Genomic DNA, 144,179 nt, shown 5'->3' on the forward strand with positions numbered 1-144,179 from the left:
TGTGGGTAGGAGGTGATTGTAAACAACGTTGAAGAAGGGAAAGGTGTTGAAACTCGGAAGTGCAAATAGACCGAAAGAGTAATGCAACCAGTGGATCATTCTTGTGATTCCTCATACGTTGTATCTGCGACTACTTCTTTGGACCTCATCACATTTGTTGCCTGTTACACCGATCTTGGATTTATGGACTGCCCTTGTTGCCCACAGGAGGTTACACTCTACTTCAACGTCATTATGACCCCTGTAATATTTTTTATTAGCCTTTAACAAACTTGATTTGTTTTAATATTGTTTATTTTATTTACTTTCTTGTCTCATATTTTGTTTCATATAAACCTTCTATCTTTGTTACCGATATTTGATTTGTTTTTCACCTATTTTCTTGGTGTTTTGTGTTTTCATTTGAGCAAGTGACTTGCTGTCTTCCCTGTGGTTTATTGGCTTTTGAGGAATGATTGTCAAACAGTGGGGGTGGAGAAGGGATAGGCTCTGGAGAGGGCCATGAGGACCGAAAAAAAGGAAAAGAAATCAATGGATTATCCTTGTGGTCCATTATACCTTGTTTCTATTGCCACTAAGACTTTGTACTTGTGGCCATTTCATCAGATCTTGTACTTATCCTTCTGCAGCATTTGAACATCCACACCATGTGATCCAACATGTCCTCTTTGATGTATTGTTATTCTCTCGCCTATTTTATATCTTCTCATATTTTTATTTCTTCTTTGTGTTTCTGGAGCTTCCTTTTGTGATGACCTAGTAATGTGAAGAAACACAAAACAAAAGTTTCGAAGCTTCAGTCTTGTTGTGGGTTAATGTGGATCTCCTTGATTGTGAAGAGATGATAAATAAGGGAAACAGTTGTACTGTTAAAGTCCAGTACTCATAGAAGAATTTGTGTCAATTCTTATTGTGGTCGGGATATGGTGTAACCATCGGATTGAACTCTTGTAAGATACATAAAACCAGTCTGATTGTCTAACTGTATATCATTTTCCAAGAGATTGAGAAATTTGAGGGACATGGACCAAAACAAATTCATAATTTCAGAATTTCAGAAATCTCTTCAGGCCTCGGAGAGGCTCTGACTTCACAAATCAAATTGATTTTGTGATGTCCATCTAAGAAGGGTTCAGGTAGGATTATGAGACAATTTCATATTGTCATGATATACAAACTTCAGTGTGCAGGTTCTCATTTGAGGAGGCCCAACATTGAGTTAGGAAGTCCTAGAGGTGTGATTGCATTGTGAAGTTCTGCATCAAATTCAACGATTTCATATGTGCTGAGCACTTTTCTTTGTTGTTTTTAGCTGTATAATCTTTATTGCATATTCTTCTGCTCAAGTGGTCACCTTTACCAGATTTTCAGTTGTTTCATTAAAAGCTAATGCGCAGCCGCAGCGCAGGTGCAAGAGATCTGTGCCAGGTGATCTTCTTTTTCGTCATCATTAGTAGATTATACAAAATTTGTTTATACTTTTATTTTCAATATAACATCTTTGAAACCCTCGCCAGGTCAATTCTGTTACAAATTAGAATTTGCAAATTTTAGGTTTTAGTCAGCAGAGGTTGTTGTCATCATGCAATCTGAAACAGGTAATTTCGTTCTGATTTCCTCTAGAACTGACACTGAGACTACAGTGCAAAAATTGCCACAGTGTTGAGTTTGACTAGACGTTAAATGTATTGAATTTTGTTATATCCTCTTTCTTATTAATCTGTAGACATTGTACATCCTCTTTTGTTGCTAAACTTAAGACCAAGTTGTCCTGTTTATAGTAAATGAGTAAATCTCGCCTACTACATTTGACTTTGAGTTTAAGGCCATTGCTTAATTCTGCCTTGTGTTGCCTGTGCTCACCCGCCACACCTTAGCCAGGGCCTGCACTTTTCAGTGCATAGCTTTGAGCTGCTCGTTAACATTCAGGAATTGCTATTTCACGGCATATGAGGATCACTGGATAAACCCTTGGTTATAGGTCTAGCAAATTGATCCTTGTTTGGAACTTTTAGATTCTCATTAAATCTAGTGAGCTTGTGCCTTGTAGAACTTTAGTAATTTATTTTGAGTTGATTGTTTCCATTTCAAAGTTATGCCATCTTAGATCTTCTTTGAGATACACAACAAATATCAATTCGTACTTCCTTGAGTGCAAGTGGATTTTGATCTTGCCTGTAGTTAAAAACCACTGGAATAAATGGTTAAAAATTCTGGCTCATGAATATATAGATTGATATAAATAAGATATCCATCATATTAACTTGTACATATTCTTGCATTTTAGCCTTTTATGAGTGTGAAGGGTTTTAACCCTACTGTAGGTTTGTTACCTTCATCTGAATGTTAGAAACTTTTAATAGGAAGCCATGCCAATGAAGAGTGGTTGTTGGCTTGAGCAATATATACAGGGATTATTTGGTGTCATTTCCTGGAAGTCATTGCCTCGTCCTTCTTTATGGTCCAAGCTGTGCATACATTTTGGGGGTGCTCACCTTCACAAAAGTCAACATATCGTTTGCAGGTGCTTAAGATTATCTAATTAGGTGCTTTTCTCCCCGAGCGATGGCATGTAAGCCAGTCTTAGCTAGCTACTAGAAATAATCGACCTCTCACTATATTTCCGGTCATAAAGTATATTGCTTGGGTTCTTTCCTCCGATTTTGCAGGTTGCTAAAATGAGTTTACTGTGTGGGTATGAGAATGAACTTCAGATAGGAGGAGAAACACGCCATTCAGTCCCGTGACAAAAGCAACGACGTTATGGACGCGACAAACAAAACTTCGAGTCATCCAGCATCCTACAACATTTCACAGGCTTCTAACACCCCTGTATGCAGTCTTATTTATGCTTTAACCAACGTCTTCGAAGACAGTTATAACTAAGAGTGAATTATCGTAATAAGTACATCCATAACATAATTCAACTTCGAGCCAACTCATTATTTGATTTGGCTTCTTATGCTCACTATTATAAAAGTTTTAATATTAGACCAACAGCGTGCGGCTTAAACTTATTACTTCATTTGTTTCATGATCAAACCACGGTTACAGCAAGAAATGGGGATTTATTTAGCTACACATACAAGAAACTAATCTACCAACATGAACAAGAACAGGAAAAGTAATTTGACAAACAATCGAGTCAGGCAATCTTGACTGAGGCCAACTTATCACTCAATGGCTCGACGCCTTGATTATAATCCCAGATCTGATGCAATTCACTGAGGACTTCTTTCATGTTCATGCGTTCTGCAGGTGAGTCAGCAGAGCATGTGACTCCGAGTCTTATCGTTAAAATCAAACAGTCCTTGAGTCTGTCACGTGTACTAATCGCGTTTGCAATGTCAAGTAATTTATCATTTTCTTCAACAAGCACACTTGGATCCACAATTTCGACAACTTGATTCGGCAAAGCCAATTCGGCGTACTTGTGCAGGCTAACTCCGTCTACAAACATGTCGTCTGTTGGTTTTTTCCTTGTAAACATCTCTAGCAACAATATTCCAAAGCTGTACACATCTCCTTGCGTCGACACTGGACCACCCATACCATACTCTGCATATTAATTATCAATGTGAGTATAAACAATGAAATCAAGTATGATAAATACTTATTTATTTTTGTTCATCAATTACGTTATGAGCTTGCGAGAAAACAATTTCTGATACCATAATATAGTTCAAGGCTTATAAATGAATGAACGTTTCCCATTTACCTGGAGCAACATAGCCAATTGATCCTTTGAGTACAACCGTGCTGGCTAGATTTTCTGAAGAATTATACAAAGTGGCCGAATAAATCTTTGCTATTCCAAAATCAGCTACATGAGCAGTCATGTCATCATCGAGGAGAACATTGCTTGGCTTTAGATCACAATGAACAATTGTGTGTTGGAAATTGTGATGAAGATATTCAAGTGCAGAAGCAACATCTATGGCTATAGTTAGACACTGAGTGAAGTTTAAGTTTCTCCACTCAGGTTGTTTTCTATCTGCTCGTGGATGTAGCAACTCCTCTAAACTCCCATTAGGCATAAAGTCGAAAACAAGAGCTTTGAAGTTATTTCCTTGAAAATCCATACTTGAGCAAGATGTCATGATCTTAAGAAGATTTCGATGGCGAAGATTTCTCATGGCATTGCATTCAGTTAGGAAACTCTCTGAAGCTCCTTTTTGTTGAAGATGGAGGACCTTCACTGCTATTACTTCGTCGATTTCTTCAAGAATTCCTTTATACACCGATCCATAACTCCCAACGCCAATCAAATTCTCAGAAGAGAATCCATTCGTCGCTCTAAGGAGCTCTGCATAAGTGAGCCTCTTATGCTGTTCACTGGGTAATGTTGATGGAGATTTCTGCTTTTGGGGCATTTTTCTTCTGTAACAAAGAAGGACAAAACACAATAACAAGAGCAAACATACACTCCCAACAATCACAGGGACAGCCACTTTGATAGGAAAAGACTTCTTCTTTGTGTTTTGGGTGCATGGTGGGAGATTCAAATCAGGGATACCTCCACACAAGTTTTTATTTCCTCCAAGTGAAAACAAACTTGTATTTCCAAAAACCCCGTCGAGTGGAACCTGACCTTCAAACCGGTTAAATGATAAATTCAGCTTGAGGAGAGGGAATCCCTTTAAATATTCAGGAATCTCCCCTGACAAATTGTTACGAGAAAGATCAAAATATTCAAGGCCTCTTAAAGAGCTTAATGACTTCGGAATTCTTCCTTGAAAGAAATTATTATCCATGTAAAGGTTAGTTAAGCTCAAACAATTACCCAGTGAATTTGGAATGTCACCGGACAATCTGTTTCCAGAAACTGTCAGCATTACAAGATCGGTCAGGTTACCTACTTCTGACGGCAGAGAACCAGTAAGGGAATTTTGATCCAGATTTAAGGAAACTTTAAGGGAGGATAGACCAATAACTTCTTTGGGTATCATACCGTTTAGGTTATTATGAGAAAGATTGAGGAGTAATAAGTTTTGACAGTTTGCAAGAGAAGGTGGTATGCTTCCACTGAAATTGTTATCACCTAATTGGAGTTCTGTTAATTTACTCAAATTACCAAGAGAAGCTGGAATTTGGCCTGAAAACTTGTTCCCTTGTAGATATATCTTTTGTAGTTTGCCGAGCTTTCCTATAACTGCAGGGATGGTGCCGGTAAGATTGTTGCCAAACAGATAGAGTCTTTCTATGTTCAGTAAGTTTTCAATTCCTACTGGAATACTACCATATATTTGATTATCTCCTGCATCAAAATAGGTGAGGTTTCTGGACAAATTAGACATTGATTCTGGTAATGGACCTCTGAGCAAATTTTTGTCAAATTGTACCTTTTCTAAATTGCTACAATTGGTTAGAGAAGTTACGAATTCCAAATCGTTGCCCCCTTCGCTTCCTAGTTGATTTTCTTGCAAAAATAGGGTGCGAAGACTTTTCAGTTTTCCTAAATCCGATGGAACTGGACCAGTGAAACCATTTTGGTAGAGTGCAATATCTTCCAGTGTTGTAGCATTGGATAATGAAACTGGAATAAGGCCAGTGAAATTGTTTATTCCCCAGTATATCTGCTCGATACTAGGAAGAGTAAGGCCAATATTTGGAGGAAGGCTTCCCTCTAGTTGGTTGTCAACAACTGAGAAAATAACCAAGTTTGAGAGGTTGTAAAGGCAAGAAGGGACCTTACCTGTGAAACCATTGCTACCAACTTGAAACAAGCTTAAGTTCCTACTGCGGCATAGGTCGTCTGGAATGCTTCCCAGCAAATTGTTTCTCGAAAGTGAAAGAAGTGCAAGAGTTGATATGTTCCCAAGAGATGGTGGGATGTATCCACTTAAGTCATTCAAGGCAAGACCCAATCCTTCCAGTTTTGATAGAGATCCAAGCTCAACAGAAACGTTCCCAGAGAACTTATTGTCAATGAGATTGAGGACTCTTAAGTCGGAACATTGAGTGAGATTTACTGGGATTTTACCGTTGAAGGAATTGTTACTGAGGGAGAGTTGTTGTAGACGTGACAAGCGACCAATCTCTTGCGGGATTTCACCACGGAAGTTGTTCTGACTAAGAGTGAGTGTTGTAAGGAAGGTGAGGTTTCCTATATAAGGAGACAGAGTACCTTCAAGTTTTTGAGATTGCAGGTCCAAACTGGCAACTCTATCACGGTCTTGAAGGCTGCACGTTATTCCTTTCCAATTACAGTGGTGAAATGAGTCATTCCAGGAAACTAAAGCTCCCAACGGATCGACTACTTGGGACTTGAAGGCTAGTAATGCAAAACGATCCGCCGCGTTTCTAGATGAAGGTGTCACTTGTGCTGAGCCTTCCTTAATTGATTTTATCAAGATCATGCATACACAAAACAACCGGTATGATTGTCTGAAGAAAGCCAGATGAAAGAATGTCCCTGGTGAAGGCATGGCTGTGACTGCCGTATGCCAGAAGTAGTCGAGTAGAATGGGTGATATGAGACTTAAAAGTAATTCCACAAGAAGATATTGAAGAATTTAAATATCTTTGCTGCTGAATAGTCAGAGTGGATTATTGGAGCCAGTTGATTTCTAAGCACACTTGAGAGTTGAGACTCTTAGCGCAAATCGAGCCACATATTAACCTGTTTCCAGACGCACTTGAGTCTTGGTGACTCAAAATATTTTGTGTCAAGACGTCAACCTCTTATCCAAATCAATCTACAAAAGAAAAACGAAAGTCTTCGTCCTAGTTTGTATATATTAAGAGTTCTAACATACAATTTTTTGTGGTTGTTTCGTTTAAATAGTGACATGAATAAATTAAAAAATTTAGATGAATTACAAGATATGTATTAAGATTTGGTTTCGTATAAGTATAATTAATTATAGATTTTGTTAGCATGTGATATACGTAACAAATTGAAAATGTTGTAATGGAAAATTTATTTATTGTTAAGACGTGTTTGATGTTTAAATGGTGTTTGGATGGATTAATTAGAAATCATTGTAATGTGAATCAAAATGTACGTATGATTTCGGAGTGACATGACATTTCTAAAATGCTATAAAAATGTTATGCAGTATGTTTGGAGCAATTATGACATTATGTGGTATGTTGTAATTGTTGTTCTGTTAAATGATATGATATGTTATGATATCTATTAAATGCGATAGGTTTGAGAAATAAATGTAAACGCTCCATTATTATATCTGTGAGATGCTACTATGAGGTATTATAGTATTTGTGGATATTTCCAAAGGGATTGTAGTTTAGTGCAATATATTTTATTTGACACGTGAAAAAATGAAAATAAGATGTATTGTGATATTTCCAAATATTGTGACTTAGTGCAATAATTTATTTGACACATGATAGAGTGAAATGGTTATGAGATACAAATGTATGATACCTGAATAAATTATGTAACGAAAATTTTAGAACCTAGCTACCACAACTCATGTGATTGGCTCTTGTGTAGGGCGTATGTGATATGATTGGCCCTTGTGTAGGGCGTATGAGATATTGATTGACCCTTGTGTAGGGCAGTCATAGCCGAATAGTGGTTTGATTATCTCGTTTGTAAATTCAGAACGAGACACGCGATATTTTATGCCGAATAGTGGCATTACTCACATATGGCGTCTGTGTGGGGATTACCTGGAATGCGACATCCCGCTTAGGGTAATTACGCACGAAGTGGTCCATTATGTGAGGGGAGGCATGCGGATGTACATGTTCGGCGTTGGTTAACAATTGTGGTAGCCAAGAAAACTAGGTAAAACATAGAGACGACATAATTCTAAGGACACTTGAAGAAACTCTAAACAATAATTTTATAATATATCAAAGTGTAAGTTATTGACAATTATAAATGATTGACTATGGTTATGAAGTTTGTCGTGGAGTTGTTCTAATTGGTTTGATGGAATGGTTGTAATTGTGTATATGATGTATTTTTGTTTTATTGTAATTTATGTGTACGCACAATGGTCTTGCAGAAGGGTAGGTTGAATTAATTATTTATGCAGGTATGACCCACTCTGTGATACGGCATACGCTAGTGTAAGTATAAAGCAAGTCTTGATTTTTATTATTTTCATTAATTAGATGTAGTGGAAAGGTGCCTCGATTGAGGAACTAAGCGCCTTAACATTATTGGATTGGAAGCTAAGGTGCCTTAGTGGAGGAACTACTTGCCTAATTATTGCACATATAAATATTGTAGTATTAGTTGGAAGTTAAAGTGCCTCAGTAGAGGAACTACCTGCCTTAAATTATTGTACGTATGAGTGTTGTAATATTAGTTGGAAGTTAAGACGCCTCGGTGGAGGAACTAACTGCTTTATTGATTGTGTACATATATGTATAAATATGATTTGTATTTTAAGACTACTTTTACTAGCATTGTTTATAATGCTGACCCGATTTGCATGTTTGTTTATCGGGTGCATTCATAAAATGAACATAGTCGATAAGTCTTGATAGGACTAGTGTTAAAGAAGGTTTATTGCTGCATATGGCTGGCATTAATGTTTCAAGAAAGGTTGTTGATTGGTTTTCACTGTAATAAGGTGTAATAGAGTCGAGATAAAAGTTGTTTTTGTTGTAATTATAATTGAGCAGTTGTTTAATCATATTTGTAAATTTTTGTAATGAAGAGGACTTTTGTTCATTTTAAAATTTGTATTGGTTTCAAATTATTGGAATAATTAAACGGATGATGGGTTTTTGGATAGTTAATTGGTTGTGTTTTCACACCTCGAAAATCGAAGAATTTGTAACAAATATTGTTTTTCCAATTTTGTCGAAATTCAAGGTGTGACATGAACCCTGAAGCAGATGAAATGGTAGAACATCTTCGGGGTATCCATGAGCAAGTGAAACTGGCCATTCATGCCAAGTAAAAGCCTCGGGTCGACAGTCATCGCCGTCAGGTACTTTTTGATGTTGGTGATTTTGTTTGGGCGGTATTAACTCGTAACCGTTTTCCTGTTGGAGAGTATAATAAGCTTAAAGAGTGGAAGATTGGACCATGTGAGGTATTGCAAAAGATCAATGATAACACATACCGGTTGTGCCTACCCAGTCATTTGAAGACTTGTGATGTCTTTAATGTGAACCACCTGAGTCATTGTTTTGTGGAGTCCGATTCTACTACAGTGAACTCGAGGACGAGTTCTTTCCAACTTGGGCCGACTGATGCAGGAGGATCCGAGTCAAATGATGCTGAGTTGCTAGATTGTGCATTGATGGCACTAAAGTATCATGAGTTGGTGGATCAGCGCAAAGATGGCAAGTAATCACGATCTTTTCCTAATTGGGGCAAGTTGGGACGTGTTTTGGTATTTTGGCCATAACTTTGGCTACGGTTGTCAGAATCACGCGTGTGACCCCAATTCAGAAAAATCTCGGAGGCACGCAGGCTGTCACCACCAAGCCGCTCCGCGGTAGCCATTTTCGTGGTCAAATTCCACTGTTTTCCCTTCCAAATTCATCGTTTTAGATTTTCTTTTCATTTTATCATTTCGGAAATAAATCTGAGTCCGATTTGGGCTAGACTTTTGGTAGATTATTTCTGTTTTCATCTAGTTAATTTTAGTAGGAATAATATTCGGATTTAGAATGTTTTACAGCTATAAAGTTCGGCTTGTGGGATAATAATAGTGATTCTTGATTTTATTAAACTTTAATAGACATTAGAGCATCTCTAGGTGGTGGTAGCATACTCTTCATATTTGAAGAAATTTTTTTTGAAGAAGCTGGTCGTAAATTTCGACCAACTCTAGGTGGTCGCAAATATCATTCGCAAATTTGGAATAGGACTACCTTGGCTTACATTGATATCTTGTCGTAGCGACATTACCAATCGCCGCCCCAAGTTGAAAAAAACTCACGCGACATTCCCAATCGTCGCACCAAATTGAAAAAGTAAAAAAAAAAATAACTTGCATAACTCGCGCGATATTAGTAGTGGCGCGTGACAGTACTACTTTTTTGGTGCGTGGTACTGGTTTAAGTAAAAAAAAAAAAATTGGGGCGACATTTGCAACGGCGCGCGACATTACCAATGTCGCTCTGCATCCGCATCCGCATCCAAATTGGCAAATTTGCGAACAAGAATGCGAATGAACAGGTTATACGACCGAATTTACTACCACCTAGAGTTGGAATTCCAGAAAATTCCGAAGTATTCCTTCAAATTTGAAGAATTTGACAGGTTATACTGCCACCTAGAGATGCTCTTAGAGACGTTTTCTCTATGTTTAGGGCAAATCTCTTGTGTCCTTCTCTGCTTATCATCTGTTATCTCTAGTCTACAGGATAATCTCTATTCTGTTTGGCTTCAGTGAGACACAAATCACCGTGAATCACCGTGTTTTAATATTTTCTCAAGTTTGTTTGAAATCAACATGTATTTGAGAACTAATATAAATAATACTATTGTCAACGCACTTAAGTTGCAAAATCTTCAAGCAATCTTACTTCCTATCATTTTGATTTTTTCCAACATGATATTTCTTCTTACATTTTTCTTTCACATTCATTTTATTCCTTATTATGTTTATTTTAATTGTGAATATATATTGCAGTTTGATTATAAAAGGGATAAAAGAAATGCTAGCAAATTTTATTGTATATAAGTGTGTGCAGCAATGGCAACCAAATAGTTTGAAAGGAATATTGATACTACGCCACTTGAGAAGCATAGATCATTGGTGTTGTTGTCAGGAAAGAGTAGTCGGGCATGATGTTCAAGGAAATTTAAAAAAATTAAGACTAAGCCATCTTAATCCCTGCTTGAATGGTTTGGAAGGAAGTGTTGGTCGGTGAATCCTCTCTCTCTAAGTGAGAAAACCTCATTGTTTTAATCAAAACTTGAATCATTAAAATATTTTGGAGTTAAATTTTTTGATACATAATAATTCAAAAAAATAAATTATAAAATATTAAAAAAAAATATATGGATTGTTTCTTTTTATTCATCTCATTGAACATCAAACTCAAAATCTAATATGCTACTTAAGTATATAGATAGTAGATCACCTCCCTATATTAAAGTAGCTAAGGTGGACAATTTCTTTTCTATGTGGCAATTTCCCAGTACTTGGTTTTGTCACGTGGATCACTTAAATTTCAATTTGAGTGCAAGTGCAATTTTGAGAGCGGAAGGCTATTGGTTGTTTCTTATTAAAATTACAACTCTCTCATCTATTTCACTTTTTCTAAAACTTCTATAATCTCTACGTGCGAGTAATATAGTAGAATCAATTAGTATATTTTTGTTTGTTGTATAGTAGAACGAACTCGAATATATTGAAGCACCACCGAGAAATAGTTCGTATATGGAATTAGAGAAGAAGGCTCCAATGGAAAGTTTTGGATCAGAGCCGGCCCTAGGCCTATGTTGTCTAAGGCTTTGCATAGGGCCCCTAATATAAATAAAAAAAAAATGCCTCGTGAAACTATTAAAAACCCACTATAATGTAAGAAACCTAGATAAAAACCCAATTTTTCAGACTTTGCATTGGGCCCTTTGAAACACAGGGCCGGCCCTGTCTTAAATGGTGATCGCAAAAGAGGTTAGATCACCTATTTATTCTATTTTCAATTTATAGGACAAAGTTTAAGGCGTGTGATTTTGTTGTGGGGTCCACATTGTTAAACAGGGTGTTTAGAGTGTATCGAGATAGAAAGACTTCTCTACTGTTAACTAGAGCACTATGGTAGATGAAACAAAGGGAACTATCATCACGCCTGACACATAAAGTACGTCATTTTGAACGACAAAAGTGGAGAAGATGAAATAGAGCTAATCAAATATTTGCCTGAGGAATTAAGAAGGGACGTCAACGATATCTATACTTGGATTTAATCAAGAAGGTGACACGAATTACTATGCTTTGATGTACTCAGTGTTTTCATTATAGAATTGTAGAGTATTGGTTTAGTTCAGAGTTATATGTAGGTTGATGTTTTCACTATAAAATTGTAGAGTATCGGTTTACTTCAGAGTTATATGTAGGTTGAATCATTAATATTATTTGTAATTTTAACTAATGTAATCATTATGATTATGTGTATTTTTCATCAACCCATGACCTTAAACTCTATCACGTGGGACACAACTAGCTAACAAGTTTTTTTTTTTGGTAATCTAGCTAGCAAGCTTATAATTATGGCAATCATGATCTTTTGATATCTAAAACAAGTAGTGTTTTATCACGTGTATGTCATTGAACCTTAAGGTGTTGTGCTAACGTCATGCTTAATTTGAATTGAATGATATGTTTTTTTTTCAGGAATTTCATAACTCTATTTATCGGGATTGAATTGGAATTGGATGAAAGAGGACCCCCCAAAAAAAACTTCATATGTACCTTTGTTTTGAAGTGTGAGTGAGAGGTTTTTGGATAAGATGCTAACTTCTTTGGTGTGTATCATCAGTTAGTACTCAATGATTCGGTAGAACTATTTGGAATCTAGAACGGATGAGAATATGTCTTAGCAAGGAGTATAGGTTCAGACTTTTAGAGAGTTATCCAGGTTATAAAGAAGAAAGAACATCGCCCATGGAGTTGCTACAATCTAACATGGTACCACAACACATAAAACACAATAGATTTATAGTTGCATTGGCTTCAGAGGTTGCAGCTAAAAGGAGAGTTGCCTCTCCACCTACCTATTGAATCTCTACTCCCTAAAGCTTTCGATAGAGAAACGATACAATAATTCTCAGACATGCACAAAAAATTGAATCATTACAATATTCTATAATTAAAACTTTTTGGTATATAATAATTCAAAAATTAAAATTTATAGTGTAATATTCCATGACTGCATATATAATATTTTGATATGTAGTCTATTTCTGTTGGGTCACTTCCTCTAACAGCCACATCCAATGTGGTTGAGTTCCTCTCCCCATCTTAAATTAAAGAATGACTATAATAATTAGAGAATAGAAAATACTTGAAGAAGCTTACTGAGAAGACGTACTTGACTTCACAAAATGGGAAAAATAGATAGTTATTGCTTAAGTCAACTGAAATAGATACTCAAGAGATAAGTTACAAATATGACTAATTGACTACACCTATAGAAAATTAGAGAAACAAGTGGTGAAAGAGACACCACGTGTTAAGTAGACTAATAAAGACATTATGTGTTAAGTGGTGGAAAAGTAGACTTTGGACCTCAAGAATCCCAAACGGACCAGGCCAGCCTAAACCCTAATAAACCTTATTTCTGGACAGTTGTTGGGGGTCTTTTGTTGCGCTAAAACGTGGGGGCCCTTGCGGCTGTCTAGATAGCCTGCCCTAGAGCTGCCTTGCCGAAAACGCAAAACGATTTAGCTTTTAGTCCTAATTAAAATAGCAAGTTGTGTTGGTCTACAATTGTCCGTTTATTAAAATTGATGCTTGACTAAGTTGACTTAGCATTGACTGTGAGTTGACCGTTTTCTAATTAACATCCATTTTTTTTTAGGACCAAATGAAAATATTGTGATTAACAGTAGAACTAAATATTAAAAACTCCAAGGATAAAATCAACACTTTTAAAATAAAAGCAATTTTAAAAGCTATGAATTTACTTCTTTGCTAAAGGCAACTGAAGATAGATACTCAAGAGATAGGTTAACCCATTTGTTATCTTAAAAAAATCATAGCGAGAATACACGTGTGGAAATTAGAGATGCAAGTGGTTAAAGTGACAACACGTGTTAAGTATATTAATGTGCTAAGAATTAAAAAATTAAAAATTAAAAGACACCACAAATTTTGGAATAATTAATTGCTTTATTTATTGGGTTTTCTTTCCATATCTTTGTTTAATCGATTTTGATACATAAACTCTACTAGGCTGCTACATGTAAGATTTCAACAAAATTTTGTTTTGTGCTTAATTTTATTTGACGATATGAGTATTATGAGATTAAATACTAAAAAATGAGTATTCTAATGTTGGTTTTCTTTTGTAGTTTTTTTGGAATAAGGGAAAAACAAATTTAGATTTAACCCTTAGATTAAAATCAATTGTGGCTTCTCATATATGAAAATCTCATTTTAATATGTCGTTTACAAGTATAAGTAGAAGCAAAGATGTATAATTAATTGTTTTTTTTAGTGGGTCTAAATGTTGCAGTAATTGGGGTTAGAAGCAGCAAATGCTATAAAGAAATGCCAGTTGAGCTTCTTCGTGCCAGTCTTCTCCACACTAATAATCAACAACGCAAGTTTTTACCTTTTAATGGATTTTGCTCAGCGTACTATGTTTGTAGATTTATTTAATAGCCATAACAAATTATTGGCACTCGGAACTTTGTTCAATTAATTTACTGTATAAGTTTCAATATAAAATAAAAAAAAAAATTATATAAAAACGATCCAAAAATCTAGTGTTAAATATATAGGGCATGTGCATTAAACTTGCTCTGAAAATGGTCGAGTAGCACATCTCGCTAAGGGTGGAATTCGAGCTAAACAAGCCGAGCTTTACCATGCTCAAGCTCGGCTCGCTAATTACACGAGCTTTAAATTGAGTTCGAGCTCGGCTCATATAGTTAAACGAGCGAGCTCGAGCCGAGCTTAAACGAGCCAAGCCCGAGCTGAGCCCGAGCCGCTCGGTTATTTTACACTATAAATATGCTATTTAAGTTAAACGAGCTGAGCTTTATCAAGCTCATTTGTTACACGAGCTTTAATTTGAGCTCGAGCTTGGCTCATATAGTAAACGAGCGAGCTCGAGCCAAGCCCAAGCCGAGCTCCGAACCCTCGACTCAAATTCCACCCTTACATCTCGCAGTGTTGGCGTAATGTAAGAAATTCGTTAACTCGCAACCCCACGAGTTGATGCCAAAATGTATTTGTGCCGGGCTTCATTCCAAAAGTTATATGGGTCGGGCTTCTGTAAGGCTCAGAGGGCTACTTACGTATACCGGCCCAGTCGACTGGTGTAATTTCTAAGGTTGCGTAAGTATTAAGTCCGCTATATTCCTACGTTGAAATAGAGTTAGTAAGCGGGGCTTTATTCGTCATTGTACACTTGATGTTTGTATTAAGAAATTGGGCCTAACACCCAATTTTGGAGAAAATGAAGTCTAGAGGACACGGTTTTTGATGAGTAACTCACAAAGACAAATTCTAACAATTAGTAACTCACGAACTTACGATTTCAAATTTAGTAACCCTCAAGGAAAAAATAAGTTTGCCCGGCCATTTTACGTTTTTTAAATGACAGTTATACCCTTTCGTGAAAATAACCCTCAAGGACAAATGGCCCAGATTTAAAATAAATATTTTTCAATTTTATCATTTCTGTCATTTTACTATGAACAATGAGTGTTCATACATTCTGCTAGTGTATGAACAATGATTGTTCATATCCAAATAAGTGAATGTACTTTATACAATATATTGATGTATGAACATTGAATGTTCATACCCAAGGACTGTGAACATCGAATGTTCATACCCAAAAGACTATGAACATCGAATGTTGTTCATACCCAAAAGACTATGAACATTTAATGTTAATGTATGATACTAAATACACCAGGTCGTTTCGTTTGGACCGAGCCGTTAATTATTTCATATTAGGGGTATATTTGACATTTCATCTATCCGATCCGTTTTTTATTTCGCATCAAGAGTATATTTGAACTTTCATCTACCCAGTATTTGAGAGTTACATAAATAATCTACCCAGTATTCAAAGAGGGTTTTCATATGTCATGACAATTTTATACTAAGTGAGACTTACCAATAATTTTTTTTTTTTTTTTCCATAGAACAATTATTTAAAAAAAAAAAAACATGGTTTTGTCAACATGCTGTTATTTGTTTTGGAATTAAGCATGTGTAACTATGTTTTCCCCAATGTAACTCACTTTTAAAACTTGTGTGCTTGGTTACTTTCATATTTGCAAAAAAATTATGGGTAGAATTTGAACTAGAACAGGGGATTTTTCGGACATAGATTCCATCGCCAAAGTTGTAGTTAGACTGATGCAAACCGGAAACAACATTCCAATGATTTGGACCCTTGTTGGCTGGAATTCAGTGGTGGAAATCCCCCCATGTTCTTGATATGACCCTGTTTTTAGTTTAAATTATACCTTGAAAAGTTTACAAATTTTGCACAAGTTTACATTTTTCCGTTTTGGACTAATGTTTTTGTTTTTATCAACTCCATTTTGTTTTATTTTCTTCAGATTTCAGTGCCATTTTTTCCAAAAACAAAAATTGTAATCAAATATCACTTGTTTTTTTCCAAATTGCTTTTCCGATTATTACAGATATAAATAAAGCATGTATTTGATTGCATGGTTATGTATCACTTTGTATTTGAAATTTTCATGTCAAAGGAAACTTTTGTAAATATAATCTCCCATTCTCAAGATTATCACAAAAAAGTTGTGGGAGGAAGACTTGAAAAGAGGGAGGCACATGGCAGGATTTAAAGGAAGTTTCTTGTTTCAGGAAAATTCTCCAGCTAGAAAGGAGAGTTACCTATGCAAATATTTCTGCTGTTAAACATACCTAGAATTTTGAAAAACAAAATTTTTTCTAGATGCTTGATTGCTCGTACTTATTCTGGTTTTACTGGTCTTTTATGACGCTTTCAGTACTTTTAGTTACTTAGGTTACGACTCTACGTTTCAATGATTCTTACTTTTATTTTTCTATATAAAAAGTTTTGTTTAATGTTTTTTTGCTGCCTAATGTTTGGCATAATTAATTTTAATTATCTTTCTGTATGGATGCAAAATCAGAAAAACCCTTTGCAGAGTTTGGAAATGGAATCAAAGAATTGACTTGGTTTGGGCCACTTTTGGTCGCAGTGCGGTGGTGGAAAGTGGGATCACCTTTACTGTCCTTGACACATCCCTGATTTTGTTTAAATTCTACAAATTTGCAAGTTGAACAAGTTCATATTGTTTCAACTTTATTTTTCTAATTTTGTGAAAATGTTTTTCCCTCTCCTTATGTTTATGCACTTTTTGTATCAGATTTTTTTTTGGCTGTTCCTGAAATGGAAGGCGATGTTTTTTTACTGAATGGGAACCCTTTTTAGTTGGCATTCAGTGGTGGAAAGTGGAAACACCTTTCTTCCATGTCCTTGAATCATCCCCAGTTTTAGTTCAAATGATATCTGGAAACTTGTACAAATTTGCAATGGTAACAAAGCACAGATACTTTAAACTTCATTCTTCCTACTTTTGAGAAGCTCCCCGTCGCCCCTCCTAATATTTATGTATATTTTTATTTATGTTTCTGTAGTTGTCCTAGTTTGAGCATTTGGGCAAGACAATTAGCTCGAAAACAGTGATTGTCTGACTATGATAGTATGGATACAATGCGATAGCAAGCTTCCTGGACTAGTTACCAATTTAACATCCTATTAGAACTTGTTTAACATGTTTTTGTTGATATTTGCATCTTTACTATACCGAACTCATATTTCTTGTGATTATTTGCTTGTCTTTTGAGTTTTACAGGCTTACTTTTATTTTATTTCGTAAGCGTGGCTCCGCCAATTGGCAAGATCTCTGGAGATTGTTCCCACAATCCCTCTAGTCTCGATTTTAATCTCATAGACAGCCACACAGGTATGTGTGGGTTAAGCGGAGCATTTAGTAGGTTGAAAAAATAATGAAAACTTGATTTGATTTCCCAATATTTGATTTTTCGAGTTTTCATATGTTTTATTGAGTGTTGTAAGTTCACCACTTTGGTTTTCTTTTCCCTGGTTTTTCTTTTTTAATCAAACGTAATTGTGTTTATATACTTTTATTTTTAGTAACTTTCGTCCTTTTTTATTTTTATTTTGGCTCTTGTAACTTTTTTAATCTGCTTAATTATGGTGGTAAATGTCCTCTTGGGAACACTGGATGAGGTCTTTCTGGGTAGGCCCACCACCGCTCACGCACGGGAGGGTCATGCCCTAGTGCTTTTTGTAATTTCTTCATTTGTAATTTAAGGTGGCAAATGTTCTTTTTGAGTAACGGTGGATAAAGACTTGTGAAATGGCCCAATCCACTGATTGTGCCTATGGTGTGGGTAGGAGGTTATTGTAAACAATGTTGAAGAAGGGAAAGGTGTTGAAACTCGGAAGTGCAAATAGACCGAAAGAGTAATGCAACCAAGTGGATCATTCTTGTGATCCCTCATACGTTGTATTTGCGACTACTTCGTTGGACCTCATCACATTTGTTGCCCTTTACACCGATCTTGGAGTTATGGACTGCCCTTGTTGCCCACAGGAGGTTACCCTCTACTTCAACGTCATTTGAACTTCTAAACCGCATTATCTAGCATGACCCCTTTAATATTTTTTATTAGCCTTTAACAAACTTGATTTGTTTTAATATTGTTTATTTTATTAATTTATTTACTTTCTTGTCTCATATTTTGTTTCATATAAACCTTCTATCTTTGTTGCCGATCTTTGATTTGTTTTTCACCTATTTTCTTGGTGTTTTGCATTTTCATATGAGCAAGTGACTTGTTGTCTTCCCTATGGTTTATTGGCTTTTGAGGAATGATTGTCAAACAATGGGGGTGGAGAAGGGATAGGCTCTGGAGAAGGCCATAAGGACCAAAAAAAGGAATAGAAATCAATGGATTATCCTTCTGGTCCATCATACCTTGTTTCTATTGCCACTAAGACTTTGTAATTGTGGTCATTTCATCAGATCTTGTACTTATCCTTCTGCAGCATTTGAACATCCACACCACGTGATCCAACATGTCCTCTTTGATGTATTGCTATTCTCTCGCCTATTTTATATCTTCTCATATTTTTATTTCTTCTTTGTGTTTCTTGAGCTTCCTTTTGTGATGACCTAGTATGCGAAGAAACACAAAACAAAAGTTTCGAAGCTTCAGTCTTGTTGTGGGTTAATGTGGGTCTCCTTGATTGTGAAGAGATGATAAATAAGGGAAACAGTTGTACTGTTAAAGTCCAGTACTCATAGAAGCATTTGTGTCAATTCTTATTGTGGTAGGGATATGGTGTAACCATCGGATTGAACTCTTGTATGATGCATAAAACTTGTCTGATTGTCTAACTGTATATCATTTTCCAAGAGATTGAGAAATTTGAGGGACATGGACCAAAACAAATTCAGAATTTCAGAATTTCAGAATTTAGGAAATCTCTTCAGGCCTCGGAGAATGATATACAGGGACATGACTTCACAAATCAAATCGATTTTGTGATGCATGTCCATCTAAGAAGGGTTCAGGTAGGATTATGAGACAATTTCAAGTTGTCATGATATACAAACTTCAGTATGCAGGTTCTCATTTGAGGAGGCCCAACATTGAGTTAGGAAGTCCTAGAGGTATGATTGTATGATTGCATTGAGCAGTTCTGCATCAAATTCAACGATTTCATATGTGCTGAGCACTTTTCTTTGTTGTTTTTAGCTGTATAATCTTTATTGCATATTCTTCTGCTCAAGTGGTCACCTTTACCAGATTTTCAGTTGTTTCGTTAATAGCTAATGCACAGCCGCAGCGCAGGTGGAAGAGATCTTTGCCAGGTGATCTTGTTTTTCATCATCATTAGTGGATTATATAAAATTTGTTTATATTTTATTTTCAATATAACATCTTTAAAATCCTTGCCAGGTCAATTCTGTTACAAATTAGAATTTGCAAATTTTAGGTTTTAGTCAGCAGAGGTTGTTGTCATCATGCAATCTGAAACAGGTAATTTCGTTCTGATTTCCTCTAGAACTGACACTGAGACTACAGTGCAAAATTGCCGCAGTGTTGAGTTTGACTAGATGTTAAATGTATTGAATTTTGTTATATCCTCTTTCTTATTTAGCTGTAGACATCATAGTATCATATACATCCTCTTTTGTTGTTAAACTTAAGACCAAGTTGTCCTTTTTCTAGTAAATGAGTAAATCTCGCCTACTACATTTGACTTTGAGTTTAAGGCCATTGCTTAATGCTGCCTAGTGTTGCCTAAGCTCACCCGCCACACCTTAGCCAGGGCCTGCACTTTTCAGTGCATAGCTTTGAGCTGCTCGTTAACATTCAGGAATTGCTATTTCGCCGCTTATGAGGATCATTGGATAAACCCTTGGTTATAGGTCTTGCATATTGATCCTTGTTTGGAACTTTTAGATTCTCATTAAATCTAGTGAGCTTGTGCCTTGTAGAACTTTAGTAATTTATTTTGAGTTGATTGATTCCATTTCAAAGTTATGCCATCTTAGATCTTTGAGATACACAACAAATATCAATTCGTATTTCCTTGAGTGTTAGTGGATTTTGGTCTTGCCTGTAGTTAAAAACCACTGGAATAAATGGTTAAAAATTCTGGCTCATGAATATATCGATTGATATAAATAAGATATCCATCATATTAACTTGTGCATATTTTTGCATTTTAGCCTTTTAGGAGTGTGAAGGGTTTTAACCCTACTGTAGGTTTGCTACCTTCATCTGAATGTTAGAAGCTTTTAATAGGAAGCCATGCCAATGAAGAGTGGTTGTTGGCTTGAGCAATATATACAAGGATTATTTGGTGTAATTTCCTGGAAGTCATTGCTTCGTCCTTCTTTATGGTCCAAGCTGTGCATGCATTTTGGGGGTGCTCACCTTCACAAAAGTCAACATATTGTTTGCAGGTGCTTAAGTTATCAAATTAGGTGCTTTTCTTGCCGAGCGATGGCATGTAAGCCAGTCTTAGCTAGCTACTAGAAATAATCGATCTCTCACTATATTTCCAGTCATAAAGTATATTGCTTGGGTTCTTTCCTCTGATTTTGCAGGTTGCTAAAATGAGCTTACTGTGTGGGTATGACAATGAACTTCAGATAGGAGGAGAAATATGTCATTCAGTCCCTTGACAAAAGCAACGACGCTATGGACGCAACAAACAAAACTTCGAGTCATCCAGCGTCCTACAACATTTCACAGGCTTCTAACACCCCTGTATGCAGTCTTATTTTTGCTTTGACCAACGTCTTCATAGACAGTTATCTAAAACCATTATTGTACAGTGGGCGAAAATGCTCATCTGCTATTTCAGGAGGCCACGTCATCACAATTTTTAAGTGGGTACACAAAGTTAATTAAAAATTAGGCTAATATTTTGATTATTTGCGAGTCGGTCCCTACTACAAAATACATGGGACGTTGGATTTGATGGAGATTGGACAGATGTTCTCGAGATACATATAATAAGAACAAAACAATTACACGCTCCATCTTTAAACCAATTCGCGATCACTGCGAATCATTCAAACACAAAATTTGAATCTAAAAAAAAAGTTCAACTTCAATTACAATTAGGAATCCTAAAAACCCAAAACACCTTCAACTTCTGCTATTAACCAAACAAAATAAAACACCCAAATGCCAAAAGCCACGAGTTGGGTTTTATTTCACGGTTCTATAAGGATATTGGTTCTTAACTTTCGATGCATCGATAAAGCTTAATTGGAACATTTGATATCAGAATCTTCTTTTCTTCTATGGTTCTAATATAACATCTGATATTGCAATTTGCAGGGCAAGAAATCAAACGAAGAAAGCATCACAGAAGGAAACGAATTGAAAACCAAGAACCTTGCATCATGAGAGGTGTGTATACTTGAATTTGTTTATTGAATATAAAATCTGAATTGGATTTCCTATCAATGTGCTCAAATTATGAGTATAATATTTCAAAAAAAAAAAAAAAAAGTGGTGCTGTGGTGCATCAAATAAACGACCTTCATGTCTGAGGGCTTCTGAAATGGTAGGCTAAGATGACGGCATTAGTCATCCTCCTCGGATGCTGTATTGAAACTATCAATGACGACTGGACATTGTGTAAAATAGATGATTGTGGGCTGACAGAGGACATGCCATATTGTTAGGTCTACATGAAACCGGCAGAAGCAGCCCATCTGTATGACAGGTATTTCAGATTCTTCCATCCTTTGTATACGGGTAGCATATTGTTAGGTCCTGCTATGGGTAAATTGTATTCATATTCGGTTGTTCATGTAGTTTGATTAAGGGATCTTACACAACAAGGTAACCAGAAAAACAAATAAATTAAAAGTACACTTGTGATCTGAACAAACTAATATCCCATGCTATGAAGGCATGGGAGCCTTCTTAAGTTAGTAAAAAGGGTTCCTTAAGTTAGTAGAGGGTATAGGCATACAGCAAATAATGAACTTCAAAACATCTAAACACTCAAAAGCATGTCTCTGATCCATAACTCAAGGATAAGGTGTAAATGTGTAATAACGAGTAATTTGAGCAGCTCATTGCGGGTGTATATTAAGCACAACGTTATCTATGTAACTGTGCAGGGCAGTTTTTATGTGTGGAAGAGAACCCAACTTTCAGCTCTCTGAGGAAGAAAAGCAAGAATTGCGGAAAATCAGTTGGGATGATTTTTTGACAATGACGCGCAGTGCTATTAGGTAGATATGAAAGGTATGAGTTCAAATAATGAAAGGACTATTAATGTGTTGACGTTGTGCACATGTATAATCGGTTGTACTATCCAATTTTTTATGAGAAGAGGAGTTTTACATTACTTGGCTTTCATCGTTTTTGTTATTTTAATGTATTGGTTTTTTGGTCTTGGTACTAAGTCTTAACAAATTCTTAAAGTTGTCCAAGAATTGCCTTTAATTTGTCATGGAAGTGGTTCGAATGGATTTGTTTTTGGTCTATGTTGATATGACATTGCCACATAATAACTAACTTCATCACTTCTATTTGTTGGATATCCTCCTTTAAAAGCCTTCGCTCTTAGGTGTTACTGTCTCAGGAGTGGATACACTCGAGGTATGCTACTTTGGGGTATTTTGGTGCATGTAAGTTTATTTGAGTTTACAAATTTCCCATTGGTAGTGGAGTTTGGATATGATAGGATTGTTTTTTTTTACAAACAATCATTTTTCTCCAATTTTACCTAACTATAGCAGATTCTTTGATAATGGATGTCTAATGAGTGATTGAGTGTTGTCACTAATTAATCAGATCTTACCGAATGAATCTTATAGATGAGTATGGTACTCGGTTTATTTTATTATTACCTTTTTTTGTCGAGGCGAGTAATTTTTTCTTTTTTCTTAATCGTATATATAAAATTCGTTATTACTTGATTTTGAGTTTAAAATTTCTCATTAGTCATTTTATTTTGTAGTTTTGATTGGCTTTTATTAGTCATTTTGCTCTTGATTGGATTCTACTTATTGATTGGGTTTTATTGCTTAGAAGTATTTCCCTTTTATTTTTCCTTATGGAATGGTAGGATGCTAAATTGATAACCCATGTGTAATTGTGAACAGAGACAATTTCTGATGAAAAAAGAGCAATTGAGCTGGATGCTTCCATGGCTAAAACATACCTACGTAAAGGGTGAGAGGACCATTTTTTTTTTTTTTATGATATTAAATATAAATGCGTTATATGCTGTCTAGATATGAAGTATTACAGACTTAGCAAATGTTTGGAGACTAATATGAATTTCTTAATTATTATATTATCGTTTAATTGTTGTTTTTTATACCTTAGCGAGGTGGCCCCAGTTGAAGAATCTATTAAATCAAAGTAGTGGTGATATGATCTTCTTAATATTTATATTATCGTTTAATTGTTGCATTTTAGACCTTTCACCAAGTTCCTCTGATGTGGCACTAGTTGGTTGCATCTCCTTCAATATCAGCCAATTCTACTGATGGTAAAAAAGGGATGAAAACAATACTTTGTCCCATCAGCTAAAAGTCGCAATTCCTACTAAACCAAAATATAGGTACTTGATAGTCTTATTTACTATAATCATCACATTTTTTTTTATCACCTCCATTACATTATTGGTCATTTGGTTGTTCCTAAATGTCTTACATGGAAACTAATTGACTTAGTTGACCTGGTCCAATGGAGGTTGTGCATTATTATAGGTATAATTTAATATGTATTGAAATAATGAGTATGTTTCTTTGATGTTAGCAGATGTCTAGGACTACCTCGATCAACACAAGGTAGTAAGTGCACACAAGGACAAAGTGTATCGGAGGTTTGCTTGGTGGTTGGATTGTTGAGTTGTGCACATTGGTATGCTACTGTACTAAGCCAAAATGAGTCTTTTACTCATTATGTTTTTGAACATCACTATGTTTAAATTGAACTTAATCCTTTTAAGTTCAATTTTTGTTACAAAGGACAGAAAATAGGATGAGGTATAAAATATCTTCATGAAAATTGTCATGTTGATTGTATCATACATAAACTCTAGGCATACGTGATTATGACACGATTTTGGACCCACGGTTAGTTTGACTATGTAGATAATATACTTCCATTTTGACTATGTTTTTTATTGAACAGAATGTTCATATGTTTGATCTATAGCTACTTAAACTAAAATTTCATAATTTCATAATTATGGATACCATTTTATTGGCATGAGCAATAGTTACTGAAGGGAGCTGTTATTAAATTGGATTTCAAGCTATTGCTACTGATACCTATTTCTAGAAGCCACTTTGCACAAAGGAAGCATAAGTTGCTTGCTACAGAAGTGGAGTTTATAAACACCTATTTACATATTTATAATGGGTATAATTCCTCAGCTATAATGATAAAAGTCTTGGTTTTGGTTATATTGAAGAACTGTTGTTTTGTCTATTGTTCAACTTGCAGCTATACTTATTTTTGTTGAAGGAAACTACTATTTTAGAGTACTGAGCGATTATATGAAATGTAACTCAAGGGGGAGGAAAGGGATGATTGAATGTATGCTACAAATGAAGACAACTGAAGCAAAGAGCATTAGATGATGATTAGGCGAAGACAACTGAAAAATGTCTGGTGATGCAAAGCGTACCTCACCAAAGCAGTAAGTGAGGATGCTAACCAATGCGGCAAAGAGTCACAGTTATGCAATACTCATGTAATTTTTTGAACTGCAAAATGTTTCATCAGTAACTGAGTTAAACCCTTATGTTTCTTACCCTTAGTTCATTAATCAATAAATGTTTCATCACTGACCTATATTTGTGCTCACTCCGAGTTAAACCAATTATATTTCTTACCCTTAGTTCATTAATCAATAGTTCAATAAAAAGGCCGTAAAGATGAACACTAAACTAAAAATAGACACTTCAAGTACCCAAACTAAAAATATATGTTGGAGCAAATCAACTATTACTGTAGCAAGCCGGCCACTGGCCTGTATATTGGCTAGTAACTAAGAGTGAAGTAACCTAATAAGTACATCAAGAACATAATTCAACTTAGAGCCAACTCATTAGTTGATTTGGCTTCTTATCAGATCACTATTATAAACGTTTTAATATTAGACCAACAGCCTGTTGATTTCTCTTATTACTTCATTTGTTTGATGACATCAAACAATGACTACAGCAAATCGATCTATCAACATGAATAATAACCGGAAAAGCTATTTGACCAAGATTCGGAGTCAGGTAAACTTGACTGAGGCCAACTTGTCACTCAATGGCTCGACACCTTGATGATGATCCCGGATCCGCTGCAATTCCCTAACGACTTCTTTCATGTTCATGCGTTCTACAGGTAATTCAGCAGAACATGTGACTCCGAGTCTTATGGTTGAAGTTAAACACTCCTTGAGTCTGTCACTAATCGCATCTGCAATGTCAAGTAATTTATCATTTTCTTCCACAAGCACATTTGGATCCACAATTTCGACAACTTGATTAGGCAAAGCCATTTCGGCGTACTCATGCAGGCTAGGTCCGTCTACAAATATGTCGTCTGTTGGTTTTCTCCTTGTAAATATCTCTAGCAACAGTATTCCGTAACTGTATACATCTCCTTGGGTCGACACTGGGCCACCCATACCATACTCTGCATGTTAATCATCAATCAATGTGAGTATAACGAAATCAAGTTTCGATAAAGACGTATTTATTTTTGTGATCATCATACTCCTTTTTGGGTCGACACTGGGCCACCCATACCATACTCTGCATGTTAATCATCAATCAATGTGAGTATAACGAAATCAAGTTTCGATAAATACGTATTTATTTTTGTGATCATCATTAACGTTATGAGCTTGCGAGAGGAAAACAAGTTCTGCTACCACAAAAGATAGTGCAAGACTTTTAAATCGGTAAAAAGTTCCCATTTACCTGGCGCAACATAACCAACTGATCCTTTGAGTACAACCGTGCTTGCTAGATTTTGAGCAGAACCATACAAAGTGGCCGAATAAATCTTTGCTATTCCGAAGTCAGCTACACGAGCAGTCATGTCATCATTGAGGAGAACATTGCTTGGCTTTAGATCACAATGAACAATTGTGAGTTGGAAATAATGATGAAGATATTCAAGTGCAGAAGCAACATCTATGGCTATAGTTAGACACTGAATGAAGTTTAAATTTCTCAACTCAAGTTGTTTTCTATCAGCTCTTGGATGTAGCAACTCTTCCAAACTCTTATTAGGCATATACTCGAAAACAAGAGCTTTGAAGTCATTTCCTTGAAAATCCATACTTGAGCAAGATGTTATGATCCTAAGAAGATTTCGATGATACAGCTTTCTCATGGCATTGCATTCAGTCAGGAAACTTGCTGAAGCTCCTTTCTGTGGAAGATTGAGGACCTTCACTGCAACCACTTTGTCGAATTCTTCTAGACATCCTTTAAACACCGAACCATAATTCCCAACACCAATCAAATTCTCAGGAGAGAATCCATTCGTCGCTCTAAGGAGCTCTGCATAAGTGAGCCTCTTAGGCTGTTCACTGGGTAATGTTGATGGAGATTTCTGCTTTTGGGGCATTTTTCTTCTGTAACAAAGAAGGACAAAACACAATAACAAGAGAAAACATACACTCCCAACAATCACAGGGACAGCCACTTTGATAGGAAAAGACTTCTTCTTTGTGTTTTGGGTGCATGGTGGCAGATTCAAATCAGCGATACCTCCACACAAGTTTTTATTTCCTCCAAGTGAAAACAAACTTGTATTTCCAAAAACCCCGTCGAGTGGAACCTGACCTTCAAACCGGTTAAATGATAAATTCAGCTTGAGGAGAGGGAATCCTTTTAAATATTCAGGAATCTCCCCTGACAAATTGTTACGAGAAAGATCAAAATATTCAAGGCCTCTTAAAGAGCTTAATGACTTCGGAATTCTTCCTTGAAAGAAATTATTATCCATGTAAAGGTTAGTCAAGGTCAAACAATTACCCAGTGATTCTGGAATGTCACCGGACAATCTGTTTCCAGAAACTGTCAGCATTACAAGATCGGTCAGGTTACCTACTTCTGACGGCAGAGAACCAGTAAGGGAATTTTGATCCAGATTTAAGGAAACTTTAAGGGAGGATAGACCAATAACTTCTTTGGGTATCATACCGTTTAGGTTATTATGAGAAAGATTGAGGAGTAATAAGTTTTGACAGTTTGCAAGAGAAGGTAGTATGCTTCCACTGAAATTGTTATCACCTAATTGGAGTTCTGTTAATTTACTCAAATTACCAAGAGAAGCTGGAATTTGGCCTGAAAACTTGTTCCCTTGTAGATATATCTTTTGTAGTTTGCCGAGCTTTCCTATAACTGCAGGGATGGTGCCGGTAAGATTGTTGCCAAACAGATAGAGTCTTTCTATGTTCAGTAAGTTTTCAATTCCTACTGGAATACTACCATATATTTGATTATCTCCTGCATCAAAATAGGTGAGGTTTCTGGACAAATTAGACATTGATTCTGGTAATGGACCTCTGAGCAAATTTTTGTCAAATTGTACCTTTTCTAAATTGCTACAATTGGTTAGAGAAGTTACGAATTCCAAATCGTTGCCCCCTTCGCTTCCTAGTTGATTTTCTTGCAAAAATAGGGTGCGAAGACTTTTCAGTTTTCCTAAATCCGATGGAACTGGACCAGTGAAACCATTTTGGTAGAGTGCAATATCTTCCAGTGTTGTAGCATTGGATAATGAAACTGGAATAAGGCCAATGAAATTGTTTATTCCCCAGTATATCTGCTTGATACTAGGAAGAGTAAGGCCAATATTTGGAGGAAGGCTTCCCTCTAGTTGGTTGTCAACAACTGAGAAAATAACCAAGTTTGAGAGGTTGTAAAGGCAAGAAGGGACCTTACCTGTGAAACCATTGCCAGCAACTTGAAACAAGCTTAAGTTCGTACTGCGGCATAGGTCGTCTGGAATGCTTCCCAACAAATTGTTTCTCGCAAGTGAAAGACGTGCAAGAGTTGATATGTTCCCAAGGGATGGTGGGATGTATCCACTTAAGTCATTCAAGGCAAGACCCAATCCTTCCAGTTTTGATAGAGATCCAAGCTCAGCAGAAACGTTCCCAGATAACTTATTGTCAATGAGATTCAGGAATCTTAAGTCGGAACATTGAGTGAGATTTACTGGGATTTTACCGTTGAAGGAATTGTTACTGAGGGAGAGTTGTTGTAGACGTGACAAGCGACCAATCTCTTGCGGGATTTCACCACGGAAGTTGTTCTGAGTAAGAGTGAGTGTTGTAAGGAAGGTGAGGTTTCCTATATAAGGAGACAGAGTACCTTCAAGTTTTTGAGATTGCAGGTCCAAACTGGCAACTCTATCACGGTCTTGACGGCTGCACGTTATTCCTTTCCAATCACAGTGGTGAAATGAGTCATTCCAGGAAACTAAAGCTCCCAACGGATCGACTACTTGGGACTTGAAGGCTAGTAATGCAAAACGATCCGCCGCGTTTCTAGATGAAGGTGTGACTTGTGCTGAGCCTTCCTTCATTGATTTTATCAAGATCATGCATACACAAAACAACCGGTATGATTGTCTGAAGAAAGCCAGATGAAAGAATGTCCCTGGTGAAGGCATGGCCATGACTGCCGTATGCCAGAAGTAGTCGAGTAGAATGGGTGATATGAGACTTAAAAGTACTTCCACAAGAAGATATTGAAGAATTTAAATATCTTGGCTGCTGAATAGTCAGAGTGGATTATTGGAGCCAGTTGATTTCTAGGCACACTTTAGAGTTGAGACTCTTAGCGCAAATGGAGCCACATATTAACCTGTTTCCAGACGCGCTTGAGTCTTGGTGACTCAATATATTTTGTGTCAAGAGTCAAGACGTCAACCTCTTCTCCAAGTCAATCAAGAGAAAAACAAAAGTCTTCGTCTATATGGGCTTGTTTTGACGCTCACGTCTTGCCAATTGACTGGTTAAAATCAAGTCTTGATTGGGGTCCCCACCTCTAATTGTAGGGGAGCGATATCCTCATAGGGCATCGCACTCGCGTGGAGCATAAGCGAACTGAAGATATCGACCTCCAAGACAGACCTGAGAACAGCGCCTCTAGCAGGCACTCATAGATTAATCCAAGGCGACCTCCAAGACCGACCTGCGAGTAGCTCGAGTAGGTGGTGCGAACGAAGACATCTCGATCTGAAACACTTCATCCGGATATAGAGCGCTTGGATAGAAACACATCCCACCCTGGGTAATGATTGCCAATATCTTAGTGGTAATCTCAACACCGGGAAATAGGGACTACCGCATCTACCCCCAATCATAACGGATCCAACCCAACACTCATCCAGCGATCTCCACCCTACATTTTGTACAAAAGAATACACGTGTCGGAAGGATCTCCTCTCTCAAAACTCTATAAATACCACCTCTCTTGGAACTACGTCCGGACTGATTCTTCTCTCCCCGGAAAAAGGAAAAAGCGAGAGAGAGATCATCGTGGCGGTTAAGCTCCAACACGACCTCGGTCACATCAAAAATCCTAACCCTTCTTCCGTTCATCCTAGTAGTAATTAGGAGAAAACCAAAACGCCCTTTACATTGGCCCGTCGTGGTTTCGATTCTTGGAGAACCACTTGAGATCATCTCTAATTCTCCGACCCACGAAGCATGGTTAGCATAGAAGCTCAAGTTCAAAACCTTGCTCACCGGTTAGGAGTAGCGAATGAGAGCATTTCCTTGCTCGGGGAGGAAAATGCTACGTTCAGGCGCTTTCGGTGGATAGTTATCGGCAACAACAAATTCGGAAACGAGTTTGAACCAAAGCATCAATGGCGTTAATCGGCGGCTTTAACGAGTTGTCCCAAAGGATTGGCGGACCTCTGCGAAGAAGGACTTCGACCGCAGTTGTACACAAGATGCTTAAGGCGTATCGGCGCATCTCCGTTCACCTTGAGAGGTCCTCGGCAAATCCTCTCCACCGCGACTTCATCGATACGCTTTCCCTATATGCGGCGGCAAGCACTACCTACGGTCGACATGTGGCTCGCTATATTCAAAGTCGGCACTTTACATTTCACCGAGTTTGATTATCTCCACTGCAGATTATTTCCAGCCCGACCTCGAGGATGGCGCTCGATGGTTCTTTTCAACTGGAGTCGATTCTATCAACACCTTGAAGCGACTTCTTGATTTGTTAAGCCCGGCCCGATCGTCCACAACAAAGCGGAAGAAGGCGGATCTTGATTCTCTGTTTCAATTATCTTTCAAGGAGGGCGAAACCATTACGTGAATTCCTAGGGGCGGTTCAAGGCCCGAATCTGGCGTGCATGGAAAGTGGCTTGAAAGAATCTTTACGCCACAGCTTTTTTTCTAATGCTTGCGAGTCGCGAAAGCGGTGACCTTGCTAGGTCGTTGATGAAGGAACGCCAGAGACAATCCAGGAGCTCTACGCTCGTTAATGTCGACAAAATACATCAAAGTTGCGAAACCTTAAAACTTCATGGTTTAGCGAGGCCGCGAAGGTCGCCCGAAGTCTCGGATCGTTCCCCACCGGGGCAAGAAGAAGCGCCCCGGTCGCGTATGCCCCGGCTCGTGCGATCGGATAATAACGAGAGTTCAACGTCGACCGCGTTCTCGATCCACATCTTGGATAAGATTAAAAGCGCCCTCATTTTTCCGGCCAACCATCGGGCAACCCAGCGGTCGACTGGCAAGCCTTTTGTGCATTTCATAAAGCAAAGTGCCATGAAACCGATGCATCTTTGGGGGCTCGAAGCATTATCTCCAAGACACGGTGGAAGTTTGGGTTATATCAAACACTACATTAGCATTCACGATGGCGACTGCGTCACAAGTTCTTTGGCTCGTCGTGTCTTGCGCATCGATCTCCACCCCACCGTCACCGCCAAAGGGATCTGGGCTCGTCCTCCGCGGTCGAGGGCGGCTCCGAGTGGCGTTCTGCCACGAAAAAAGCGGCAAACTTCGTCCGATCGTGACAATGCTCGCACTATTCATGTGATTACCTTTCGGGACGATTAAACGACCTCTTCCCCGAAAAAGGCGGGGTTGGCTTCTTGAAGTCTATCATTTTACTTCACAGGCGGCTCCAGCCCGGCGTGGTCCGCATCGCGGCCAGGCGATATCACTTTCCACGGAGGCCGACTTAAGCAAAGTTTGCCTTCCTCATAATGGCGCATTAATTCGTTCATGTCAAAATCGGCCGGCCCCAGACGATCAAAGCGTCTGATCGACCACGGCGGTTCTGTGACATCTATTTTACCACACTATGCAAGAGATGAACCTCCCCAAATCCGTTCGTTGACCCATCGCCCCCTTTACGGGTTCAATGGCTCGAGCCGACCCATTGGTGACATTATCTTACCCGATGTCGGTGGGATCTCGAGAGGATAAGATTACACCATAATACTTTCGGTTCTGCGTTCTCGGCGACAAAAGTCGCCATCTGATGCCATCCTCGGACGGCCGGATTCATCGGATGCAAAGGTATCACCATCCACTTTACATCAAGTTCTCCGTTTCCCGGACCTCGAGGCATGATGGAGCTTGAAGCAATCAACTTAGGCGTACCATTGCAACCCGAGTCAATCAATGAATGCACTGCTTTCGTGAATTGCTTCCCACCATCACGAGGAGCCCTCGGCTTTCACAATGGCGAGACTTAGTCGCGAAGTCCAACCCGAACGCTGCGAGCGGGGGCTCTTACAAGCGAAGTTCTCTCCATGCCGATACCGCGCTTTTCGCTCCCCGAGTCCTCGATGCCCCAGTATGAGACTTCGGATCGAACCAACGTCGGTACCTTTGTCGATACCTTTGTCGGTTAAAGTTTCGAGATCGTCCAGCTCATATCAAGCCGCCACAATTGTCGGACCGCGGCCGCTCCATCAATGTGCTTGCGGCCGGGGCCCCTCCCAGTCGTGGATACCCACGGCGGCGTTAGCGAAAGATCGCTCCACATTCGGCGACCGGTCGAGTCGTCCCACCAGTGCTTTCGGATCTCCTCCGATGGCGAGTTGTTAAGCAATGTTTAAGCCATCACCGTAAAGCCTCGGTCGCGAAAAAAAAAGAGTGAATCTTGGCACCGAAGGCGACCCCAAGTTTGTGTATGTAGGGGGCTAACCTCGACCCCACACTTTCGGATCACAACTTGTAAATTTCTTATCTATGAATAAAGATGTTTTGCTTGGTCGTATATCGATGTGCGGAATCGATCCTAACCGCGATGCCACAAATTAAATGTGAACCCCATGCGGACCGGTTCGACAAGCGACCTCGTCGACTATCCTGCGCTTTCAAAAGCCATCAATGGCGAGGTCGAAAAACTTCGAAACAAGTCGGTTTCATCGAAAAGGTAGACTACCCCGAGTGGATTGCCAACATTGTCGCCGTCCCCAAAAAGAATGGCGCGGTTAAACGTATGTGTCGATTTCACAAATGTCAATCGGGCCACCTAAAGATAGCTTTCCTTGCCTCGCGTTGACCAACCGTCGACCAAACTGTGGTCCGCGAACTCCTCTCCTTTATGGATCGCGTCACGATTGGGTACAACCAAATCCCACTCGCCAACGAAGATCAAGAGAAAACTTCATTCATCACGGAACAAAGGGATCTATTGTTACAACGCGTCCTCCGTTCGGTCCGAAGAACGGCGGAATACACGCCAACGCCTAGTCCGCGGACATGTTCAAAGACATGTTAAAGCGACACCATGGAGGTCTACATTGGCGACATGGTGGTCAAAACAAAAAAGGCGGTGATCACCTCACCCACTTAGAACAAAGCGTTCTCGGACTTCTTCGCCCGTCACGGGCATGAAGTTGAACCGAAAAATGCCTCTTTGGGGCCCTCGGCAAGTTTTTAGGGTATCGGTGTCGCGGCGTGGGATCGAAGCCAATCGACCCGGATCCGAAGTTTCTTGGATATGCCCGATCCACGCACAAAGCAGAATCTGAAGTTGTCGGGGAATGTCGTGGCTTAACCGGTTCATATCAAGGGCCTCGGATAAGTGTGCGGACCGTTCCTACGACTCCTCAAAAGGCGAGCCGTTCTCATGGAAGCGATCAATGTCATCATGCATTAAGCTACTCTCAAAGAGTATCTCACCACGCCTCCGTCCTAGCCAAGCCCGATTACATGGAGAGACAGGGGGGCTTTATCGGCATATCGATTTAGCCATCATCGGTTCTCTTTAAAGAGGAGAACAATTCATTGAAGCCGATCTACTTCACGAGTAAGACACTCACGCCCGCCGAAAGAACTACTCCTTCTGGAGCGAGCCGTTTTCGCTTTGTTGTTTCCGCCGCGGAAATTCAGGACCGTACTTCCAAGCACATCAATCAAAGTTCTCACCGACCTTCCATTGAAGAAAGTCCTTCATAAAGAAAACAAGACTACTTTCGAATGGCGGTTTGGGCGAAGAACTTCGGAGAACACCACATCGAGTTAGTCCCCCGCTTCTCTCGAAAGGTCGGTCGTTCTTGATTTCCTCATGATTTTCCGGTCGAAGACCCCAATTGGGAGCAAGAAACGGAGCTCCCAAACCGCAAAAGCGAAATAAATCACCCTGGTCTCTCTTTGTGGATGGTTCGAGTAACCTCGGTGGAAGCGGCATCGAGTCGTCTTAGTTTCCCCGACGAAATATGATTGAAAAGTCGGTTAAGATTGACTTTGCCACTTCCAACAATGAAGGCGGAGTCTGAAGCACTAATTAGGGGACTAAGGATGGCCGGCTGCGCTCCGGTTGTCGAAGAGCTCAAGTCTTTAGTGACTTCATGGTAGTGGTTTACGCCCGGGTTGCAAAAGTACACTACCCACGAAGGTAACCTTTCCAAGTATCTTCAGGTCGTTCATCAGTTATTGCCTTCCTTTAAGCAGGTACATATACATCATTTCTTGCGTGAGGAGAACCGCCACGCCAGATAGTTTAGCTTATTTGGCTACCCGGACCGAGTTGCGTTCCCGACAAGTTCTCATTGAGGTAGTCGATCGACCGGCATACCAAGTCGACCACACCTTGATGATAAGCGACCTATTTCCTCTCTCCGCCAGTCAGTTGAGCCAATCATGGATGCAGCCCATCATCGATTATATCCGGCCGCGAACGGCGGCTCCACGAGGGCGTACCAAGGCCCGGCAGGTCTCTTATCAAGCTCGGCGTTATTGTTTAGTCCAAAACAAGTTATTCAGGAAATCCGCTGGTGGCCCACACCTACGATGCATTACCCGAGCGAGGTCAATTAATTTTTGCGAAATCCACGAAGGAGAATGTGGAAATCACGCCGTGACGCTCGTTAGCTCACAAGGCCATCTCCGAGGATATTTCGGCCCGGATGCGGTCGATGCTAAAGCATCGTCCTCAAATGTCTCAAATGCCAAACGCGTTAAATTACAATATCATCGACTCAACAATAACCGATCGGCATAAGCGAGCGGTAAGCCATTTCACATGTGGGGCATGGACATTATGGGACCATTCATCCCACGGAAGAGTCTCGGCTTCCGCTTTGTCCTAGCTGCCACCGACTACTTCACCAAGTGGGTCGAGGCCATTCCCCTCGCACACGTCAAAGAGTCCCATGTCCGCAACTTCATCTGGACTCATATTATCACCAGATTTGGGTTACCACATACACTGGTAATGGACAATGGGCCTCAATTCAAAGGCCGAACAGTCAAAGAGTTCCTAGCCAAGTGGAAGATCATTCATGCGTTCTCTACTCCAGCGATGCGGCTCGAGTAATGGTCAAGCGAAGCCCGATAAACAAAGCTATCTTGGAAAATTTGAAGAAAAAGATTGAGAAGAATAAGAGCCAATGGCCAAATCGGTTGGAAAACATTCTATGGGCTCACCGCCTGCAACATTTCGCTCGATCTACGGCCGAATTCGCCATTCTCCTTATGTTATACGCGAAGCCGTAATTCCCACCGGCCCGGCCGTCCACTACAACTCGATCGAAACTTGTCGAATCGGGGCATAACGACTCCGTGTTATCACGAGGCGTCGACCTCTTGGAAAAAGCGGGACTTAACTTTAGCTGCGTCGAGTTAAGCCTCTTATCGGCAAACTCTCGAAGAACTCCTGAACAAAGCGAGTTCATCCTAGGTCTTTTCAACACGGTGACCTAGTGCTCAAAAAAGCGGGGCGACTCCAAGTTAGCACCCACATGGGAAGGCCCCTACATCGTGGAACGCGTCGTTGGCAATGGAGCATCTTGGATAAGAACCCGAGAGGGGAAGATGTTGCCTCGACCTTGGAATACTTATCTACTGAAAAATTTTATCGGTAAGGCGCCATTCATGTTGTAAATCTTTTGTTTTCATTAATGTAAGACAAGTTTTTGTCGACCGATACTATCTACTCCGATTAGTTGTATTGAATACGACTCACGGGCTACATAGCCTCTCCAATTCTTGTTCGTCGAGGGACCTATATTTCTAGGATCGACTACCGAGAACGCTCTCTCGGCCGAAAGCGACGACGGGGAGCTCACGGGGCTACATAGCCTCTCCAATTCTTGTTACGTCGAGGACCTATATTTCTAGGATCGACTACTACCGAACGCTCTCGGATGGCGCATGCGGCTCTCGGAGCTCACGGGCTACATAGCCTCTCCAATTCTTGTTACGTCGAGGACCTATATTTCTAGGATCGACTACGAGAACGCTCCGGCCGGACGACTCTCGGGGAGCTCACGCGGGCTACATAGCCTCTCCAATTCTTGTTACGTCGAGGACCTATATTTCTAGGATCGACTACGAGAACGCTCTCGTGACGACTCGGGGAGCTCACAGGCTACATAGCCTCTCCAATTCTTGTTACGTCGAGGACCTATATTTCTAGGATCGACTACACGAGAACTACAGCCTCTTGTTTCGCGGGCCTATATTTCTAGGATCGGGGGCTCACAGGCTACATAGCCTCTCCAATTCTTGTTACGTCGAGGACCTATATTTCTAGGATCGACTACACGAGAACGCTCTCCGCGAGCACACAGCTCTCTGAAGCTCTCTGGCTACATAGCCTCTACAATTCTTGTTACGTCGAGGGCCTATATTTCTAGGGTCGACCATACGAGAACGCTCTCCTCGAACAAACGCTCTCCGGAGCTCACAGGCACCATAACCCATCCAGTTCCTGTCACATCAACGACCTATATTTCTAGGGTTGACTACTTAACAGGACGCATATTTCTAAGATCAAGATATTAGTTACACACAAACCTACGGCGGCATGCATACACATCAAAACAACGTTACATGACAATCGTCATCACAACTTCGATCCACCCGATCTCTGGGATTACCGGAAATCGGATCGATGATCATTACAAAAATTCACAAGTCTTGAACCGCCACTTTCGTGGAAACCGGTTCCTCGAATGAAAATTTCGAATCTTTCGGGCAAGCACGAAAACACAGCTCTATTGTTTGCTCTCGTATAAGAGAGAGAAATGTAAATTACAATCACAACTTCCCGACAACGAGTCACGGGGCGATCACCTTATCAATTCTTCGTAATGGCGTGCTTGTCTTCGGGGCGCTAGTCGAGCGGTATGCCGAGCCGACCTCGGCATCACACATCTCGGGCTTTTTCTTCCTCGCTGCTCGTTCTCCTCGGTAGCGTCATACTTTTTTTCCGTCGAGGCGGCATAGGCGTCTGAGGCTTCGATATCAATTCCTTCGCCGCCACCACCCACGACATTTCTTCGCATAAGCGATCCACGGCCGTCAATTCCTTTTTCCAGCTCGATCAAATCCGTCACCCGTCTGGCTCGGCGATTCACGTTACGGTACTTGGTGGACATCACTTCCATTTCTTCTTGTCCACCCCCACGCTTCGCGTCAACCCGACTCCGCGTCGCGGGTTACCACCCGATCTCGAGCGGCGCGCGACCTCTTTCGGCTTATCATACCACTGAAAAACTGCATGAACATCATTTAGAACACCGGACTCCCACGGAGGTCGGTTTTAACAGATTTAAGCTATCAAGAACTCACCAAACAAGCGGCCATATCCATCGTCCCGGTGGTGTCCCCATGTCCTCGTCCTCAACTTACGCTTTATCTCCATCTAGCACAATCCCGCCCGAGCGCTAGTCGCTATGGGGCCGAGTGGAAGCTTCTGATCCGGCGTTTCACCATCCGCTTCTTCCCGTCTTTCGGGGTAGTAGAATTAAACCCCACATCCTTACATGGCGGGGCGAACTCTCACACTGGCTGGCGACCTTGCCCCGGCTCGTTCTTCGGTCGGCGACCGGTCATTTCGCCCACTTCGGCGTGGCGACGAAGACAATTCCGCCAGGACGACTATCTCTCCTTGCTTGCTCGCTTATGACCGCCGTTTCTCCATCGAAACCTTCCTCTTCCCTCGATCGCCATGAACATGAGGCTCAAAACTCCATTTCCTCCATTGATAGGGGCGTTTCTCTCACAAGCGCCGCGACATCTAGCCATCTTACCCTAGCGGCAAAGTTGCGGCGACAAAGTTAATACTTACTCTAGGTATTTCTCAAACCGAATAACACGCATAGAAGAAGCCACATACGATGAACAAGCGGCGAAAAAGCGCGATCGCAAGAGGCGAGCAACGATGAGGAAGGAAAGCTTAAAGCGAAACAATGGACGAACCTCTTGATGATATAATGCGGCGGTTTATATTCCTTAGGAAACGTCTTTTCCTAAGTGCCTCATTATCACCTTGAGGCGTAAACGCCATCGCCCGCCATCATTATGTCCCATGAACCGCTCGTCTCCCCTACCGTGTCACGCACGAACGGAACAACTTGGTTAAGCGGCATCAATCGAGCAATTCGACTGCATCTCGAGCGGACTCCGGCGATCGATGCTCCGCGTTGCGGCGTCGCGCCCAGCGATCTCAAGCACTCCAACAACGGGGCGCTCCCCATTTTACCAATCATAAGTAAGGAGGTCGTCACCACAATGGGCCTACCACGTTCCATTCTAAGCCGTGTCATCCTACATCACTATGAGTGGGCGGGACGACTCGGACATACACCGCAACACAACTATTTACCATCGCGTATAAACAAGGGGTAAATCTGGTTTAATAGCTTTATCATCATACTTCGGTGTTGAGCCGAGTTCTTTGAGATTACTCGGAAATCAACCCGCCCCACAGAGTTAAGCCGCATTCGGCTACCCGAATCGGCCAAAAAACACCTACTTGTTGGGATTACGATACCTGGAAACATAAGAAAGGCGAACTGCCGGGTTACCCGAAAACCGGTTCTATTGTATCCGCGGCAGATAAAGGCGATAAAACGGACAAAGAACAAATTTTACAACTTCGTCATCTCCGCCACATTAACTTCTCCTCCACGCTCGAAACGCTTCATCGACCTCGGCCTCTCTCCGTCCCACAATGATCGCTATGCCATCCAACTCTAAGCTCATCATCGCATCGTCGGTCTGCGGCGGCATTTCGAGCAACCCGGAACTTCACGCGCTCACGAAGAGGCAATCGCCCCGGCATCCCCGGAACCTCCTCCACCGAGGGGCCGGGCCTTACCCGGGCGTGTTCCTCCTTCAAGGCATTGTAGTCGATCTCGGTTCAACGAAGTCTGCGTCCGGCGTGTCATAGGCACGATTAAGCGTCACGAGCAACCTTCTTGCGGTCAAAGGCGTGCTCGTTCAACCTTCCATTTCCACGGTAGGCGCTTTCGCACATTATCTTCACTCCTCCTAGCTTTTGCCTCGACTCTTCCGGCTTCCGTATCTTTCAACACGGCTTGGCGGCGAGTCAACGCTTCATGGGCTCTCTTCAAAATCTTCCGGTTCCTCGCTCCATCTGCGAGCGTCACGGACATTTTTCAGCTCTCACCCGGCCGACACCACCATTTCCCTATCGATTACGCGGCGAGGCGATCTCTTTCAACTTCGAAATCCACCTCACGCGGTACCGCGAACATACACATGGTTAGCACAACAAAGAATTTGCATAAGCAAGCAAATTACCTCGGATGAAGTTATAGACATACCACGCGTTCTTGCGATTTCCATTCGTCTCTCAAGTTGTCGGCTAACCCGCTCTCATCTAGCTCTGCGGTTGCCATCGAGCTATTTGTTCTAGCAAACAACCCGCTATCTTCTTTGGATCTGAAGCGGCCCGATTAAACCGCTTTCCACCGCGGTCTTGGCTGCGCCCGTTCGTCCGGATAGACAAAATGTCCTTTCGGATCGTCCGAAGACGCGCCACGCTTTTCGATTCGCCTTCGTGGAGCCTTGGCCTTCTTCACGGTTGGGATCGCGTCCCCGTCGAGGCGACGACCCCATTCAAAAGTGGCCAAGTCCATGACTTTTGCTCGGTCGGGCCCCACTCTGGCCGAGATCACCGTGGCCCCGGCCGCTCCACCATCGAGATCCGCCCCCGTGCTAGCACCATCTCCACGAGCATGTCGAGCTACTTTTCGCGGCTTCGTCCGGTCGTCTCCTTTCGAGAGCGTCAGCGGGGCCTCCTCTCCGACCGCCCTAGCACGGCGGCGATCAAAACCATCGGCTCCAACTCTACGGGGAGCCTCGATCGAACCCCCGATTCGGGCGATTGCCGATCCTCCGACTCGAGGATTCCCCTCAACAGCCTTTGCGCTCCCTGCGCACCAGCTCCTCTCTCCTCGTGTTATCGGATCACTTGCGGCTTCTCCATCACCCTTCGCGTCGTTCGACTTAGAGCCCGCTCCTTTTGCACCTTCCTCTTCTCGGGATCGCGGCCCTCCCTTTTCCTCAAAGAAATGAGCGACCTCGGGCAACCGGCTTTGTTTTTCAAAGACGAGTCGGTAGGCGAATCTTTCTATCTCCCCACGATCGGTTAAGCGCTTCCGCGAGAAAACTCTGCGGCCAAAGCAAAACAAAGACACATTAGAAGCGGCTATCAAGCGTTAAAAAATAACAACGAGAAAAGTATTCCTACCCACGGATATGTTACAAATCCTAGTTCGCGGTATACACCCGCTCACCGATGGTTGCCAACTAGCAACAACCGGTCTCTTAGTCCGGGCCTCATTGCTTACTCCATCGATCAACTGCGAGCACGCGTCGTCATGGTTTGCAAGCTAAAGTTCATGTTCCCCGATCGGCGTATCACATAGTGCTCCACTATATCGGATACACCTATGTCATATTCCCCACTTTCGTTCGCGTTATCGAACACACCTTAATAATCGCCGGGTGTTACCCACAAATTGACAGGCGACTTCCAACAAAGCGCCAAGAAGTCGCATACCGTTTAGAACGGTATGTGCATCTGCGGCTCTCGGTAGCCCTCCGCAGATTATAACTCCACCGTTCGGCGGGTTATACTCCTCACTCTGAACATTTTCACTTTCGGTCATGGCTCTCTATATATCTCGTGTCGGGGACATTAATCCCATCTGGCGCCCTCCATTTCGGGGAAAGAGTTAGCGGCCGACGACGGTTCACTCTTCTAGGGGCACATCGCGATGCCGACCTCTCCCCTCGACGGCGTACTAGCCCGTCATCTCGACCGAGATCGGGCGTTACCCCCCATCCTATCTTCTTCTTCTAACTTCGGCCCACGCCCGACACTTACGATTCTTCATCCTCGTTACTCTCCACAACTCAAAGATATCTCTCGGACCTCCTCCGGCCGAGTGTCATCGAAATCGGACATTATAACAACCGCTTTTCTATCAAAGATTCAGTTCTAAACCCTATAGCCTTACAATAACCTACTTACTTAAAATAACGAAATGGACGGAGAGGAAAGCAAATGGAAATGGGAAGAAAAAACGAATGAGGGAGCACTCACTGGAAAACCCTAGGGCGTTTTTGCGGAAGAAGAAGAAACACGAAGTAACTTTTTCAGTATTCCAAATCTGATTTTGTATAAACCGCCCGTTCGGTTACCAAGGAGTAATCATTACATCCTACGCTATAGCCCGCAGACGTGTTCCAAGGCACTGTCCTTTCAGCAGTTCCGCATAACGCGTTGACACGTTCTGCTTCAACCGCTACGATTACATCGCGTGCACGTAAGATACAACTACCTTTTTCCCGCCAGTTCACGGGCCACAATATTCAAAGTGGCGCTCTACCGGTCGGTTCATCCACTCTTTTATTAAGCTCCGCGCTCCACCACGCCCGTCCGACTCTTTCTCTCACCGGTGGCGTTTCCCTTACACCAACGCCTCTATCGAGGGCGTGTAGGGAGCGATATCCTCATAGGGCATCGCGACTTCGCGTGGAGCATAAAAGCGAACCAAGATATCGACCTCAAAGACGGACGAGAACGAATGCCTCTAGCGGGCACTCATAGATTAATCCAAGGCGACCTCAAGACCGACTGCGAGTAGCTCGAGTAGGTGGTGCGAAACGAACATCTCGATCACGAACACTTCATCGGATATAGAACGCTTCGGATAGAAACACATCCCACACAGGGTAATGATTGCCAATATCTTAGTGGTAATCTCAACACCGAAATAGGGACTACCGCATCTACCCCCAATCATAACAGATCCAACCCAACACTCATCCGCGATCTCCACCCTACATTTGTACAAAAGAATACACGTGTCGGGAAGGATCTCCTCTCTCAAAAACTCTATAAATACCACCTACCTAACTACGTCGGACTGATTCTTCTCTCCCGGAAAAGGAAAAACGAGAAGATCGTGTAGGCGGTTAAAATCCATGGCGACCTCGGTCACATCAAAAATCCTAACCCTTCCCGTTCATCCTAGTAGTAATTAGGAGAAAACCAAAACGCTCCTTTACACTAATCTTGACTATTTTAAAAAATTCTAGACTGAACTATAATATTTTTTTATTTTATGATTCGTGAGTTGTAACTCTTGGTCACACTTTTTAGAACGGTTTTTCCACGTTATTTCTCTATATTTACATCATGGAATTGAAGAGAGTGCAGTTACACATTACACTTGAAAACATAAAAAAACTCCAATTACATTTACATTACATTTACATGGAAAATTCAGGATGGAGTTCATAGAACATTTAGATGCTAGTTCTTGATATATACTTTGGACTTGAAATCAGGTTTCCTAGGGTGTTTTCTCATCTAAAATCCCACACCCATAATTTAATGTAACAATAAAAATGTAAGCAACTTTATATTACTTGACCTCTGTACTTCCATTATGGGAGCAACTAAATCATTCGTGTATTTGCTATGTCCTTTCCAACACCAAAAATTGTGTTAGATAACCTCCAATTTTAAAACCTGTTAGTCAAAATCTATCTCACAATCATCATTTCTAGCATCACACTCGTTGTACCTCCCTCACATTAAACCCTCATACATACACCGGATCACCGAAAGACTTGTAATTATTAAATCTTGGAGTGGGTATTCCAAACTTTAATATGTCAAAATAAATTTAACCAATGGAGTATGTACATTTTCAGAAAGGCCAAGTTAGTTATGCAACTTGTAGCGCGCTTCTCCCCTTTCACTTTTGTATGATATTTTTGCCAATAATCATAATCAATAAAATATATTTATGGTAAAAAAAAAAAAAACACTCGAGAAATCCAACTCCTACAAATACAATTATACAAAACCAAATGTCAATCATCAATCTTTCGTTCAACTGATAAAAAACTATAAATAATCATATCCTTAGTACTAAATACCAATTCATGACTAAACGCCAAATTCTTAAAAATTTGGTAAAAAACCATATTTAGTGGAGAGACCAAATCATTCCACCATAAAAAAATCATCAAATCAACACACCAAATGGGTTCCAATGGACCAGATCTTTCAAAGCCATATACCATAAGTAGTGACCACCTGATCTTTCAAGCCATATACCCTTCTAATGCATCCTACTTTTAGATGGGTATCTCAAAATCTATGAATTTGGTGGATAAGGGCTTCATCTGGAGCATTGGGGATGGAAAATATGTGCAAGTATTCCATGATCCATGGATTATTATGGTTGGCAAACCTTTCCTCCTTAGTGACTATGCCTATATTAGGCCCAATAACTAATATATGAAAGTGGCTGAGCTTAAAAATGCAAATGGCTTTGAATGGAATGAGGAAATGCTTCTTGAGCTTTTTCCTACTCCTATAATACAAGCTATCAAGGATATTGTCATCATACCAAGGAATAAAAGAGATAAGCTTTCATGGTTTAACTCTAACAAAGGTCTATTCTCTGTAAAGGAGTATATAGAAGAGATAAGCTTTCATGGTTTAACTCTAACAAAGGTCTATTCTCTGTAAAGGAGTATATAGATGCTTGACAAGTGATCAGGTGGAGAACCAATGTGTTGGTTCTAGTTTCAGCACACTCACTGCTAACAGAATTTGGAAGCTAAACCTTACTGCTAACTGACAATTCTTTATCTAGAAATTATACTCTGGTGGTTTGGCAACTGGGGATGTTTTGAGAAACAAAAAACTCAATACTGATCTCTCTTTGCCCTTTTGCTTTAAGCAAGAGGAGGACACTATTTATCTCTTCTTCTCATGTGAGTGGGTAAGAAGTGTTTGGTTTGCATCTTGCATTTCCTGCAGAACGGATGCCTATGTTGGCTGGAACCTTAAGGATTAGATTAATGAGATCGATTGCAAACTGGTGCTTTAGTCCAATTCTAGAAGTGACCGGTAAAGGAGTGTTTGCATGCATCCTTTTACATCAGATATGGACCCTCATAAACACAATTAAGTTCGAAGTTGCCACACCTAACAGGGAAGGGATTCTGAAACAAACCACCGGCCTATGAAACAAATGTATGGAGGCTTACCAAAAAGAGAATCTCACATATCATTACCTCTTAACCCATCTCACAATACTTCAACTAGCATTTATGCTTACAATGCTTACCAAATGTATGTAAGATATGGACCCTCATAAACAAAATTAAGTTCGAAGTTGCCACACCTAACAGGGAAGGGATTCTGAAACAAACCACCAGCCTATGAAACAAATGTATGGAGGCTTGCCAAAAAGAGAATCTCACATATCATTACCTCTTAACCCATCTCACAATGCTTCAACTAGCATTTATGCTTACAAGGACAAACCTAGCACTAGTAGTAACTCTGATAGCATTAAGTCAAATGTTAGTAACATGGATATGCATAATACAAAAACTTATGTATGTTTTGATGCTACTTTTGATAGGACATTAATTAGGAAAGGGTTCAATAGGTGCAATTCTCTGGAACGCAAAAGGTGAATTAGCAGGAGCAGCTCACAAAAGATATCGAGCTAGGGATGTGGAAGAGGCAAAATTGAACTTAAAGCAGCTGAGGTGGCCTTATTGATACTCATTAGAAGAATGGGCATACAAGAGGTGGACACCAGGGGGTGACAAGCAAGCTGTTATGAAAGCACTTGCAGAACCTAAGTCAAGCTTTAGTTGGCATTTGTGGAGCCTGAGAGACTTTATTTTAAATTGTTGTTTTGTCAATAGGTGTAATTTCTTTTGGATTAAAAGAGATCAAAATTCTTATGCACATAAGGTTGTCAAGTGGGCTGCGCACCACTTGGAGAAACCTATCCCATCATTTGTTGATAGTTGTAATGGTCCGATTATTTCTATTGAATGAATGAAAGGCGGTATTTAGTGGAAAAAAAAAAATGGGTTCCAAGTTGGTGTTTGGTTTGATATTTCATCAAATGTACGTCCCCGGCGGTTTTTCAAAAACCGTGCGACTTTTTCAACACCACGTGGTCTCACCAAATGTATTCTTTGTGGTCCCCCAAGATAAATCAAATTTGGTGTTGAAAAGTTGATGTCTAGAGTCTAAACTAAAGATGTTTGGTGTGTGTGTGTGTTTTTTTTTTTCAATAGGAAATTTTAAATAGAGGGGTTACAAGATCAATTGTCCACCTAGGTGGAGGGCTAATGCCAGCATACATATTTGCCCACTTCGCTAATTTATGGGCTTCTCTATTGCTTGTATTAGGAATCCAAAAAAAAATCAGACCGATAGAATTTGTGTCAGAGCAGCTTTGTAACTCACTTTTGCCCTTGCCATAGTATTCTTCTAGTCTCCATCCCAAGCTATCCTCATTTGATGTTAGCGCCTTCATCAGCTGCTGGTCATCACCCATAATCACTACATTTATGGTTTGAAGCTTCTTTGTCAGAACTGTTGCTAGTCCAACTCCCTTACACTCGGCTTGGATTGTGCTTTCACATTTAAAATTGCTGTTAAGTGTCCCATAATTCTACCATCTTGACTCTGACATAGTGCTCCAGTAGCTCCTCTTCATGTTTCTTTTTCAAATACTCCATCAAACAGAATTTTGGACCAACTGCTGAATTGTGTTGCTTCATAAACAGGGACTTTAGAACCATCTGTCGTTCCTGAAATCTGAGGGCAATCTTTTTTATAGGCTTCCATCACTTGCATTGTGTGATGGGAGACTTGATTATAAATCTCCTGATGCGATAGGTTTCTTCTTTCAAACTTTATCTGATTCCTACATCTCCATATTTTTTCAGTAACATACATATGTCATAGATCATAACTAAATTGCTGTCGTGGTCTTTCTTCTTCTTCTTCTTATTCTGTTCCCAGCTCAGCATGACATCTAAGATTCCTCTGACATCCTTTTCTTCATTCTCTCCTACTCTAAATCCCAAAACCGAGCCTAACCATAAAGTTTTCACCCATTCACAATAATAATAATAAAAACAGTGAAATTCAGTTTCAAACTCTCCTACATAAGACACAATCCACATCATCTCCCTGAAATTTTCTTCTTAGCATTACTTCACCTGTTGGTAGTCCTCCTGAGTAGAGTTTCCAAATGAATAACTGGGTGTTGGCATCTAAATCCAACTCCCATATTCTCTTTATAGATTTCGTGTTGATTTTTGAGCTCTCGTCTTTTTCAGTTTTTCTAGATATATGTGCTTGCAAGCTGACTTAACTATGAAAACCCATTTGTTATTGTTTTAAATAACTAAAGCGAAAATAATGCTATCCACTCCAAATAGATTAACCCTACACAAGGATTGATCATTCTTTCAAGACAAGACTTTAACACCCTCCAAGTACTATCCCAACACTTCTCAATATCAACTAACAAGCATATAAAGTAAAGAGACTAATGTAAAAGAGAACAAACCACAAGACACGAATATAATGTGGTTCGGCAATGTGCCTATGTCCACCGGCGAGTTCTAAGCTTTACTAGATGCACAAAGTAACAGATTACAAGAGCTCTAAATTCATTCACAAAGAATGAACACTCAAACACTCACTCAGAATGCACTCTTACAATCTGTGTCTCTGTTCTAGTATTGGTTAGGTTAACTTCAATTAGAAAAAAAAACTTATGTTTTTATACTAGACCAAAAAAGATCGATGTGTTTGAGAGTGTGGTGGAGCGCGAGTCGCGCCTTGCCTTAGGCGTAGATGAGCGCGAGTGCGCCTACGAAAGTTTGTACACAAAAGTCCAGTAACTTCGATCCAAAAAATTGGCTAAGTACAAATCCTCCAAAGGAATGCGCACGCGCTATGCTCCAAGCTAGCTAGGGCGCGCGCCTTACAAAAAAAGAACAACCCCTTTTTCTCTACAGTTATCTCTCCACCATATGGGCTGATCTTATTGATCATGCTTAATGGTTTTGTGAGTGATACACTCATGAATAATGTCAGGAAACAACTCTCCAAACTTTTCATTGTTCCATTCCATTGAGTTGGAATGAAGTAAGTCTCATACTGCTGTGCTACTTTCTGCTGCAGAGAAAGAAAAACCTTATTTGACATGGTCTGAGAGGATATAATGGGTTTGTTGTTGTGAGTTATCAGTGAATGTTTTGATATCTGAGACATCTCCAAGCTGCCACATGAATCCATCTTTAACTGACTGCATACTTTTCATGACTCCCTTCCAAGAGTAAGATCTTGGCTTCCCGATTTCTTGAACTTCTGTAAAACTATTCCAGTTATATAAACTCTTGAAAGTTCTTGCCCAAATAAAGTCGATCTTGATCAGTAATGAGTCTCCAACTGTGTTTTTCCGACATTGCTAAGAAGATTTCCTTTGCTTTTATGATCCCCAATCCACCATGTATCTTGGCTTTACACAATTTGTCCCAGCTGATCTGAGAGTATGCCAGGCATGTGAATCTGCACTCCCATTCCACCCAAAATCCCTGCTGATCTTATCAAGCTTCTCCTGAATTCTGTTTGGTAAAGCATACATTCCCATGGCATATATGGGCACTACTTTAAAGTTGTTCTGCTTGTTTGAGAAAATATTTTTGCCTTCCACCCATTCACTTTCTTTTCACTTTCTTCTGCAAATTGTCCAAGAGGTATTCAAAGCCTTCTCATTTCTTTTTACCCACAAGCAATATTGGCACACCTAGGTATTTTTCTTTTTCCTTGAAACTTTTGACTTTCCACCTTCAAAGAGCATTCCCAATGCATGTCAATGTTATTCACCTCCACGTAGGCTCAATTTTCTCTTTTTTCCACCGTTTTGGTGAAAACAAGGTGAGGCTGCCCAATGCAAAGTGAATATTAATCTCGAACGGGATGTTGGATTCCATCTGAATGTAAAAATCGAAAAAATGTGACAGACGTTGAAACATCCCGTCTGAAGTTAAAAAAATAAACCGAAAAAAAGTCGAAAAAACACGAGCGACGGAATGAAACATTCCGTCCGAAAAAAAAACCGATTTTTAAAAAAAAACACGAGACGAAATCCAACATTCCGTCTGAAGTTCACAACTTAGCCACTATCTTGGTTGAAGGTTTCACTCTCGTTTTGACTTGGAAAAATAGTCGCCTTGATATTCACCTTTGCATTAGGCAAAAGTTTTTGACCATTTAGAGGTGAATATTATCACATCCCCTTGATATTCATCTGCATTGGGAATGCTCTAACCAACAACTTCTTATACCTGTGGTGTACATTGCTACTAAAGTACACACTAGACTTTTCCCAGCTCACCTCCTGGCCAGTTGCATTGGAATACTGCGTCAGTATATCCTTAATGTTGTTGGTTTTCTTCATGTTGGCCTTGCAGAAAAAATTGAAGAAGGGATCGGAAGAAGAACAGTAAACGTGGATAATGAGTGGGTAGATCAGTAAGTATCCGTGGCCTTCCCAAATTCAGCAACGAACACATTGTTTCTATTTCTACTATTAAGTCTGGCAGTGCAACACTAGGTCGGTAAAACCTGGAGCGTTAGAAGTTATTAGAACCGACACATAATCCCTTAGGCTAGGCCGGCCGTCTGGCCAAATCAGGTATTCCCATACAGCAGCCCAATGCCCCAATTGGATTTTCAGTACCTGTACACTTAGCGAGTTAGCGTCTCCGTAAGCGGAGGCTCTTACTTCAGCGGCAACTAGTTTTAGTCACATCTTGTGACCACCTAGAGTTGCCTCATATTTGCCACCAGCGGCAACTGATTTAGTCACATGGATAAATCCAGCTACCCACCAAGAGATGCTCTTAAATCAGGTTGAAATTGTTATTTACATTCTAACATTCATAAGACATGGTAACAAAAACTTTTAAATCTTGGGGTGACGAACTGGCGATAAACAATAATAATATATATTTATGGTTAAAAAAGAAACTCAAGAAATCCAAAATCCTTGAAATACAATTATACAAAGCCAAATGTCAATCGTCAAGTTTTTTATCAGTTGATAAAAAACTGTAAATAACCATGTCCCTAGTACTACCCTTCAGAATGCAATACTTCCTTAGAACACCTTCCTTTTGAAACCCAGCCTTCTCTAGAACTCTTCCTGAGCCCATATTCTGGACATCCACCAATCCTTCAAGTCTCTCCAAATATGGCCACTCTTTGAATATACAATCAACAACCAACTTCACTGCTTGTGTTGCAATTCCTTGACCCCAATACTTGGATGCTAGAACATAACCAAGTTCACCTCGGCATCGATCCCCACCAGAATTTGGCTCAACCGATATGGCCCCAACTGGCCTATTATCCAAACATATTGCCCTAAACCATGGGTGAGGCATAACAATATTTTTCATGTAATCCACCGCATCTTCTCTACATGTATAAGTTTCCCATCTACAAAAACGCGACACACGATCATCTGTCACCCATACCATGAGATCATCAACATCTGATAGATCCAATGGTCTAAGTGAGATTTTTTCTAGTCCCTTCTCATACTCCATTTCAGTTTCTTTGGATAAAGAGATAATAATGGACTACTCTAATAATTGGACAAGTGGGTAGCACGATATATATGACGAAATAAGTTCGGAATTTCGAAAATGTCACACTCTTTAGAAAGAAAATGAGTTCAATGTGAAACAGTAGTTAAATGGCTCCACCAAAGAAAACGAGTAAGAGGAAAATGAAGGAACCAAAAAAATGCAAAAGCATTAACACAAACGTAGTTTTATCAGAAGGACCGGGCTTGGAACCAAAGTTAGCTGATTCTGATTGGTGGGATGCTTTCTGGCACAAGAACTCCTCTTCAGGTAAATCCATCCATTATTATTTCTTTAATATATAAATTTTAATCCATCCACTTTAGAGTTTGAAAGATGGGAGGTTTGTGCAGATCCAGTGGTACCTAAGAATGAGGTGGAAGGATTCAAGTATTTCTTCAGGGTATCAATGAATACATTTGACTATATATGTTCCCTAGTGAGGGAAGATCTCATTTCAAGGCCTCCTTCAGGTCTTATAAACATTGAGGGAAGGCTTCTTAGTGTCGAGAAGCAAGTTGCTATTGCCATGAGAAGGTTGGCATCTGGTGAGTCTCAAGTCTCGGTAGGACGGGCGTTTGGAGTTGGACAGTCCACAGTTTCTCAGGTGACATGGAGATTCATTGAGGCTTTAGAAGAACGAGCTAGGCATCATCTCAAGTGGCCTGAATCTGATCGGATTGAGGAAATTAAAATTAGTTTTGAAGATACCTATGGTTTGCCCAATTGTTGTGGGGCCGTTGACGCCACCCATATTATCATGACTCTTCCTGCTGTTGAGACCTCAGATGACTGGTGCGACCAAGAAAAGAACTACAGCATGTTCTTGCAGGGCGTTGTAGATGACAAGATGAGATTTCTTGATATCGTCACTGGTTGGCCTGGAGGAATGACCATTTCTCGGATGTTGAAGTGCTCTGGATTCTACAAGCTCTGTGAAAATGGTGATCGCTTAAATGGAAGTGTAGGAACGACATCTGAGGGACTAGAGTTCAGAGAATACATTGTTGGTGGGACTGCATATCCTCTGCTTCCCTGGCTGATCACTCCTTATGGAAATAAGTACCTAACAGGTCTCATGGCTGATTTCAACGCAAAGCACAGGCAAGCCAGTGAACTAGCAGGGATTGCGTTTTCGCAGCTTAAGGGCACTTGGAGAATCCTTCACAAGGTAATGTGGAGACCTGATAAGCGCAAGCTGCCCAGTATAATCCTGGTCTGCTGCTTACTCCATAATATTATTTTGGACACCGGTGATAAGCTGCAAGCAGATGTCCGTTTATCTGATCATCATGACTCCGGCTATGTGGAAGAAAAATGTCAGCAAGTTGACCCGAGTGGTGAAACACTGAGAAAGAACTTATCTAAATATTCAATAGCATTGTGACAGGAAGCATACTGTGAATTACTAAATCTTCCATCTATGTTATGCAAAGAGTGCTGTGTTAATCTGGCATTTTGAGGCCTAGTCTTCTGAACTCAGGCAACTAAAAAAGTTCAGTTCCTCACTGATATACAATAATGAGTTGATCATCAAGTAATGGCGTATTGCCTGGTTTACCAAAAAAATTTCATTCTCAATGCACATAATGAGATTACAGAGCAGGGATCTAAATATCAGAAAGATCTCCAATCTTTTGGCTGCCTTAACATGGATTTTGTTAATCGCGAGAGCAACTAATTGTTCACAGATATTTCTCCACTTTTTTAAGAGAAGGAAACGAAACTAAAGTTTAATAGTTGCAGTTTTACAGAACTGATGTATAAATCCCGTAGAGATTGGTGTCATGGTAAATAGATCAACCTCCAGAATACTATTGGGAAATGTATAATTCCTAACAAATAAGTCTAACTTAATGTATTGCATTAAAAAGAAAAAAAAAATGGTGAGAAACTTGGATGATCTTTGAAACTTCTGAAGATTAAAGTGACAAAACCAGGGATGTGTTCGCATGGGATTGAGAATCTATAATGAAGGAGAATCTATTTACTTTGTTTGTTTTTTAGGTCTTTTTCCCGAATTAAGCGAATGCAACATTTTTGCAGTAGGCTTTTGCAGCTTGCAGCATTGGCTAACTAATCACTTGAACCTGTCCCATAAAAGAAAGAAAAAGGTATCCGCTGTATTCCTAATATAGGTTTTGTTCAGATGGTAATCCAATCAATACGTGTAAAGTGGAAACAAGTAAAACTTGGTTCAACAGTTTAAGCTGGATATCAGTCTATCAGCATCCACAGACCACAGTGATACACTCTGGTGTTTCCGTACCTGGGAATCCCCAAAACTAAGCTTGAAACTCTAACGCACACTTGAGCTAAAACAGTTGCAATTAATCACTACATTAGCCCAAACAGACAGGATATGAAACATAATTAGGAAATAATTTATGCACGAGGTCTAGCATAGCATAATGGACAACAAATTAGGAGAAAAGGTGACGGAATAAACAAATTGTATGGCTAAACAACCAATCTCTGTAGCTATGACGGACTGCAATTCCTGTAAGAACTATTACAGATAACACTAAAACAAGTCTAAAGATGGTTTACAAACAAAACTTAACCTTCAGACATCAAATGAACCGCATCATCAACCACTTCTCAGGTTGGGAGGTTAAAACCCCTAAGATCACAACAAAGGAAACTGAAATCATGACGCAATCTGACCAGGACTAAATCCTCAGCACTGTGCACCCAAGTATAGTACCATGGCACAATGTCATAGGTTTTACCTGGCGCCAACTTGGCCTCTCACTTCTAACTGTCAGGACATCAACATCAAACAATGGCTTAATGTCTACGTTCCACCGGCCAGGCCCAATCACACCTCCAATCATGTAAAGCTCGCTGCCTAACCCAATCATTGCAAATCCAATTCTTGTCTGAAAATCTGAAGCTGTTGTGACCATCTTCCTTTTCCTTTGCTCCTTATCTTGCTTAAATATGACACCATGGCTCAAAACGTAAAGCTCTCCTTGAACCACAGCCATTGGACCCTGCAGCCAGCCATAGTCCTCGATTGCCCAACGTAGTACACTTGTATCCAACACTTGTACTGTTGATAGACCTTTGTGCAAAACATGCACCTTCCCACCAATAACCACTCCTGTGCATGCTGAATTATGTGTCAGGAGGAGGTCTTGTAAGGCAATCCACACATCCTTCTCAGGATCATAGATCTCAGCTTTTGAGATTGATTTTCGGAAGTTGGTAAAACCACCAGCAACAATGATCTTTCCATCCAACACACAACATGCGAACATTGCACGAGGGACAAGCATGGATGCTCGTTGAGCCCAACATCGTAAGACTGGGTCATATGACCAGACTTCATCAGTCGCAAAAATGCCGTCATTGTCACCAGTCAATGGATCAACAGCATCACTGCCACCACCTAGTACAAACAGTTTGCCTGCAATGGAGACAACACCAAAGTGTGCAAGGCGCCTGATCTGTGATGGTAAAACGGGTAGTGTCATCCAGAGGTCTTTGACTGGATTGTACAGCTGCCATGAATTTTCGGGCTCAAATGCAGAGACACATAAGAGCTCTTCCGATGCTCCAAGTTCCTGTCGAGTCCTAAAGAGTTCAGGGCTACGTATAGCTTCCCTCCACGAATGACAAACAAGCTGCAACTTTGGGTGAGCATAGAAAGGCACCCGCGCAAGGCACTGCAGAGCTACAGCGTCAGGGAGACCTTCAATCAATCCAGACATAATTATGATCACTGCGTCCCAATCATATATCTCCTAACCGAGGTTGATTCCAAATTGTAGTACAATTGAGCAGATGATGCTAGGTCTGAGATCTGAGACATCAAAGCATATCCTTAATCATAAATAAACATTATTCTTAACTGTGAGAAAATAAAACATAAATTACATAGGCACCTAGTAATTGACTCACCTACAGCCACTTCTTTTTCAACTAATAATTTACTTTGAAATCAGCAACTAATAAGTAATAATGTACACATCTAGAGTTCTCTAATTATCTAGGGTGCGATTATGGACAAAAATATCTAATACACAGTACTCTTTTTTCTTTTTTAATTATCATAAGCTAAGTAAAACGTTTTGTGCAGTGATAATCATGTCCGGTGGTATTAATTAAATCTAGAGTTTCATACACCATTCAGAGTTAAAGGACATAGCTAAGTACAAGATAATATGTGGAAACAAAATCAGAATGAGTTCCAGTGAGATTGGTATTGGTATCAATATCATAACATGTAGTACACACATGATGACCATATAAAAGTATAAAGTCAGCAATATAAGTCTCCTACGCTCTCTATATTCCTTTTCCTCCCTATTTCTTTGTTCTTCCTGTGCGTGTATCACGGCACATTTCAACTTCATATTGCCACATTGTTAAGCCTCCTAACATGTTTCTTATAACTGCCTTCGTTGAAATGATATTCATGTCTAGACCCCGCTTAATAGATCCTAGCTACTTTCTTCTTGTAACAAATTATCTCTGCACCATACAGCCAAGATTTATTTGTGCAGTATGTTGATGAAAGATACTAGTTATTCACGTAGATGCCTGCTTCATCCCCTCCTCCATATGCTTATGTAACACCTTTTCCAACAATGATGGAATTCTTTTAGTTATCAAAAAAGTGTGGAGAAAGTTCGACATCCTCCTAAATGTCTGAAGAGAAAGAAAGTGATTCCCAATCCATATTTAAGTGTTCTAGAAAAGCTTTAAAACTATTTCCAACTTCATAATTAACCAAAACCTTTCATATTAAGAAGTTCTGACGTGCATCTAACATAGTGTAACGGTACTTAAATTACATTCGCTAGAGCCTTTGATAGTTTAATAGAATGTCAAAGTTGGGCTTCTAAGGACACTATTAGTAACAGAAGTCACATCCAGACTCCCACTTGTCTGTATAAAGAACATCAAAATGATAATCTTGCCAACTGCCACAGTGGGGATTCCTAGGAAAATCTTGGATCCGAAGAACACTTATAGGCTCACAGATGAATCTCATTAAACAGGGTTTTTCACATTTTTTTTTTTTTTTTTTTTTGATATTGGGCTGCCAAGGAAATTCTTCATCCATAACCTAGTATACTGTATACATGACAATAATAATAAAAAGATATTTGTACTTTCAAATCATCTAAAGCTACTCTCTTTTGCATCCTTAACTTATTATACATGATAATAAAAATAAGAAAGAATCACAAGCATACAAATCCTACTTATTACCACAGTAAAGAACGTGGACCTGCAGTAGTTCAACAATTCACAAACAGCTAAATGCGCGAGGAATTTCACGGCTTGCAAAATGAACAATGTTTGAAAACATGTGAGGCACTATGTGGCATAAGACTCAATTTCAAGGATATAACGCACTTGAAGTCTTGAACATACTTGACCAAAATATGCCACCGCATGCACACTAGACCACAGGGCCAGAGGCTAAAGGCAATAATGGTGTCTGCGTCTCTCAGGTGCACCATAAGGTGTTACATCAGTGGCGTTACTTTCACAAGGTATGGGAAACTTCAGAAATGCTTGTTTCTATGGAGCTAATTCATGGTGAGTTCTGTATTGAATGGTACATACAATCACGTAAAGGAACAGCCATTTTGGCAGATCTACATCTTGAATCTAATATCGTTAAAGAAAAACAATAACTCAATGTGGTCATACATTATCCAACAAGTAGACAAGAAACAGATTTCAAACACTAACCATCATCTACATTACCACCCTTAGCATGGACATCCATGCAACACTTAAGTAAACAATCCACAAAATTCACTACACAATATAATGTACGACGATATTGACATTATAGTATTGTCATACTTACAACAATCCAACAATTCCAGCATTTAGAATCAATTCATTACACAAAATTAACTAAAATCAGCCCAAGAAACATGACAAAACCAACCAAATGCAATTCAATATAAAGTGGACTTTTGAGCAAATTAAGTAGAAAAAAACAATGGGTAAAAATACATATAAAGAAGAAAAGAATAATATGTTGACATTGGGGATTTTCTACTTAAAACATGTATGAGAAAGAGGTGTGTTTTAGTACCTTGAATGTACAAATCTTAATATGTGTTGACAAAATTGTTCCAGGTTTGATTGATTGGAAGAGAAGAAAAAAGGAGTAGAGAACGTTAGATTGTGCTTCAAGATATTATATTTTTTCCAGCAAGAAAACGTTTTTTTTACAGGTTCTGTGAGGATATTTTAAGGAACATTTGTATTTGAGTAAGGGTAGTTTAGACTGTTTTGGACCCACGTTTGTAAGCAAGGGCTCCCCAAGTTAATTTAATTGTACATTTGTACCCACCTCGGTATGGCATAGCTGGTCTGAAACCGATAGCCGTCGGTCGACCCAAGGTATATTCTCCGCATACCTCTCGTATCATCACACTTCTTCTTTTTTTCGATAAACATCACCATACTTAATACTTGATTGGTGATATACTCATATACTTACTCTAGTTTTTGAACCCGTCCTACGAAGGGTGTCATTGAATGAAAATGTTTATTTGTATTTTTTGGCAAAAAGATAGTTTTCACCCTCGAACTTGTCACGTTTTACTATTTACCCCCCAAACTTCACTTTAGGCAATTTTAACCCTAGACTTATAAAACGTATCGAGCTCTATTTTTCCAGTTCATTTCCAGCACCTAAAGAGACTAACATTATTTTAAATGCTGAACTATATTTGTTAAGATATTTTTATTACTTATTCTATATCTATTATTCTCACCCTCTTGTGTGCTTTGAGGTTTAATTAATTTTTTTTTGCTTCTATTTTCCGATTTTCCGTTAATTATTAAAATTAGTCTAATAGCCATTTATGTTGATCATTCTGTGGTGTTTTTATAAAAATTGTCACAAAAAAAATATTAAATTCACATCCCTGCCACTATAGGCCACGATTTCTAACTTCAAAGAGCTTTTTTTTAAACTTAATTTGTCAAACATCATTATTAAATATAAAATAATAGATAGTTAAGATATTCTGCATTTGAAATCAGCAATAACCTTTATCATTTGTCATTTGTGAATCCACAAACTGTAAGTTTTGGAAGATAAAGGATTTAGAAAAGTTTTGTACAATCATACATGTAGACGATCTCCAATTGCAAGTTTGCAACCCAAACACCAACATTCATTGTCAGCACATCATAGTTAATCATGTCTCAAAGTGCTTACCTAAACTAACTAACTCTAGATTAGTTTCTATGTTTTAGAAGTTGCCATGTACGATCTCCCAATATTCTTGCAACACATGTATTACCAATGTTTGAATAACCTATACAATTCAAAAACGTTGAGTAGCTAGAATGCCTCACAACTTCTTCATAGCAAATCATGAGAAAAATTGGTGTCATCATTTAAACCTCGATCATAAGCAGTACTATATTTTACAAAGTCATAATTAGATACAATATAGTCAGTTGGTGTTAAAAAAGTCTCTTTTACCAATTTTAAATGAAATTTACAAACAATTTATCTGTGCTAATTTGAAATACGCAACTTGCATTTTTTGTCACAACTACAACTATTAAAAGAGTAGTCATATCAAATTTCAAAATTTTGAGATAAAAAAAAACTTGTTGTTCATGACGTCAAATATATCCATCTAGCTAACCTATTATCAAGTACTATCAAGTTACCAACCTAGAGTAAATAATTGTAAATTGTTCACATCAATAATAGATAAAAGTGCAATTTTTGTCGTACAGAGTAACAATGGGTATGCAGAAGCCAAATTTCTTCTAATGTCAAATTCAATATCTACAGCATACTATAGATCAATTTCATCCCAGTCAATTAATGGGCCACATCATCACTATTCCCAACTTAAAAATCACTTACAACATATCATTCTTTAGGCCCAATATTCAGTATCACCGAGTTTAATGAGGTCCCTAGCCGAAGTACTATGTAAATACTATTTGACTAACAAACAATACCATCGGCACCTCCAAACAAATTCATGGTAAGTACATAATGAATTCCACAGGCTTCCCCTTCTTTTCTTGCAACATTTGATTAACCATAAGCCGAAGCCTATCTGAGATGTATACATATCGATTAGAATCGGACAATAATGGACATAGGTTCCGTTATTTGCGGGTAGCAAACTTATTTTCAAATGAAGAAGTTTCTATACCTTTATGACACTGAGATGAAGGGATTCTCCCAGAGCTGGACTGATAAAGACTCCCTAAGGAGACATGAAGCAAGGGCTGATATAACATCAAACAACAGATCTACAATCACCGACAGTATATATTCCCAATCATCTCGGCGTACTTGGCATTGTCTCAAGCATGCACGATTGCATTGCCTCTATGTATTCCTTTAAAAACCTCCTGCATAAAAAAGAAATGCCATGCATACTTTGATCATATCTATAAACCAATACATAGTTCAAACTTCAAGCAACATAGCTTCCTCTAAAGCTCCATTCCCTTTGTACAAAAGAAAAGGGAAGGGAAAAAAAGTACTCCGTAGATGATGTTGTTGTCCTTGCATTGCTCCCTATGTCAATATAGAAAACCAATAGTCTAAGAAAGCCAATAGAGGTAGTCAAACCCCACAAAGCCTCCCTGTATAGGTTTTTTACCCATATGGTATCCCTGCCAATATCACCCAATGCATTCTATGATCTCTCGAATCTATAGTTGGGATAGGAAATTTTACATTACCTTCTCAATAAGTTCTCTACAATTCAATTGCAAACTTGGATGGGATGAGGAAAGATAGGAGATTAGAGCATGTTGCATTACTTTCAGAACTGCAAGGGACTAAGGGAGAAGATTAAAAAGCCACAATAAGCTGAGTCATTTTAGGAATGTTGGGCTCGAGACCTCATGGACACAGATCCTTCCACTCCTGTTGTTGCTCAGGCTCGGCCGTTAAAGGACGTACCTGCAATGTATAGGACAACGAGAAAGATAAGATGCAAAAAATCGTATTGTCAATCAGCTTCTAAATGATCCATTGTGCTCTACCGCCTGGAACATCAAGCGGTAGCAAAGTCGTCTCTCAAGGATGCCTTCAGTAATGCAAGGATTTTAAATAAACGTCGCTCATGTTCTTAACAGTTCCTAAAATTGAACCACAAAGGGAAAAAAAGGATAGTAATCAGTATTAAATAGAGTAAATGACTATCAATAAAAAAATATTTTTTTTAATACTACTGAACCGTACAACTTTTTCCCTTCTTCATGTCAGGTATATATGCGGTGTGCCTGTGTTGTAAACCAAAACTTTGAGTTCAAATTAGAACTTATTTAAGTCATTGACAAAACACAAATGGTTCACATGAAAGTAAAGGGAAAATACCTTTTGTATGCCACTTCCATTTACGTGTATCCTTATGCCGCTACATCGGTAGCCACCAAAATTGGAGTCTGACAACCATTCTTAAATGAGCTCAATGCATGCTCCCTTTCCTACAAACACAATCATATGACTTGGAACACATTAGAATAAGACTATAAAAAATGTCACCATTTTTGTATTGGTCTTTAACTTAAAATAACTTAGAAGCTTATCTAATACTTATTTTTACCTTTTTGGAGAAACCAAAAAGTGACCCTTTAACTCCAGATTTCTTATCAGATGGTTAAGACTGTCTGTCCATACAGCTATTCATTTTCACTCTATAACTTCCTAAGGTACTTGCACAATCCATTAAAAACAAATTCTTGATATATCTGAAATTACTCTTTGACCCATCTATATTAATAAATAGGACGTGATATAAACCAACTAACCAAAGTGTAGACTGTAGACACACAAAGGAACAAAGAGTAATGTAGACACTTCTCAAAATGACGTTCTAAGCAAGATGACTAACGTGTTTTGCATATCGATCATTTAGGAAAATAGAATTCTACAATTGAACATTGAAGAAGTGAGCAAGGAATACAATAAACAGGATATATTCGCTAACCAAAGCTTTTACAGTTCCAATTACCTGCTGTGATCTATCACCATAAATTGTACTTGCTGGAAAACCATTCGAGCACAACCAATATTCCAGTGAGTCGGCTCCTTTCTTTGTCTCCACAAAAATTAAAGTCAGAGCTTGCTGTGAAAGCAATAACAGGAATCACTAAACAACAGTTCACACAATAAAATATTAAAGAAACCAAGTCAAAAAGGGGAAAGTAAGATAGGAAGAATAGAAGACTATATGAAGCCAGCATTGACAAATTATCCAGTGACATGGTAGGGAAAGCTATAGGAAACAACCCATATCAACTGTACTACCTTTCCATGAGATCCATTCTCCCTTTGAGCATGAAAAAAGGTCCATGAGGTGGCTTATCTTATCTTACTCCCCGAACATACTCAACTCTTTGAACAATCAAATTGGTACTTGAACCAATCTTTCCAACAAACCCAGAAAAATGTAATTTTAGAGTTTTTTCAAATAAATATGAGTTGCCAAAGATGTTTTTTTCTTGAAAAAGAAAAGGAAAGTTATATGGAAGTGTAACTGTGTAAGTATTTAGGAATTCCAAAGACGCAAACTCAATGGGATTGTATAGTGGATAACCAACGTCATGTCCTTTTAGGTGAACAAATTTGATAGAGTAGATAATCAAACTAAGAAAGTGAGAAAGACACATAATTTTACAGTTATGAAAGAAAATTATAGCTTATGGAATTAGTACATTAGTGATAAGGAAAACAGAGAATATATCAAACCTACTCGGGCAACACACCACACCCACCATGAATGAAATCACTCACTTCAACAAATTGAATGACACAAATAATGATACTATCTTCTTCGTCTTCACGTCGAGTTCTTATTTGGTTTTAAACTATATATTTTATTGTCCCATGGCAAAGAAAGTTTAAGATTAAAAAACAAAGCTATACATATATTTCAAAGCTATGATCTCAATTCGATTCTTGGTGTCTATGGAATTCACTAAAATAAGTTTATTCTAACCATTGTAATTGTTCCTCAAAATTCCTTAATTGTACATATCGCCCAAGACACTAAATCAAATAAAAAAATACAATTCAAGTAATTATTATCCGTAAGCTTTTGACCCGATTCTAGCTAACTATTCTTGGTGTCCCCGACGAGACCCTCGAGTTTTCCATTTCCATTCAGAATTATAGATTTAACGGAACAATGGGGAATAGTAAGACGCTTCTTTCATTACCCTTTATAATAAAAAAACACAATAAAATAAGTTTATTCTAACCATTGTAATTGTTCCTTAAAATTGATGCCTTAAGTACTTTCCCTTTCCATCCATTGAATTGTTCCCTTCTCCTTTTCCATAAACCTCGATTCTCAGCCCCATCCTCCATTACCGGTTCTAGTTGTTCTTTGATTCTTCTAATATCCAACTCATTTAAGTTCCACCGTGTCGCCAAACGTGATCTTCAGAGATTCTTGGTGTCCACAAATTTTTCCATTTCCATTCCAGGTCTAATTATAGAGTTTAAACGGAACAATAATCTCGAATAGTAAGACTCACATTTCTTTCATTACCCTTTATAATAAAAAACATAACAATATACAATCAAAGAAAACTTGTTTTTGATCAAATTCTTCCATCATGCTATCAATGCTCAAATTACATATAAGAGTTCATCATATGGATATGTAAATCATTCCACCCAATCAAAGTACTTATAATAGTTTTCTCTGATATCGTAAATATTCAGATTACTCAACCACGGACTTGATCAACTGGACCCTTCCGCTGATTTTGTATTATTATATGACAACCGTTAGTTATAATAACCAGATACTTCAGCGGTAAATTTAGTCAATTAACATTAAGATCTATCGACACAAATTTATAATCCCCATTCATAAAAGTTTTCCGCCAAATTTGGAAAATAGGTACCTAAGTTTAATTTGTACATATCGCCATGTCCAAGACACTAAATCAAATAAAAAAATACTCTATACATGTAGATATGGCTCACTCAAAATAACCAATTTGCATAGCTTCAAAACGTTCAAGTAATTATTCTCATTATCCGCCTAAAGTAATTCCCAAAGACTTTCGCTTGAAGCTGAGCTGTCTCTACTAATTGCTTAATTGTCTTAAAGTTAATTGGGTGTTATGTTTAATTATCTCTTTGTAAGGTTAGTTATCATATATTTATTTCTTTGTAAAGTTCCTCTTTCATCAATCCATATCTCTATTTTGTTTGAACTACTGATTCTATACCTTACCAACTGTACAAATAGTAAAGGTGAATCTAGCTAAGAGCACGATGAATAGATGAACAATTATCCCTTGGTCAAAATTTGAGGATATACCGATATAGTTGATTACTTGATTGTTTCAGAAACACAATATTCACAAATATTTTACAACAAATATGTTGTTAGATTCCTTGTGGGTTTAGATGTAGTAGTTCATTGTAAGAGTAATACACTACTTAATATACTTGGAAGCAGATTAGGAAAAAAAAACAAAGTACAACTTAACATTTAACATTGTACCCAAGTTTTCAACTTAACATTATTACCTTGAGAGCCACCCAACATCTTAAGGGCATTTGCAGATCGTCGGTGCAAATTTGGTGACCGACATCTCCTCGCTTTGCTATGAATCTGTGAGTTTGGAGTAGAGGCCATTAAAAATTAAAGATTATCTTCTTCGTTGCAAAACCATGAGGTGATTTCTTCTTCATCAGTATATATATATTTTTAAAAAAATACCTCAATTTTTCTCAAAATCGTAAAAAAAAATGAAAATCTTCAGAGATAATTTGTTTGGGTTCTTTACCGGAGTTGAATCCGGAAAGTAAGAGGAGAAGAAAGTGTTTTAGACGGAGAAGAAAGGGGTTTTTCTAAGTGTTGTGACCGAATTGGTTTTTTGGGTTTAACTTTAATATTGGAGAGGAAACCACAAATTACTACATAGGGGTTTATCGAGTTTTTTAGTGTTTTGTTCGATGTAAAGGTTTTTTTACTTCCTATTTAGTCTCATATTTTTTCTAAATTCCCTGGCGGCGTGGGCGGACTCTAATGAGCCCGAAAAAGGATATATATATATATATATATATATAAAGATAAAGAGGGGCTTTGTAATGTTCAATAAAGTCTTAGTATATGTATAGATTCAAGTTTAGGCTAATACCTTTTGGCTAACCGCGATGGATTTGAATCTTATGTGGCATCTTAAATGGCACACATAGGTATATAGGTCTTAAATTAGCATCAGTACCAATCACACTTTCAATTTGTCATAAATTACCCATTTTGTTTGCTTTATAAACACAAAAAAAGAGAGGAAAATTAAGACCTAATAATTAAGTTTAGTGTACTTTCGTAGCACAGTGAGACGAAACAACAGATGGCCCCAAAGCCATTTTTCAGATCCTACTTCACCTTTAGAGAGTTTTTTTTGTGAGACTTCGAGTGTTTGACAAAGGTTGGGTTTTGTTTTATTGTTGATTGATGTGTTGGGTTTTGGTATTGGAAGATATACAATCTAATTCAAAATAGAGACGGAGTGTTTTAAAATGAAACGAAGGTTCAATGGATTTTGCTAATACGCTTTCCATTTTAAGTAGGAGACTTTTTTTCTCCGCTTTTTTCTTAATCCATCCTGATTTCCCGTGACTAAAAAGTAGGTACTTAAAATTTGCTGACGTGGACACCCTCAAAGAAGAGGAAAAGGGACTACTATTATATATATATAAAGATATTATGACAAGAAATTGCACAAAGGGGCATTGTGGTTCTATTAGTATAGGCCCTACTCATAAAGGTAATAAAGGAAAACAATTACTTTAACTTCGAGGACAAACACCCAAATGACCAAAAGTTGACATGCTAATCCATATATACAAAGAGAGAAATTATATACCTTCAGTATGTGTCTTGTATTAGCCAAGAACATTGGAATGGAATCAAGATTAGCAATTTTTTTTTGTTTTTTGCAACCTGTTGTGACCATAGTTAGGGATTTCGGAATTTCGATAAATCCAAAAACCGAAATTCATTAAATTTCGACCCTATCACATTCGGAATTTCGAATGCTTTTGAAATTTCGGATATTTCGACTCTATATTTGGAATTTCGGTTTTTTGAAAAACCAAAATATTAGGCGGAATTCCGAAGTTTCGTTCGGAATCACGAACACTGGTTGTGACAGCAAGCCCATTAGCAACTGCCAAATGGAATTTCTAATTTCTAACAAAATAAGTTACATACATGTACAAAGAAATCGCGCCCTTTTTTTTTTTTTTGAGATATCTAGTCTCATGTACCTTCCATATAGATTCAAACACCAAACTTCTGCTACCAAGACATGTACGTGGCGGGTGGTCATATCAGCAAATGACAATGTTCACCTAAAGGCATATAGCAACAAATTCAAAGTTAACAATTTTCAGCCAGAGAGACAATCAAAGATCCAAATAAAAGAAGAATTATGACACAATATGCAATAAGCTTTTCACAATTACTAAACTGAAAGTGCAGCAGACAATTAAGAAATCTTCACATTATGACACCCAAACCATATCATTATATTTGGTGAAAAAGAAAAATCCCACAAAAACTTATAAAAACAAAGTAATAATGAAAATTAATAGATAGGAACTCGGTGGATTTAAACCACTATCTCTTGAGATATACTTCCACACTCAAGTGCTCTTCCATGGAGCTAAAGATCTAGATCTTAATACATAGAAGCATAACGTGCAATGCAAGATAAACCAAATTAGAATAGGTATTGGTAATTGACAATTTCATATTTTTATTAAAACTTTGTAATCATAATGGCAACTATAAATCAAATTAGATATATTATTGAAGCTTACTCACAGTTTCTTGTGTATGTTATGGTATGAACATTGCGGGGAAACTGATGCTTGTGCTATTAATAATAATTAGAGTCCAATGATCTACTCCAGGGGCTGGAAAGGTCGTATCATCGTTTTTGAGGTGTATATGGATTCAACAGGTGCAAGATGCTCAAACTAAAGCTTCTTACTGCTAGTCACTTGGTTTTAGTCCACAACAACAAAAATTGATATCAACATGAAAATATTCAATAGACATACATTAATATTAAGAGTATGGTATCTTACCAATGGAGAGTTTTTTATAATTTATGGACCCTGTCTAAGTGTCCACGCATTTGAATGTTCAGTTGGGACCTAAGGGTCCTTGCAACTGATAGATATGCATCTTTGTGGTCTCGAGTTATTGACATCATAAAGAAAAAAATGTATGATCCACATAGGTCTTGCAACATTCAAACATTCCCGATACCCATAAGTTAGCTAAATACATATATAAACAGTGCAAAAGAGAATGAAGTGAAATCCGCCGAGAAGGAAACCAAGTAACCATATAAACAAAGTAAGAGCAATCAATTGATAGGGATTACCTAACTTGAAAAATTTGTGATGCTTACAAAGGTTACCCTCATATGGATATTATTCTCAACTGATGTGACATGTATCAAGTTAACCAACAATTTCCAGGGTATTTCATTCCGTTACCAAATTCACATTTGTAGGGTAACCTGTCAAGAACGGGAAACTAAGTTAACCAACAAATACGACTATGAAGAGGCAAAGGGTCATGCACTTTAGAAAGGAGGGTTACTTGAACATAATGGTTCCAATGAAAGTGACCCAAAGAGCAGCATCCCAAATGGTGGAGAAATGAGAGCTTTTAAGAATACACACGGTGGTAATCTAAGTTGGCCATCTGCAATTAATATTCTAAAACTGTTACGTTATGGAAAAAAATAATAATTATGTGCATAAATAATAATGTAGGTAGTCACAACCTAAATACATTTGCAATTCACTCACAAAATTTATATACAACACTCAATAATAAAAAGATAATAAAATGGAAATAGTAAATAAAGTGATTCCGAGTCATTTATATTCTTCACAAATGATTTAATGATGTTGCCACAAAAAAAAAACAATGGGCTAAATTAAAAATTCTCTGTGATGAGATGGATAAACATGTTGTAAATATTTACTTGGGCCCAACCCGAATTTCAATGGGCTAATTTGTTTTGCCGGCCCGTGCTTCACATTGCATTGGTCTAGTACGTGTATTAACACTTTTTAAATTATGTTAATCTCCTGCCGTTCGTACCTTCTAATACCAATGTCTCCCTCCAATCAAAACTCTTGGCAACTTCTAGAGTGTGGTATCATCTTTTTTTCTATTAGTTTTATTCTTCTGGACCAATCATGAATACAACATTCACTTCTACGAATAAGTATTACATGAGCAAAATTTAGGCATAGTGCAAATAACTTCACAAAAACTATAAATTACTACTACTTAAAAGTTAAAAATGACTAAATTCTTGGAAATAAAGATGCTTATTTAAAATGTAAATGAATGAAATTCTTCATCTGTGATTCACACATACCTTTGCCACACTAAAACCCCCAAGTCTTCATTGGTCAAGTTGACTTCTTGATATATCTTGGATGAGTTTCCTAACAGGTTATGTGATTGTAAATGCGGATATCAATCTTAGAACTATATCGAACCCACTACTTGTATCTAAAATTTACTTGAGAAAAAACTACATATTACATTAACAAATGTGCAAAACAAACGAAAAAAATTAGAAAAAAAAATCAAAGAAAGTGATGGCACAATTCTGTAGTCATGTAAGTTCAAAGCTGTCAACAAATGCAATCGTGTTAAACTACAAAAAAGAACCTCTGGCAAAGAAAAGAAAACCCACAACTAAAAACCCAAGTAGGAAGAAAAAAAATAAAAAAAACTTGCTTTTACCTCATGATTATGCCCACCATTATGAAGTTAATTCCCAGTAGATTAATCTTCATGGGATGAGAGAGGAGGAAAGATGATGGGTTTTGTGGAGTCGGTTAAACTTCTTTTTTTTTCTCCACTTTTTTCGTAATCCCCCTGTGACATATAAGAAACGCTTCATGAGCCATTTAATAACCGATTCACATCGATTGTAATCATCAATTAAAATCTTAGTATACCACTAAGCATGTCAGATCTAATTAAGTAATCAACAGTCAAACACATATAGACCACACAAAAAAGACTACTACGGGTACTGCGAAAAAAGGTCGTTATTTAGTTGGCTAACAAAAATAAATGAGAATATAAACCAATTGCATAAAAGCAAAGGCTATTCACATGGTTTTAAAATTTTCTGGTCCGAAGTTGCCTACAACATTAATGGCAACAACAAAGCAACTACTCAAAAGAAGAAAACGACAAATACCAAAACGTATCTTGTTTACTACATTAGTCAATCGACATTTTGGGACTAACAAAATTTTCTAAGAATTCTTTTTGTTTTATGACGATATGCACTGTCTTCTTACATAAATCTTGGTGGTGTACTGTAGTATCTATGCATTAAGTATAGTGTGACCGCTGTTCGAGTTGACAAAGTATAAACAAAAATAAATTTAAACCTTTTTCTCAACAGAAGTTTGAATCCCACCCAAAGAAGACTAATACTACTTATTAGGAGTCATGCCTTCCCTTCTTTTCTTCTATAAAATTTATTCTCTTTTATTCTTCCTGATCTCAACCATATTATCTTCTCTTCTTATGTATCTACTGCTACTTTATACCTATTCCTTCTCACTTCAGTACTCGTGTTTGGTCATAAAGACATATTTAATACTCAAATATAATTAATATCTGGATCTTGAAAATAGTTTAATTATTTGAAAACAGATCTAATTTGGAGGTGAAAAAGGTTTTGGGGTTTTTGAGGATTGGGAATTTTTTCTTAGGGTCGGCGGAAGAGAAAAGAAGGTTTGGTTTTTTAAATCGCGGGGTTTTTTTGGGTTTAGCCTTTCTATTTTGAGTGGGAGACTTGGAGGGCCAGTTTTCTTGGGCAGTTTTTTTCGCCTAGTCTTTTGAATTTCAGCTTCCATAATATGCCATTAGGCCACAAAAGCATCATCATGTTCCCAACTATTGGTATTGATAGTTAAAGAGTTTGAGATGAGCTATATCTAAATTTTAGAGAGTCCAAATAAACAGGGAATGCTGAAAATTAGGAGCACCTCCCGATATTTGTTGTTTTCTCCTTTGTTTATTCAGAAAACATAGTCACTCCCTGATCTTGATTGCCATTAAAAATAGTAACACTTAACCCAAACCCAAGGAACGAAGGGTTTTGGTTTTCTTAGAAATAGAGATAACAAAAACAAAAACACTCCATCTTCGTCTCAATTCACTTACCAAGCCCTTCTCCCGTTTCAAAGCAAGGTCCAACGAACTAAAATAGTATAGCCTAGCAGTCAAGATTTATGACTCAAAAGCTATTGTTCCTAAAATGGTAACGATCCTAGTTCCATAATAAAGTCCTTTACTTGGGTTCAAATTCCCAAGCAACATAATAGGTACTCCAACTTTTCATTGAAGAACATGTGTTAGTTTACACACCAAACATTTCCAATGTTTTAGAAATTGATGGGATACAAAATTAATAAACCAACTACTTTACTTTCACGGAATCGAGACTAATTGAGTATTGTTTATAACCCCACCCCACTTAAATGTTTTACATGAACCAACTATTTTTTCCATTACTATGGCATAGTAATTAATAAACCTGTTGAAAAAAAAATTACCCAAAAACTACATGTGAGTGTGTGAATGATAAAACAAAGAATCTCATCTTTTTACTAATTCAATTTCTCAAATGAGAGAAGTAAGCATTGCAGTAAGTAACTATATGTTGCATGTGTCTATCTATTGGAGGAATCAAGTGTTGTTGCTCTTTACTTCTTTTACTGTTTGAAGTAGAAAAGTTAATATCACGAGAACCCGATAATTAATAAGACCAAATGGAATAATAGTTAAGTAAATGAAGAACAACAAAAAGTACTATCCAGTGAAAAAGTGAGCATGGTATGAGTGGCGGTTATTTAAAGCATTTAGACCTTGACAAAGGACTGCAATTTAAAAGAAATGTCACCCTACTGTACTAAAAAAAGCATAAAGTCATAGATACGTACTGTTCATCAATCAACAGAAGATCCAAGCTTATACAGTGGTTGCCTTCATTTTGATCTGCAACTGAAAAAAGATACAAACATATCAATCAACTCTACAATATCTAATACAAAGAAAAAGAGCTGCTATAAAAGAAACAATATAGTGTTGTTAAACAACAGTACTAATCGGGAATAATTAATTGCACATAGTGATGGTAATGAATTCAAATGTAAACATATAGTATGAATCTAATTTACCTATTGTTGGCCTTCAAAACCATATGAATCACGATTTGAAAGGAACATTCTCGCTAGAATATTGCTTGGCATTTTGTCAAACAGCATATGGTATAAAGAAAGTGTGGAAGAAGGAGAACAAAATGGGATGGAGAGAAGAGAAGAAGAACCTTCCTAAAGAGGCCATTTTCTCTGTTGTCGGGAAGAAACCGATTCAAGTTTGATGAAGGAATCGCCATTTATATATATATATTATATAGAAATATATATATATATATATATATATATATATATATATATATTTTATTTTTTTTTTTTATAGAATCAAGTGTGGCAACCATTGAGAACAAAGCAGTGAAATGAAAAGTTCGTAAATTTGTTGTTTTTGGATTAAAAAAAAACAAAATAAACTTTAGCAAACAATTAAATAGAAGGTTACTAAATTTTGTTATTTAGATAGGTACCTCAGAGAATGCATCGAAAGCAGAAGGAAGAATGGAATTATTTGGCTGATCTGAATCCTCGAATCTTGAACTGTTTCTATCTGATTCTTTTTCTTCTTTGGTGTCGTCGTAGTCATCGTGATCATCTTCTTCACTTAGAAAACTTTTGAAGTTGGGTTGTTTTTAATTTTAGTCGTGGGGTTTTTTTTTTTTTTTTTTGGGAACAGTCGTGGGTTTTTTAGGCGGGTTTCTGTTCTAAGTGGGAGACATCTATCGCAGTTTTTTTCTCCATTTTTTTTCGTAATCTCTCTCTCCTCCTGATTTCTCATGAGTAAAAAGGGTACTTAAAATTAGCCTACGTGGACACCCTCAGAGAGCAGGAAAAGGGACTGCTATTATATATATATAAAGATAGGCACATAGCAAAGGAATTTTGGTACAATTCTCCACGTGCGGCAAGTTTCACATACTATATGCATACCTATTATACCACACATAATAAGATCTTTAATGCTTTAACTCCCTCTTGTTTACATACACCAAAGTATTTTTCAATCACAAAATTAAGGGCATATCTAGGTAGTGGTAGTATTTTATTCAAATTTGAAGACGAAATTTAGATAAATTGGACTCAAATTTTGACCAATTCTAAGTGGTTGCAAATATCATTCGCAAATTTGGAATAGGGTGGGCGCGACAAAATAAAAAAAATAACTCGCGCGACATTAACAATGACGCACGACAGTACCACTGGCACTGTGGTCTGGTCAAAGTAAAAAAAAAAATTGGGGCAACTTTACCACTATCGCTCCATATCCGCATCCGAAATCTCAAATTTGTGAACAAGAATGCAACTAGACAAGTGATGCGACCGAATTTGTTTCCACCAAGAGTTGGATTTCCATAAAATTCCAAGTTTTGGAAGCGAAGTTGAGAGTTGATACTACCACATAGAGATAGAGATGCTCTAAAATCTTTTATTCATTTATAAGCAAGCCCCAAAATATCGTCAATATATCCGATATATTTCCAATATATATCGTTTTTTTGGTACACCAACATGGATATATTCGATATATCTCAACCGAATATTGAATATTTTTTTTTCTGATATATATCGCAATTTATGATATAACGATATATATCGACCGATATATATGATATAAATTGTTTACTTTGATCTAAAAATATTTGTTGACAATATTTCTGATATAATCGATGATATTTTTGATATATCGATATACAAAACAAAATTTTGATTGGTTAACAAAAAAATAGATATCTCCTATATATCCGATATATATCGGTTTTTGAATACATCGAAATATTCACCGAATTCGATATTTTGGGCCTTGTTTATAAATACCGGAATATCAAATTCCTGGCGATTGAAGAAGTTATTAGGGGGCGCTCTAAATAGAAAAGTTAGAATCCAATCGAAATAAGATTAGAAGGCAAACGCCAAACGACTTGATCACACGAACACAAAAAAAACTTGAAAAATCACATCTTTACATCATGGACCCTCTTTCAGCATTAAGAGATTTCACAATAAAGGGTGAATTAGACAAAATTGTCAAAGTTAACGACGAGTTTCGATTTGCCAATGATTACATCTTCCCATGTTCAGCTGAAACAGCTTATAGATCAAAACAAGGTAATTTATATACCCTCGAAACATTAGTTTATTACGTAAAGAACCACAGTGTGAAACACACTGAGTATTTACAGAATGCTAGATTACAAAAATTACCAGCTGTTACTTTACCTGATAGAAAACCATTGTTGGAGTATTTACAAGGGAAGGTTTTAAGTAATGATGCTATTGAATTTGTTGTTCCTCAAAACCCCAACCCGGTTGTCGAGGAGTACATGCCTCATAATCCTGACGGTGGGGATGGTGGAAAGGAGGAAGAGAAACTTGAGGTTAGTGAGAGTGTCGCTGATTATGTTTTAAAGATTAAGGGAATGGAAAGACCGTTGAGAGATCGAGAGGCGTTGTTAGAATGCAGGGATTGTGATTTTCATACTGCACTTACTACACTGACTAAAAAGGAGGAAGAAAGGCAAAGGGTAGAGTCGCAACAAAGGAAAGACGGGTTGGTTGCCAAAAGTAGGTTAATGGGTTCGGATGGAGATGATTTAGGGTATGATATGGCGCCGAAGCCCAAGATGAATTTGAAAGGTAGTAAGATTGGTGAAGGGATACCGATTATTTTAGTGCCTAGTGCTTTTCAGACTTTGATTACTATTTATAATGTTAAGGAGTTTTTGGAGGATGGAGTGTTTATTCCGACAGATGTTAAGGTGAAACAGATGAAGGGGGCTAGGCCGGATTGTATTACTGTGCAGAAGAAAGTTAGTAGAGATCAGGTGGTGACGGCTTATGAGGTTAGGGATAAACCTTCGGCTTTAAAGGCTGAGGATTGGGACAGGGTGGTTGCTGTTTTCGTGTTGGGGAAGGAGTGGCAGTTCAAAGATTGGCCTTTTAAAGATCATGTGGAGATCTTCAACAAAAGTAAGTTTTCCATTAACTATACACAAATTTTGGACATGGATTACACTACAATTATGTAATCTAGTTGTGTTTTGAACTTTTAATTGAGTACACATAATTGTAGATATATGTAATTCACATAGTAAGGAAAAGAAAAAGTTACATGTCCATCTTTCACTGCACCATTTGCCAAAGTGGAAAATTAGTGATCCATTTGACGGGTTGTGTACTAAGAATTACTATATAAAAGAATGTAAGTTGCTCTAATAAGTAGGAAAAGAATCCAAATTATTTGAGTGTAATCAAGCACTACCTTGAAGTTAGTTGTTTGCACTTAATCCCAGATAGAAAAAATTGTACGAAGTTCAATAAATAGTTATACAGTGATGCTTATTAGACTCGTTGCAAATTACTCGTCGGACTACAGTTAAATTTTCAGATAGAACTTGAGAACTGTATTGCTTGGGAAAAAAAAAAAATATTATTTGAGTGAGATTCTCTATTGTATTTTGCAGTTATCGGATTTTTTATGCGATTTGAAGATGACAGTGTGGAATCAGCCAAGAATGTGAAACAGTGGAATGTGAAGATCATATCGGTGAGAATAAGCCTTTCTTAAGTTATTTATTTATTTTCGACTAATGGTTATTAATCAAATAGGAATATGTCAGTGCACTTTGCGTTCTCCTCTCTTTCCTGTCATTTACAGTGGGTTTCAGCATTATTTGTACACAGTGTTGTAAGTAACTATTGCTTTAACATGCAGATAAGTAAGAATAAGAGACACCAGGACAGAGCTGCTGCATTGGAAGTATGGGATAGACTGGAGGAGTTTGTGCGGTCACGGTCACATACTTAAATGCTGCAGATTTTGAGGAGTTGTAATGTTTGTTGTTCATGATCAGGTTAACTTATTTTGATGCTTTGAATCTGTAACGACATCTGGTAGATCAGCTTTTCGATCTTCAGTACTTTTACCGTCACATTTTGTAACTTCTTACTTTTGAGAACATTAAGAATCATCTGTATACCCATGTCAATAGATTGTTTTTAGCAATCACTTTTATATTTCTAGCTGCTATCAGTTGGGAATGTTTTGATTTTTAAGTGAGTTGCAAAGTACATACGTCATCAGTAAAGATATTTACTTGTTGAACCGAACAAATCACTCTGTTATTTAGGAATTGAACAGAAGAGAAAAATGAGGAGGGTGTGTGTGTGTGTGTGTTGGGGGGCGGGGCAGGGCTCGTGCTTCCCTAAGCTGTAAGGACTCGCACTTTATTATCTCTTGCTCATAGATGGTATTCCTTTACTCTGATATTTGTGACTCAACTTTTCTTATAGAATAATATGGACGCCTTTGTGGAACTCCTGTTGGACCTTGCTGACTTGGTTTCTTGTGTTACCTTTCCATTTTAGATGTACACTTATTTCGTGTGGTATGTGTCAAAAAAACTATCATACACTACTGCCTTCTGTCCTCTATTGGGGTTAAATCTCCCGCTACTTTTTTTTTTTTTTTTTTTTCCCGAAATATGATTGATGCCTTGATGGTTCAGAAGAACAAAAACGTGTTTTTTGCTGTGTAAATTGATTATGGATTATTGATATTACTTGATTGCCTGTACTGAAACGTTTTCGTTCCATAGGATTATCGCCAGCAGTCCAAGTGATATTCCATAGCGGTATATATCTCATCCTTGATATTAAAATGGTGATTCTTTTGTAATTTTATCCACAGCTACAAGCAACTGCCTCTTTAACTGTCTTCTAAAGTATTATGCTGATCTTAACTAAGCCTACAAATACCACTGTCTGGTTTAAGCGTTTCTGAAACGAAGAGAATTAGAACTCAAGAGTCTTTATTTATTTCTATAAAACAAACCATCATACCCCACGTGGCCACACGAGGTCTCCAATGAATAAATAGCTAGAATACATCGACATTCAAGGAATATAATAGAAAATGAATAAGCAAAATACAACAATATTATTACTGCAGGTATTTAGGAAGGAAAGATATCAGGCTGAAGCGTATGATGCAATGAAGAGACAGAAGAAGAGTATAATAGAGGGCAATGTGGCAGAACTTGCGTTTGGTGAATCCACATTTGTTGTTGGGACAGTCTTCGATCCATTTCCTGCACACAAGATTATAAACACGAACTTTAGTTTATGAACATATATTTGATCCATGAAGGAAATGGTTTGAACTTTGCAGGGACAAGTGTAGTATCCTTTGTAAATTATAGAAATTCAGAGTAATTCTTCAACACATCGTACCTGGCACTGAGTCGGATGGAGTATCTGATGCACCTGCTGGAGCGTCTGCTGGAGAAGCAGCTGCTTACCAAGTGAACCATACAAAATGTTTATAACATAATATGTTTCATACTACTAATATTGCCAGATTGTATTTCAGAATGAGAAGGCAAACTGGATCTTATTAATTTCAAACCTCGGAAATAGATCTTACCATTATTGCACTGGCTAATAGGTGGAGTTTGGACTTTGCAAGCACTAGGGAGTTGCAGAGCCAGAGTCTGATTTATGTTAAGTCCTCCTAGTGATGACCCTCCGTTGTTGAGGACTTGGCAGAGACACTGTGGCTGTGATCTAACTACACTCGAAAGCTGCGAGCAACAAGAAGAAGATGGTGTGGATGAGTTTCCTGTAATATAGTTGAGGCACGGCGACATGCTAATAATTGTAGTTGTACAACTCGATGATTGAGCTACGGCTCCTGTGTAAATAAGCATAGTCACGAGCATTGCTGTCAGAGTCATTTCAATCATTTTAAGTGCCATTTGATTTTGGATAGTGTAAAGTGTTGTGGAAAGAAGTAATGGGTTTTAATGTTAATGAGATTGAGAATGTATCTAAGGCTTTGACTGATTTAGGATGGGAAGGGAGGAGAAGAGGTTTAGCTTATAAAGGAAGAATAGTGAACAAGAGCCAAATGAAATTGCTTTTATGTGGGTGGCCAACTTCTCCTACTCTTTTAACGGTTTTTAGTTAAACAACTAAATGTATAGGAAAGTAAATAAGAACTTAGATGTTCAAACACGACATAGAAATTAATCCAAGTTAGCATAACGTGCCACTTAAGAAATAAACCTCTTGTTGTAGAAATTTCGTACTTTTTAACTTTATATCAGGAAAAAAAATTAATATCTGCGCTTTATTTATCAGATTCTGAAAGTCTGAAACCCCCTCTTGCTTTGTTTTTATTCTTTTTTTCTTGGGGAGGAGGAGGTGGAAGTCATGCCCCCTATACGTGTTTTGTTCACTTGCCCATTTTGATTTTCTGGTCCTTGTTTTGTGATGATCATATACTATTAACTTGCCCATTAGCCCAAATCACGCTTTGTTTTTAAAAGCATGTATTAAGAGGAGGAGTTCGTCAGAGCTTTGTTTTTACTTTCCATTATCAGTACTAGAAGATAGGTTGGCTTTAATTACTTACCCAAAAAATAAGGAATGTACGGTTCATCATATCATTGGGTATGCCTCCTCAATGGCTCAATCCTCTTTGCTTACAGAAATAAACTAAAAAACACTGTTTATCATATTATTATCAAGCCATATATTGACCACAGCTAGCTGTGGCACCTTAACATATATGATTGGTGGTAGCTTCCAAGCCTAGAGGAAGGAAAAGAACATATATTTGGAATATCCAATGGCTATCTATAAACCTTGTATATTTTTATTAGTGCTGAAGTGTTATGAAATACCAAGAGAATCATTGTTGGTCAATGAAACAGAAGAATATATGCAACCTGGCACTAATAACAGATAGGAGTTGGTTTGCAAAACCTAATACATGTCCCACTATACATTGAAATTAAGTACTGCTTTCTACCATAAGTTTGTTAAAGTTGGTGAACTTCAAAATCTACCAGATTTTTTTTTCTCCCTCCAGAGCAGTAGCTACTCATGCTCAATTTGTAGTCATCTAGTTTAGCTATAAAAGCTCCTCTTGACTACTTATTTCAATACTACAACAAACACATTTCAATCGATTTTCGCTTCAAGCTTACCATCTCTCCTTATACTATTCTCAACATTCTCAATGGAGGGATTTAGCTTCAAGTTTGTTGCGCACATAATGATACTAACACTCTGGGTTCTGGAAGTTCTGTTTGTGCCGGCTTATGGGCAGGGCAGCACGTCTTGCACAGCATCTATGGTCAATAGTTTCGCTCCATGCATGAATTTCATTACTAATGGCACCACAACTTCGCCTACTCCCGCTTGTTGCAACTCTCTACAGTCGCTTACGAGTGCTAGCACTGATTGTGCATGTCTCATACTCACTGGAAATGTTCCATTCCAGTTACCAATCAATCGAACACTAGCAGTGTCACTTCCTCGTGCTTGTAATGGTAGTAGCGTGCCTCTCCAATGCAAAGGTATGATTCTCGTACTATTGTTTTTGTCAGACATCTGAAAATTGACATCTTTCTGAATTACTGATGAACTTGGATGTTCCCTTTTTATGCAGCCTTGGGTGCTCCAGTTGCAGCTCCAGGTAATATAAACTATGCTGATCAAATTTCTATTTCGAAATTATGAGTCATTATAACTAATTGACAATTTCAAAAGACAACAACAACGGCATGGGATTGCTTTCTTGTTAACGACAATTTATAACTAATGAAATATATAGTGCACTGTTGTCTAATTTTCCTGACTACTTCAATTGATCTCTGGCAGCTCCTGTCTCATTTGGAACACTACCACCTCTCCCTAGTGCAGCTTCTCCTAGTGATGGCCCAGGAGGTAATTTGTCAATTATTGTTTGGTTCACTTGAATTATAAGCTAATTAACAGTAAAACATAAGTATCTATCTGACTATCTTGCTGATGAGATATGTTTTTTGACAAATATAAAAAAAAATTATAGTTACCTAAGTCTACCTACCTTATAGTAGTAGATGTTATTATTAGTCAGATACTTGATACTAATAATTTCGTTAACATATTTGGTTTAATCAGCCTCTGATCCAGTATCACCAACATCAGAACCACAAACACCTTCAGTGCGATCTCCATCATTATTACCACCAGGGACAACATCCCCAGGTGTTCGGCCTGTTGTACCAAATTCAGCTGCAATCGTTTCAACAGCTTCTTTACCATCAGTCCTACTACTTGTATTGGGCGCTACGTTTCTAAACTACAACTAAGCAGTGTCTTCTCTCTATGTACTAATACTTCATTTATTTGTAGTAGTGCCATTTATATGCAATCTTTCATTTGTTTGAAATGTATGTGAGTTTCATCGTTTGTTTGGCAGTGTTGAATGAGATAATGTTTTGGAATAGTATTATATCATTTATTTTATACACGATAACCGAAAGTCGCTTTGGCCGAGTGGTTAAGGCGTGTGCCTGCTAAGTACATGGGGTTTCCCCGCGAGAGTTCGAATCTCTCAGGCGACGTTTTATTTATTTTTTTTCTTTTCGTCATTTATTTTTCTTCACCTGGGATGAGATTGCTCACGCTTCACGTATTTAAGTTTGTTAAGATGCAATTTAAGTGTTAACAACTTTCATATTGCCAATTTACCAAAACGTCCATCTGTGTAACTTTAAGACGATCAATCCTCTGCTTCTTTTTTATTTTCGTTAATCCAATCAATCCTCTGCTATTCTGCTAATGTTTCATTCGGAATTTAAAGAAAATAATAAAATGTTTTTGTAAAGGAGCGTTTTGGTCCTCCTTTACATACAAGATTAAGAGGAGAAGGAGATTGGATATTGATAAGACCGAGTTAATTGATGAGCGAACTGCTTACGTATTTTCTCTCGATTTTGGGGAGAGAGAAGAATCAGGTCTGACGTAGTTCATGTAGGTGGTATTTGTAGTCGTTGAGTATGAAGATCTGTGAGACACGTGTGCTGACATGTACAGATGTATGGTTGAGATCAAGGATGAGTGTTAGGTTGGCTTTGGTAGAAATTCTGTAATGATGGGGATAAGTAGCTGTGGTTAGTAGCTTGCGGCAGTGGTTTGTGAAAGTACACCTTTGGTAATAATTGCATATGGATAAGAGATGATGTCATAAGTCAAGGCGTTATGCGTGAGATCGTCTGTTTAACCTGCGTTATCTTGGAGCGAGCTGAAGTAGACCACCTACATGAGGCGAGCTGCTTATGAAGCGAGCTTTGAGGACGTTGACATGAGGTCGGTGCGGTATTTCTATTTATGCTGGACACGTGTCTAATATTCATTAGATGTGAATATTACTCCCTCAATACGACCCTTCTCGATGGGTAAACTTTATACGGAGAAGTGATATCTTTGAAAAGAATGGTGCCACGTGTTTAGCATATGTGAGGAGGTGAACGAATGTGAACAGAAATATTCACCGTGCTGGAGAGATCGTTCCGTATTATATAGCAAACTGGTGGTGGATTGAAGCAGACACATGATTGGCACGTGTTTAGCATAACTTTTGAGAGTGTGCGCGAGAGTTAAGTAGCCTTGGAGCTACAGAAAGCGTATGGTGCTGGAGAACGATGGAACTCCTGAGAGTTTTTTAGTTCGAATAAACGGTTGGCTCGTAGAGAGCGTTTTGCACTGAGTTGAGCGTAGGTCGAGGGACCCTTAGAGAGCTCGAGTGTTCGTTCTAGCGTATGTAAGTGTGTTGCTCCAGTAGGTCAAGGGACCTTGTAGCGCTTATGGAAGCATTCTTCTCGCGGAGAGCGTAGGTCAAGGGACCTTGTAGCGCTTGTGGAAGCGTTCTGTTCGGAGAGCGTTCTCACTGAGTTGATCCTAGAGATGTAGGTCCTCAACTAGCGAGAATTGGAGAGGCTATGGAGCCTGTGAACTCAAGAGAGCGTGTTGGTCACAGAAAGCGTGTTAGCTTATGAAAGCGTATTGCTCACGGAGAGCATTCTCATTGAGTTGATCCTAGAAGTATAGGTCCTTAACTTAGCGACATTTGGAGAGGCTATGAGCCTGTAAGCTCCTCAGAACGTTTTGCTCGCGGAGAGCGTGTTTTAGCCTCGGGCGCATCGCTTCATCGAGGCGTTCTCCGCGAGTTGATCCTAGAAGTATAGGTCCTCAACTTAGCGAGATTTGGAGAGGCTATGAGCCTATAAGCTCCGGAGCGTTACGCTTCGAGAAGCGTAGTTAGCCTCCTCGGCGTCTTTGCTCACTAAGAGCGTATATAGCCTCTGAGGGCGTACTGCTCACTAAGAGCGTATTAGCTTAAGAAAGTGTATGGCTCACGGAGAGCGTTTTATGCTTGAGCACGTTTGAACTCCTGAGAGTGTTTTGTTCTGTAGAGAACAAGCTGTGAGTGGTTTCCTCATGCTAAACTGCTGTAGAAGATGAAGCGACCTCAGCGGAGCTGGTCTCGGGTGATTGTTTCTCGACCGGAGGAATGGAGATCTTGGCAACAGGAGTTGGTGTGACCTCTGGGGTCTTGACAACAAGAGCGGAAGCGACCTCTGGGGTCTTGCCAACATGAGCTGGGGCGACCTCTGGGGTCTTGATAACAGGAGCGGAGGCGACCTCTAGGGTCTTGACAATAGGAGCGGAGACGACCTCTGGGGTATTGTCAACAGGAGAGAAGTGGTGACGCTATGTAGCGTTTGAGCTCGAGTGAGCGTTATATTCAGCTGGGTGTTGTGACCCGAGTGAGTCCGTGGGCATCCTGCTTTGGAGATCATCGTCAATAGCTAGCCTTGAATTGGCGTGACTATAGTTAGCCCCAGTTTTGGAGCTTCATTGACCTGTAAAAATGCGAGCTAGCACCAAAGAGTTAGTACGAACTAACAGTAGTAATTTTGGAGATGCATGGATCATAATAACTGAATTGAGCCTATAGAGATGACAATGACTAGCCCCAGTTCGGAGATGGCTGTGGCTAGCCCCTAGTTTGGAGCTTGAAGAACCTGTACAAAATGTGAGCTATACAAAATACGAGCTAACACCAAAGAGTTAGTATGAACTAACAGTAGTAATTCTGGAGATGTATAGAGCATAATAACTGATTTGAGCCTATTGAGATGGCAACAATAAGCCCCAGTCCGGAGATGGTTGTGGCTAGCCCCCAGTGTGCATTGGAGCTTGATTGACCTGCACTAGATCGAACTAATATCCAAAAGAAATTAGAACAAAAAACTGTTAATTTGGAGACTTTTCCCGCTGGAGCAGGGTAATGTGCCCGTTCATTGTGCCTAGGTGACCGACTAAACTCTGGACTTGAGCTTCGAGGCTTTCCATGCTTCGTGGGCTTGATAATTTTTCTTTTTGGTGGTAGGATTTATGAAGTGGTTCTCAAGGAATCGAGACCACAGACGGCGCCAATGTAAAGGAGCGTTTTGGTCCTCCTTTACATACAAGATTAAGAGGAGAAGGAGATTGGATATTGATAAGACCGAGTTCATTGATGAGCGAACTGCCTACGTATCTTCTCTCGATCTTGGGGGGAGAGAAGAATAAGGTCTGACGTAGTTCATGTAGGTGGTATTTGTAGTCGTTAAGTATGAAGATCTGTGAGACACGTGTGCTGACATGTACAGATGTATGGTTGAGATCAAGGATGAGTGTTAGGTTGGCTTTGGTAGGAATTCTGTAATGATGGGGATAAGTAGATGTGGTTAGTAGCTTGCGGCAGTGGTTAGTAGCTTGTGGCAGTGGTTTGTGAAAGTACACCTTTGGTAATAATTGCATATGGATAAAAGATGATGTCATAAGTCGAGGCGTTCTGTGTGAGATCCTCTGTTTGACCTGTGTTATCCTGGAGCGAGCTGAAGTAGACCACCTACATGAGGCGAGCTGCTTATGAAGCGAGCTTTGAGGACGTTGACATGATGTCGGTGTGATATTTCTGTTTATGCTGGACACGTGTCTAATATTCATTAGATGTGAATATTACTCCCTCACAGTTTTCTTGATACTGATCCATAGTTTTCTTGTTGTGATCTTCATGAAAGTACAAAGTTAGTGGGTAAGTGATCTTGTGATATTCTGATCCAAGTGTAGCCGATTTTACATATGGTCCTTTTGTACACGACAAGTTTGCGCAATGTCGTTGTTGCTCTATGGATAATCAAAACGTATATGGTCTGAGTAGTGTCTGACAAATTAAATTCCAAAACAAGTGCTTAACAAATAATCCAATCCTATCTAATACATTAATAGGCTTCAATATTATCAATTCGTAATAGATAAAATTAGCTACATGGTTTCACAATTTCACACCATAGTCATGCTCATACAAGGTTAATTTGGTCAAAAACAAAAAAAATGAAAAGGTTGGCCACATGTATTAACACCAGCACAAGGGCTGCGTGATGATTAGTATTTAAACATTAATTAGCTAATTAATACCATCTCAAGTAGTTCAACAATGAGTTCAAAGTCCTTTCTTCTCATCCCAATTGTTACTTGGGTTTTCACTTTGTCCTTATGCCTTTTAGTTCTACCTACAATAGTTAAAGCCCAAACCTTTGAATGCTCTCTTCTAGGTATAGACCTTAATTCTTGCTTGAATCGGGATAGAAATTCCAGGCATTCCTGCTACAAAATTTTTAATCAAGTGATTCAAACTGGATATCACTGTTGGCTTTTTCCATTATGAGGACTCTTGGGTGATTATCTTAAAGGCTTGAAGCCCATTCCCCTTGATAATCTTTCCACTTGCTCTTTTGTAAACAGATCCACAATGTTATCTTTTGACCTTACATAGTTGATTGAGATAACTCCATTTGAGAGCAATTGTCAAACGGTGTTATGTCTACGACAGATGGTCAAGACTTCCCGTTATACATGCTACTCTGTGCTCTACCAATAGCAGATTGGCTGTCATAGTGTATATACATTGCTGGCACAAGTTTAGTTCAGTTTGAAATATCCTCTAAGAAATTTCAAAGCCACTTTACTTCTTCTCTAGCCTTGTCCAATACTATGAATTCTGATTCCATAGTGGACCTCACTATGCATGTTTGTTTTGAGGATTTCCAAAAAACAGCTGCACCTCCAAGTGTAAAGACATATCCACTTGTGGACTTTGAGTCTTTAGTGTCAGATATCTAATTAGCATCGCAGTACCCTTCTGGAACGGCTAGATATCTTGTATAGTGCATACCGAAATTCTAAGTATAGTATCCCAAAACTCTCAGTATGGCAGTCCAATGATCTCTGCCAGGATTGCTCGTATATCAACTTAGCTTGCTTACAGAGTATGCTATATCAGGCCTTGTACAGTTCATGACATACATTAACTGTCAAGTATACGAGAGTACTTTAGTTGAGATATGCTATCTCCAATATTTTTGGCTAAATGAAGATTTACATCAACTGGTTACCTTTTTGGTGTGATGTTATATTTCTTGAACTTTTCAAGAGTTTTCTCAATGTAATGAGATTGTGATAGAACAAGTCCATCCTCCATCCTAGAGATCTTAATTCCTAAGATAACATCAGCGACACCTAAATCTTTTATGTCAAACTTATTAGACAATATTTGTTTGGTAGATTTTATGACATCCATATTAGCATATCGTCTACATAGAGACAAACAATGACACATCCATTTTTAGTGCTTTTGACATAGACACACTTGTCACACTCATTTATTTTGAAACCGTTTGACAACATTACATTGTCAAATTTCTCATGCCATTACTTAGGTGTTTGCATGAATCCATATAAGGATTTAACAAGCTTGCAAACTTTCATTTCTTGTCTAGGAGCAATAAACCCTTTGGGTTGTTCCATGTATATTTCTTCATCTAACTCACCATTCAAGAATATAATACCGTCTTTACATCCATTTGATGTATCTCAAATCCATGTATTAATGTTATTGCTATTAGCATCCTTATGGAAGTTATTTTTGTAACTGGTGAGTAAGTGTCAAAATAATCCAATCCTTCCTTTTGTCTAAAGCATTTGATCACAAGTTTAGCTTTATACTTGTTGATTCATCCATTAGTCTTAAATTTTTTTGTGAATATCCACTTATATCTCAAAGTCTTGGAACCTGGTGGTAAATCCACCAATTCCCATGTATGATTTTGCATTATGGATTCAATCTTGCTATTTATTGCTTATTTCTAATAAATAGCTTATGAAGATGACATTGCCTCCTTAAACGTTTGAGGATTATTTCCCAACAAGTATGTTAAAAATTTAGGTCCAAAAGACGTTGACGTTCTTGATCTTTTGCTACGTCTAGGTTCCTCCTCAATTTTTCTTTGTGTAGGATGGTGACTAGTTGTAGCATTTAAAGTTCTTTTTGTTGAACTTGGCTCTATACACATGTTATATGGAAATATATTTTCAAAGAATGAAGCATTGCTTGACTCAATAATCGTATTAACATGAATATCTTGAATCTCTGATTTATGAACCAGAAAACGATATACACTACTATTGTTTGCATATCCAATGAATACACAATCAATAGTCTTGGGTCCTATCTTTACCTTCTTAGGTTTTGGGACTTCTACTTTTGCAAAACACCCCCACACTTTCAAGAATTCGTAGGAAGTCTGATGACCTTTCCACAATTCGTATGGTGTTTTAAGTGTCTTCTTGTTAGGAATCTTGTTAAGTATGTAATTGGCAGAAAGCAAGGCTTCCCCCCACAAATTCTGGGGTAAACTAGAACTTAATAACATAACATTCATCATCTCTTTTAGAGTTCGGTTTTTTGCGCTCTGCAATACCGTTTAATTGAGGTGAATAAGGAGTCGTAGTTTGATGAATGATTCCATGTTCATAATAGAAACCTTCAAAAGGTTATTCATATTCACCTCCTCTATCGCTTCTTATAGCCTTAATCTTTTTGCTTAGTTGATTTTCAACTTAATTTTTATAGTGTTTGAACACTTCAGTTGCCTCATCTTTACTTCTTAACAAGTAAACATAACAGTATCTTGTGATATCATCAATAAAAGTAATGAAATACTTTTTACCACCTCTAGTTTGCACAAACTTAAGATCACATATATCTATGTGTATTAAGTCTAAAGGTTCAGTACTTCTTTCAACGGAATGAAAGGATGATCTGGTCAACTTGGATTCTACACAAGTTTCACATTTATGGTGTGGGTTTATTTTTATCTTTGGTATATAGTCCAAATTAATTAATCTACGTAAAGTGTCATATTTAACATGTCCTAATCTACCATGCCATACATGTGAAGACTCAATCAAGTAAACAGAAGATTAAACTTTATTGACGCTCTTTGGTGCAATAATAAAACAAGACATCCTAAAGAGCCCATCACTTAGATAGCCCTTGCCCACAAATATATCATTCTTAGTTAGTACAAATTTATCAGAAACAAAGACTAACTTAAAGCCATTCTTGTCAGGCACATAGAGAACTTCATTCAGAGTTAGTTCCTTCACATAAGTCAACCTCACCACCTTTCCTTTACCTTCAACCTTGGATGTAGAAGAGTTTTCCATAAAGAGTTGTTCTTCCTTTTCCACAATATGATAAGTGGTGAACATTGACTTGTTGGAGCATATGTGGCGAGTAGCACCAGTATCCACCTACCATTCCCTTTCATTTCCAATCATGAGACATTCAGAAACCACAGGAGATAGGTTCATGTCATTAACATTGTTAGCAAGCTTGTCCATTGTCACATTTGCTTAAGTCTTTTGCTTCTTGTACTTCTTTGGCTTGCGACATTCACTTGCCTTATGTTCAGCCTTCACACAGTTGTAGCACTTGCCCTTGAACTTAGTAGGTGAACTACTCTCTTCGCCTTGAGCTTTGTCTTGGCGCTTCCTCTTTCCCTTAACATTTGATCCTTCCACAACATTGGCCTTTGCCACTATGGGATCCTTGCCCTTCTTCTCAGATAGATGGTTATCCTTCCTCTATCCTTAGACGAATGATTAGTTCTTCAAGATTCATCTCCTTGCATTTATGCTTGAGATAGTTCTTAAAATCCTTCCAAGATGGTGGTAACTTCTCCACCATAGCAGCTACTTGGAATGATTCACTCATACTCATTCCTTTAGCAATAACATCATGTAGGATTACTTGAAGTTCTTGAACTTGGCTTATGATAGTCTTAGAATCTGTCATTTTGAAATCAAGAAATCTGCCAACTATGAATTTTTTCATGCCAGCATCTTCACTCTTGTATTTCTTGTCCAAAGAATCCCAAAGTTCCTTAGCTGTCTTGAACACACAATACACATTGTATAATGAGTCAGCCAACCCACTAAGGACATAAATTCTACACAAGAAATCAGCATGAAACCAAGCATCCTTGGCCAAAACCTTCTCCTTGTCAGTTTCATCAAGGCTTACACCAGGAGACTTATCCCACAGAAACCTCGCCAAGTTAAGGTTAAGGGTGGTCAGATAGAAGAGCATCTTCTGTTGCTAGTGCTTGAAATCATTTTCATTGAACTTTTCAAGCTTCTCCCCATGAGGAACAGAATGGGGAACAACAATAGGAACTGCAACAGGAACAACTGAAGGAACAGGGACAACAGTAGTAATTGGTGGTGTTGTCATTTCTGAAATAGAAATACACCTTGTTAATCCTTAAAACCAAAAAAGAAAACAGAGACAAATTCTGTTTGGTAAAGAAGAAAAAGAAAAAGAAATCTGTCTTAAGTTGTTAGGAATATACAACTTAAATGTACTTACTCTTTACCAATCACCAAATATACAACTTAAATGTACTTACTCTTGTAAGTGTCTTATATTTCTTTGTTAAATCCGAGCCTAGTGTAGAAACATTATGTCCTTAAGACAGACTTTTCCTTTCATGATGCTTGAAGGTTGATGGGAAACTGTCTCCCAAGATAGAACGGATTTCTTCTATAGAAAGCTAGCACTTCAATTATATAGAATCAGCGAACACAACATAATATTATTTGACTAAGAACAGAGGGAGAAGAGAAAGATCATAAATGTGTGATCTGGTGTGTCGTTCTCTCCAAATTCGTCCACTATTTATAGGTGAGAAGTGCCTTTTCGAAACATCACAATGACTCTTTGAAAAAGTTAAGCACCTCTTTGAAAAGTCACATGTTTCGAAAGAACGCACTATTTCGGCATAAAGCACTGTTTCGAACCAGTGCCTATTTCGAAAGGTCGCACCTTTTCAGCATAATACATTATTTCAAACTAGTTCACATTTTGAAAGGTCGCACCTTTTCAACATAATGCATTGTTTCGAACCAGTGCACCTTTTCGAAAAGGTTTTTCCTCTTTTTACGTACTGTTTCAAGTGAAACTCATTTCATCTTAAGTGGGGTAACTTGGGAGACAAATTACTAATTCATATCTCAATGGATTTGTACAAATCCATTTTTCTAACACAAACCTTTTCATGCTTCTCTATCTTCCTTGTCGCTGCTCTATTAGCTGTTTCTCCCACCTCAAAGTCACCATTCCCCAGCCCTACTAACAGAGAGACGCTTGTTACATCAACACATGCATGTTTTTCCTCAAACCAACTGTAAATCAAGACATCCGCCGGCCGAAGTGTCGATCTGCCATTATTCGGATAAGTGAGAAAGTTAATGGGAGCCTCTTTCTTCACTTGCACCCCATCCCTCTAAATTGCATCACATAAAACGTCTCTAACATGATCATGTCGGTATTTAAAACCGGAAAATATCTACAATGTGTTGTATGGTCCCTAAAGGTATCTAGTTTGCTCTTTTTACATACAGAGCAAAAACCACCATCAGATTACAGAGAAATCATAAAACGATACCAGAGAATAACACAATACTCCACCTGTGACATACGCTGTCCAAGTCCATCCATCGGAATAACAAGTAAAAAATATTTTGCATGTTTCAATTTCAAGCACCCAATGATTGTTTTCTAACGAGTAGATAACTTAAAATCCCTTTCAAGACCAACAACAATCTTACCGTAGAAAGCTTCCGCCAAATTTTTTTGAGGTTTTCAGGGGACGGTAGCATTCACAGTCAGAGTATTAAGGTTAAAATCAGATAGACAGAGATGCAATGCACTATTAGCATCATCAAGAATCTCACTCATAGGCACCGGGTCACAACTCTTAAGAATGTGGTTATGAAACTTATAAATCTGAAAACGAGAGGCAACAAAAGCAAAGGCAGAGACATCAGTGGCACAATAGACATCTAACCCACCAAGATGTAAAAGAAGTGTCGCTAAACCCATCAGTTGCTATTATTTTTAATTTATTTTTTTGCTGGATATGATTCACAAAAATCATGTATACTAGTGTACTGTTACCCGTACCTTTATATTTTTGTAAAAAATAATAGCAACAAAATGTTTCAAGGGAACTAATTTGTTATCATTTTAATTATGCAAAAAAATAAATATTACGCCATACAAAGAATATATGTATAGCAGGAAGAAATGTCTGATTTGTTTTTTTATTATTTTTATTTTTCTGTTATCATTTTAACTTCCGTCATTGATCATTGTTTCCCTTCTAGTCCCAACACCAAAATTTTTGCCACCAAGCATGCCAAAAGAACCGCTGCGACTTCCTACACAGACACTTCTGCATTCTCCTACATCATATCCATATCATTGCAACCTCCTTGTACACGGATAGTTGCGCCTTCTCTAATGTCTCCTCCTCCAGATTGCCTACTGATAAAAGCCAAAAATTATAGTTTTAACCCCTTTAATAATATTACTTTAGACCAATTATGTAATTAATAAGTAAGAGTTAGTACTGTTATCGTGTTTTTGTGTATTTCAGGCATTGGAGTCGAATATGTGCAGAAATGCGTCCATTTTACAAGATAAAGGAGCAAGGATTGGTTGCTAAGAAGTTCTATGATAAAAGGCCAAGATTCAAGGAGAAAAAGCCTTTTTAAAGCCCGGTAAAAGCTGAAAAGTCAAAGTTAACGCGGGCAGAAACAGTGCATAAAAGTCAGCAAAACTTCCGAAGGCCGTATCTTTGGACTCAGACCTCAGAATTGGGCCTACCTTATGTCAAAACGACCGTGTCGGAAAGAGCTTTCCAATGGTCTAAGACTTGACCCAATCAGAGGAGCAAAAGTGGGCGAAAAGTCCATGGAAGTCAAATCTAACTGAAAAGACCTCTGTGGACTGAAGAAATTGGGTTTTGGGTTCGATTTTCTGGCCCAAAACATGGCTCCTCAGCCCATGCACGAAAAAATGGATCTGGTCTCCTCCATTTGTATGGAGAAGACTTAACTCTTAAGATTACCTAGATCTAGATTAGAAAATTAGGTTAGACTCTATTAATTAGTTAGAATAGCTTGTTTTAGATCTAGTTTTTTTTACATTCAATTAATTAGTTTTAGAATTCAAGTAATTAGTTCTATTACCTTGTTTTAATTTAGATTTAGCTTTGTAGCCTCCATTAGAACCATTTAATAAAAGCTTAATTATTATTCAATTTAATTGCTTCTCTTTCTATTATGTATTCTTTTCATTATTTTGTTCATGATAGTCCCATGAATCAAATCTAAACTTCCATTAGAGGGAGTTGAATGAAGCTTTGAGAGGACTTGATTTGTTAGTATAGATTTGTTGTTTAGGATTTTAAGTTTATGTTTTTCTTGACTTAGAGATAAGAAGAGTTTAACCTAAACTAGAGAATAATGAGTTTGCCGTGAGAATGGAAACAAGCTTTCTCTCATGCTAATTATTTTATGACTAGAGATAGTATAAAGTAATTAGAGATCATTAAAGGTCTAGCCTTTATATTTTAATCTTGTGTGAGAATATCTAGACTAGGGTTTTCTATACAAATCTATGCTAGCATGTTAAGAACTTAAAAAGTGGATTTCAATCTCTCTCTAGCTTTCTCCATATTTGATTCATCTATATTTTTATTAGTTTAGTTAATATAGAGTTATTTAAATCCATAGTATAATCGTAGAATAGAAATTTCACATCACACATTACTCTCACCTAGGGGTGTAATACGGGGCGGGTCGGGTCAACTGTGGTCAAATAGTGATGGGGCGGGGCGGGGCGGGTTGAAGTGTCATGTCTTAGTACTATCACCCGGCCTGTTGGGTCAGCTTACGGGGCGGATTTTGGGCGGGTCATTCGGGTCGGGTGGAAATTATCATTTTATCCCAATTTCACCTAAAAAAAACTTTCTAATTCTGCAAGTAATATATTTCCAATTCCTAATATAGAGAAAAAAAATGGAATCAATCAATAAAAAATAAACAAAAATAAAAAAACTTGAACTTGAACCCAAAACCATATCTGCAAATTTGAAACTTCTTTCTCGTGATTTATTTGTAAATTGATTATTTTCCATAGCATGATAAAATGAAGATGAGAGTGAGGATCTATGGTACAAAACAATAAAATAAAATATAGGGTTAGTTAGACTTACCCCCCATTACTAGTTCCAACTAGGGATAGATACCCCCATTTTCAAAAATATTAGGGTCACTCCCCCATTTTCACGTGCCGTCCAAGTCAACAAGTCTTGACTGTTATCTCGAAAGTCAACTATAGTGAAAAGACCAAACTACCCTTAGCCATGACTTTGAGTCATCACACCAGGTCAAATTAGACACGTGTCACGATATCCAACGAAAAAATCAAAGGTCAGAATTGATCCAAAGAAAAAGACACCAACTACCCCTGATCTTGTAATTACTCTTTTGCCACCGAACTATTTACCAAAGTTTGAACTGTGAAACACGTGTCGCCATCCTGTGAAAGTAATCCAACGGTCATAATAGATTACCAAAGAAATTACTTCTCAGTCAAAGTAGATAGACACGTGGAGTCATCCAGCGCATTCTATCCAATGGATCGAAACTAAATTGCAGTTTTACGTCCAATCACCTTGTATAAAGAGCCAAGTCTATTTTTTTTAAGCGGGAAGAAACTCCATTGTTGTCTCCATTGTTGTGAGGATTTATCACTGATCTAGTGTTTGAGCATTCTTGAGTTATCACTGATCTAGTGTTTGAGCGTGCTTGTTAGAACATCACAACAACACTTAATTATTTTTATAGAACTGTATATGTTTAAAGTTATAGGCATTTGAATTTGTCAAAGGTGATGTAGTTATATACATTATTCAGTAGAACCGTGCAAGCCTCATCAACTTGAAGGTGTTATCAACTGCAAGGCATCATCTTTGTCTTAGATCTGAAGGTAATCAACTGAAATTCATGATTTATTAATGCTTTTAGACTTGTTTGCTTCTAAAATAGTTGTTTAACAGTGATTTTCTTCTTCATTAAATACCATGGCTGATGATGAAGTGAGAAACCTGTTGATTCACTATGTGGGTTTCTTTAAGACACCTCGTAGAGAAGGTTAACACTTCGTCAAAAAAAGATTTCACTAGTAAAAAGGAAGTTTAGATGATGAATGTAGATGGTGATAAACTAAATATGTTGGACATGCAATCGACTTGAAAGATTTATTGTTGGATGTCAACATGGAAAGAGGTCAAGCCGGGCTTACATTGTTGGTGGTAAAGTAGTTCATGTAGTGACCGATCTTTGATTTATTGGAGATGTGGAGACAGTTGGTTAGCAACTGGATGGGTACTTGTGATGTTTATGTTGAAAATAAAGTTTATGACATGACCGAAGCCATACCGAAGTAGAAGTTGAAGACCCCACAGTTGAAGCTTTGAATACAAAAGGAAAAAAAAGTTGTGCAAGAAGAAGTTGGTAGGAAAGGAAAAGGAAGCAGATCCACACCAAAGAAAGAGACAACCAACCGAGTATGCCAAGTCCGGAGAGAGACAACCGAGAAGAGAAAGGGTGGGAGAAAAGTCAAAGGAAAGAGTGTCATTGTTGATGAAGATGACCCGCTTTGGTCTAATGTGGGGACCTTTGATGTCAACACATACAATGTTCTCATCTGAAGATGAGCTAGATGATGATGAAGGTATTGAAGTTCCCGTTGTGAGAAAAAAGTAGCAAAGAAAGCCTCCACCTCCAAATGTTGAAGAATTGAACTAAGAAGAGGAGTATCACAAAGCACACACTCATCCGAAGATGAATTGAGTATATGATTCCAAGTTCCGCAGAGTACTATAACTATGAAGGTGAGACCGTAGATGTGTATATAACTGAGGCCAATGATGTTAGGCCACACATTGTTGAAGATGAGTGGGAAAGAGGTATGGAGTGGCCTAATATCAAAATATTGAGGTAGGAGATTAAGGATTACTGCATTAAGAATAGATTTGTGGGTAGGATGGTTGTGAATAAGTCATACAGAATTCTAGCTATCTGTGAGGCTAGTGGGTGTCCCTGGAGGGCTTACTAGAGGAAAAAGAAGAGTGATGGTTTTACAATGAGACTGAGCACTTTTAACAATGAACATAGATGTGCTGCTGATACAGACTACAAGAATAGAATGGCTGATGTAGTTTGGGTGGCCACTGTTATGTTGGAACATATGAAGGTACATCACAAGACTTGTGTAACGCCCGTATTTAAAATACGTATTTATCTATTTATTAATTAATTTATTTATTTATTTAATATTTGTTGGATTGGATTTGGATATGTGGGCCTGGTTTCTGGGCCCGAGTCTGTGTTGGGCTTGGGTTTCAAACCCAAGTATATAATCACATTGTTCTAGATAATAGGGTTCTTGGAGAATAAAAATAAAATAAAAATGGAGGCAGAGATAAAAGTTGGATTGCTAGAGGGTGGAGCGCGACGATTCGGACTACGAGGGATTTGTCGAGCTGTTAGTTAAGGTGAGTAGTTATATTTTTACTCTATTTCACAAAAGCTTTACTGTCAGAGTTTTAGTTCGCGCTTAGTTTTCTGCTTTTCCCATGTCGGGTTATTTTTCTCGTCATCACATGAAATTTTTGGATTGGTTAGATGTTAGTATAGTTATTTAGTTAAGCATTGAAATACTTAATAGAACTGTTGGAGCTCTGTAGAGGTCATTAATGGCGGCCAAGACTAGGACCAAGATATCGCCAGTACCATTTTTATGTAACTGGAAATGTGGTTTTTGTTGTGTTGTGGACGGATGATGGGTTGTTTGATGTCGGGGGGTTATGTGTTGGATGTTGGTTATTGGTGTTTGGGTGGGCAATCGGAACTGGCGGTGGCCGAACCGGTGGTTGAGCTATTTTTTTTGTTTAATTGGAGTGTGGGGCTTTTATCTAGACTAGTGTATAGTTGATTGTAGTGGGTGGGGTTGTCGAAGGAGGGTTGTCAAAGCTCGGAGAGAAGCCATTAATGGCGGTGAGAAGCTTCCAGATCCAGTTTTGGGTTGAAGATTTTAAATTCAAGAATGGAGTTTTAGCTTTCATTAAAGTGGTAGGGGTTGTCGTGGGGATCAAAACCGTGGGCTTGAAATGGGCGGACGATCGGAGATGGTGGTGGCTGGAACTTGCTGGTGCGCTGGTGGAGAAGGTGACCGAAGTCACGATCTAGTGCACCCAATTCTTTTTCCAGTTTCTAACTTAGGTGGGCTTGGGCCGAAAACCATAGGTCTGTTTTTGGTTGGGCCGGATATTAACTTAGAATGCTTGGGCCGAAGTAAATGGGTTTTGTTTGGTTGGGCCGGATTCTTTTCTTTTAATTTTGGTTGGGCCTTTTCCAATTAGTTTGTTTTTTATGGGGCCAGTTCTAATTTTTGTATTCATGGGCCGGTTTTCTTTTATTTTGTGGTATCAGGTCATTTTGGTTTTAAGTGGATCCGCTCCCTTTAGATATTTCCAAGGGCTAAATCTATTGTTGGGCGGTTTCGATTTGCTTTTATGTTGGATTCGCTAACATTATTTGAATCTTTGGTTGAGTCATAGGCTTGGCTAGTTGGGTCCGAACCATGACCGTAACTGTTACTTTAGTCATGAGCCCATGAGCCATGCACCTTTGCCCTTAGCCATGAACCATGGCTATGACCCTGGAACCTGTCGAACATGGAAACGACAGTTTGACTTTGACAATGATGTGTTGATTTTGACCTTGACTTTGACTATTGACCATTAACCGTTGACTTTGACCTTTGACCGTTGACTGTTGACTTTGACCTTTGACCATTGACTGTGGAATGTTGACTTTTTCCAGTTTTTCACATATTTAAGAATATGGACAAATGTAGTAATAAAATATTGTTGATATTGTATAACCTTGTTTGTCATTATCTAATTAAGTTTTGACGTGAGTAGTACAATATACTATTGGCACGTAACTAGAGGGGAATTCTGATAATAAGAATTTGATATAAATATTTTTATGAGTATTAAATTATATACGGACTTAGATTTATGGACTTTAGTATTGGGATTTGATTGTGGACTGTGGACTGTTTAATTGTGCTACGTTTTATGTTATAAATTGTATGGACAAATCAAATGCTAAAATGCTGTGGAAGCTTGTATAAATTTGGTTGTCGTTATCTAAAAATGATTTGACGTTGATATTGTGTATATTTTGACACGTGACGAGATAGAAACTTTAGGAGATATAACATTCCTAAAACGTTATAAAAATGTATGCGATACATTTGAAGCAATTGTGGCGTTATATAATATGTTGGGATATATATATTAAATGCAATAGTTTTAGATAAATAAATGTATAGACACTCTATTATTTTATCTGTGAGATGCTAGTAGAGTATTTGTGGATATTTCCCACGGGAGTGTGGCGTAGTGCAATAATATATTGGCACGTGAAAGAATGAAAGTGGTTATGAGATATAATTGAGATATTTCTAAATATTGTGGCTTAGTGCAATAAGGTATTTGACCTGCACGTGATATAGTGGAATTATTATGAGTCATAGATGTATGACACTTGAATAAATTACGTAACGAAAATCCTAGAACCTAGCTACCACAGCTCATGTGATTTGGCCCTTCGGGCGTTTCAGTGAATCTGAATGGCCCTTCTGGCGTAAGTAATGTGATTGGCCCTTCTGGCATTTCAGTAAAGTTGAATGGCCCTTCTGGCGTATCCGAATAGTGGCTTGATTATTCCGTTCGCAAAATAGAACGAGACGCGATATATTATTTTATGCGAATAGTGGCGATACTTGCATAATGGCTTTCGTGTGTGAGGGTTACTTGGTGTCGCGGCATCCCGCCAGGTAGTTACGCACGAAAGTGGTTCATTATGTAAGGGGAGACATGTGGATGTACATGTTCGGCGTTGGGAAGCGATTGTGGTAGCCAGGGAAACTAGGTAAGACATAGATACGACGTGATTTTAGGGACACACAAAGAAAGCCTTAATTAATATAATTATGGTAATATGTTGGTTAATTAATGATATATCTTTAGATAGATGATTGTATATGCTTGGCTGGTTATAGTTTAGTTAGAACCTAAGGCGCCTCGTGGAGGAACTAAATGCCTTTTTATTATGCGTATGGTTTGTTGTGTGGTTAGTGGAAAGTTAAGGCGCTTCAGTGGAGGAACTACCTGCCTTACTTAGTGTAGTTAAGAATGTCGTATTAATTGTTGGAAGTTAAGGCGCCTCGGTGGAGGAACTAACTACCTTATTTAGTGTGTATATATATGTATAAGTATATATTATATTTTAGAGCTACTCACACCAGCATTTTTATAATGCTGACCCGATTTGCATATTTGCTTATTGGGTGTGCTCATTAAATGAACATAGTTTATAAGTCTTGACAGGTTTAGTGTGGAAGAAGATTGGTTGCTGCTTGTGGTTTGCGTTAGCGTCACATTTCAAGATAGGTTTTGTTTTCCTTTGAGGTGATATAGATTTTCAGTTGAGATAAGGTTATTTGCATTTTCATTTGTTAATTTTTGTAATGAAGAGGACTTTTGTTTAAGTAAAAATTTTTATTGGTTTTTAATTATCAGCATATTTAAACTGTTTATGGGTTTTTGGGAGTTGAGAGTGCGTCACACCTCGAAGATCGAGGAGTCAGGAACAAATATTGTTTTTTCCGAATTTTGTCGAAATTCGGGGTGTGACAACTTGTACTCCACAAAACATCATTGATGACATTAGGCAGAAGCAGCATGTGGCAATCTCTTATTGGACTGGATGGAGTGCAAGAATTAGATGCTTGCAACAGATTCATGGAGATTTTGCAGAGAGTTACAAACTAGTACCTGTGTTATGTGATCAGGTAAACCCTAAATGTTGCTTATGTGTTTATATATTGTTTGTTTTCTATATGTGTGTTACTTATGCATTGTTATTGTTACTTATATATTGTTATTGTTACTTATATATTGTGTGTACTCCATTTTTTATCAGATAATGAGAAGTAATCCAGGGTCAATTGCTTTTTGTTCTAGAAATGATCAAACCTTGCAGTTTGAAGATGTATGTGTGTGTTTTACTGCTTCTTTGTCAGGATTCTTGACTGCTTGTAAACCCATTATTGGATTAGATGGGTGTTTTCTGAAGAGTAAGTATGGAGGACAATGTCTAAGCATGGTAGCATTGGATGGGAACAATGGTTTGTTTCCTATAGCAGTCTATATCACAAGATCTGAGGGGAAAGAGAGTTGGACTAATTTTTAACAAACAATGAAAAGGAATGGATTAGATTGTCATATGTACAAGTTGACATTTGTGTCTGATAGACAAAAGGGATTAATTGAAGCTGTGTCAAGTGTGTTCCCTAACAATCCCCACAGGTTTTGCTTTAGGCATATGTACAAAAACTTTAAGAAAGTTTTCAAGGCAAAACATTTGGAGTTGCTAGTCTGGGGTGCTGCAAAATGTTATAAGATAACTAATTTTGATAGGTGTATGGCTCAACTAGAAGTTGAATGTCCAGAAGCTAGGGCCTGGCTTATGAGAGAGAAAGTGGAGAGTTGGGCAAGGGCATACTTTGATGATTATACAAAATGTGATCACATCACAAACAATTTTTCTGAATCATTTAACAACTGGATTTTGGACTTGAGGGATATGCCCATTGTTCCTTTCTTAGATAAGTATCATACATTGTTGATGTCCTTTTTGTATAAGAGGAGAGAGAAGGTAGAAGAATGGGATATAAATGGGTTAGTTCCTGCAGTTGTGAAGAAAATAGAGAAGATGATAGAAGACATTCCTAACTGGGATTTGGAAGCAAGTAATAGCAGTCTGTATTGTATCAGGGATGTCAAGTCTGATTATAGATACACTGTGAACATAGTAAATCAAGAGTGCAGTTGTAGGAGATGGCAACTCTCTAGGATTGTTTGTGTGCATGTAGTAGTTATTTTATACAAAATGAGAGCTGATTGGAGAGAGTATTGCAGTTCCTACTTCTGGGTGTCTACATATTGAATGGCTTACAAGGGACACATCAAGCCAATGGAAGATCCAAGAGACTGGCCCAAGCCTGTAAGTTACCCTAAACTCTCTTTCATTGATACTGGTGTTGAGCTGTTGAACTGACTAATTTATTTTCACAATAATAATAATAAGGGTCCATAATTATAAATGAAAGAAAAAACAAAGAAGGAAAATGGGCAGTAGTAGTAGTAGTAATAGTAGTTCTTCTGTAGTAGTGTTGTTCTGTTTTGTGTTCTTGCATTAATTTGTGTTGTTGCATTAATTTGTTCTGTGTTGTTGCATTAATTTGTTCTTCTGTAGTAGTGTTGTTCTGTAGTTCTTCTGTAGTAGTAGTTCTTCTGTAGTAGTGTTGTTCTGTAGTAGCAGGTAACACTGTAGTTGTTCTATTTTGTGTTGTTGCATTAATTTGCAAGTAACAAGCAACTGTTGATTCCAAACTTGTATCCAACTTCACACCAAACCAACACTTGTATTTCTTAAATTTCTTAAATTATATAAAAAAAAAAGGGTGCTGAGTTGGTCTTTTTTTTCCACATGTATCCAGCTTCATTACCACTCCATATATTTCTTCAAATCAATCAGAAGATGGACACAAGTCTTTGTTATGGAATATAATTTAATTTTCTTATAGAAGGTCATCAGACAATAATGAGGATCATATAGCTAGTAGTATCCTTTTTGGTTGATAGAAGTATGTTTGAAATCACTCTATAGTAGTAGATTGATAGAAGTTTCAAATCACTCTCTGCCAAATTTGATTATTGCAAGTCCTGGACTATAATGTAGGGACTTAGTAGCAGAGATGCATATAACTCGACACTTGAAACCTAGTAGCGAGATGCATATAACTTAGTAGCAGTAATTTAACTTGAAAATTGACTAGAGAAGAAAGTATATATGACTTAGTAGAAGAGATGCATATAACTCGACAATTCAATTATTATGACAAGTTAAGAAAGTCGAATTGCTTGTTAAGAGTACACCTTTGAATATATGTGCTCGGTTTATAAAGTTTGTTTATTTATCCAGAATTTGTGATTTTTGAGAATTTTATAAGGTTTTGAGATACCCTTTTGAGTTTAAGTCATGAGAGTGTTCATAAAGTGTGTTTCTTTGTGACAAGTTTTGTGTTGAGAACTTATAACTCAAGTGCTGGGCTATAGTTGGGGGATCATGGAGTATGTTTCTTTGGTTGAATTTTTGTGTATGGTTGGTAGTTTAACAAGTTAAAGTGCCTAGTAGTATGGTTGTAAGCTGTAACCTTGGTGATTCAAGCTGAAATGTAAATTGAGTGCTAACAAGAATAGCACCATCAATGAAACATTTGTCTAGTTTCTTGTGTTGGATGGTTTTCTGTGTGAATATTACTTGGTTGGATTTGAGGATTTTCTGGTTTTAGTGGAATTGAATTTGGCATATGTTTTAGGTTTTGGAGGTGTGTTAAGTATTTATCCATGCATTGTATAATATTGTTCTTTAGTTATTAATTTATGTGTTTGTTTGCATGTAGACACCAGAACAGCTATACCATCCACCTCCACACACCAGGGGTATTGGGCGGCCAAGAAAGAATAGAAGGAGAGATGAAGATGAGGAAGCACCAAACAAGAAGAGAAGGAAGTGTAGGTTGTGTAGGACAAAGGGGCATAATTCCAAGACATGCAAAGGTCTCCCTGCACAACCAAAAGGTAAGGACACTCATCACTATGTGGTTACATATGACATGTCAGGAATTACTTGCATGTCAGGAATTCTCATTTGTTTGGGATAATAGGTAAATCTAAGGCCAAAGATGTAGAATCTTCACAAGCATCAAATGGTCCATTGCCAGCTTCACCTTCACAACCCAGCACTAGAAGCAAGTCCAGAGTTGCAAGTTCAAGTCCACCACCACTAGCTTCTCCTTCATCACAGCCAAGTCAAGTACCTAGCACTAGAAGCAAGTCCATAGTTGCTACTGAAAGTCAACCACCACCAGCTTCACCTTCATCACAACCAAGTCAAGTACCCAGCACTAGAAGCAAGTCCAAAGTTGCCACTGAAAGTCCATTGCCAGCTTCACCTTCACAACCCAGCACTAGAAGCAAGTCCAGAGTTGCAAGTTCAAGTTAACCACCACTAGCTTCTCCTGCATCACAACCAAGTCAAGTACCTAGCACTAGAAGCAAGTCCAAAGTTGCTACTGAAAGTCAACCACCACCAGCTTCACCTTCATCACAACCAAGTCAAGTACCCAAAGACTAGAAGCAAGTCCAAAGTTTCCACCGAAAAGTCAACCACCGCTTCACCTTCACAACCCAAAGACTAGAAGGAAGTCCATTTGTGCAAGTTCAAATCAAGTGCCAACTTCACCATCATCACAGCCCAGCAGTAGGAGCAAGTCCAAAGCTGCAAGTTCAAGTCAAGTACCACCTTCACCATCATCACAGCCCAACACTAGGGACAAGTCCAAGGAAATAGTTGTTAGTCAGCCAACATCATCACAGCCCATCACTAGGGGCAAGTCCAAGGAAACTACTTCATCACAACCCAACACTAGAGACAAAACCAAGGAAGTAGCTTCATCACAGGCCAGCACTAGGGCCAAAACCAAGGAAGCAGCTTCATCACAGCCCATCACTAGGGCCAAAACCAAGGAAGCAACTTCATCACAGCCCAGCACTAGGGACAAAACTAAGGAAGCAGCTTCAACACTGCCCAGCACTAGGGACAAAACCAAGGAAGCAGCTTCATCACAGCCCAGCACTAGGGACAAGTCCAAGGAAACAGTTGTTAGTCAGCCAACATCATCACAGCCTAACACTAGGGCCAAAACCAAGGCAGCATGTTCAACTGTGACAATACCAACAAAGGCCACTACAAAGCCTTCTACTGTGAATTTTCAACCACCAACACCAAAGCAACTACAAACATTGGTAGCTGGTGGAGTGCCATTACCACAAAAGCCACATAAGGCTAATACATTCTAGGTAGAGTATAATATAGGTTTATCGGTTGATAAGTTGAACTGATTTATATCAAATTGACTCTGTTTTGTAAATTGGCTGATCTAGTGTTTATCTGATTAGGCTCTAGAGCAAAGGCATACTTTTGCTGACCTTATGAAGAGGCTCAGAGACACCTACATGCCACCATGTGTAGCAGAGAAACTAAACAGCAGTTCAGGTGCACCACCAAAAATGGCCAAGGCCACAAAACAAAACAAACCACCACTAGCTCCTCCACCAAATCCAGGATCAAGGCAGAAGTTCCAAATTGTGAGGCCAGATTGGAAACTCTGAATTCTGCAGGAAGGGTTATTGTGATTTGGGTACCTTTGTTATTTTGGATGGTTGGAAACTCTGCAAGACTGTTACATTTTGGGCATGTAATGACTTGTTTTGTTATTTTGATTTTTTTGTGGATGGTACTTGGACAATGTTTGGTTTTGGACCTAAGATATTATGAATGACTTATATATTTCTAAGGGTACCCTATTTCTAATTCTGTCATGTTTTATCTTATGTTTTAGGGAAACCCTAAACTTATTGTATTAGGGAATGACTTATATGTTTTTATGATAGTAAACTTAACACCAATTAATAACAGTCAACAAACCACAATTTTGATTAATAGCTAACAAGACAACAATACAAAATAATACATCAAGTCCCTGCAAATTAACATGCTAAATTTGCTTCATATGTTCCTTTCCTTTAAGAAGAATCTTTGCAATAAATGCTTCAGATAAATCTTCTATGACTAACTCAATATTCAATTCCAAATTGGAATTGGACTTCGAAGATGATGACTCCTTCGCCTCTTCTTCAAAAACCAACTTCTTTGGTTCAGACTTCTCCTTCTTACAACCTGCAATTGCAAGTTCCAACCATTCAAACTGATCACACCTTGGGCATTTCAGAAACTTCTCGCCCTTGCTTCTTAGTTAAGTTGAAGTCCTCACGTCCCTAATAGTAGTACAGATCTTGCATGGAGACCGCTTCCAAGGACAAGTATATGACCAATGGTCCTCTGCTTTACATACAAAGCATCCAGTGCCTTTCTCTCAACCAGAATGGACTACCAAGATCGTTGGGTTTGTCACTTGAATTTCCCATTAAATCATCTAGCCATTGCGCCGATTCACATTTCTGACATTTGATAAACCTTTTTTTGTTATTGTCTTCAAGCAAGTCGCATTCGTTGTTGCAATTCTTACAAATTACGTGCATCCAAGGGCATTAAGCTGTTTATGTGTCTTTTGGCCACACAATAAGCATGAACAATCCTGAAACATTATAAACATATTTTAGACATACCACCCCACTGTTAAAACATTAATTAGTAATAGCCCCCCAAAGTTCAAATTAACGATAAACCAAAAAGGTCTAATGTCTTACCTTTCGAAAGAAACAGTAAGACAATATTAAGTACCTTGTAATCGGAATGCAGTTGGAGTTTGACTCGTGACCGCCACCCATCTTCAATTTCATGGCTTTAGGGAGAAGATGAAGTCTGTTTTTATAGGGAGAAGATGAAGTCAATTTGATGGCTTTAGGCAACGGCTAGTTTTACTTTAGTTTCAATCCGTTGGATATAATGCGCTGGATGACTCCACGTGTCTATCTACTTTGACTGAGAAGTAATTTCTTTGGTAATCTATTATGACCGTTAGATTACTTTCACAGGATGGCGACACGTATTTCACAATTCAAACTTTGGTAAATAGTTCGGTGGCAAAAGAGTAATTACAAGATCAGGGGTAGTTGGTGTCTTTTTCTTTGGATCAATTCTGACCTTTGATTTTTTCTTTGGAGATCGTGACACGCGCCTAATTTGACCTACTGTGATGACTCAAAGTCATGGCTAAGGGTAGTTTGGTCTTTTCACTATAGTTGACTTTCGAGATAACAGTCAAGACTTGTTGACTTGGACGACACGTGAAAATGGGGGTGACCCTAATATTTTTGAAAATGGGGGGGTATCCCTAGTTGGAACTAGTAATGGGGTAAGTCTAACTAACCCTAAAATATAAACTAAAAGAATTCGAAATTAATACAAGGATGAATGATTCATCTTCTCCAAAATTCAAAAGTTGAATTTGAACTTTTGATATTTGCCTAATGTTCAAACTTGAATATTTGAAATTGATGTTGAACTCATAAGTTTGTGTTCATATCTCTCAAATTTCTACAAAAGTTAAAAGAAAATATAAACAAAATACAAAAATATTAGAGTCAGAGTTTTGAAATTATACGGGTCAACAAGGTTGGGTCAACGACTTTTGACACGGTACGGGTCGGGCGGCTTGATGGGTCGGGTTTGAGCATAGAACCTACACCCATAGCCCGACCGCGTAAAAACGGTGGCGGGGAGGGGCGGGTCTGTTTTTGGGTCGGTGCGGGTTTGGGTGGCGGGTGAAGACCGGGTACCCTACCGGATGATGGGTCAACGGTTTGTTTTTACACTCCTACTCTCACCATTGTTCTTTGTGTTTGATTAGTTGAATTCGTTTAAGTCTAGAGAGTTAAGAGTAGAACGATTCCGTACTCTATATATTGCATGAATATATATGTGAGAGTAGGAAATAAATAATTAATACCGTAAGAATGAAGTTAGAGTAATCTAGTTTAGTTTTTACGGGTTATCACCTACAAAGGCAACAACTTTCTGCAGATACATCTTAACTTTCTAGTTGTAGGACAGAAGCCACACTACAACATCGTAACTCCTATGTCAAGAACCTTTAACAATACAAATTGCACAAATGAGTCAAATGCTGGCAAAATTAGCAATAAACATTGGTTGTACAAGAGGGTGGTGTTGATGCTAATCTTTCACTCATGCATTATGTATGGTGTTTTGTATGTAAGGGCAATTGAGATAGAAATGTTTCTCTTGGTGCATAAATAATCAAGCTTGACAGAACAAATTGTTGTAAAAGGGGTTAGATAATCGAATAGAACAAAAGGACAGAGGAAGAACGAACTATCAAGGTGTGTGAATTCACTATCCTTAAGAAGAGATTTCGCCCCCTTAGATGGTGTAAAGGCTTCATAGGCATCTCTTCTCACAGGATTCAATGACTGAAGTAGACTAAGATATACTTCAATAGGCTACTCTCTAAAACAACAACACAACTCTCTCTGGCGGCTAGAGGAAGAAGAAAAAGAAAAGGTTTTTGGGTTTCTTCATTGAGTCCTTAGATCTGGACATGAGTCTTGTTTATACAGAGATCAAATATCTGTTTTTGTTTCTAATACAATATTAGAAACCTACTGTAATAAGGAATTCAAAACTTACTCAAGAAGCAAAACTAGTTTTGGGAATTGGCTAAGCCAACTAACATATCACACATGAGAAACCAAGCTCAAGCCCGAACCCGACAAAGTTAGTGGTAGCTTACCAATGTGGGACTATCACACAAACATAAAGTAGGAGGGAACACTCATTATTCTACTTCTCCACTTTGTATACACAAGTAGTTTGAAATACACAAAAGAGAATTCCAACAATCCCCCACTATTTCAAAATACTTATAGTCCCCCACTATTTTGGAATAAAATATGACAAAAGGGTTAACAAAGTGCCAGAGAGAATCAAAATTATAGTGCATAAAATAATGGTGTCTTACAGGCTTAAACCAATCATAGGGCAACAAATCATATCTCACGTGCAAGTGGTAGAATAAAATCTTTAAACCAACATTCCCTTGTAGCGAGATAGATGACATACACCCACACTCTCTTTCATTTTGGCCCTGCGCTACCTGTGCTATATGAATGCTCTAAAATACTTGCCCAAATATCCATAAGAACCGACCCAATTCTACATTCACATGGGTGGATCTCCATCAGGTATACATTGCAGTTTAAATACACCACCTCATTAAAATATGGGCTATGAAATCCAATAAGAGTTAAAGAACTCATCCTTACTCATTGCAATTCTAGTTATACAAAGTATACTGTAGTACCATCTCGTCATAGGGTGGGATGTCTCATAAATAAATAAGATGATAGTACTGCAGGACGACGAAATGACTTGTTTTTCCCTTTGAACCTATTCATGGGATCTTCAATCACATAGGTAGGGTTGCCATCAGTGTCACCCTATATAAAGGCATAAGTCCCATCCCCTTCGACGTATAACCACTTGCCTCCAAATAAGTGGTGCGGTTAGAGGTGGAACTCGGGCGGGTTGGGTTGGGTTGAGGCATAACTTGAGTTCAGCCAGAGTTTTAAATGTTTCAATCCGAGCCCGGGACCAAACCCTAGTCGGTCTTTAAATTTTCAATCTAAGCCATAGCCTGACCAATTCGGGTCGGGTCGGGTTAGTCAAACTGATAGGGTTATATACTAAAAGCATTACTTTTGTATTAACTCTAATTCTGTATATTTTGAATGAGAATCATATGGGCAAATGTTATGCATATTATATATGTTATTAGTTATATGCATGTGTATAATACTTTATGTTGTAGATGATATGGTGTGGACACACAGAAGATCATATCATCAGTACCTTATAAAGTATAAGTAATCGTTCACAACCTAGATGGATTTGGACAAACCATTAGTACGGTTGTAGTATAATCTGGTATTAGTCTATCTTGACTATAGGATTACACTAGTACACTTTGTGTATTGAACAGGACCAAGTGAGGTTGTTTCTCTTTATACTTACTATATAAGAGAACAAGCGCCTCTGTTATTATGGATGTTTGTCCTCTTAATCCGGATATAATAACAGACACTTATGTGCATTGTACATTGCTTTAAATCATCAATGAGTGAGATTCATTTGTGAATCAACAAACTCGATGGATTGGATAATGACATTGTTTGTAAGGTGTACTATTGATTATAGAAGGAATCCGTGACCCGCAGGAAGTCGGATTGATGATGTCCCCTTCAGGAGCTCAAAAAGATTTTCATGTAAACCCTGCAGGTGGATTTATTCTGACATGACAATGAGGTTGAGTGGTACTACTCAAAGACATAAGAAGTTGATTAATGTAGTTGTTAGTAACTTGACTTAATCAACGGACATTCGATATCTTAAACACGGGGAGATCAACGAGCATATAATATGGAGCCCATAAACGTTGACATGTAATTTGGGATTAGGGCGGTAGTGCAACAATGGCCTTTAGTGGAATAAGCCATTTGTTGACGGACTTGGGTTGTGTGTTCTGGGCGAACATGGGAAGCCCAAGCCCGTCAGGAGGCACACCCTAATTTCTCCTCATGGTCCCTGTTGTAGCCTATAAATAGAAACCCTTCTCTCCTGGCCAAAATTCACTATTCATCTGGATTGAAAAGAGAGGCAAAGAAATATAGATCCAAAATTGGTTCTAGCTTTGTGAGAAAGAAGGGGGTGGTTGGTAGATCGTTGCCCACACAACGTCCAATCTATTGAAAGGAATACAACAGAAGATCAAGGGGTTGATTTCGGATTTCATAAAGCTTGGATTCTCAGAGATATCAAGAAACCGGATTTACAGGTATGTTTTCCAATCCAAAATCGCGAGAACCATTAATCCCGCTGCGTATGGTTTTCACGGTTTGTAGAAATATTCATTATGAAATAACGGTTCCTACACAAACTTCTCGGGGTTTTGTAAAATTAGAAAGTAAAAAACACCGAAATTGAAATATTATAATGAAATAAAAATGGTTTGATTGTTTGAAAAGAAAACTAACTTTGTTGATTACATTATTCTATTTAAAATAGAGATTCTCAACCTTATATTTTATAAGAATAGAAGGATTGAAATATATACGTACATATATTCACAAGGGCTCGGGTTTTTCAATTTTTTTATATTCCAACCCGAGCCCAACCCAAAACCGAGTCGGGTTTTGATTTTACAAAACCAAGCCCGGACCACAGATCTGACATGTTAGCCCAGGACCAACAAAAGTCGGGTTTTAGTCCATCGGATTTGGGCTAACCTGACCCAAGTTCCACCCCTAGGTGCGGTTAAATATGTGGCCTAACTAAGTCCGACCTAACATAATCTCTAGCAGTTGCTTGATTAAGTTATATCTCAAACTTATATGTATATTTTTTTTCCATTGCACATATTTCTTTATGTCTTAGCTAGTGCAATGAGACAGTTGCAAAGCATATACACATTAGGAGGATGTTTATAGCCAATGGGAAGATTTGCCAAGAGGTTGCTAACCCACTCAGCATCATCACATGCCTTTTAATTTCTAAGGTGATTAGCTTGGATGATATCATCCAAGACACTCAAATTCCATCAAGGGTAAACACAAAAACATTACTGGATCCAGTTTATAACACATTACCCTTCCAATAATGATGGAAATCTACTAAATATAAGTCCATAATCAATGGCTCCGCTATAGTACTTAGATAATCTGACAATATACATCCAATGTTCTTTATAAGGCCGGACAATGGGTTATCACCTCAGTATGTCATTAATGTAGGCAGTGTTATATCTCACATATATAATCCATCAAGTACAATAAGCTACCATTGATATTGACATATTTAGTATGAAAGACACAAGTAGATTATTTTTCCTAAGATGGATATATATTTTGCGACAATATGTGTTAACATAGGCTTACTATCATAATACCCATACTTTTCAATGAAAAATATTTTTACTAAGTGTTATATATAACAACATAATGAGACCAACATGAGTTTTAATTCCTATATTCACCAATCATTCAAATCTGTAATGCCTAAAATTCCTTTATACCATCCGGCCGGTCTGGTCTAAGGTACGTTGTGGGTTACAACCATATTCAAACGTCAACAACTTGACAACTGAATATAACAGTTACAGAAATGAGATAAACAACATAATTCACTATCAGATCTCTAATGACAGTCTATATGTGTCTTAAAAAGAATTTCTCTCATAAACATTCTCAATGCTAGCACTCATGATATTAAATCATCTAAATAAAGAGAGATTAACACATATATGTCTTACTTTACCTTAAAGAAAGTATGCATCTTTATCAACATTGTTATTTTGATATCCATAAGATACCAATATATTGTCGAAATTCTCATGCCATTTATAGGCGCTTGCATTAACTTATTCAAAGATTTAACTAAATTATATACCTTAAGCTCATCACATGGTACTACTTGGTATTGTAGTTCCTCAAGTTAATCCATATAATTTTCTTCATCAAAATTATCGTATTAGGAAAAAAAAATTAGAAAGCCATTTGATGAATAAAATTGTGGATCACAACTACTCAACTAGAGTCTTTATAATCCATATAATTCTGAAGAAGAAATTATAGTAACATGAGCAAGGTTCCAAAATAGTATAAATCTTTTCTCTGAGTAAAACCCCTTGGCTATTTATATTAGCCTTGTATTTTGCAATACAACTATCACACTTTAGTTTCCTCTTGAAGATCCAAAATCAACCTATAGATCCCCCAAGAAGTAGATTAACTACCTCCCCTTAATGATTGTGTAAATCAAGAGTCTAGTTTAGAAGAGTTGTATCCTTCAAAAAAGACACTTCTCACAGACATACAACTTCCTTATAGGTTAATTAATAAATCTTCCTTAAAAAACATGTAAACGTCATCACCGTGAATGGTGGATATAGTCACTGATAGTCTTCCAAATTTCTTATTCAGAAATTATGGGATTCTCTTATGTAGTTCATTATGAACAGTCAACCACTCTATGCCAATTTCACAGAAAACACAACCTCAAATAAATTAACATATAAGACATTCAATAATAGTGTGGTATCTACAAGATTGTTATCACTCATGACAACTGAAAACAAGCATCACTATTATGAGTTTAACCAATGAACATCTACTAGATAGTTCTAGGTCTCAAAAATATTTCTTTTAGATTCATTCACAATAGCCTTCGCAACACCCTCTTTCACATTTTGAAGCATTTTTGGATAGGCCCAAGACTTTTCTATACTTTGTAGGTCAGTGTCTTTCCAGTTATCTTGTGAGCTAGGTAAATTATGGTAAAATAGTGTCATGCATATGGGTCACAACCCCTTACAGTTCAATGGTTACTCAATCTGATCAAACTTACATGCAAAACACATTATACCGCAAACACTAAAAGAAACTACAACAATAATATGCACTCTTATGGCAAGAATATACGTTACTCAAGTCTATGATTATTAATCATATTAAACATAGTCATATTATGTTCATGCTATCTATATGAAAGGAAATCCACAAATGATTCTAATGAATCTTAAGAAATAAAAGAATTAGATGAAAATGTTTTCTCCAAGATAATACTATTATCAATCCTCTTTTCATCATTCAACATTCCAATTTTTATAGTGAGACAATCCATGCACGTGTACATCACATTGACTATTTATACATTGTCAAAGGAGGATAATGAATAATAAGACAATCCACAAGCATTACATCTCATTGTCTAAAATAATCACAGGAGGATATTGTCTAAAATAAGATAATACATAACTTTACATCTCCTTGACTAAATTAGGTTTAGGAGGATATTGATTATTTCACATATTGTTTCCTCTTGTAGACAACGATGTTCATTACTTAAAAAATATATGACATGGTTAAGCTTCATGCCAAAGGTAAAGAATGTATTCATGCCAAACATACTTAATATCATACCATTAGTCCAGGAAAAGTAAATTTTAATTGTACCATTCACAACAAAAAGTATAAGATATTAAACAAATCCATCCACTGAATATGCAAAATAATAGAGGACTCCACCTACTCTTTATACATGAGCTCAAGTAAGATAGAATATCATATCAACAAGACCTCAAGTTTTCAACCACAACATCTAATGGCTCAACCCATTAGTGTCTTCAACTAGAAAAAAATTACTAATAAACTATCATCAAGTTCAAAGTAAATCCACGATGATTAATATCCAAAATTAGCATATTACGTACACAACCTTAGCATATGCTATATTGGATATAAACTACAAGTTACTTCATCTAACATGTATTCTTACAACATTACAATTATAACCATCGTATAACAACACGTACACTCAATAGACAAGATAAGCAATTATGCATTGAATATTTTATAATTACTAACCAAGATTTGAATGTGGTTTATATTAACTAATTTAAAGTCTCTCTTAGACCATCTACATACATCTTCATATGTACAAAGAAAATTAATATCTAACTACATCTAGTCAAACCAAATAATATCATAATGATAAACAAAGCTCGATCACATATAACTTGTTGACCAGGTTATTAATAGTAAAAGGTTTAAGCTTAGGGATTTCCCTCCTAAGAATAAAAACTAGCATGTAACTTTAGGTAAGAATATCATCATATATATAATAAAACCAAAATAATTGCAAGAAAGTGAAAGAACACGATACATATCCAATTGAAAAACCAGATTACCACGTTTTCCTCCATCCAGAAAAACAGTCTAAAAAAACTGTAAAACTGAACTAGCTTAAGACGAAGTAGATATCAAGCCATATACCACTGTAAAAATCTTTGAATCAGCTATCCAAACCGAAAAGCGTATTGCAAAACCGAGCTCTGAGCTGAAAGTTATAGCATTTTCCGTAATGAGTGACGAATTACCACAAACGTGTTAGGGAAAATGTCACAGCCCGAATTTCTAAACAATTAAAATAATGAATATTTGAAATATAAATATCTCAAACATCATTATGTTCAATTGTCTAAAAACCCAGGCTATGACGGGGTGATAGAACACATGTCAAAACCTAAAACCCACATCACAACAGGATCAACTTAACAACAAAAATCTCCAAATTCCTCAACTATCACTTTATTAAAAACTTTCTTCCATCCCAATACAAACATAAACAAACTTTAAGAATAACAATTCCCAACATCGTATTCTCATGTCATATAAAAATGTAACCTATTTTATTACATCCTTCCAAAAGATCAGACCTAATAAACTAAACTCCCCGGATGCTCCAAAGAGAATCCCAATCACACACGATTCCATCTTCCACCTATGTTTCCCAAGAACACACCCACGTTGCCAAAACAAAGCAAACATGGGTCAGCAAATTGAATTTGCTGGTATGAGTAGATTAAATACATATAAACATTTCAAACTTTACTTATCCAAACAATCACTTTATATTTTCCCATAACTTAACCATTTTCAGCTTGGAAGACAGGTAGTTCCGTCATCTCAACCGGCATAGTTCTTCCCAAGCAAAACTTATATTATCTTAACTCATTCAAATCACTCGTTTTAATATCTAAATCATTGCATTAAAACTTACCAATATCCACTTTTTGTATAAGGGGTAGGACCCGGCGTCCTCAAGACAAAATGTTATTAAGTCCTACCCTCCTGCAAAAGAAAGTTAGAACTTCTATATATCATATGTAGATATTATATTAGGTATTCAAAAGAAAACCCAAACACTCACATAATCAAATTAATTTCTCTTATTAATTAATCAATTACTTTTCTTATACACATATTTCACAACCTATGTACCTTAGGTCATTCCCGCCACATTCAAGGAATACCCAACCTTACATTCCCAGTACACACTCAAGGAATACAACTAACCCGCAAGGGCTTAATACCTTAGTTCCTCTCTAGGGTAGTCCAAACAATCACGGTCATTCATGGCACATTCAATGAATACCCGGTCATTTCATGCACATTCAATGAATACCCCTATATAACGCTAACGGGCCATTTATGGCACATTCAATAAATGCCCACCTAACATATGACATCAACAGTCATAAAACTAAATTCTAAAAATTGAGACGTGGAGAGTTCTAAAAGAGTTCGGTAAATTTTGTTTACGCATTATTGAACTTTATTTTATATATCATTTCAGAGAACGAATGAGTATCTTGATTCCTGTATTTTTTTATTTACGCGTTATTAATTTTAGGGATGTCTTAGTGTCATAACGTTGCATATCATAAAATACTGCAAAATCACATAGTAGTTAATACACATACACACGTTATATAGAGGTCTTAGCCTAAAGTCAAGTATGCTAATAGCCCTAGACCTATCTTAATAACCCAAATCATAATCCGAGTTAAAAGGTCAACTGGTCAAAGTCAACCCTGGTCAAAGTCAACTCTGGTCAAAGTCAACCCTGGTCAAAGTCAAAGTCAACCATCATGGTCGAAGTTAAACTGTCGTTTCCATGTTCAACAGGTTCGGGGTCATAGCCATGGTTCATAGCTAAGGTCAATGTGCATGGCTCAAGGGCTCATGACTAAGGTAATGGTTCGGACCCAACTGGCCAAGCCCAAACCTTAGAACCCGGAAGTCTAAACATTTAAAGACCCAATTAGATCTATTTTAAGTCCAATGGTCTAGCCCGAACAATATTAGAAACTGGCCCAAAAACTGTTAAGTGGTTCGGTCCAAAAATCTTAAATTGAACTGGTCCACAAAACTTAACTTAAACTGGCCCAAATTAAACACAATCCGGGCCCAACCAAACATTTAAATTTCGGCCCAGCACTAAAAATTAGAACTGGCCCCAACTAAAAATAGAACCGGCCCAAACTAAAAGATTTGGATTGGCCCAATCTCACCTAAGGCCCAAGCCCACACCGAAATCACTGTTCATCTTCTCTATCAGGCTCCTTCCTCCACCAGCCACCAGCTCCAAATCGACCACCACAAATACCGATCGCCTACCCATTCCAACCAAGCGGTTGGACTCCTAAAGAAAAACCCCACACCTTTAATATATGAAAACTTCGATTTCATCTTCCCTCACCACCACCACCGACTTCAAGCCAAATCAAGCGCCACCATTGATAGCTTCAACCCTCCGGCCCCCTCACACCAATCCAACATACAACCCGACCTCACTACCTAACCTCAACCCAACCAAGCAAAACAACACAACCAATTACACCAAAACAGCCCAACCCCAAGTGGCTCAAGAATGGCGTTACGGGCCCATTGACGCCTCCCTCAAGGCTTCACTGCTTCCAACAAGTATTCACTCCTCCTCACTACCCCCCATTCCTCAAACAAACAACCCACGACACCAACAAAACAGTTCACAACAACAATTCACATAAAAATCAAAACCTCAAGATCGTCGCGATAATGGCGTTAACGCCATTAACGCCTCTTCCCGACATCTCGCACCTCACAACCCAACTTCAAACAATACAACAACCAACCATGACAAATCCACACAAAAAGTTTATCATGGGTTCTCCAAATACCGCCATTTATATGTCCGACGAAGCTTCAAGCTTCCAAAGCTTTAACAGCTTAAATAAAATTTCGATATTTACAAAGTTTATTAAATACACGACACGCGACGGCGTCGAATTATACAGATAATGAACAGTATAAAAAAACAGAACTAGTAGACAGTATACCGACATACTAAAACTACAATTCTGGTGAAATAGCAAAATAGCTACTCACCTTAACTAACAGCTCGACGAATTTTCCTAGCCCGAATCATCGTGCTCCACCTCTCCAGCAAACCAGCTTCTTTCTCTGCCTCCATTTTTATATTTTATTTTTCTCTCCACCCTATTTTCCAGAACAGTGTGTTTATATACTTGGGTCCGAAACCCAAGCCCAACACTGACTCGGGCCCAAAACCAAGCCCACGTATCCCGAGTCCAATCCGACGAATTTTTTTAAAATAAACAATTAAATTAATTAATTAAATAGAAAAATACGTATAATAAAACACGGGGTGTTATAGAAAACGATACCAATCGATTCCCACTAATTAAGATAGCTTACATTTGGACAATTGTGATACCCCTGGGCGTGAACTGATAATGGGTATGATGGAAAGGCGCCTAACCCGAGTATGGGAGACGGTTGCGCCATGGTGTGATCCCACTTCGCTTAAGTGGTTGTTTAAAAATCTTGCCTATGAGTAATTGATCTTCCAAATCTTAACATCGAGGTCTTTTCCGGATCGTTTGGCTATAGATTTGGTGAGAACTCCACAGTTAAGCGTGCTCAGGTAGGAGTGGTCCAAGGATGGGTGACCTCCTGGGAAGCTACTATCCGGAGTCTGAAAACCCCACACTGTCGGAGGTCTGCAATAGCTAAGTAGGGACAGTATCGATATGGTAGGATGGGGCAGGTCGTTACAACAATCTACTACTCCAATAAAAAATCTAAACTTTTACTATAACCAACAACCACAACCTAAGCTATGGAATTAACTATGGAAATTTTATTAATAATGATAACGAGTTTTACAAATAATTAGGACAAACGTGCAACCAGCTGTGCCGCAAGTCCTTTCTAATTTTTATTATTATTATTATTATTATTTTTTTGAGTTGTGGTCGAGAGCTTACTGGTTTGTTATGAGTGATTAGAATTATACAAACTGACCAGTAGGACTTTGGGTCTTTGGTTATTTGTTTTAGTCTCATTAACTCATCAAACATTCAAAAACACATTTGTCTATCTTTAATGGTTTTGGACTAAAAATAAATGATAAATGATAATTTTGTAAGGACAAAAAGATAAGTAAAAAAAAAAACGTTGGTTTATTAGAATGTTTTTTATCAGTTTTTTTTTCATACTATTTTTTTTTTGTTGATTATATTCTCACTATAGTTGTGAAATTTTTTGGGGTGTGGTAGTGGAAGTTTGCTAAAATAATTGGGGGTGCGAGTCATTATAGTTTGAAGATTTTTCTAGACAATTAGTAATGTGGTAGTGGAGCTTTTCTAATATCAGGGGGTGCGACCGCCTCCACACGCACCCCCTTATATCCATATATGCATAGGTGTCTTTGGATTGCAGCTGCAGACCTCTAAAGACTCCACTTCAGCTTTGGCAGAAAAGAGTTGGCTCTCCAAATCGCCAACTCTTCTTCTAGCTGATGCCAAATCCGCCTCCTTATGGCGTAGCTCTTCGATAATAAGCATAATCTTCTTGAACCTCTTCTTGTCACCAATACCTCTCACATACTTTTGTATAACCCTAATAGCCATTTCTCTATGTGGGGCATCACACTTATCTAAAAGTGTTTGAAGACCGAGTAGCACACTTTCCCTTCGAGTTTGATCCATCAGTGTGAAATCAGTAGTCCCAAGTGCTTGAGTGCAAACACAAACTACTTCCTCAATAATTACCATGACATTATTGGAGAAAATAGCAAAAGCATAAATCATTCGAGCAAAAGACAACTGATACTCGATTGTAAACAAATCCAATAAAATTGATCTTCTGGCATGCTTATGTCCATCTAAGATAAATTTCTTAATTGTATTAGGATTTGTAGCAACTGATGCTCGACGATAGCATAGGAGAGCCCTAAGGTGGAGATAAAAAGGTGAGAGATTATCAGAACCACACAATGCTTTTATTTCTGCTTCGGCACGTTTATATTTTCCGTCACTTGCAAATTCAAGCATCCTCATGGCTCCAAGGAGTAGAACAGTAAAACCTGAAACAAAGAGTAACAAAGAATGAGTGATACATTATATAAGGATAAACGTTTATATTTAGTTATTAACATTAGGAAGTTCACATTATGAAAAGCACAACACTGAATATCCCAAAAGAAACATATAATTACTCAAATATTAAAAATCATACAAATTGCATCTATTCATACAAATCTACTAAGGGAGTATACATGATATGAAGATCCCAAATTTTGTATAAAAGTTCTCCAACCGAAATTGTCCTTTAAAATTTAAACACAAAAAAAGAGTACCTTGTAAAAACGCATAAAGACATCCTATCCTAACTTATGTAACAAGTGGCTCAAACCTTTATATATAACCATATTTACCAAACAGTTCAAACTGAAAAATATATTGGTACTGTACACCAACACTACTGTAACTTACTACATCCAATTAACATATGATGTTGAATAAGCACACAAATATTTACAAACATAGAACTTTAATGAATATCTCTAAAACTCTAAAAGTGCATCATTGGGCACATGGAAGAAATGAGTAAGACCATAATACAAAATGCCGTGCTGGAATAAAATATCGGATCTTTTCTAAATTGATATTTTAGAAAATATCACTATTTATCGGTTTGTAAGGAGTGGTTTGATAACTAAGGGTGGAATTCGAGCTAAGCAAGCCGAGCTTTACCATGCTCAAGCTCGGCTCGCTAATTACCCGAGCTTTAAATTGAGCTCGAGCTCGGCTCATATAGTTAAACTAGTGAGCTCGAGGCGAAATTAAACGAGCAAAGCCAAAGCGAGCTCAGAGCCCCTCGGTTATTTTACACTATAAATATGCTTTATTTGAACTAAACGAGCCGAGCTTCATTAAGCTCATTTGTTACACGAGCTTTTATTTGAGCTCGAGAGCTTTCATATAAGTAACGAAGCGAGCGAGCTCGAAGCTTTAAACGAAAGCCAAGCCCAAGCCGAGCTCCGAGCCCTCGACTCAAATTCCACCCTTATTGATAACTTTGATTTTCTGGTAAATTGATCAAAATACTGAATTATACCAAAATGTATCACCGATAAGATGATATTTTTAATATAACATATAAAACTATGTTTTGCATGAAAAATGAGTGATGTTATTTAGTGGGTTCAACATTATCATCTATCAAGTTCATCACTTCATGAAGCAGAGTATATTTCTTGTAACTCGTGGAATCAATCCTTTGTTAAAGAACCCCATTACATTAGTAACCCTCTCCAATAGCTCCAATTTAATGAATTTTATAGCAAAGAGGTCATCTAAATAAAGTGTTCATAGTTCGTTCTCATACAAGAAAACTTGAATTGGTACATCACAAATGTATACCTACCACACATGAATTGATTTTGGAGCATACAGATAATCACCATTATATGCTTCACAACCCATCCACAGCCACCCCTTCACCAACTAACTTGAAAAGAACATTGGTGGAAAATTGTTATTTGTATTTTCATAATAGTGGAAAACCGTTCTGTGTCCTCTCTTCAACTAGGAAATTTTGGGATAATTCAATTGAAGATGAGGAAGTGGTGTTATGGGTTTTAAAGTTGTATATGTAATTTAAATCCCACAGTGAAAGGAGAAAGGGAAAAAGTATAATGTAGACTTAATAAAACCACCCATCAAGTGGATTACTGCTTTCCGGTTTAAAATGGGCCACATACGGATTCGTATATCTTTACTATATAGAAAAATCTGGGGGTTGATGAATAGTGTTTTCACATATGTCACAGGGACAAAATTATAATTTTGTAGTTTTTTTTTTTTGAGAGGCGTAATTTTGCTGTTTTTTTTTCTTTTTGATAAGTAAAATGGTAATTGCACTCTTTTAAATATAGTTTTTTTTATCAATAGGTGGGTCTCTGTGTCTATATAAAGGTCTACAATCTACATACAGAGATAGTTTGGTAATTTTGTAATTTCTTTTGGTTTTTTTAGGGGGTAAAATTATAATTTCAATTTGATTGTAAATTTTGAAAAAAAAAAAGATTGGTTGGCTCTCACACGTTAGGATTCTTCCACGTGGCATGATGCTAGTGAAAAAGGATTAAATCAAAGCTTTAAACGGAAAATTGGGTTATTTTACCGAAAGTTATAGATTTTTTTCTCGAAATATCATGATAAATTGCGATAATATGTTGGTAGGATGAGTTTCCCTTACCAGGCACATATCAACTATTTTTCACTGCCGTTTCTTTGGAAAACACTGATATTTCGTAATATTTCACGGGAGTAAGACACTACACACATTGAAAACTAAACCTGCAATTTGACAGCTATCCTCATAAATACATACCAAATAAAATTTGTATCATTTATAAAATAATATATGGAGGACTTTTGGCCTTGTATGAAAACAAAAACTTGACAACTACAAGTTACCATAACAAATCATAGTCATAGTGTTGTATGTAGTGATAAAAAGGTTTGAAGTAAGGAGCTTACATCTATCATTCCTTGCTAGAAAATTGTTAAGCTACCTCTGTTCCACGCTAAAGTTGCGCTCCATGTCTGTCACGATCTGTCTTGATTTTTTTCAATGGCGTCAGTGTCAATAACAGCTCTGAAGCATTCCTGAATATTAAGAATTGAACCAATGAAACAATAATTATTAGCAAGATTGTTGTATAGGACGTACACATGACCTAGGAGGTTAGTGGTGACAAAGGGACCGGATCATAACGAAGCGTGGGAAGGCAGGGTTCTGCCTGAGGGATCCGATCCAGCGGTATCCCAACCGCCTGAAGGCTCTGCTATGAACTAACTGCCGCGCGTGGAGAGTGGGAGAGAGCGGCACCGGGAAACCGCAAGATAACCGGCGGCAGATGCGTGGAAGGAGAAGAGATATAAGAAAGAGAGTGAGAACTGGAAGGGAAGAAAAGAAAGAAGGAGAGAGGAGTAAGATTAGAGGTTGTAATCACAGTCAATACATTTTGGCGCATTTGCCTGGGGGATTAGCGAAAATAAAATGGCCACCATAACAAAAAGGGGTAGGAAGACCTAGGAAAGAAGTTGTTCGAGGTAGGTAGAGGAAGAAGCGAGTGAAGAAAGAGAGGTGAGTAGAGAGGAAGACATATCTGATGTGGCGGCAGACGCCACCAGACTTATGCAAGAAGAAATAGTCAGGTTAAGAAACGAGAACGATGAGTTGAGAAAGGAAAGAGACACCGCACAAGATGACATGGAGCAGGGGATCGCCGGCAGGCGGTGAGATGGAAGGGGAGAATGAGGTATACCGGTCTAGGGGGCGATACGGTGAGGGGCATCACCGGAAGTGGTACAGAGCATGATCGAGAAAGATAGAGAAGCTAACCGTCGCGGTAGAAAAAATGAACCAAAGTGCCGCCAAAAGGAGGTTGCTAACCTTAACAAGAATCCAATCGGGCGGATTCGGGTCTGAATTCGAGGTGCCTAAGAGATTGATCCAACCAAGATTCGAAAGGTATGATGGGAAAGGCGACTAACCGATCATTTTGCATCATTTTAGACAACGATGCCATTGTGGCGGTGAAAATAAGTATGACGGATCGCTACCGCATGATGTTCCCTGCAAGCCTTAAGGGGGGCGCTTCGGATTGGTATTACCGCCTATCTTCGCGGAGCATCAGTAGGTTTGAAGAACTAGAGCGAGCCTTCATGGACCATTTCATCCACCAGAAACGGAGAGTACTGGATATCGCGGCACTGTTTAACATCAAACAGAGGTCAGCGGAGTCGTTAAGGGAGTTTCTGTGCAGATTCAAAGAAGAGACCCTGAGGGTGGAGAATCTGGAAGAGCATACCGCGGTCATTGCATTTCAGCACGGCTTGAAGCAGGGGACTAGGGTGCACGAATCAGTGTCCAAAATCGAAATCACCACTCTGCACGCTCTGTACCCAAAGGTAGAAAAGTATATTCGGTACGAAGATATAATGCAAAGAAATGCGAGGGAACAAAAAAGATCGGGGAAGGCAGTGCAGGCAGTGGATAAAGACGACAGAAGGGATAGGGGTAAGAGAGAAGAGAGAGAAGGGGGATCCAACAGAGGGGAAAGACGTGGACCCGACAGATCGGGAGATCGGAACAGGAGAGATATTCGTGAAAGAAAGCCGTACCGTGAGATAGAACAAACACCTCTTAATAAGCCGTTAGAGGAAATCTTGCCACTTATCAAGGGACTGCAGCATTATGAAGGACCGCGGAATACACCTAGAGAGATTGAGGGAAAACCTTTCTGTGCCTATTATCAGATTAGAAACCACGCCACTAACGAATGTTATGCTTTGAAGTGGCTGGTGGAAAGAATGATTGAGAAGGGGATGCTTAGAGAGTATGTCGCGGAGGTTCGTCATGCAGAGAGAGGACAAGCTCCCGCTAGGATCTTGGGAACAATAAATGTCATTTATAGTGGAGAAACACTCGGGAGGAATGCCCACCGTGACAAGATGAGAAGGACAAATGAAAGCTTACAACAAAGTTAATGAGGTGACAAGCATGACGCGGTTAGTTTCAGGAACCGCGATTGCCGAAGGAAACATAACTTTCACTCCGAAAGACTTGGAATCAGTGACTTCGCCGCATGAAGATGCGTTGGTGATTACCATAGCAATGAGTAATTATCTAGTGAAGCGAGTGTTGATAGACTGCGGAAGTTCAGTAGACATGTTGTTCATAGGGGCCATGGAAGAAATGAATATAGATAGGGATCAGTTGAGGGTTTCTCAGACTAATTTGTATGGCTTCAATGGAAGCATGACAAAGCCTATGGGGGAAATAACGTTGCCAGTAACAGCAGGTCCGACGACGGTATTCACCAGATTTATGGTGGTAGATACGGGGTCCCAGTATAATGCCATTCTAGGGAGAAGATGGATTCATGAAATGAAGGCTATTCCGTCGACCTATTATCAGGTGATCCGCTTCCCCGCGGGGTGTACGAAATAAAGGGGGATCAGGTCGCGGCTCAGAATATACACCAAGTGACGGTAAAAGTATGGTTCGTGGAATAGGGGGTGAAAAGCCGACGAATGACAAGGGAGAAGCGTAGCAATTACGAGAAGCGAAGCAAGATCAAGGATCGATGCGAAGTCTCATCGAGGCCAAAAACTCGGATGAAATTGACATCGTGAACACAAAGTGGGAGGAAGAAAAATTTACTTCCGGTTGGGTCGGATTTGCCAAAAGAGTGGAAATTCAAACCGATACAATTATTAGCGAGAGAATGTTGACATATTTGCTTGGGCGATTGAAGATATCACAGGGAATATATCCAGAGTTAAACTTGCTATCACTTACACATGAAGGAGGGTGCGAAGCCTATAAGACAGAAAAATGAGAAGCGTAAAGACCCAAATATCGCGGAAGGGATTCGCGAAAGAAGTTATACACGGCTTAGGGATGCGGGTATAATCGAGGGGCGTAGGATGTAATGGAGTGGCTGTCCAACGTGGTCGCGGTTCCAAAAAGAATGGCAAGGTTCAGTATGTGTGTGGACTTCTGAGGCGTAAATAAAGAGTGTCCCAAAGATCAAGTATCCTATGCCGCCACCGTGGATGAGTTAGTAGACGTAATGTACCGGTTTCAAGATATTCTCTTTCATGGATGCTTCCATGGGATATAACCAGTCGCGATGTTTGGCCCGGATCAAGAAAAAGACTACATTTGTGGTGGAAGGAGGTACGTATTGTTATACAAGAATGCCTTTTGGTTTGAAGAATCGCGGGGCTACATTTCAGCGGTTGGGGAAAAATGTTCGAGGACAAGATTAGAAAGGGCATGGAAATATATATTGATGATATGGTGGAGAAAAGCATGTCGAAAAGAGGAACATTTGAAGGGTCTCCGGGAAACCTTTCACATCTTCGCGGAAGCATAGTCGGGTCTGAACCCGAAGAAATGCATATTCGGGGGTATCTTCGGGAAGTTCTTGGGTTATATAGTCAATGTATCGTGGAATAGAGGCCAATCCCGAAAGCGATCGGATCCCTAGTGGAGATGCCGTCCCCTCGAGAATGTAAAAGAAGTGCAACGGTTAGCAGGAAGAGTCGCTGCATTGAACAGATTTATTTCTAAATCATCGGACAAATGCAGACCGTTGTATCGCTTGCTGAGAAAAACGCCATATTTTCGATGGACCACTGAGTGTGAGGAAGCTTTCCAGGAGTTGAAGGTTTATTTAGGGAAAGCCCCTTTGCTATCACGCGGCGGGAAGGAAGGAGATATTGTATCTCTATTTGGGGGTTTCAGAGTACGCGATAAGTTCAGTTCTTGTGCGTATTGTAGAGAAGATAGAGAAACCAGTTTATTTTCAGAGTAAAACCATGCTAGCCGGAGACGTCTGATACAAAGAGAATCGAGAAGTATGCTTTAGCGTTGATGTTCTTTGCATTAAAGTTGAAGCCCTATTTCGATGCACACTTTCGATGGTAGTGATAACAAATTTGCCACTCAAGCTCTGATTAATCGAAATGGGATTGGCGTGGTTTTGGTGACTCGACAACAACAAGGCTGGAGTTATCAATGAAACTAGGATTCGCGGCTTCAAATAATGAGTCGAATCTGGCGCGGATAGCGAGGTTTGAATATGGCACAGGATCTGGGAGTAAGCGAGTTATCGGTGTTCTCGGACTCTAACTTGGTTATTTGTCAGATGAATGGGGGTTTTGTGGCGCGGTGTCCTAGGATGGCACGATATTTAGAGGTTCTACGACAAAAAGCCAGTAAGTTCAAAAGGATTCAATTTGCTCATTTGGGCCGCGGTGAGAACAGACATGCTGACGCGTTAGCATTTGTTGCCGCGGTGCTTCCAGGAACAGAGGGTTGTGCTATTGAAGTAAGAGTTTTGAGCAGGCCTAGTACATCAGAAACTGAGAGTGTGTGTCTCACAATTGAAAAGGAGATAGGATGGATGACGCCCATTAAAACTTTTCTTATGGGGAGCAGAGATAGAAAATACCAAGGAGAGACGCCCGGATGGAGCGGGTTAGCCAAAGATATGTTTTGTTAGATGGGGATTTGTACAAAAAGAGTTTCAAATGACCACCACTACTAAGATGCATAGAGGGCCAAAGGTGCAAAGAAGTGTTGGCGAGGTACATGAAGGTGATTGTGGAAGTCACTCAGCGGGTCGAACCACGACCCATAGATTGATATCGCAGGGATATTTTTGGCCTCATATGAAGAAGGATGCAACAGAGTATGCAACAACTTGTGAGAAATGCCAAAGGTTTGCACAACTAATCCATTCCCCGGCAGAGCCACTTCATAATGTGTTCAGTCCGTGGCCGTTCGCCATGTGGGCACTCGACATAGTAGGGCCTTTGCCCACGGCCAGCGGCAAGAGAAGATTTATGTTGGCCGCCACTGATTATTTCACCAAGTGGGTAGAGGGAGTGGCACTATAGTAAGTCAAAGAAGAGAATGTGAAGAAGTTCCTCTGGGAGAACATAATATGCAGATTCGGTTTACCCCATACAATCATTGCAGATAATGGAACACAATTTACTGGGGGAAAGGTACGTCAATTTCTTCAAGCCTACAAAGTAAAACAGAAGTTCTCGACGCCATATAATCCGGAGGGGAATGGCCAAGCCGAGGCATCAAACAAAATCATCATGGACAATTTAAAGAAAAAAAAATGGAAGACCGAAAAAAGGAGCGTGGGGTGATGAATTGAATCATGTTTTATGGGCTTATCGTTACTACTACACCGCAGACTTCGACGAATGAATCACCATTCGCAATGGCATATGGACTAGAGGCTGTCATACCGGTGGAAATGATAGAGAAAACGACAAGAACTAGGGCCGTGGAAAGGGGTCTTAATGAAAATATATTAGCCACTGAGTTGGATATAATGGAGGAAAAAAGAGATACGGCTCGCATACGACTGGAGGAGTATCATAGACGGTTACAGCGACAATATGATAAACGAGTAAAGCCGCGGGAATTCATGGTTGGGGACTTGGTGCTGTGAAGGGTTACTCCAGCCACTAAAAAGGAGAATGACGGCAAACTGGGACCCAACTAGGAAGGACCGTATGTCGTGACAGCAAAGGGAAATTCGGGTACTTACAAAATAGAGACTCCGGGAGGGGTAACGGTGGAGAAACAATGGAATATAAGAATGCTGAAAAAATTCCATGAGAGGAGCAGTGTGTAGCTTTCAATGAAACAAGCATCTTTTGTGTAATGTATAATGTTATGTGCGGAATTCTAAGTCAATGAAACAAAGATTACATTCCAGACTTAATAGCATGCATAGAAATTAATCAGAGACATCGTAAGGGACGAGCCCTTCGCGGACTGTAAGTCCGAATCAAACTGGGGGCAACCCTGACTAGCTTCACAGCTGTCCAAAGCGCGCGCGGGGGGGACGAGCCCTTCGCGGACTATAAGTCCTAATCAAACTGGGGGCAACCCGGACTAGCTTCACAACTATGCAAAGCGAGCGCGGGGGGGAAAGATCCCTTCGCGGACTCTTTGTCCGAATCGAACTGGGGGCAACCCTGACTTGCGTAAAACCTATACACATAGTAAAGGCAGGAGGAAGAGAGCCCTTCACTAACAGTGCGTCCAAATAACAAGGGACAATCATAGCTAAGGTCCAGCTAACGGAGTTTGGAGATGCAAATGAAAAGGAATTAAGTCAAAGTAACATTTTGATCAATGGCTCCATGCATAACGAAGTTAAAATACGTTGTAATTAAAACACAACGACTATTGAATTACATTGCAAAAGGAGCACAAAAGTATTAGCTACAAAAGCCATTGTTTCACAAACACAAAGATAATTGTTTGACTGTTACAAAACCAAGGCCATCTACAAAGAAAGTAAGCCGACATGTGTTACTACTGAGGTACAGTAGTCGGTTCTTCAGGAGAAGTATTTTCATCTTCACTGACTGGGATGCTAGCATCTTCATTCGCCTGTACTGGAGAAGGGACCGCGCTGGTGATGGGAGTCGTGACACCAATGGTCGGCGTCTCAACGGCTTCAGACTGCACAGTTGGTTCTACAAGGGACGATGTCCCTACAACAAGAGGAGGCGGTGGAAGCAATCGGCCGGCAGCGCTAAGCTGATCAAGTTGTTGTTGCAGTTCGCGTGCGATCTTTTTTTAGCAAGAGCCCGAAATCGATCCGGCCTCTTGGACGACCTTATCCACGGCTTGCTTTGAGTGGCAAGCCTCTCCGCCTCTGAGGTCATCCATTTTGAATTGACACCCGCTTACGTAATTGCGGTGTCCGTCCCTCAACTACCCTGGCTCCCTATGAAGCTTGACTGCCTTTGATCCGGTTCGCGTCCGCCTCCTTCTCCAAATTTGGCGTATCGGCTTTCCACCGTCGGGCGTCGTGTATCTCTGCCGCCCGGCGTCAAATTCTCCACGGTCTTTGGGGGCCACGCGGCACGCAAAGACGAGTCTATGTCTTCACTTCTGAGAGACATATGGGGTATGAGATTAGCACAAAGAATGGAAAGATACCATAGACAATTGGTAAGCCACTAACCACTAGCCCAAGACATACCTTTTCCCATCCGGTGTAAATGGAGGCCACGTAGGGAAGCGGCGGTACCAAAGATCTCCATAAGCTTGATCCCGCCGGCGGTGAGAGCTAAAAATAAAGATCAAAGAACGGCTGGGTTTTCCAAAGTCGAAGTCTCGTGTAGTCACATCGCGGTCCCTAGCTTTGAACTTGGGATGCCACACCTCGACAGGCCCAGAGGTTAAAGGACCGGCAGAAGAAGAATCCTGTCTAAAGCGGCGTGAAGACATCACAGACCGCGGAGGTTCACTGAGGCCAGTAGTTGGGGGAGGAACAGCGGCAGAAGTTTTAGCTCTTTTGGTGGGAGGGCTCTTATTTGACACGTCAACAGGAGCATCCCCATCAGAGTCGCTGTCCCAAGCTTGTATTTGTTCACATCCATGGCGCCGCGTAAGGGGGAGCGGTATTAGCAAAGAAAATCGTCCTCCCACTCGGCCACACGAGTAGGAAGGGGAGGGTTTCCGCGGTAGTAGTCTTGTTTTAGTAGTAGCGCACGTTGAGCAACAACTCTAGAATGAGAGATTTTTGGTATAGTTGAAAGACTTGTAAGGCGAACGTTTTCTTTTTTGAGGAGGGGATGGTTTGGGCTTTCTTTCTTTGGGGCGGACGGCGATAGAGGGGCCTTGGTATTTGCCAATGTTCTTTGGAGAGGGGTCAAATAACGAGGAGTGGCTTTTTCGGATCAATGCCAAGGACTTCCTGCTTTGTGAACTCCCGAAGTTCAGCGGAGAGATTGGAAAATTTCTGAGTAAACACCGTTGTATATTTGGGATCGCGAATCGGTCTCCAACCTACATCACCAAGAACAAAGACAAATTAGTGACAATGAGAGATAAATACCGCGACTCTAACGGCTTACTTACCACTTGTTAGGAAATGGAGATGCCTCGGAGAAACTTCGGGAGGGAGGTCTGCGGATAAAAAATTACCGACACATACAACGGGTACTGATGCCACACCTTGTCAGAAGTGGTAATGTGAAGAAGGAAAGACTTCTTTTGAGGACGAGTGCAAAAGGATTGATATCCCACACCCCCCAGTTTAGTGCTTTTCTTTATATAGAAGTGGGCGAGGATATCGCGGAGTTGTATCTTGGGGGAGTGAGTCTCATTGTAGTGGTTGGCGGCATACATAACACGCCAGAAGTTACCTATGCCCTGACACGGAGGAATGTTGAAATGGTTACAAACCTCGACGTCAAGGGGAGTCAGAGGGAAACGTAAGCCGGCTGCTATCTGTCCTACAGTAGCTACTAGATAACCAGGGCGCGGCGATACTAAGTGAGGAAAGTGGGTGACGCCAGACACATGTTCGAAAATAATGTCACCAGGAATGCCGTAAAAGCTTAACGGCATCTAGATTGGGTCTGCGGTAATAGGGCGGCGTGTGATGGCGAGAAGGTGTCCTACCCGGCGATGGAACAGGCGGTGGGATCGGTAGAGTTTGAAGCCGGGGATTCGATCTGTCCGCGGATTGATGACTAGATCTAGGGAAGAGGATCCGGTTACGATGTGGTGGCGGAGGGATTGGGTGGAGGAGATGACCTCATATTCCGATGAAGGCATAATGGAAACAAAGGCAAGGAGAGAAATTCAGAAAAAGCTAGATCGCGCAATCTAGGAAAAGAAGATAATGAGGAAGCAACCCCCAAAATAAACAATGAATGCACAAATAACGAGAGGAAAAAGGAAACGAAAACAGTTAAGACAAACTCAGCAAGAGGGCCAAAGCAATGGAGGCGTAAACAAAAACGTCTTGGAGGTCGCGCTAAGAGAGGACGACGGAAAAGGGGCGAGGTTGAAGAAGGTGAAGTTGAAAAGAAAATGGTGAGGGTTTACTGTTTTGAGGGTTTTGAGGGTTGTGAGAGAGGAGAGATTTAAAAGCGGGATTTGAGGGGGGGGACAAAAGCGGTAATCGACCGACGAGAGAACCAAAGGTTTAAGGACGCGTGTCATCTCGATTTTCGAAGGGGCAGCATACGAGGCGCGTGCGCTGTATTTCCAGGTGGCAGTACAGAGGAAGCACGTGGAACACGTGCTGGGAGAAAGAGATAAAGGGACAGAGTGGGAGGGTCAGACAAGAAGTATTCAGCAGAGGGTGTACGGAAAGAGAAAGAGTAGTTCTCGGCACCATTGCCAGTCGCGGACCAACAATAGGGCCGAGAGAGGGCATCTGTATAGGACGTACACATGACCTAGGAGGTTAGTGGTGACAAAGGGACCCGGATCGCGGTATAAGCGTGGGAAGACGGGTTACCGCGAGATCGGATCCGCGGTATCCCAACCGCCTGAACCTAGCTGCGCGAAATGTGGAGAGTGGGAGAGCGGCACCAGGAACCGTAAGATAACCGCTGCGGTATGTGGAAGGAGAAGAGATATAAGAAAGAGAGTGAGAACTGGAAGGGAAGAAAAGAAAGAAGGAGAGAGGAGTAAGATTAGAGGTTGTAATCACAGTCAATACAATTGTCATACAATATTAAGCAGTGAAGCAAAATCACTGAATGCAATTTACCGAATTTGCACTTCTTATCGAGTTTTCAATAAGATCCAGCATTTGAAGTACTATAAAGTCAAAAGTGGTATTGTCTTCTCCAATATCCAGCTCATAGTTCTCTATTTCTGTCTTAGACTTCTTTATTTCTTCTTCACAGAAACCAGTGCCAGCCCCGAACATTTTGGTGGCCTAAAGCAAGACAATAGAATGTGGTCCTATGTGCGTTAATATTATCAATTTTTTTTAACTTGTGTTATTCAATATAATTTAAGAGAGAGTGAGTGAAGTGATTTTATTATTTGACAGAGGAGTTTTATTTGTTTTTTTTAGATATAGATAAAAGTTTGGATTTTTTAATTGTGAGTTGGTTTAATATATATATTTTTTTAATTGTTTGTAACGAGTGGAGTAAATATTGCCAAAGAGTTTAATAAGGAGTTGAGTTCTCGGGGATTGTGTGTGATTTTGTTATTCGGCAGAGGTGTTTTATTTGTTTTTTTAGATATAGATAAAAGTTTGGGGTTTTTAATTGTGAGTTGGCTTAGTGTTTAATATATATTTTTTAAAGAGTGGGGTAAGTATTGTCAAAGAGTTTAATAAAGAGTTGGGTTCTCGGGGATTATGAGTGATTTTGTTATTTGACAGAGGTGTTTTATTTGTTTTTTTTTAGATAAAGATAAATATTTTGATTTTTTAATTGTGAGCTGGTTTAATATGAGTGGGGTAAGTATTGTCAAAGAGTTTAATAAGGAGTTGGGTTCTCGAGGATTGTGAGTGATTTTGTTATTTTGCAAATGAATTTTATTTGTTTTTTTAGATATAGATAAAAGTTTGGGTTTTTTAATTGTGAGTTGGTTGTGTGTGTGTGTGTGTGTTTTTTTTTTTTTTTTTTTTTTTTTTTAACGAGTGAGGTAAACATTGTCAAAGAGTTTAATAAGGAGTTGGATTGTCGGGGATTGTGAGTGATTTTGTTATTTGACAGTGGAGTTTTATTTGTTTTTTTAGATATAGATAAAAGTTTGGGTTTTTTAATTGTGAGTTGGTTTAGTATTTTTTGTTTTGTTTAATTGTTTAGTATTGTCAAAAGTTTAATAAGGAGTTAGGTTTTGGGATTGAGGGATTAATTGAAATAGTGTGTTTATTTTTTTCTTAAATATGATTGGTTTATTTTTTGTCCTAAATAAGTGGCAACTAACTGAAGTGTTTATTAGAAAATTTATTATTTTGTGCCTATAATAGTAATAGTGTTTTTGGTTTGGTCCCAAAGCAACTTCCCCTTGGGTCGCTTTTCCTTAGGCCGACACTGTTTGGTTCCTGAAGTATAGGAGTTTTGGAGGTTTAGGCTCAAGACAGCCTCATTTTCTTTGGCAAATCTCCCCTTGTTTTTTGGAGTTCTGTTATCCCAACTAAGCTATGAAGACCTTATTTATACGTCTCTCTAAAACCATTGATTCAGTAAGAAGAAAAAAAGAGGGAAAGAAAAATGGCACAAAAGATTGTTGCTTTGTTTGTGATGTGCTTGGTCCTTATTGCAACCTTGCAGGAGGTCCAAGCTGACGATAAAACATACACAAAATGTTTCGAGGAATGTGAAAAAACATGTATGGGTTCCGGAAGTACTGGCTACACTCACTGCGAAGTGAAATGTGACGAGGAATGTACAAATAAGGAGATAGACGGTAATTTGCAAACCAAGTAGAGCGTTCTGTTTCGAAAAATTGTCATTTGTCATTTGTTTATATCTCGCATACATACTGTGATTGTCTAGTCTTACCTCTTCGTTTGATTCAATGCATGGTATATTATGCATGCGTAGTACAAAATGCCCAAGTTTTAAGGTATTGCAACTGCAAAAGTTTTTTAAAACATCAGGAACTCTGTTTTCTAGGCTCTGTGTTTATTTTTAAAAAATACTTGTTTTTCTAGATACTGATATTGTGACCAGATACTATGGTTGCATGTATATAATATTGGTGACATACAGTCCCCAAAAGAAAATTCCGTTTTTAGTTAGGTACTTCTTTTCTTTATATTTAGTCTGATAAATCTCTGTTTAATCCATGCAGCGCTCGTAGGTACTCTGAATCAATAAAGCAACTCTTCAAGATCTCCAAGGCTGTAATCTTTCCCTCTCAATATTTATAAGAAATGAAAACATATGATAATGAATCATCAATGTAACATTTTTCTTCTTCATTTATAATAATAACCATTTATATATAATATTTCGGTAATGTGTGGATCCTTTTTTATTTTACTTTTTATTTGAGTTGAATGAAATCAATGAATGATGGAACTGCTGGGCTCTTCGTACTGCAAAGATTTTAGACTAAAGGCCCGCCGTAAAATCTCAATCACACATGTTAGCCGAGTAAAGAAACGAAATATAATTTATCGTAAGAGTTCGTCTACCCCGAGGATATTCTTATAGGGATGACATCCGAATTTGTTTTTGATTTTCGGGGTATCGGCACACTCATCCCTATAGGGATATCCTCAGGTAGCCCAAATCTAAACGTACGTTTTCTCGGATAGAGGTATTGGCATTTGGCTTCGAACAGATTTAGCTGTTGATGAGTTGGTCAAATTTAATTTTTGTACAATAATGACGACCAATTGTGAAAAGAAAGAAAGAGAAGGTATAGACTGTAGTTGGGATAGCCAGATTTCTAGTGTATGTAGTAAAAAGACTCCTCCATGGAATTCTGTATTTGTAACTTTTAGCTATATATCAGCAAAGTTACCTTAGCTTTAGGGATCGGAGAAATAAAAAATAAAATTCATGAGAATGTTAAAGAAGGATTTATCAGTACCACACTAAACTTGTAATAGTGTACAAACATTTTATAAATTTTTTGATCGATAAAATCAATTCTGGTGATACTTTAGGCATAAATCGATTGTAATAGGAACACAAGTCTTGATTGAATCTTTCACCATACCGGACACTTAATTAGAAGAAGGGCATAGTCTAAGCAAGATACTAAGTATGTCTGTATGTGTTCTGCTCCAATGTGTTCTTTAATATTATAGTCTTATAGAGGAACCTGAACCTCGTTTAGAGATGATTTCCTATTATCACCAGAACATAATCATAATCATGAAGAACACTAGCTAACCGGGAAGAAATAATCAGGAGTTGTTAAGTATGCCGCAAGACCGGTTTAAAATCTGCATGTTCTTGCATATACAACCATAGCAGAGATAGGTACGCTAGGCACTTTTATCACTGGAAGCCTAGCTAGGAGATGCCAAAATGGAACACGTATATCTTTCAAAGCATTGTATTCTCCGTTTATCCATAGTCAATGAACTTCCCATCATTTAAAATATTGAGATTGCTATAGAAAGAGGATGGGGTTTAGTTTGGGTTGAATCTGACTCTAAGGCAGCAGTTGCTCTTTCAGTTCAAACAAGATCCCTTTCTTGCGTCAAATCCGGTCACAGAGTCGAGTTATTGTCGAGGGGAAAATTTTGGTATGGTTTTGTACATTTTTAATCTTCTACTAACTTAAAGTTTGCCAGTTTGCTTTTATATGTGTTGTTCTAATTATTTTTTCGAGCAATTGGTGTGAATGATAGATTGAGGTACTTAGTATATTGATGATGGAATATACTGCACACCAAATATCATAACTGTACATGCCTTACTAATTGTAAGTACCCTCCGTTCTACACTACAGAACACATGTCCATATAACAGGACGTCCTACTTAAGCTCGTCCCACAACAACAGATCGTACCAACGACCCAACATCCAAGCCGTCACCAGCATCAGTTACAGCCATTTATGGAAGGATACCAACTAGCGCAATTTTGGAGCTCAATCAACGCCACAATAAAGGAGACATTAACTTTGTAACAGCAGAGTAATGACGAATCATAAAGATAGCACACAAGGTGGATCTACAACTCATAACGGTCCAAGCACACATCTATAAATAGAGAGAGATGAACTACGGAGCTTGATTCAAGTTGACCTGAGAAACTTGATACGTAGGCAACTCTTATCCCAAGAAGAGTACAACCATTTCCTATTCAACAAATCATCAGGTCGTAGTCCCAAAGTAACCAACATCTGCATTGGCGCCGTCTGCCGGTACGTTTTCTTAAGAAAAGAACAACCACTCTTTTCTCAATCCCACGAAGCTGGTCAGAAAAACCACAATGGATCCCAACCTACAAGCATTGGCAGATCAAATGAAGACGCTCCAAAAAGCCTTCGTAACCTTACAACAAGAAAACCAGACGATGCGAGAGCAAGCCACCTCAAACAACAACAACAACACTCCAGACGCAATGGAGAACAATGCCGTCACAGCCCTCACCACCACCACAAACAAAAAACTTGAGGACTTCGAGCAAAGATTGTAAAAATCTAATGACAAAGCCAATGCACTCCAGCTCGCTCAGAAGATCCTTCAGACGTATAAAGCGTCGCCATTCACAACAGAAATCAGGGAAAAGCAGCCTCCAGCGGAATTCATTCAACCAAAGTTCCCATTATACGATGGTAGCTCATGCCCAAGCCAGTATGTGGCTCGTTTCAGCCAAATCCTTACACACTACAACGCATCGGAGTATGACTACCTAAAATGCAAACTCTTTCCAGCCAGCTTGAAGGACGGAGCAATATACTGGTTCTACAAACTCCCTCCTGACTCCATCAACAACTTTGATAAGCTGGCCGAAACGTTCGCAGCAGAATTCGTCATAGGAAGAAGCAATCCGACCTAGACTCGTTGTTCCAGCTCAAACAGGCGCATGGTGAGACAATACGTGTGTTCTTAAGACGTTTCAAGAAGGACCTCCTCTCACTGGAAGAAGGACTCACCGACAACTTCGCAACTTCAGCGTTCACAAACGCCCTATTAGACGACTCCGACCTAGCAGGGTCCCTCCTACGCAACAAGCCAGATACCCTAGACGACCTGTATCACAGAGTCGACAAGTACATTAAGTACGAAAAGTGGCTAGCTTAGCGCAAAGGAAAAGAGGTCCTCGCAGTAAGCAACGAGCAAGGACCCAAAGAAAGCAACAACAACAACAACAACAACAAAAGATCCAGCTCTAGCAAGCCTTCTTACACAAAGAGGGAATTCTCCAATTTCTCCAGGACGCCATCCCAAATCTTGAAAAAGATATATAAAGCACCATATTTCAAGCCCAACATCAACAAGGTGATCGCAATCTCAGAACGTCCATACTGCCATTTTCACAAGCTCCACCACCATGACACCAATGAATGTTGGAGCCTCAAGCACTACCTCCAAGACCTAGTCGAGGAGGGCAAATTGAAAAAGTTCTTGCCAGAGAGCGACCTGAGGTACAAGCTTGATGCCAAGCGCTACATAAGCAGAAGCCGCAGCAGTGAAGCCAACAATAGGAGCATGAGCAGAACGACCCGCCGATCTAAGTCTCCAGGTCGGTCGAGGCACAACAGGAGACAACACTCCTCTGACAATGATGAGCACAAAGTAATTCACATGATTACAAACACCTCAAAAGACGAAACCTCAGGATGGGAGAAGCGCAGAAGAGTAGGAGCAATCTAAGAAATCTACCACCTCTCACACAGAGCCAAGATGATAAACGCCACCGACCCAAAGACGACAACATCAATTTCATTCACAGAAGAGGATCTAGACAAGGTGTGCCTACCTCACAATGATGCCTTGGTAGTGCATGTCAAAATCAACGGTTGGACAATCAAAAGAGTCCTCATCGATCCAGGCAACTCATGCGACATACTTTTCTATCAAACTTACAAGGACATGCACCTGCCAAACTCGATGATGATAGAATGCACCGCTCTATGGGTTCAACGGAGATAGTACAGATGCCACCGGAGACATTATCTTACCAATCTCCATTAGCATAAAGGAGGACATAGTCAAAACTTCAACACGCTTCAGTGTAATTGATGTCAAGTCGTCCTACACTGCCATCCTAGGACGTAGATGGATCCACAAGATTCAAGCAATTCCATCAACCCTACACCAAGTCCTACGATTTCCCGGACCACGGGGTATCATGGAGCTCAGAAGCAACCAACTCGAAGCTCACAGATGCAATCAGGTCATCACAACGACCTCAACCGAGCTTCAGGTCGTCGGAGACAAAGACGTCCCAAAGAATCAAGATCCTCAAACGTCCAGCCCTCCAGCAACTGCAACAGACAAGCTCAAGGGGAAGCAAGCTCAAATAGAACCAGGAGAAAAAGTCAATTTGGGCACAACTGATGACCCAAAATTTGTTTATGTAGGGGCTGACTTAGACTCCAAGCTCAAGGAGCAACTTGTCAAATTTCTATCTCTCAATAAAGATGTTTTTGCTTGGTCGTACATCGATCTGCTAGGAATCGACCCTCAGATCGCTTGCCACAAGCTAAATGTAGATCCAATGGTCAAGCCTATCAAACAACGACCTAGGAAACTATCGCTCAAATTTCAAAAAGCTATCAACAAAGAGATAGAGAAGCTAAAAAATGTTGGATTCATTAGAGAAGTCGAATACCCGACCTGACTTGCCAACATTGTAGCTATTCTAAAAAAGAATGGTCAGGGACGACTTTGCATAGACTTCACTAACGTCAACAAGCACTGCCCAAAAGACAGCTTCCCCCTACCAAGGATCGACATACTTGTAGATCAAACTTGCAGCCATGAGCTCTTATCGTTTATGGACGCATACAGTGGATACAACCAAATACCACTTGCAGAAGAAGACTAGGAAAAGACGTCCTTCATAACCAAGCAAGGCACATTCTGTTACAACGTCCTACCTTTCGGCTTGAAGAACGCAGGTGCGACCTACCAAAGACTGGTCACCAAAATGTTCAAATACTTGCTAGGAGACACAATGGAGGTCTACATAGACGACATGGTGGTCAAAAGCGAAAAGGCGGGAGACCACATCTCCCACTTACGAGAAGCCTTCGAACGACTTCGCCAAAACAAGATGAAGCTCAACCCAGCTAAGTGCGTATTCAGAGTAGCCTCAGGGAAATTCTTAGGTTACCTCGTTTCACAAAGGCGCATTGAAGCAAACCCATAACAGATTAGAGCTCTTCTTGAAATGCCAGACCAACTACAAAGCAACAAATCAACAAGTTATCTGGCATGGTTTCAACCCTCAAAAGGTTCATCTCAAGAGCATCTGACAAGTGCAGACCAATCTTGCAAATACTCAAAAAGGGCGCAACATTCACATGGACAGACGGGTGCCAAAAAGCCTTCAACGACTTGAAAGCTCATTTATCAACTCCACCCGTCCTGTCCAAACCAGAAGAAGGAGAAACTCTGGCATTTTACCTTACAACCACCAACTTCGCAATCAGCTCAGTTCTTTTTCACGAACACGACGGAGTCGAAAAGCCAGTCTACTTCACCAACAAGACGTTGGCAGATTCAGAAACACACTACTCTCCGATGGAGAAAACGATGCTTTCTTTACTCTACTCAGCTCGGAAGTTCCGACCTTACTTCCAATCACACAGCATCAAGGTCATCACTGACGTACCCATCAAACAGGTATTGAGTTCAAACAACAAAATAGCTCGTATTGGCCAAATGGACTGAAGAACTCGGAGAACATCACATCGAGTTCGTTCCCAAAACGTCTCACAAAGGTCAGGTCGTTGTTGATTTCTTGGCAGATTTCCCCGTCGAAGACATCAACTGGGAACCTAAGCCCATCACTTCACTCCATCAACCAGCCACCCCAGACACATGGCACCTCCACGTAGATGGAGTATGCAATAACAGTGGTAGTGGACTGGGGGCAGTGTTAACTTCACCAGAAGGATCTCAGCTACATAAATCAATCAAGATCGATTTTGCAACATCCAACAATGAAGCGGAATACGAAGCATTGATCACAGGCCTCCGCATGGCACAACAACTACAAGTCCCAAAGCTCAAAGCTTATAGTGACTCCTAGCTAATCGTCAAGCAGATCACCAAAGAAAATGTCACAAACGGAGCAAACCTGGCAAAATACGCTCATGTCATTTATGACATCATCAGCTCGTTCAAAACATTCTCCTTGGAACATATTCCTCGAGAGGACAATAGACATGCAGACAGCTTGGCTCTCCTAGCCTCCAAAACACAAGAAGCATGTCCGACCACAGTCTACATTGACATTCTGGAGCGACCTGCATACCAGAAAGAAAGTGTCAACAACCTTACAGATTTCCAACCCTCATCTGAAGAGGAGATCAGTAAATCTTGGATGGGCCTATTCCTCAAGTTCATCTTACATGGTGCAATCTCATCAGAAGCAAAGAATGCTCGTGCAATACAATTTCGAGCCCCAAGATACACAATGATTAACGGAAGACTGTTCCGTAAATCAGCAGGAAGACCCCACCTAAGGTGCATAACTCCAAGGGAGGGACAACTCATTTTCAACGAAATCCACAAAGGTGAATGTGGCAACCACGCAGGAGCAAGATCCCTGGCACATAAAGCAATAGCCCAAGGGTATTATTGGTCAGGCATGCATATCGAGGCAAAAATGTACGTTCTTAAATGCCTCCCATGTCAAACATTTGGCCACAATCACCTAAGTCCAGCAAAGAAGTTAATCAACATAGCCAGCACATGTGGGGGCTAGACATCATGGGACCGTTCATCTCACAAAAGAAAACAATGCTCAAATACGTCCTAGCAGCCATAGATTACTTAACCAAGTGGGTTAAAGCAATCCCACTAGTCCAAGTCAAGGAAGTCAACGTAATCAACTTCATCTAGACCAATATCATCACTAGATTTGGTCTACCCCACACCCTTGTCATGGACAACGGAACCCAATTTTCTGGCACACAAGTCAAGGCTTTTCTACAAAAATGGCGCATCACTCAAGCATTTTCTACACCTAAATATGCACAAAGCAATGGTCAAGCAAAGGCCACAAACAAGGCCATCAAAGAAAACCTCCAAAAGAAGTTGGAGATCGCAAGAAAAACCAATGGCCAGAGCAGCTCGAGAACATTCTACGGGCATACAGAACAACATCCAGATCTAGTACAAATGAGTCTCCTTTCACACTTTGCTTCAGAACGGAAGTAGTGATACCATCATAGCTCACAATCACAACCACACGTTCTGACATTGTCAAATCAGGGTACAACGACAATATCTTGGCAAAAGAAGTTGATCTCCTAGAAGAACGTAGAGAAGCAGCCGCAATATCCGTAGCTCGGTACCATCAAACAATCCAACGATCTTACAACAAGAAAGTCGTCCCAAGATCTTTTCAAGCTGGGGACCTAGTCCTCAAAAATACACTAGCTCCAGCCAAGCTCGACCCAACATGGGAAGGCCCCTACATTGTCGATAGAATCGTTGGAAATGGTGCATACTGGATCAAAACTCAGCTCGGTGATAATGCTTCCCCGACCTTGGAATACAGCTCTCCTCAAGCGCTTTTATCAATAAGTTTTTCTCCAAATACATAAGTCAATATGAATAAAATTTCATCAATACTTTGAGTGCAGATATCATTTTTTGCATTACATGAGTACCATGCATCTTACGCTACGTAACCCGGCCTAAGACATCATAATGTCAGGTCGTATCTCAAAGGCGGAGTTAATAACGACTCAACAACAACAGCCACGCAGTGGTCAAATTTTCAATCAATTCAAACAAAGGTCCCCCAAAAGGACCCTAAATCAACTTAACACCAATGCCAGGGTTAAGTCTGATTTAACTGAAATTACCACTCAAAGGCCAATTATCAGACAAATTCAACCTGGGGGACCCCCAAAGGGACCCCAAGTCAACTTACGACCTCACAAAGGGTTTAAGTTAGACTCAAATATAATGGCCACTCAAAGGCTAATCACATCAATCAGAAGTTCCCCCAAAAGGAACGAATCGGGGCATACACCTAGGAACAAGACGAAGCCCAAACACCAACTACACAAATATACCAAGTCGTACGTAAACACTTTACGACCTATAACAAGACAACCTAGCAAAGCCAAGCAGGTCATTAGTACGACTACGATGCAACACAGGTCATCCAACAACAAATCAAAAACAACAGAGCAATTACATGCATGCTTCAAGCAAAATTCCAACAAGTAAGTAATTTAAGTATTACTAATTATATACAAATTTCGGTTAGATACATGAGGCCCCTAGGTTATCCCAGGAAAACGACCTCAGTATCCCCATCATAAAAATATAAAGTATATCAGTATCAACTCGTGCAAGAAGAGAATATTGTTCAAACACTTCAACCACATCACAAACATCAATCAAACAAGAAGAGGCTCAAACAACATGTGTTACTTTATCAACATTCAAAGGCTCCAATGGCCCACCCTCTTCACCTACCGGGCCACTAGCTAGATCAGCAACAACTTCAGGAACACCCGAGACAGAAACAATAGAAGGAATAGCTTGAGCAATAGCTGGAACAACGACTTGGTTAGATGACATATCAGATCATCTACTAGCATCTACACCAGTATCTGCAGCAGACACTGTTGCAGCCCCACTTTCAACTGACATCTTGAGACGCTCATACTTATCCACTACCTCCACGTAATCATCTACTAAAACATAAACGTCGCCACTCTCCACCAAGTCCACCAAGTCGTTATACTCAGTCTTAGCTCGTTCAGCAACGGACCGCAACTTCTTTCACTCCCCATTGCTGAACCTCCAACTTTGCAGAGTCAAGAGAGGGTTGCAACAGAGCCACTTTCCCACCCAACTCTTGCACCTGAGCCCTCAGCCCTGCAACCTTAGCCCTCTCCACTTGCTGCTCAGCCACCAGCCTGTTACAAGTTTGCATGCTAGCATCCAACTCCTTCTTGTAATGATCAGAAATAGAAGTCATCTCCTTCAGTTTCCTGTACATTGCCAGAACCTAACAAACAAGAGAACAAATATAGATATTAGATTGGATCAAAATCGACAAAGCCCAAAATAAGCAAGCTCAGAATGGAAGAACACTCACATAGCACAAAGACCAGTCCATCTCCAACAAGTTCACTTCCAGACCCTTATTATCCATCTTGCGCCTATCCCCATCAAGCACAATACTCTCCAGCAACACCCCACTAACCAATTTGGACTTGAAGCTATAGTCCCCATTCTCCACAAACTTCCTCAGCCCACTAACAGGGTCTTCATACATAACCAGCCTGTCAAGAACAACACTTTCATTCTTCTTACTTGGGTCTGTACTTCCTGACCCCTTGCACTGTTCAACAACAGGCTCAACCTCATCAACTTTCTTCTTTCCATGGGCCTCAGCCACTCCAGCATCAGTAGCCAAATCAATCAGGTTCATCTTTTTCAGATAAACCCGACCTGAAGATGTACGACCCTCACCAGTACTAGGTTGTTCCTCATACTCAGTTCGGGCCCTCTTAGCCCCCTCCGACTCAACCCCATTCCCTATTCAACAAATCATCATGTCGTAGTCCCAAAGTAACCAACATCTACACTAACATATCAACAAAGACATATTTGTTGTTTCTTTTCAACCATTTTATATTTGAATGTTATTATGATTATTGGTATGATTGTAACGCAGGTTCAGATACAAAAATTGTCACACTCTTCTTTATGATATAATATGACGAATTATGTTCGTTTCTTCTGTGACGACTGTTATTTCCTTTTAGAAGCACTTTCATTTTGACTAGAAGTTCTCAGAGCAATCCCCTGTATGCATGGCTGTATGCATATGTTAGTATGTTAACACAATTAATCTTCTTCGTTTGATGTATAGCAAAATGCTCCTTGGAATAGGTGCCCTATTTTCCTTGTGGAATTTTATGTTTTAACTGATTCTCCATTTTGATGTACCACCAGCTGGAAGTAAAAAAAAATGGAGAAAGCCAAGGGCATTGAATATCAGGATTAGCATTTGCTCCAGGTTAACGGAAAAGCAACACAGTTATAATAACTTGAAAGCTTACCTGTGTATGACAGTATAACTTCAAGATATTCTCTGACCTTATTCTCATTTAAGATACCTAGTAATCTTGTAAGTAAGCAGATCCTAAGTATTTTAGTGTACGACTGACTACTGAATTACTGATGTACTTATAAACATATAGAAATGGATTAATTTCTCAAGTCGAGACATTTACTTAAATATGCTTCCTCTGTTTAAGAAAAACACTGATAGTTGTCCAAGAGATGGATCGAACGGGTATTTAGTATTCCATTTTTCTTAACTTAAACGATCATAATATAAGGCCAATCTTGTGAGGTTAATTTTGTCCATGAGCGCGATAGGGGGACTGTTATAATTGGTAACCGCATAATATGTCAACGATGCTTAGGAATAATTTTCCAGCATCTTTCCTTATAGCTATATTGGTATAGCCACATAGGCTCTCAATATTAGTAACGTTTTCAACAATTCTACATTTCTACTTTCTCAATATTAATCCCTGTTCTGGTTTGAAGGTTTTAGTAATATATATGCAGGGGCGGCTCAAGGCTATTCGGGGCCCTAAGCAAAGTTCGAATAGGGGGCCTTCTACAATTAATACCAATAAAAATTGTTTATAACTTATTGCTTTATTTATGTTATTTCATCATATGAGTGCAAACCCTCATCCTTTATCCGGCAAGGACCGGCATGAATCAAAATACTTTGGAAAAGTTTTTTTTTTTTTTTTTTTTTTAAATGCAAGAAATTTTTACATGTCACAAACTTCAATTAAATTTCATTTTTCTTACTTTTTGAGCCTCACTAATTAAATCTTTGTATTTAAGTTCTTCTAAGAAAATCTCTTTCTATAGATAATGTAGCTAATCCACTCAATCTTTCTTGTGACATGGTTGATCTTAAGTAAGATTTAATTAATTTAGTTTTGAAAAACTCCTTTCTCAATAAACAACGGTTTGAACAATATTCTATAAGCTATATAAGCATTTGGAAAAGATTGTATTCTTTTTAGATAGTTCAATATTTTAATTGCTTCATTTTTGGTATCTAAAATTTCTCTTAGTAGTCTTAATTCTAAAACAAATCTGTACCATCAATATCACAACTCTCTCCATGTTTTAAAACTTTCAAGATTAAGACAATATTCTTTTAACCTATCATCATCTATTGATTTCAATTTTTTTCTCAAATAAAAATCCAAACGTTTTTCAAAACTTTTGAAATATTAAAAGATGATATCTTCAATTATATATAAGAAAAATTAGTTCTAAATGACTCTTCATGTTTGAGTTACTTCATTGTCAATATTCTCATCAAATTGTCTCTTTCTCCGAATTACACGCAAAATACCGGTTCTATATCCATTTGGAATATCCATGGATGTTTGTTTTAGCTTTTTCAAATCCTTCTTCTCTCAGTTTTTAAAAATGTGATTAGACCTTTTATTTGATTTATAGCCATGTCAATGGGCATATCTTTAGATTGTTCCTTACTAACCAAATTCACAAGAGCTAATATATCATACCAAATAACCATTCCAAACAAAAACTCATAATTTTCTAAATCATGCAATGCTAGACTTTCAGCTTCACTCTTTGTTTTGGATCCTCACTAATTTTTGCTAGCTCAAGTAGAGCATCCCTAATTTCTGGGTTGAGTAATCAATGCTTTAACACTCTCAACTCGACTTTCCCAACGTGTTGGTGACAAAGTCTTTACCGTATATTTAGTTAAATACTTACATAAAACATCCCATCGCTTTTGTAGAGGAAGAAAACAAACAATAAATACGTTGCAAAATTCCAAAAAGATATTGCCTTTGAACAAGAATTCCCATATCACATAATACTAAGTTAAGACTATGACATCCACATGGAAAAAATGCTCTAGGATTTATATCTAACAATCTTTTTGGGCCTTTGATTTTTACCTTTCATATTTGATCCATTATCATACCCTTGACCTCTTATGTCGTTAAAATCTAATTTATATTCTTCTAAAATACGTAATAGCTCATTAAAAGTCCTTTACCCGACGGTCTTCTACTATTATAAAGTCTAGAAAATACTCTTCGATTCTTATGAGACTTGAGGAAACATCTACACAACGTAATATGACAGTCATTTGTTCTTGGTGACTAATATCGAGAGTGCAATCAAGTATAACGTATAATATTTTGCTTCCTTAATTTTTAGAATAATTTTATTTTTTATTTCAGATGCCAACAATTGTATCAATTCATTTTGTATATTGTGACTAAGATAATGAACCTTTAATTTATCATGTTTGATAATGGAGGAGATGTTCTTGCATAATTGGGTCAAACTCTGCAATCATTTCAATTAAGCTCAAAACATACCATTATTAGCTTCATAAATTTTCTCATTCTTTCCACGAAAATGCCATATTATTTTTAGAAATTGTCTTAACAACAGCAATAATTCTTAGTAGTACATTACTCCAATGTTCTTTTTCCCTATCAATTTGCTCTTGGATATGCTTATCAATTGTTGTTTTGTTGTTTAATCTTTAAACAACTCATCCCAAAGTGTAAAATATCAATGTGACCAAGAGAAAGTTCATGTTTTTAAGTTTGGTACCAATATTTTGCCAATCATCAGTCCCTTCACCGTTTAATTGAAATTGGGTGCAACTTGAGTTAAATAACTTGCAAATGAGAAACAAAAACCTTATTGCAATATTTTGAATATACTAACCAATTTCTATCAAACTTCTCTCCATTTGGTGCTACTTGGGTATAAAATTTAGCTGAAAATTTTCTTTTTGTCTTCATATCAATAGGAAATTCTACGTCACTAACTCTAATTGGACCCTTCTTAACTAACAAATCTCTTAGTTTTGTATCAATTTTACCCCATTGTCCAGGGTCATAAATATCTTGAACTAAAGAGTTGGATTGTTCATTGAGGTTCTCATCAATACTAACAAGCAAATCTTACATTGAGTTATCATTTCTTTCATTTGTTTGATTTTTTTCAATGTTATCTTGAACAGAAACACTAGGAGCAAAATTTACATTAGGATCAGTATCAATGTGTTCTATATTTTCATTATTATCCACTTCTATTGGTTGGTCAGGTTGTTCATTTACTAAATTATCACTTGAACTAACCGATTCACTTTGTTTATAGTTTTTTATAAATTTAAAAATAGCTCCTCTTTGAGATTCAATCGCCTCATCTACTTTTCTCTTTTCTTGACGTTTTTGATTACCGGATTTATACTTTCGGTTCATGTCAAAACAGTAAAATAATATGCAAGCAGCAAGCAATAAGCAATAAGTCCTCACATAGTCACATAACATACCAAAAAATAAAATAAAATGGAAACAATCACCGTGAGAGATCTAAGCTTAATTGATAGGCTAAGTCTTTGAAGTAAAAAAGTAGACAATCTACTTAGACCGCGAATAAGCAAGTAAGCAACTAGTCCAATTATACAAATTTATCCACTATCCAAAAAAAAAAAATGAGTTTTGAGTAGAATTAAATTAGAATTTAGAATATAACAATTTAACAATTAAAGTAAAAAAGACACCAACCTTTTTTTTCTTTTATCTTTCTTGAAAATAGAGAGAAGAAGAAGGATATAGAGAGTCGAAAAGAATGAGGGATTATAAAACCAAAGAAAGCAAAAAGAAGATGATAGAGGTAAGAGTGTATTGTTGGTTTTATAAAGAGATGAAGAAGAACGTTGATTAGTGATGGAGGCTGCATTATTTTTCTTGAGAATTGAAGGCGTGGGAAACGGTGGAGAAGTCAAGGCCCGTTCTCTCCCGTTTTTTTTTTTTTCCAATGTAAAAACGTTTTTTTTTCTCTTTACGATAACCGGATTTGGAATATATTGGGGGCCCCTTGAGCTGCGGGGCCCTAAGCCGTTGCTTATTTTGCTACATGGATGAGCCGGCCCTGTATATATGGTATTATCAAAAAAAAAAAAAAAAAAAAAACTTTGTCTTACAGGTGAAGAAGCATATCAAGCAAGGGCAAGGTCATGAAGGTGGAATTTTTACAGTTGAATCCCCTCTTCATGCCTCGAATGTTCAAGTTATTGGCCCAGTTACAGGGTATAGATGTTTGGTTTGAATAATACATGTGATTTATCTTCTGACTAGTTCAACAAGTGGAATGGTGTCTTAGTCTCCATTCTCTCCGTTTTAGTTTTGAATATCTTCTATTGATATTCACTCATGCAGGATGCCTTGCAAGGTTGGAATGGGTTAGGTAGAAGACGGTGCAAAAGTAAGAGTTTCCAGAGGTATAGGCGCATCTGGATTTAGGAGTGTAAAAAAAAACCATTGACCCATTATCTAGTAGGGTATCCGGTCTTCACCCGCCACCCAAATCCACACCGACCCAAAAACAGACCAGTCCCGCCCCGCCACCATTTTTACGTGGTCGGGCTATGGGTGTAGGTTTTATGCTCAAACCCGACCCGTCAAGCCGCCCGACCGCACCGTGTCAAAAGTCGTTGACCCGCATAATTTCAAAACTCTAACTCTAATATTTTTGTATTTTGTTTATATTTTCTTTTAACTTTTGTAGAAATTTGGGAGATATGAACACAAACTTATGAGTTCAACATCAATTTCAAATATTCAAGTTTGAATATTGGGCAAATATCAAAAGTTCAAATTCAACTTTTTATCATTCATCTTTGTATTAATTTCAATTATTTTAGTTTATATTTTATTGTTTTGTACCATAGATCCTCACTCTCATCTTCATTTTATCATGCTATGGAAAATAATCAATTTACAAATAAATCACGAGAAAGAAGTTTCAAATTTACCCAAGTTCAAGTTTTTTTTTTTTTGTTTATTTTTTATTGATTGATTCCAATTTTTTTTTCTATATTGGGAATTGGAAATATATTATTTGTAGAATTAGAAAGTTTTTTTTAGGTGAAATTAGGATAAAATGATAATTTCACCACCCGCTTCGTACCTAACAAAGCCGGGTATGATACTAAAACATGACACTTCAACCCGCCCCGGAGACCACTGGATTTGTATCATCTAGACCCGTCCCGCCCCATCACTATTTGACCCACAATTGACCCGACCCACCCCGGATTACACCCCTATCTAGATCCATAATCCCTCATCCAGAAATTCTAAAGACAAGAGACACACCAAGACCTACTATAGGTATTCATTCTCATACTAAACTTTTTATCTTCCTCATTATTATTATTATTTTTATTTTTTTTTTTTTTTTTTTTTTTTTTTGTGAGTGCAATCTGTCCTTGAGTATTATTATTGTTCTCCATTTGTTGATAAATTCAAAATCTCTCTCTTCTCCCCGTCTCCAGGTCTCGACACCCTGGCAGCTCAAGCCTCAAGCTAGCCCGCATTCCTTTGATATTATTTTTATCTTAAGCTTTTGTAATATCAATGAAGGAAGAGATATTTTCATATATTGTATATGATCAAGAAAACAGAAAAAGAGAGCTGTTTAGGATCTGATATCCATAGTACAAGTACGGATACAAACACACAAAAAAAAAATAGTACAACATTGAAGTACACTAACTAGCTCGTTCCCCTCACAGAATCACATGATAGTATAGATACGTTATGCATAAGTAAAGCAAACTTATATTCTTGTAGTTTGCCTGCTTTGACATTATATTAATGAGATCTCTATATTAATTTATCATTTAGAACCCCTAGCTTCTTCAAAAAAAAATTTATCATTTATCAAAAAAGAAAAAAGAGAGAAAAAAAAAAAAAAAAAAAAAGACAGTTTATTAAATGGTTTTCCTCCGGTTTTACTGGTCTACAACATTGCTTTTGTTTTCAGCCTTTTCCATGTGGTATACTGGTATATATTTATCTTCTTTGTCAGAGTGGAATTGTTTCCCTTTCGTTGAAATGATAGATTTCATACTCACTTTGGAAAGAGGTAATTTTGGAAGGAGATGAAAAATCAGTGATTCTTTATTTTTATTTTTATTTTTATTTTTATTTTTTTTTTTTTTTTTTTATTTTTTTTTAATGGCAAGTCTGTTTTAAATGAGATTAGTAACTCTTTGAGGATTAAGCCAGACCACACCGGTTACATTAAAAGACCCTAGCTCGAAGGCTTACATTGTCCGAAGACTCATCAACCCTAAAGGGTCTCGCCGATGCGCCATTTTTGAGTAAACCCAATTGCCCGCCTCTACCTTGTCCATGAAGACTTTCTTTTGCTCCTCGGTCCACCCATCGTAGCACCTTGTCTCTAGTCCGAAGGCTCGCTTAGCCCAAAGGCCCATCAAATAATTACACAAGAAATAAATCCCAACCAACACTTGGTGAGATTTGAACTTGCAACCTCTCCCATAAAAAAAAGGGGTACACAATCAATTGAGCTAGAAGCTCCTGTGTAGCATGTGAAGACATGAATTCTGTATCTTCATGGACCAGGCACCAATCTCTTATTAAAATTTCTAGTAGTTTGGGTTGTTTTAACTCTCTGTTATTCAGATTCACTCCTCGTATGTGTAATATGTCAGCCCATAATCTGGCACAGTGGGCATGCACGAGGGAGTCTTTGTCTATTTTAGAGGTCTGTAATAACTTTCTACAACAGTTTTTAAATAAGTAATGAATTAAGAGCCCGTGATTATCACGGGTCTCCACTCTCCACTATAAAAAAAAAAACATACCCACTTTAGAACACTAACACACATCTCTATCATTGTTCCATATATCTTTCCCTTTTGTTGCATCTTTATACTGGAGCTGGTCATAGTGTCTGGTTACAGATTCTTCGCCTATATAATGTTAAATAAGATGATCGCAGATTGTCCACATTAATTTCGCAAACAGCTCTTTCTCTGTTTATTGTTATCAACCTAGCTTTGCTTGACTTCTGATACCAAATGCAGGTTTTTTGGCAGCTTCAGCCACATTTTTTACCTGTTGATCTAGATAAAGCCTTTCTTATTTTATTTATAGCTTATTATTTGGTTGTTTTGTTGTCTTTGAAGTTTTGCT

The 144,179-nt window shown here is 38.6% G+C and overlaps 9 protein-coding genes, 3 long non-coding RNA genes, 1 other non-coding gene and 1 pseudogene across 63 annotated transcripts in view; 9 read left to right on the forward strand and 5 right to left on the reverse strand.

Annotated features, from left to right (window-relative positions):
• LOC147499770 (uncharacterized) overlaps positions 1 to 6,080 on the forward strand; it is a 19,815-nt gene extending 13,735 nt beyond the window's left edge. For 13 of the 24 annotated variants that reach the window (XR_015196040.1, XR_015196041.1, XR_015196042.1 and 10 more), the window contains one exon: positions 1 to 6,080. This exon is cut by the window's left edge. This is a non-coding gene — a long non-coding RNA (uncharacterized LOC147499770). The other 11 variants (XR_015196053.1, XR_015196062.1, XR_015196048.1 and 8 more) reach the window with 11 other exon arrangements.
• LOC147499771 (receptor kinase-like protein Xa21) lies at positions 3,003 to 6,428 on the reverse strand. 2 transcript variants are annotated; one of them, XM_086561548.1, is made up of 3 exons: positions 5,696 to 5,836; positions 3,719 to 5,576; positions 3,003 to 3,558 (listed from the first exon to the last, which is right to left on the reverse strand). In XM_086561548.1, exons 1-3 carry the CDS (start codon positions 5,705 to 5,707, stop codon positions 3,146 to 3,148), a joined length of 2,283 nt encoding a protein of 760 aa, XP_086417674.1. In that variant the 5' UTR covers positions 5,708 to 5,836; the 3' UTR covers positions 3,003 to 3,145. The 2 variants fall into 2 exon arrangements, with proteins under 2 accessions (XP_086417674.1, XP_086417673.1); XM_086561547.1 differs by having other exon boundaries at positions 3,719 to 6,428.
• A 9,388-nt stretch (positions 6,429 to 15,816) lies between these two features.
• On the forward strand, positions 15,817 to 25,002 carry LOC147499772 (uncharacterized). Of its 24 annotated transcripts, none has more exons than XR_015196075.1 (10): positions 15,851 to 19,528; positions 19,617 to 20,089; positions 20,630 to 20,676; positions 20,774 to 20,936; positions 21,516 to 21,587; positions 21,828 to 21,906; positions 22,310 to 22,436; positions 23,300 to 23,369; positions 23,964 to 24,065; positions 24,724 to 25,002. It is a non-coding gene; the product is annotated as an uncharacterized LOC147499772 (long non-coding RNA). The 24 variants fall into 24 exon arrangements; XR_015196073.1 differs by having other exon boundaries at positions 19,617 to 19,697; XR_015196087.1 differs by having other exon boundaries at positions 15,855 to 19,528; positions 19,617 to 19,697; positions 21,749 to 21,906; positions 24,654 to 25,002.
• A 117-nt stretch (positions 25,003 to 25,119) lies between these two features.
• On the reverse strand, positions 25,120 to 29,004 carry LOC147499773 (receptor kinase-like protein Xa21). Of its 2 annotated transcripts, XM_086561550.1 has the most exons (3): positions 28,106 to 28,259; positions 26,129 to 27,986; positions 25,120 to 25,841 (listed from the first exon to the last, which is right to left on the reverse strand). In XM_086561550.1, exons 1-3 carry the CDS (start codon positions 28,115 to 28,117, stop codon positions 25,435 to 25,437), a joined length of 2,277 nt encoding a protein of 758 aa, XP_086417676.1. In that variant the 5' UTR covers positions 28,118 to 28,259; the 3' UTR covers positions 25,120 to 25,434. The 2 variants fall into 2 exon arrangements, with proteins under 2 accessions (XP_086417676.1, XP_086417675.1); XM_086561549.1 differs by having other exon boundaries at positions 26,129 to 29,004.
• Positions 29,005 to 49,508: 20,504 nt separating this feature from the next.
• On the forward strand, positions 49,509 to 50,950 carry LOC147499774 (nuclease). The gene is made up of 2 exons (XM_086561551.1): positions 49,509 to 49,683; positions 49,767 to 50,950. The coding sequence occupies exons 1-2, from the start codon at positions 49,524 to 49,526 to the stop codon at positions 50,798 to 50,800; spliced, it is 1,194 nt and encodes a 397-aa protein (XP_086417677.1). The 5' UTR covers positions 49,509 to 49,523; the 3' UTR covers positions 50,801 to 50,950.
• An 886-nt stretch (positions 50,951 to 51,836) lies between these two features.
• LOC147499775 (F-box/kelch-repeat protein SKIP30 pseudogene) lies at positions 51,837 to 55,854 on the reverse strand (annotated as a pseudogene). Of its 2 annotated transcripts, none has more exons than XR_015196092.1 (2): positions 55,742 to 55,854; positions 51,837 to 53,221 (listed from the first exon to the last, which is right to left on the reverse strand). The product of XR_015196092.1 is annotated as an F-box/kelch-repeat protein SKIP30 pseudogene, transcript variant X2 (transcript). The 2 variants fall into 2 exon arrangements; XR_015196091.1 differs by lacking the exon at positions 55,742 to 55,854 and adding an exon at positions 55,481 to 55,629.
• Positions 55,855 to 70,465: 14,611 nt separating this feature from the next.
• Positions 70,466 to 72,635, forward strand: LOC147499776 (protein CDC73 homolog). Its single transcript, XM_086561553.1, has 3 exons — positions 70,466 to 71,596; positions 72,091 to 72,173; positions 72,342 to 72,635. Exons 1-3 carry the CDS (start codon positions 70,597 to 70,599, stop codon positions 72,432 to 72,434), a joined length of 1,176 nt encoding a protein of 391 aa, XP_086417679.1. The 5' UTR covers positions 70,466 to 70,596; the 3' UTR covers positions 72,435 to 72,635.
• Positions 72,636 to 73,418: 783 nt separating this feature from the next.
• On the reverse strand, positions 73,419 to 74,486 carry LOC147499777 (non-specific lipid transfer protein GPI-anchored 26-like). Its single transcript, XM_086561555.1, has 3 exons — positions 74,052 to 74,486; positions 73,859 to 73,918; positions 73,419 to 73,716 (listed from the first exon to the last, which is right to left on the reverse strand). The coding sequence occupies exons 1-3, from the start codon at positions 74,380 to 74,382 to the stop codon at positions 73,598 to 73,600; spliced, it is 510 nt and encodes a 169-aa protein (XP_086417681.1). The 5' UTR covers positions 74,383 to 74,486; the 3' UTR covers positions 73,419 to 73,597.
• Positions 74,487 to 75,570: 1,084 nt separating this feature from the next.
• Positions 75,571 to 76,904, forward strand: LOC147499778 (non-specific lipid transfer protein GPI-anchored 16-like). Its single transcript, XM_086561554.1, has 4 exons — positions 75,571 to 75,990; positions 76,083 to 76,109; positions 76,295 to 76,360; positions 76,577 to 76,904. Exons 1-4 carry the CDS (start codon positions 75,651 to 75,653, stop codon positions 76,765 to 76,767), a joined length of 624 nt encoding a protein of 207 aa, XP_086417680.1. The 5' UTR covers positions 75,571 to 75,650; the 3' UTR covers positions 76,768 to 76,904.
• Positions 76,905 to 76,940: 36 nt separating this feature from the next.
• On the forward strand, positions 76,941 to 77,022 carry TRNAS-GCU (transfer RNA serine (anticodon GCU)). Its single transcript has one exon. It is a non-coding gene; the product is annotated as a tRNA-Ser (tRNA).
• An 18,016-nt stretch (positions 77,023 to 95,038) lies between these two features.
• LOC147499780 (protein FAR-RED IMPAIRED RESPONSE 1-like) lies at positions 95,039 to 95,788 on the forward strand. Its single transcript, XM_086563532.1, has one exon. It carries the CDS (start codon positions 95,039 to 95,041, stop codon positions 95,786 to 95,788), a length of 750 nt encoding a protein of 249 aa, XP_086419658.1.
• Positions 95,789 to 112,368: 16,580 nt separating this feature from the next.
• Positions 112,369 to 114,888, reverse strand: LOC147499781 (uncharacterized). The gene is made up of 2 exons (XM_086559209.1): positions 114,559 to 114,888; positions 112,369 to 113,215 (listed from the first exon to the last, which is right to left on the reverse strand). The coding sequence occupies exons 1-2, from the start codon at positions 114,596 to 114,598 to the stop codon at positions 112,533 to 112,535; spliced, it is 723 nt and encodes a 240-aa protein (XP_086415335.1). The 5' UTR covers positions 114,599 to 114,888; the 3' UTR covers positions 112,369 to 112,532.
• A 1,862-nt stretch (positions 114,889 to 116,750) lies between these two features.
• On the forward strand, positions 116,751 to 117,692 carry LOC147499782 (uncharacterized). The gene has a single exon (XM_086563534.1). The coding sequence runs from the start codon at positions 116,751 to 116,753 to the stop codon at positions 117,690 to 117,692; it is 942 nt and encodes a 313-aa protein (XP_086419660.1).
• Positions 117,693 to 126,705: 9,013 nt separating this feature from the next.
• LOC147499783 (uncharacterized) lies at positions 126,706 to 127,482 on the forward strand. Its single transcript, XR_015194540.1, has 2 exons — positions 126,706 to 126,927; positions 127,315 to 127,482. It is a non-coding gene; the product is annotated as an uncharacterized LOC147499783 (long non-coding RNA).
• Positions 127,483 to 144,179: the final 16,697 nt, after the last annotated feature.

The sequence above is a fragment of the Coptis chinensis genome, chromosome 5 (genome assembly GCF_015680905.1).
Source record: "Coptis chinensis isolate HL-2020 chromosome 5, ASM1568090v1, whole genome shotgun sequence".
NCBI classification, from domain to species: domain Eukaryota; kingdom Viridiplantae; phylum Streptophyta; class Magnoliopsida; order Ranunculales; family Ranunculaceae; genus Coptis; species Coptis chinensis.

Excerpts from the sequence above, each read along its gene's own strand:
- LOC147499773 (XM_086561549.1), bottom strand. The coding sequence starts at position 28,844 with ATGGCCATGCCTTCACCAGGGACATTCTTTCATCTGGCTTTCTTCAGA. Across the intron at positions 25,842-26,128 it reads AGTTGGTTATGTTGCGCCAG|AGTATGGTATGGGTGGCCCA; the intron begins GTAAATGGGAAC and ends ATTAACATGCAG.
- LOC147499781 (XM_086559209.1), bottom strand. The coding sequence starts at position 114,598 with ATGGTGATTATCTGTATGCTCCAAAATCAATTCATGTGTG. Across the intron at positions 113,216-114,558 it reads CCAAAATCAATTCATGTGTG|GTTTTACTGTTCTACTCCTT; the intron begins GTAGGTATACAT and ends TCTTTGTTTCAG.
- LOC147499777 (XM_086561555.1), bottom strand. The coding sequence starts at position 74,382 with ATGGCACTTAAAATGATTGAAATGACTCTGACAGCAATGCTCGTGACT. Across the intron at positions 73,919-74,051 it reads TATTAGCCAGTGCAATAATG|CTGCTTCTCCAGCAGACGCT; the intron begins GTAAGATCTATT and ends CTTGGTAAGCAG. Across the intron at positions 73,717-73,858 it reads TCCATCCGACTCAGTGCCAG|GAAATGGATCGAAGACTGTC; the intron begins GTACGATGTGTT and ends TCTTGTGTGCAG.
- LOC147499774 (XM_086561551.1), top strand. The coding sequence starts at position 49,524 with ATGGCTCCACCAAAGAAAACGAGTAAGAGGAAAATGAAGGAACCAAAA. Across the intron at positions 49,684-49,766 it reads GCACAAGAACTCCTCTTCAG|ATCCAGTGGTACCTAAGAAT; the intron begins GTAAATCCATCC and ends AGGTTTGTGCAG.
- LOC147499771 (XM_086561547.1), bottom strand. The coding sequence starts at position 6,428 with ATGCCTTCACCAGGGACATTCTTTCATCTGGCTTTCTTCAGACAATCA. Across the intron at positions 3,559-3,718 it reads AATTGGCTATGTTGCTCCAG|AGTATGGTATGGGTGGTCCA; the intron begins GTAAATGGGAAA and ends ATTAATATGCAG.
- LOC147499782 (XM_086563534.1), top strand. The coding sequence starts at position 116,751 with ATGACGGATCGCTACCGCATGATGTTCCCTGCAAGCCTTAAGGGGGGC.
- LOC147499780 (XM_086563532.1), top strand. The coding sequence starts at position 95,039 with ATGAAAAGGAATGGATTAGATTGTCATATGTACAAGTTGACATTTGTG.
- LOC147499778 (XM_086561554.1), top strand. The coding sequence starts at position 75,651 with ATGGAGGGATTTAGCTTCAAGTTTGTTGCGCACATAATGATACTAACA. Across the intron at positions 76,110-76,294 it reads TGCTCCAGTTGCAGCTCCAG|CTCCTGTCTCATTTGGAACA; the intron begins GTAATATAAACT and ends GATCTCTGGCAG. Across the intron at positions 76,361-76,576 it reads TCCTAGTGATGGCCCAGGAG|CCTCTGATCCAGTATCACCA; the intron begins GTAATTTGTCAA and ends TGGTTTAATCAG.
- LOC147499776 (XM_086561553.1), top strand. The coding sequence starts at position 70,597 with ATGGACCCTCTTTCAGCATTAAGAGATTTCACAATAAAGGGTGAATTA. Across the intron at positions 71,597-72,090 it reads TGTGGAGATCTTCAACAAAA|TTATCGGATTTTTTATGCGA; the intron begins GTAAGTTTTCCA and ends TGTATTTTGCAG. Across the intron at positions 72,174-72,341 it reads GGAATGTGAAGATCATATCG|ATAAGTAAGAATAAGAGACA; the intron begins GTGAGAATAAGC and ends TTTAACATGCAG.